Below are 143,669 nucleotides of genomic sequence, written 5' to 3'. Positions count from 1 at the left end.
GTCATTTTCCTGCTTGGTCATTTCCTGTCCTTTCTCAGCAAAATGACTGGTCTGGTGGCTTGCCCTCTCCAAGGAGACTTTAAGCAGATAGTGTGAGAGTACCAAAAAAAAAAAAAAACACATTGTTGCTTGGAGATGTTAGGATTAGCTTATGTAATGTCTCTGTTAGCTGGTATAAATAGCACATAGCCATGCAAAGGAAAAGGGCAGCTGTAGTAGTGCATCTGAATGGAAATAAGTCTTAGATAAAGGGCTGTGGGTGTTTCCTGTGCAGACATGATGGTACGTAATGCTTTGCACTAGTCAAAGGTCCCATGTTTTTATTGTGTCTGTAAAGCATATGCAGTTATTCATTTAAATGCAAGGCTGTTGTGGAGCAGTATCTGGTCAGAGATAAAGTTAGGCTAAGTCATGGTCATGTGGGCTGCTCACACTGCCATACTGACTGCCCCCCTTCTCCCTCATGTGCTGTCTCATTCCCCTGACACTTCAACCTCTCCACACTAACCCCACACTATCTTTTCCAGGCCCTCAACAGGGGCATAGCCACAGTCAAAGAGGATGCAATAGAAATGCTGGCCAGCTATGGCCTGGCCTACTCCCTGATGAAGTTCTTCACCGGACCCATGAGCGACTTCAAGAATGTGGGTTTGGTGTTTGTCAACAGCAAGAGGGACCGGAGGAAGGCTGTGTTTTGCATGGTGACGGCCGGGGTCATCGCGTTCATCCTTCACATCTTGATAGGTGTGTGTTTAAGGATTGTTTGTGCACACTTGATAACATTCTGTGCTTAAACCGCATCCTGTAAAAGTGCAGTTTTTGGTATTTGTGGCACACCTTAAGTTTTATTATGGTAGCACCCTCTGACAGCTTTCTTTCTGGGGAAGATCACAATCGTCTGCTGCTGTAAACATTAAAAATAGGGTAGAAATTATCTCCTTAACCTCTACTCACCTGTAGTTTTCTCTTTTTTCCTTCTAGCCTACACAGATTTAGGATACTACATCATTAATAAGCTCCACCATGTGGACGAATCTGTGGGGCACAAGACAAGAAAGGCGTTCTTATACCTAGCTGCATTTCCATTGTTGGATGCAATGGTGAGTGTGCAGTATAGCAAGATTATTCCACATTAATAGTCAGACATTTTGTCATGCAATCATGGATTTAAACACATCTGACCTAGAAATTGCTGGGTTTTAATCTTCTGTCCATGCTGGCTCCAATTGATAGTGTATTCCTTGCTTCTAAGTCTAGCTCTCTTTCCTTATGTATAGCCTGTCATCCAGCTGTGGTTAAAAGAAATGCCCCAAATTGACTCTTTGTTTTTAGTTTAAAGCTTGGTGTCTTGGGATAACACTTCTGTCCATTGTTCTGTTTTGAAGGCGTGGATTCATGCAGGGATACTTCTCAAGCACAAGTACAGCCTCATAGTAGGCTCAGCCTCAATATCTGATGTTGTGGCCCAGGTAATTAGATACATCTTTTTTTAATTTAAGGCAGAAGGCAGTTGACAAATTGGAAGAAACTTTTGTAGTTGATTTTTGATGTTTATCTTCACTGTTCTTTCCTACAGATTGTGTTTGTGGCCATTCTCCTCCACAGTAACCTAGAATGTGTGGAGCCTTTACTTATCCCGATCCTTTCCCTGTATATGGGTGCCTTGGTGCGTTTCACCATTGTCGGTATGGGTTACTACTGTAAAATTCACGACAACATCCCAGACTCCAGTGGACTTGATGTGGGCGTAAGTGCTGCTTTTTTATTGTTAAATATGTTAGTTATTGTGAAAGTCTTCCACTGTAAGGAAAAAAGAAGCATAAAATAAGGGTATGGATCCGAACTACAGGGACAGCGGAGTTGGTTGAATTTTGTAATAACAAAATAAGTTTTCAAGATTGTCTTTAGTCTAAAACAATATCCAAAAATGTATTTAGGATATGTCTTGATCCCTGCAGGGCGATGCCACTATCAAAAAGATGCTGACTTTCTGGTGGCCCCTGGCCCTCATCCTGGCCACGCAGCGTATCAGCCGACCCATCGTCAACCTCTTTGTGTCTCGCGACCTCAAGGGGACCTCTGATGCCACAGAGGTGCGTATATCAGGAATTTAATTCACCACTCATATCTGAACTGTTCTCCTAGAAAGCATTTTCCTATCATTCTTTACATTGACAGTCATGTATGATTAGAAATACATCACTATATGTCATTTGCATTTAATCTGGATGTTATTATTGAGCCACAAACTACTTGATAGTAATACTAGTGTCATTACAGACTGTTGTTCAACATTGGACTCATTCTTCCCTCAAGTTATTGCAGATGAAAAGCCAGATGCTAACAAACTCCATCTGGAGCTTTCTGGCTTACAGCGACCCTAACTACTAGAGAATACATAAAGCTGTTTACCAGAATGAACTGGAAATCATTGACAACACTGACTGCCACTGGTTTAGGTGATTCACTACGTTCAAGTGGAACTCCAGGCATAATTGCACTGAGTGAAAACAATCCTACGTGGTCCTACTGTTCCTGCGTAAAGCCTGACAATGCCTGTTGTTGTTTGGGATACAATGACAAGCTCAAGGCTGTTATCCGATCCTAAACTTGTGAAAAACGCACGCCGCTTGGAAAGTGACACACGTGTTGCTTTCCTGTCTTCTACTGTTAGATAACGTTCATTCATTTAGCAGTGTGTGTGATGTGTGTGGTATTTTCAACATTAAAGGAGCGCTGTCACTGCCCGATTTGAGTCGACAGCAGCTTTGAGTTGCGCATGCTCAGAATTAAATAGTTTACGGCATAACGTATCGTACTGAAATTTGTGAAATCCATGAAATAATAAACTTTTCTTATTACAAACAATAACAGATGGAAATCATTTAAAAAATGCTTTAGCCATCTATGGTAGATTGCTAACTCAAATATGCACTTGACACCCATCAGTGTGACAACGTAATGCAGTTTTTGGCCATTTTTTTGCTGTTTTCTTGCTTTTTGGTCGCAGGTTTCTCTATAGAACTCCCCCTACACCTTCATAATAGATACTTGGCAGCTCCTCTGTTTACCTGTGTCTGACTCCTCGCTCGGTTAGTCTGTCGTTTCCTCTTTCTCTGTTTCTCCGACAGTGATTCCCTAGCTTTCCGCTTTTTTTTGCCAGCTCAGCCATGACGATAGTGTGAAAAACTCCATCATTACCTTTTTAGCCGGTTTCTGAATGGTGTGCAGCGCTATGAAGCAATTTTGCAAAAGTTGCGAGAGTGGTATTTCCGCTCCGAGGCACTGGGGGCAGCGTGACAACCACCCCCAAGCAATTAGAAAAAAGTCATACAACCATTCCAATGACTCCGAAGCTGTTCCGTTAAGGTACTTTACGGTTAAAACCCCCCGCTACAGTTCCCCTTTAAAGTGGTGGCGTCCTGATGACTTATATCTGCTCGTCTTTGTCATTCCAGGCTGTGGCTGTCCTCACGGCCACGTACCCTGTGGGTCACATGCCCTACGGTTGGTTAACCGAACTGAGAGCAGTGTACCCTGCCTTTGACAAGGTAATCCAAACTCCCATTACTAGTGTTTGTTGCAGTGGTAACAGTTTATCATTTACACCACTAATATTGCTCTCTTATGAACAGAACAATCCCAGCAACAAGATGAACGCCGGCACCCCTGTCACCAAGTCACATATCAAAAAGTTTACATCCTGCTGTGTAGCTCTGTCACTCTTGGTAAGATCTTTTTTTCAGGCATGTGATTTTACTCTCAGAATATAGAATGAAGTAGTTTAGAAAGAAAGTGAGGTTAACCGTTTGTTTTAATGGTCTGTGTGTACACGGGGCTGAACGTCTGGCTGGAATTTGAGGAAAAATGAATGCGGTTTCGAGGTGAAAAAATTAATTAAATGACAGAATATTATTTCAATTTTTGAAAATCCATCCATGGTTTTAGTCTACTATTAAACAAAACTGGTAAACAATTTTGGGCTCTTCTCAGATTTGAGGATTAACATCTGAGGAAAGTGAAAGTCGCAGCCTTTATGAGGTTTACTCAAATGAGAAAAACTAAATCCTCTTTGAAGGCTTGCTGTAGTGTAGCCACCATGTTATTCAAAGATCTAGACCGTCCCTGGTAGTTGATACAAATAGCATGATGTTCCAGTATTTACCTTCCTAATAAACCGTCCTACACTTGCAGTGTATTTGTGTACAGCCTGTGGTGTCCTTTGTTAAAAGGTGACCGCTGCTACACTAGGTGTCAGTTGTCCTACTGCAGTCCCCTACAAAAACCTCATATCCAAAGCAAGTCATTCTTGCATTAAAATCCCTGATCATACTGCAAACACCTGTGTATGTTTGACAGCAAATTATCTGGCTTGTTTTTTGCGGTTGTAAATCTATTTCTGCCCGTGCTGATAAAAAAGAAGAAGATAAAAACACAGCAGACAAAAAAACACCACCTCTTCTATGTTTACCTTTTTCTAATCCTGTTGTACCACAGATTAAAAGATACAGAGAGTAGGTCAGGGTTCACTTCCATGACTGGCGGAATCAGTCCAGTGTCACGCAGAAACAAGTTTGACAGCGCTTTGCCAAAGGCATTACTCAATGCCAAGGATTTGCCACTAAATCATTTCTGAACTCGACTGCTTTCTCCAAAACAAAGACAAAACTCAGGAGTTTTAGCAAATATCCTAGATAGAAGTTATTTATTCCTGGACAGCTGTACACTAAAGTTCAAAGGGATAGGTGTTCACAGCTTAGATGCATGCCGTACTTTTCCTTTACCGTCCTGTCGTGGTTTCAGGTTGCAGCGAGAAGGAGACACATTAGGGTGGAATTTGTGGAGAGACTAATGGGCTTTTGTTTCCCCCATAACACACCAACCCAAGTTTAAGAGCTTAATAAAATAGGCATTCACGTAAAACATATCAGTTTCCAGTTAACACATTCCAAAAGTCCCTCACAGGTGTACTTGGAAGCAATGAGTGCTGCAGACACACTTTTTACGCTGCTGCGACAGTGTTTTTGTTTTTCAGAAAAGAGTTTGAATAATAATGCCAACAGATCCGCTGAAACACTGAATCATCCAGACTCTCTGATCACATTTGCCTTCTACTTGACGTTTAAACAATTAAGTGATCTCCTAAAGTAAAAAGGAGCCATTGCACCAGTTAGTTGTCATAACAGGCTGGAAAAGAAAAACAGTAAGTTTGCGGCCAAGGTTGGGTCATGGAGGAGGAGGTGGTAGAAGAAGAGAGTGGCACACCAGCTGTGGAATCCCAGAATTGTAAACATGTATGTGAGGGTGTGTGCTTGAACTAGCATTACAGGCTGATGGCTATGTTCTGTAGCAGTCTTGTAAAATACAAGCTGACCCTGTCAGGGCTTGTTCTGGTTATGTGTGAAGGAAGACAACAGAATGAAAAACAGCAGAGGAGGCAGGCAAAAGTATATTTGCGAAAGGAACGGCGTAATGTTCTGTAACAACGAATTGAATCTTATAAAAACAGACTGAATTAAGGATGTCTCACCTTGGTTAGAGACACCGCCGCTGATTCAAGGAAGAAGGCGGTTTCACTTTAGAGGTGGTGAAATATTTATGGAATTACTCCGGCCAGGTTTTTACTCAATATTATAGAGCTTTCATCTTTAACAGTGTGTCATACATTCTTACATTTCTTATATTTTCTCTTCATTTTCTATGATGACAAAGAGAAGTCAACTCCAGACTTACAAAATATTCTTAACTATCCAAATCTGCCCTTACCCAGGTGTGCTGATGATCAGTCCAACTCAATCATAATTGTTTATTAGCATACATAATCTAATCATAAACACTAAATAAGAGCAGGTGTTGTGCCATGTGCAAATGCTCTGGCACATGCCCAAGAATGGGAGAGATGCCCCCAAACAGGATGCATAAAGAAAGAAACACCATTAAGCGGTTGTGTGGTCGACCTACTGTTAAACTTAATTTTTTTTGGATTGCCAAACTGGGTTTAAGGTTTCTCATTAAGGGTGCTCATTAAGATTGAAAACAGAACGATTTATGGTCAGATCAGACTAGTTTAAACTTTTGTTTAACATTCCCTAAAGTGCTTTTAATACAGTAATGGCTTTGAGATGCTTTGGTAATGTTGCATGGGCCTCTGCAACTGCTTCTAGAAACAATAATATTGTATAGTTGTGTGTTTGCTCACTCACATTTTATGTGAGCTTCAAAGGCCCACCTTCAATCCGAAACCCCCTTGAGTTAATGAACTAATGAAATGTAATGAGGCGTGCTGGGCGACTATTGTGGTGCAGCGAACACAGAAATTAATTTGTTTTTTGTTCATTTTGTGTCCAGCTTTGCTTTGTGGTGTTTTGGACTCCTCACATATCAGAGAAGATCCTGGTTGATGTCATCGGAGTGGAGTATGCTTTCGCTGAGCTGTGTGTGGTCCCGCTCAAAATTTTCTCCTTTTTTCCCGTGCCAGGTAAGACACTAGATGTTTCAGCTGCATTTTCCCTCCAGCTGTGGCTTTAGCCGGGGCGTAGCTCGGGCCAGTGGGGTGATGTTTCCGCTTTGTGTGTTTGCAGTGACGGTTCGGGCTCATTTGACTGGATGGCTTATGACCCTGAAAAAGACCTTTGTGCTGGCCCCCAGCTCAGTTCTCCGCATCATTGTCCTCATTACCAGTCTAGTTGTCCTGCCTTATATGGGGTAAGTCCACACTTCAGAGCACCATGTCAGGGTCACAAAGGTCAGCACTGTGACTCAGGCTTAGTGTGTTTTAGCATCCGGGATTGTGCATTATTCTGGTAAAATGTTCTTTTCTTTTCACCTCACAAGATCAAACAGGAGAATGATTCACTTCCACACTTCTAAAATAATCCTTTTGTATTTCAGGGTTCACGGGGCCACACTTGGTGTTGGTTCCCTCCTGGCGGGCTTCATAGGAGAGTCGACAATGGTTGCCATAGCAGCATGCTATGTTTATCGACAACAGGTGAGCACACTTGGGTTGAGGTCACTGCAAATGTGAAAGTCCACACCTTATTCTGTACTTTCTGCAAAACCCATCAGCCACCATGTTTAACCAGGCGTGTCCTTCACTTACTATGACCATCTAATGCTAGTTCTTTTTTTCCCAACCACCGTTAACAATGCTGTGGTTTTCATTTATTTTTGTGCCATCTCTGCAGAAAAATAATGAGATGTCTAATGAGCTGGTGGTGGAGGGCGAGGACTCTGCTCCAATGAGCGAGGTGTGCGCCAGGACTCAGATGGATGCCATTGAGGAGCTCCAGGAGGAGGAGGATGAGGAAGAACAGGAGTGAACTTTGACTGCAGGCGATGGTTAAGCCGACCTCTATGTGGAACTTGGCTGAAGAAGATACTGCCGAGTGTTACAGTGCTGGAGATGAGAGAGGACCCGAGTATGGTTTGGTTTCAGAGGTTCTCCTGTCAGACTAAGCTTTGGATAAGAGTGACGCGGTCTTCTTCACGTCGAGCTACACACCATTAAAACGCACACTGTAAAGAAAGCCATGCACCTCCAAGTGTTCATTCATCTGTGTAAATACCGTTTTGTCTTCCGACCTTATTAGTTTTTAATAGTTAGATCATTGCATCGGCCGGTGTAATGACCACTTTCATGTTTACTGGTAAACAAGGGAAAACACAGGAGAACAATTCCTCCTCAGCAAGAATGAAATGTCTGTCGAGTGGTAGTGGAGTTGCCAAAATACAGAGTTATGTTATTTTATGAAGATTAGGCAGCGAAGGCCTTGCTTGAATTCAAATACAGAAAGGTTGTGGGATTTGTTGGGTTGTGCAATCGTATTTTACATACAACGGTGTACAGATTGTTTTATATAGGTAATGCAATGTGTATATTTAATAGCCCAGAGGGGTCAGGAATCCCTCGTTATATCATTGCGTGTGGTAAAAAATACAATTATGATTGTTCACTTTTCATGCAGTCCATCTACTTTTGTTTTGCCAAGCATTTTCCTGGTAGTAGTCAGACTGTTGTGTGTATTGTATATACTGTATAGGCATTCTTATTTGGCAAATAAATTGCTTTATTACTAGCCCTTGTCTTTTGTTGACTATGGCTCAGACCCCACTGCTGTATGCGTAAAATAAAAGGTATTGCGAAATCAACCATTTTTCCCCCTAGAAATACTTGTAAAAAGGTAGCGCTTCTAAAAAAAACAAAAGTTCAGTCCACACATCATAGTAAAATCCATTGTATTCAACCATGTTTTAAAGATGGAGTCTACGAGGCCCCAAACAGACATAATATGTCATTTTCTGAAATGTTCTCATAAAATTTGGAAAAGCTACAACAAAAGAAAAATACCTTAGAAAATTGTACTTTGATTTTATCTAAATGCCATCCAAAAATCTGACATTCCTTGTTCCTGCTAATGGCGTAATCAATGTTTTACTGTTAATGTATCACCTTGAGATAATTGCCTCTTATCACTAATAACCAACATTCATTCTTATTGTGCATTATTTCTAAGGCAACATGGAGGACCAAGCAAGCATTTACTACTGAATCCAGTGGCTGGCACTGTTGCCAGTATTTGCAGCAACATTGGCATGTTTTTCCACTCAGAACAGCTTGGTTAAAGGCAACACCTTACACCACCCACCCACACACAGACACACTCACACACACACTTAATTTTAAATTGACTTTTTGACTAAATGAAACAGAATAAAATACACAAATTAAAGTGCCCAAATTCCAGTGTAAACACCAACATTTATGTTGGGACCTCCATTGAGTTTTGATCAGGATTTTAAAGAGAAAAATCTAAAACAAAAGAAGGTTGGTGAGAAAATCTGGGCATTTTTCTTCCCTGCCTTGAAGTCAAAATGACACCCTGCAAACTAATTTGGACTTAACTGAGATGACTACGCGATATCAGATGCACATATGTACATGTACTCAAATAGAAAACTCTGTATACAGTACAGTGTGTACAAAAGTGTGTAAACCACATCTTGTACAGGGTCTCAAATCAGCATATTTTTTTAAAGGAATAGTTTAATATTTTGGGAAATTGGCTTTTCCGCTTTCTTGCCGTGAGTTAGATCGATTAGATTCTAAAGTCTAAATATGAAGCTAACTATACCAAGCATCCCGTTGGCTTAGCGGTCTTTGTGTTAAGCTGGCCAGTGTTTCGTCTAATGCGCAGCAAGAAAGCAATTATCCCAAAATGTCAAACTATTCCTTCAATTGGCAAAAATGTATTCACCTTGATTGACCTGAGGAGTGTTTTGTTTGTATGGCAGGAGACTTCTCTGCAGTGGCAATCAGCTCGAGTTGAGCGGCTTGTGTAGTTCTTCTACAGCTTCAACAATTGGCACATTGTAGTGGCGGTCATCCTCAGTGACGAGGCACACGGACGGCCAGTCATCCTTATGGTCATCTGGGAAGTAGGTGATGAACTCCTCTGTGTCTGCCTTGTACAGTCTGTAAACTTGAATGGTGCACTGCAAGGCGTAGCCCAGCAGGAACATCTCCACCTGTACAACGGCACAAAGCAGGGAGATAATTGCACGGTTACAGAGGAGGAGAGATCAAAATACATGCTTTTCAAAAAGCACAATGTTTAATCAGCTGTTCAAGCACATGAAATGTATGGGTGGGGTTTCTTTATGAAAAGAGGGCCAGTAAAAGCTTCATTCCAAAGAGTGAAAATAACAATTAATTCACTCAGCGGCCTGTCCTTCCTGAAACCTCCTCACCCTTGGGGCTGAGATTTATTACAGCTCAACAGCACAAGCACAGGCATGTTTCACTGTTCAGTTCTCAGATTATGACGAGGCTACATTCTCATGACATCCAACAACAGTTGCTAAGTTACCAAGCGTGACAACAGTTTATTCAGCAGAAGTTTATTGCTGGATTCAAAAAGGGATGGAATATCCCAGCAGCTAGTTTCTAGCAAGTGTTGCCATAAAAGGGTTTATGTAAATGCTCCCTACCTGCTGGAAAACTACTTAATGTAGTCAGTACAACATATCTTTAAATGCCTGTCTAAGTGAGTCTGTGATTGGCTGGTCAACAAATAAAAAGCGGCCCAGGGTTTCTCCTACCTGCTCCAACCCGGCGCTGAGGCCCACGTGGCTGAGGTGGTTGGAGAGGAAGGAGCGCGGACAGTCAGATGAGTCCCGAGCAAACAGCAGCCAGCAGAAGAGCGGGATGTCTCCGCCACCCTGCATGCAGCTGTGCAGCTCCACCGCTCTGCTCAGCATCAGCAGCTTGAGCGCCTCCAGCAGCCGCAGCTCCTCTTCTCCTCCATGAAACACTCGCTCGCAAAGCTGCTGCCGCTCCACAGCGGAGGAGCAGTCCACTGCTGCCTGCCACTAGAAACAAATTGGTGAAATTAATCAATATCTATTTTGATGAGCATGTAATCATTTAAGTCATTTATCAGGTATAAATTGCTAACATTTGCTGCTTATGGCTTTACAAACGGGAAGATTTGCTGCAGTTTTGTTTGCTTTCACTTTAAACTTTTATTTTCAGACAGTCTTTCTGATGGGCTATTGAATTTCTATTTTCCCTTTTCCCTGCATAAATAGTGGCTTCAGGAATTAGTCAGATCCCTTCATTTTTTTGCAAACTTTATTGAGCTGTCATTGTGAATTATCTACACCCAAAAATCAAAAATGACAAAGTGAAAACCTTATTTTGAGACATTTTTTGCCAATGTAGTAAAAACTGAAATCTCATTGACCCGTTGTTCTGGCATTTTAAATTGTGGTCTGGTGCATCCTGTTTGCTTTAATTATTCTTGGGATGTGTCTTGAACGTCATGGGCGTCCACCTGTGGTAAACTGAATAGATTGGAGATCATTTATAAAAGGCACACACCTGTGTATGTGGTCCCAGGATTCTCACTGCTTGTCAGGGCAAATTAATCCATTTACAATTACATCTACAACACCAAGTGTTCAAACACTGAAGGGGTCTGAATACATTCTGAAACCACTGTTAGTGCACATAAACCAGAGTAACACAAGAGAGTCTATTTAATGTATAGAATCAATAATGTTGGACACCAAACCAGCACACAGCTACCTCCCATGAAGCAAAAGAAGTCCGACTTAAATAAAAAACGTGTTCAGTAAGCACCAGAATACCTCACAAGCTATCAGTGGCAGTGGTCCACTATAAATCCTGCTTGGGGCCTTATACGGTTATAATAAAGAGGCACTGGGGTTTTAACAGCTGAAACAACAGTTTATTTGAGGCTGATCAGGGATCATCGATCCCTTTAAATCCTTTGGAGCATTACTAGGCTGTGTTAAATGGCACAAAGACAGAGCAGTGCAGCATTTAGAAGACTACCTCCCTTTACATACGGTACCAATCACATCAAAAAGCTCTGTGGATGAATATCAATAGCCTCAGTGTCCACTGATAGCATGCATATAGTGCTGTAGTTCACTTGCTCGGTCTTTGAAATAATTTCTCACTGTACGCATGTTTCTGAACAGATTTGCAGCCAGTACCGTATTTCGGAGAAGCTCCATGTAGCCATGCAGCTGCACAGCGGCATCTTCTGTCCGATCTCCCTGCAGGCATTCTCCCCGAAATGTCCACTGACTTATCAGACCTTCCTGGTTCTCAAGTTGCTTCAGGAGCTGCAATCAAAATGCTAAGATGAGATTTCAGCTGTGTTCAAATGACGCACCGGCAGTTTTAAAACATAAACATTAAAAAAAAAGTTATCAGAAAATATAGAAAAGCCACAAAACAAAAATCCAAAGTCTGTGCTGTAATGGTCATGTGTGATTACCAGTTTGCAAAACCCCGTGAGTCCCTGAACAGCAAAACCATGGCTAGGCATGACTGGGCTGTCAATCTAATGTTCAAAAGCTGTTTAAAGAGTTTGAAGAATGATGTCCTTTTTGAAGTCTTTCCACAAAAAACAGAAACACAACAGCAAACGAGTAAAGAATGAATTAAACAGCGTGTAAATTTGCTCTAAGGGAAGCTCAATTCTGACCCCGGCTAAGTAGCTTACTACCTACTGTACAGTTTATTAATTTTGCCTCAGACATGTTGCTTAAATCTGTCTTTTAACACAATATATTGTCAATGCATTTAGTCATCAGGACTCTCATTGTAAAGTCACCTAGCACTAGAAACAAAGTCAACAAGAGACCACATATTTAAATCCCAGGGCTAGCTAGCTGACGTGAGCTTTATTGAATTAAACTGCCTAACTGCTATGGTTGTTGACTAAGGGGCATGGGGCTAAGGCAACAGTCAACTGATACCATGTCCTCCTGCAGCCATGCAGGCAGCTGGGTGCTGTGGGAGAGCACCTGGAACAGCGTGGCTCTGAGGGCACAGTAGTTGTCCCCCCGGACTCTCCTCACGCTGCCAAACCTCTGAGACATCTCTTTATAACCCTGCAGCAGCAAACCGGAACACAACAGGAAGTCTTTTAGCCATTCACGTGAAAAAAACAACAACAACAACAAAAACTCACTAATGAGTTTGTGAAGCATTACAGACACCAACCTTTCTAATGAGAACACTTTTGGCAGTATTTCCTTTCCACTCTCGCTCACTGTAAAACAGAATATCAACCGCCGGGGCCAAACTGCATCGGTCCTCCACCTTTAAAACTGAGAAAGACCGAGGACCGCAAGAGGAAATTATGGACAAAATAAAATGACCACGGTTTATATTTTACAAAACAAAAGTTGTTGTATGAAATCTCTAATGCAATTTCAGTACATAGATGTGTGATTGTGTGTACTGACACGCAGTTTCAGGTGACGATGACAGCTCCTCGGCTCCTCTGTACAGGTCTTCTTCACTAAAAAAGGAATAAGACACTCACTCTATAAGTGTAATACCTAATGCATAAGGCTGGCTTTTTCTTATTGTCAACAAGTCAAAAGACCAAAACCAACAACATTGTTGTGTATACAAAGCCTGATAGATCTTCATCCTCTGTGCTGTAGAGCTCCATTGTGGTCCCAAAACTATTAAAAACATCAATGATCCACAGTGTTGCACTGGATGACATGTTCCTTCATTTCAATGAACATGGGTTAATCCCACAAATACCATCCTGCTGCTGTAAATACTCCCTAGAGCACTAAATAGGTATTATTCCGCAGCTGAAAACAGTCCTCAATGAATACAATGTGGACTTCTTTTTGAGTAACGTTTTCTAAAAACCATAGTGCTAACATATTTTAAGAAATGACTTAGCCTTTAAAAACAAAAGAAAAAAGAAAATATACTGCATGTTTGTCGCACATGTTTGAAGAGTTACGTCTCCAGTAGGATCAAATGAGCCGAGTGCCACATGGTGTAGAAGTATGGATAGACAAACAACTACATGGGTGGTTTTAATCTTTATATGGAATTTGTTGACAATAAAAAATTACTTACAGAAATCAACCTTATCCTTTAAACTCACAAAAACAAAGTTCTATTGCTATTTCTTAATCATTCCTTTTACTCCAAACCATGACAATAAACACCAAAAACTCATCATCCCATCACAAATTACTTGGTAGTGTAGCCGTATGCTCACACAGAAATTAAAACCAATATCACTTGTTTAACGATGTCTCTGGGGATGATGTGTAAGATCTTTTAAAGTTGAAGATTGAAGACATGGTACTACTGAAGGTCTACATTGCCACACAGTTCTGAACAATCCCTTCCTGTGTCGCAGTTCAACATCTTCTTTCAAAATTCCAAAATCATTATTCCACTCCAACCTAATCTTTCTATGGATAAAACGCATAATGTGATGTTCACTCTATACGGCCACTAAAAAAAAAAGGATCATTACAAACCTGTTCCCCAGGCCATCTTCAGCAGAGTCCTCCTTCTCTGTGACAGGTATCCCATCGGCCTTTCCTTCCGTGGGTGTACTCGCTGCCAGCTGCTCCTCTTTTGCAGTTACCTCCTGAATCTCAGAATCTTTCCCAGGCTGAGTCTCGGCCTCTGTGGGATTCTTCTCCGCCTCCTTCTTAATGTCATCGTTCTCCTTTGCTTTGGGAACATCTCTATCTTTCTCCTGCCCTTTAGGCATCATTTCCTCTCCAATATCCTGTTTGAGGTCCTCCAAGGAACTGACCTCCTTTGAGCTCGTAGCTGTACAACCAAGATCGGGCTTTGCATCCTGATCCAACTTTGAGCTGGAAAGAGAATACACATTTGGTGCCTTCCCTGCTTTGTATGTATGAATCAAACATTTACTTTTGATGTCAAACTAATTTTAAATAGTATTAAAAAAGTATTAAATGTGCCACCCGAATGACTTTAAATATCATGAAACATTTTCAGTTATACATATATTGTGAAAAAAGAATATAAGAAGGAATGAGAAAGAACAGAAGAAAAGGGATGCGCAGACAGACAATAACTTTGCTAAATCAACCAGCTGTGGTGTGTATACGCCCCCTACTGGTCATAGGGAGGCTCTGAAAAAATAACTATTACACAGTTTATGTAAACAAGCATCTTATTTTGATATCACAAACTTTGAACCTACTGACCTCCTGCTACCGGCGCTTGTGGCCTCTGGCTCCCCATCACAGTCGGCGGAGTCTCGTTCCTCAACACAACGGTCGGGTCCCGTGGGCTCTGATTCAGGAGAAGACTCACAGACTTCGTGGAGGTGTACGACATCAGGACCGGCCTCTTTGCACATTGAATAATTCTCTTTTTCTGAATCCTCTGTCACAGCACTAAACAGAACGAGAGGAAAAATATATTGATTACAGTACAGCAGGGACTCAGTCTGCTAATGCACATCACATTTTGGTGCTGGTGATTTTCATATGGGGCTGGCTAAAACCTTGTTGGGGGGTGCCAAAAATTCCTCAATGCAGAAAAAAAACCTGCACTGGTCTATAAGTGTCAGATTTAGCATTTGCTTTACAGTATATTGTTTTTTAGACATCATTAAAAAACATTTTCAAAATGTGAAAATGTAAACTGAATGGTCTATGAGCAAAAAGAATATTAACGTATTGTTCAGCCCTAATTCCAATCCAATTCAACCTCATGGTATGTTGCAATGTTTTACATCCTAAATATCAACAGAAACCTTACAGTTTGACTTGACATGTGACTCACCAGCTCGGAGACGCTTTGCCGCTCTCCTGACTGACCCCCACGATGGACGACACCTGACAAGCTGCTGCAGCGAGCGGACTGTTCGGCACAGATAACACTTGATTGTTTTGAGGAGACTTCCCTGATGGCTCGACTACAGCGTTTTCAATTGTGACTTTAGAGCCCACTTCATCATCATGTGCAGTGACCAATGTATTGTGCTCTCTTGTTGTGTTTGTCTCAGTATGGTTTTCAGAGCAAACTGCCTCTGCTGTTAGAGAGCTGCTGTCAGGGATTTTGTCCTGCAATGAGGCTGGGTTTTCTTCTTTTGATGCCTCCCAGACAGCTGAGGTGTGTTCTTTCTGTGCAGAGTAAAAATGGCATTGAACGAGTTGTCCACTGACTGCAGGACGGTCGTCCACACCTTCATCTTCTGCTCTGGTGGAGTTTTCTTTGAGTTTAGACTTTTTGTTGGAGGAAGGCGTTGCTGTTTGTAAGACCGCCTTCTGATAGGGTCCATTCTCGTCAATGTTATTACGCTTCATCTCTGCAACCTCAGGACTCTGCTTCACCTGCACAGCCTCCTCCACCTTTATATCGGCCTCTTCGGGCACTTTCCTGAGTGACATAACACAGACACAGAGCAATGTCATTTTATACAACAAAAATCCTTCAAACCCAAGCTTTGATATTTTGAGTACAATAGCCTTTTCATGAATAAGAACAACCCAGAGTAGACATGTGCTCCCAGATAACATTTTTGCTGCATGATATCTCAATATTCTTTCTGCAATGGAAGTAAGGAAATCTATATGTAGTATGTCATCTTTATGTAGTACCTCTGCGCTAAACACTAGTGTGTGAAATGACAAACACGCCCTTAAGACCTGGAAGTCCCCTTGCTCTTTTTAAGACCTCAGCAACACTCAGCACAGTGATTTGGTCACAACACACCCTACACAAACCTTAGGGGGAAAACCTAAATGCCATCCAGCAGTGGGTCATATGTTTACAGGAAAATTTATGATCTTGCATTGTCTACTTTCTGTCCAAAAAGATGTGAAAAAAAAAGTGAAACCCGGCGGAATTTCTGAATCTCAATCTGGAAAAAAAGGTAATGGAAGAAATAGTGAATGTGTACCATGAAGTCACTGATGTAAATTTACATGATTTTTGTCAACTGTATCATGTCAGAGCCATACAAAATGCTCAGGGCATCTTACTGGACTCCCAGAGATTTAATCTGCCAGAGATTTAATCTGCTTCTATCAGACAATATGAGGTCTTCTATTCCATTGGTTACTGGCTTATCAAACAAAATGTGGTTTGGTCTGTTAGCAGCTGTGGATGCAACAGGCTGTCCTCCTGATTTCTGGCTTTTTTCTTTATGGCAACTTTCTAAACGGGGGTTTGGCAAAAGTAACAATGCCAGCAAGGAGTGTGTACTGTTTGGATGTCATAAATAACGATGATGTAACAGAATAACAGGCATAAAATAGAATTTAAAAAATAAATCTGTGAAGTTTGCCTGAGTTAAAACTGGCTGTGGGTGTCACTAAACCCCAAAAAAGGGAACAATTACTGCAATTGTTATCTCACCTTATGTCATCTTTTTTAGGACTACAGTTGCCAACCACAAGTGTTTCACTTGTAGGCCCAGTGGCCTTCGGGTCATCTTCCAGCAAACCACTTCTTTCCTCCACACTGCCGCAGGGACTCTCAGGGCGACAGCAACAGTTCCCCATCGGCTCGCTCCCTCTTCTTGGGAGGTCAGACAGGTTGTAGGCTGAAAAGTGACCTCGTCCCAAACAACAACCAGCGACCGGATGAGTCGCTGAAGCCTAAGGATTTCAGGAGTCCATGATGATGAGGGTCATGCTGCTGCTAAAGCCAGGGAGCAACCACGTTTGTCTTGTTTGTTATAGAGTCGATACTTAAAAGCACAATGCGCAACATCACTAAAGGGATGAGTGAAAACACTATTACCTGTGTAGTATAAAATGTTACAATGAATCATGGGACCCAACAGATTCGGTAACTTAAATTTTGGTTATGTTGCCAACGCAAATCTTTTTTTTTTCTCTAATCACATACTATATTATGATACAATGGTGATAGAGTGGATACTCTCTATGTATCAAAATATTATGTGGTCACATTTATTTGATCAACATCTACCAACATTTCTGACACTGTGTAAACAATAAAAGGTCACAATTGTTGGTAAAACCTACTGAAATACAATATCTAAAACACGTTTGCAGTGGCATTATAAAACAAATTGTAATTCGGGTCACATAATTAGGTGTAACATCTGGTAATGTACAGCATTTAGTGTAAAAGATAGCTTAAATCATAGCTAACGTTGAACCCTGGTAACACAAATTACACACAAAAACGTTACACCATGTCAATACAATACAACGTAACGGAAGTAACGACAATGACAGCAAGTTTCACACTGCACATTCAGCTGTCACTACCATATTAACAAAGACAGAAAAACATACCTCGATTGAGTTAATTTAGAGACAAACTCCGACAGCTTGTCACCATGTAGCTCATATTCCAGTTTCACTTTTGGTTAGCTGGAAAACATGCTTAAGTTAGCTAGCCAGCTAGCTGAGATAAACTTAAAATATAAACATGCGCTACTAAATACAGATTGCCGCCCATGAAAATCACTGTTGCTGCGCTGGTTGCCTTCTATAATCACTATACCAGTATCGTTTATTGCGTTATATTTCTTAATAACGGGTATTTACTGTATTTTATAGGGAACATATGTTGGTACGGACCTCTAGCATAGCCGGAGCAGCAGGTCACGGCTCGGTCCGAGCGCATGACGTCATACTCATTGACGCCGGGTGTGCGTATGCTGCGTTCGGGTGCTCCTCGGAAACTCGCAACTCCACGTTAACCCCTGATTTATTTTGACATATAAACAAAAATATAATACTAAAACAATTAGTGGATTGGACGTGTAGTCAAAAGGTTAATTGACAACATACGATTATGCATATCAAACCAAGATGCTCTGTTTCCAGCTTGTCAAATTTGATGATTTGCTGCTTTTCTATGTTTTTAATGATTTTTAAATTTAATGTTTTTTTGGACTGTTGGTCATACTACAGCAGTATTAGACGTCACTTGATTAAAAAATATATAGTTCTGAAAATACACATCAACATGAATCCAACATGTTATTAGCAAACTTAAACCGTACTAACCCTAACCTTCATCTTTTTTAAATAAATCCTTTACAAAACATTGATGATAGATTTACTGTCATCCCTGGCTTATAGGTTAGGTACCCGCTTATACTAGTGCTGCCCCTTTATTACCCATGACCACAATTGTGCCCAAGACTTTTGCATCCCATCACAAAAAAATGTGTTCATGAAACAAAATGCGACAGCATCATACGCTATATAAAGCTTTACCCTAACGGGGGGTTTTCTAAACTCTGCCAATCTGGTAATAGGAAGATTATAACAAATCTTCCTTGTGGCTGTGTGGAAATGCCAAATCATATCCTAGAAGTTTAATTAAATGAATGGCAATTCTTAATTACAAAAAATATACATTGCCAATAATGAACAAGGGGTAAAATAAAAAATGTATTTAGTTGGGCAACAAAATAGACGTGAGAAAAGAAATGCAGCAAAATAAAGAAAATCCATTTTAATTTTCATTAAACAACATTCAACCATCTTATACAAATTATGAATGCTGAATTCTATTTTACATTATTTACATCAAAAGCACTTCTTTGCCGTGTATAATAAGTTCACACTAAAACCTGTTTTGTTTTATAAGTCATGTGCTAATCCAAATATTGTCCATCCGCTGTGATTGTGATCTTCCAACACTAGGCCTGCATGTTGTTTAGCTCCTGTATGTGACAGACCAGCTCCTGTGGCAGCCCGAGCTGCGACACTAGATCTATGCAGTGCTGCACCAGGTGGTTAAGGCTTTCACTTGTGCTGGAGGAGCAGTTGGTGGACCTAGAACAGAGCTTATGTTGCTGGTGAGGAATGTACAGGTCAATATCTTCTCCTTTCTTGCAGTTGTCCGTTTCCTTACATCCCTCTCCCCCACAGCAGCCTGGACCTGCCTGCTCAACCTCCAGATCCTCCATGCTCTCAGAGACGGAGCTCACGCTGGGAGGAGGATTCTCCAAAGCCCTCTTGATGCCTTCCATTATTGTGTCTTCATGCTGTGAAACCCGCTGCAGGAGGTCCTTCACAGAGGCTAGGATGGGGCTTTGCGGATGTTGGATCTGGCACCAGCACAATATAGCACTGTGACGTGAGACACAAAGAGGCAACAGTGTCGGATACAATGGCACAGAGAAGGGACTGGGACCAGCTTCAACTGGACAGAAAAGAGTCTTCAATAATGACCAGAACAAAAGAGGCTCATGAAGTTTCTGGGCAAAAAACAAAAAAACAAAAAGAGTGTATTTTTTTTTAAAGCGTGTTTTTTAAAAGAGTAAATAGAGGGGCAGGGGAAAAAAAAGAGCGAAAAGAATACCCGACCTGAGTGTCCAAAGCACAGAGGTTTGAAAACTGACCAAAAGCTGCTCAAATCACTTAAAAAAAAAAAAAAAAACATTAATTACTAGTTCTGATTTAAACCCTGATTTTAAATTGCTTGAATGTGACAATTTTTGTTTTTTAAAGATATTTGACTTCTTGTTGAATAAAAGAAAAGCTTTTGTAGAAAAGCATGTTTGTATTCCCCAAAGTATGGTGCTGAAAAAAAAAAAAAAATCAAGATTTAACTTACAGTCACCACTCTGTCATTTCTATAGATAGGTTAACAGCTCAAAATGTATAGGTATTATACCATGTATCTGCTCAGGTAGGTTATTTAAGACTGAAGTTGTTAATATGTATGGCTTGTCAACCCCTTAAAATATGACCTTCTACCACAGACTGAGACCTTAATGTGAACAGGAATTATGAGCTGTAGCTCAGTCCGTGGGGAAGCAGAGGTCGTTGGTTTAAGTCTCAAGTATGGCGTGCGGACCGGCAGCTGAAAAGGTGCCAGTTCGTTTCCTTGGCACTGACGAGATGCCCTTGAGCAAGGCACCAAACCCCCTTTCATCTTTTTTAACCCTGCGCGACCCCCTGAATTGCCCAACAACATTGACAATTTAGTTTAGATTACTCAATTCGACTTTTTAAAAAAGGTATAAAAAAGTGAAAGTGTTAAGTATTTTACGAAGAATATTGGAACATCAAAACTGTATATAATTTCGCATACCCTTTAATCATATTGGGAGCCGATTAGTACATAGTTACATCCACTGTCTGGACTCAACCTAAATCTTGTATATAGGATAAATGACATGAGGGTTTACCTTACAATTCCTTTGAGTCGGCCTGAAGCGACAGTCTGAGCTGCTCCTTCCCTGAAGCCGAGGTTAAAGCCGGCCTGCAGCGAGGCCTCCTCCCCGGCATCAGCTCCGTCTACAAAACCGTCCTGTCCACACCGGTCAGGAGAGGAAAAGGCTCACATTAACAGGGCTAGCTCAGCTTTACACCTCTGTTACACAACGATAATAACACACACACACACACACACACACACACACACACACACACACACACACACACACACACACACACACACACACACACACACACACACACACACACACACACACACACACACACACACACACGATCGTTTTATATATACAACACGCACGCTACATTAGCTTTAAACGTTACCTTGATTCGCTTCCTCATATTGGAGACCCACTCTCTACTCTGCAAACTAAGCTCGTCCGCATTCTCGTCAAACACATCTACGCTGTTCGAAACCGCTTTAGCCCAAGACATAATTATACTAAGATAAAACTTGTTTTTAAAAAGTAAATTCCTCGCTAACGGACAACACTGCGTGGCTTGGATGTAGCCATGTAGCACATTCTACAGCTTCTTTAGTCTTCGTGGCGGACTATAAACCAACGTTAAACTCGCCTGTCGCCACCTACTGTACCGGAGGGTGTACCACACGACTTTAAACAGCCACTTATACAATTATAAAACAAACAAAAATAACAACAACTTCATAAATATTATCTCTTTCCAAAGACTGTTGAAACTATAAACTCACCCTGACAGAGTAAGACTTTTACATTTTTACTTTAAATCTCTACCCTTATTGTCGTTTTTTGAGATTTCCTGCCAAGATGTCATAATTTGATGATGACATTTTGCTCTGACTTGCCTCAGCAGCTATGAAGAGCATCATGGAATGTGGTGGTACATCATTGTAAATGTTGTTCAGTACAGTTGTTTGATTCAAAACATATAGCCCATTACATATACATTTTTACAGTCAATTTTTTTTATTTTCTATTTGTTCTTCTTGACATTGGCAATACTTGCTTTTTTGATTCTTTATGTTCTGTTTTGTTATGCAGCAAAACACAAAGTAAATTCCTTGAATATGAAAACCTCATATGTTTTTTTTTCCTGCTCCCATTCCAAAATCGTTTTGGTTTGGCATTCACTAATGTATCTCTTTAAAACATGACAAACATTTGTTATTGCAATATTTCCGTTCTATATTTCTGTTCTTGACTTAAAACACATGTCATATTTTTAAATTCTGACAACATCAATTTAAATATTATCCAACGTAACAAACATGGCCAATTCTATTTATCTCATTTTAATTACGTTTTAATAAACAGCACTGACCACATTACATCTTTTCATTCATTTTACCAAAATATAAAATCGCTGAGAATTTTCAATCATTAAAAATGATTAATGACCTATTCCATTGAATGCTTTTTAAAAGGGTCCACGTTATGACTGCACAATTTAAATTGGACGTTTTTTCTTATTTTGACTTAGAGTGTATTTTCCTTTGCCTATGTTTTTTCCTTTAACGCACACTTGTTTTGTGGTGTCCATGACTAAACTGTGACGTTGTGTTCCACACTGCCGTCCATCGACATGAACATCAGCTGATTATGCAATGTCTTAACCTGCAGGGGGCGCTAGTGCCTCGCTGTAAAACTGAGGGTGGTCTCCACAGAAAAGTGTCAGGACTCAAAACCATCAAACATCCTCAGGAATAAACTGTGTTTACAGATGCTGCGAGAAAAATGTCAACCTTAAACAAATATCTTGTTTTAAGTTTTAGATTAGTTTTTAGTTTCGCCACTTTACAAATTATTTCTCCTTGTGTTTCTTTTATTTCTGTCCTGCAGTTTATATTTGTCACACTAACAGCAAGGTGACTATTTCATATTAGTTGATTTGTTTTTGATCAAATAGAGACATAAACTATTAATACAATAAAAAACACATAAACACACATGATTTTCATTTAAGGCCCCATTCTGTTTAGCTATGGATGCTTGTTTGTTTTCTACAGCAAAAACTCAAGGAGCATTTAAACAGGTGGTGAAAAATGATAGATGTATCATTGCTGTTCAGTGAAAAACATGTATCTGTAAAGGCTATTTGGTAATTAGTCAGGTTTACCGATCAACTGAATGATTACATTTTTCTCCTGAAATGCCTAAAAACTCACTGAATAATCAAAAAAAGAAGAAACTTTTTCTTAAAGTTAATCACAAGGCTGTTTTTATTATTAGTATTATTACACACACAGAAAGACTTGAATATTTAATCAACCTATGTGTGTCATGTGTATGTGCCGTATGTGCCGATACGATTTATTGACATTTGCATTTATACAGATCAAATGATATCAGAAATCATGTTGCAGATGTTCTTCCTGCCTGAAGTAAGTCAGACGTATTTAACTATGCTTTTGTGGAATAAAACAAGCCAACATCATATTCCTTAGAAAGCGATCACTGTTTTTAGACAATAAATCAAAACCCATTCAATAAGTTCCACACAATGAGAATAATGCCTAGGTTTTCCTTCAACATCTACATCTGATAAGCAAAACAGGCCAGTTAACATTACTGACAAAGAAATTCATCTTCTATGTCTAAACATGTTGTCAGGGTGTCAGAAATCATGTCTGCCGTTGTTGTCATCTTCTTCTCCCATGAAACACTTAGTGAAGGTTGTTCAAATCACTGTCCAGTGCATCTTCACAGTTTCCTGTTTTCCAACCAACAAGAAAATGTCATCCGTCATGACAAACACATTATTCACTCATCAATAATGCATCCCACCGTCCCTTTCCCCCCTCACTATTGAGTAGAGAGATGTTTCACCTACAGATGTTCTCATTCTTGATGCTTTATGGAAAACACAGGAGAGAGCGGACACATGCCTTTAAGCTTGGCGGAAGGCACTTGCAGCCTTGGCAATCCTCCGAGGCCACGCTGGTGTTGTCTCCTGTTCTGGAAATGGAGGCCTCATTCACACCAGCAACTGCTCCAGTCCCCCTTTCCTCAAAGAGTCAAAATAACAAACCGGGGCAATCACCTGACACATTTCCATCCAATTTCCACTGCAGAATATGTTCATTTTCAGACTAATGGCATGTCATTTTGCTGCAGCCTTTGGTCAAGAATTAATCCTGGAATCAAAACAGATTTTCCAGGGAGCAATCTTCCATCAAGTATTGATTTTCTTTACACTCACGGAGCCTGTACTCCCTAATTTAACCTGACAGCCAGCAGCACAATGGACTGGGAGCACCTTGGCATCTCACAGAGGGAGCTCTCCTCCTCCTCCTCCTCCTCCTCCTCCTCCTCCTCCTCCTCCTCCTCCTCCTCCTCCTCCTCTTCCTCCTCCTCCTCCTCCTCCTCCTCCTCCTCCTCCTCCTCCTCCTCCTCCTCTTCCTCCTTCTCTCCTAGAAGTGAAAAAGAGATTGAGAAGGAGAAAAAAGGTACTCCCTGATGTATGAAACAAAGAGCATTTATTGCTTGCAAAAAACACAAAGACAAAGCTTCTGATTCTTGCTTTGACCTCTAATTATGTTTCCTAGTATAGTGCAACTTGGGCAGGTAAGGCTGAGAGGGAAAAGGGGAGAGTGTTGTGGGGCCATCAGCTATCATTATGTGCCTGTTGACATCTCCCTGTCTTTGAGTGATTCTCATCGGTGATTTCCCCTGGCCATTTCCCGCGGATGCATGAAGAGGGGTTTCATCACGGCCCCATAAAAAGGGCCCAAAGTGTCTGTACAGACCCTCACTAATAAGAAAGCAAAGGTGTGTCCGACCATGTCTCTCCTCTCCCATCCACATCTGCTCTCTCGATGCCTTCAGATATGCAATCATTCACCCCCCCACTCTCTCTCTTTTCTCTGTAAGTATACTATAATCGTACGTATAGAGGTCATCGGGATGAGAGGATGATGGAGGGCAGGGCTGGCTATTTTCCTCTAGCTCTTAAAGCTGCGATGACTCATGAGCAGAAGAGTTGTACTTTGCCAAAGGGTTTTCCATATGCTGTTTACAAACTACCTGACAGGAGGGGAAACAATTTCAGCTTTCATCTGCTGCTTTTCGGCAATATGTGGTTTGATGCTTCTAGTTGGTCATTTTTCAGATTAAGTAGCACATTATTACACATTGGCATGGCCGTAACCAAGGAGAGGACAGATCCACTGACACACAAAACACTATAAAATAGGAATTGAAAAACGTTGCTGCTTATGACCCTTTACAAGCAACATGTCCACTGAGCGGCTCCATAGAGGCAGTGAAGTTGAAAAAAAATGGAGTGAGTAAAGTTTCAGGCCAGCTGGCAAACTGCATAACAGATTTTATGCATGTTAGGGCTTTAGAAACCAACATAAACACCTAAAAATACTGCCTTTGGGCAGTAATTACCAATAACTCATATTATTAACCAAAAGGAAGGCGGATACATTGTGTCCTGATTTATTACCTGTCTTGGAGGCTATGTCAAAATGAACTAATTTCTAAAAAAAATATTTTTATCAATTAATTTGTCAGAAATGGGGTCAATAGGGGCCCACAGTAAATATTCACCAAGGGGCCCCCACTGGCAGGTTAATCCTGGCAATAGTGTGGCTTTAAAACAAAAGATAACATATGATAAATTAATAATTTACTGAATCAATTAAATGTGAAAAAGTCCTGACTACGGCCATTAAGGGATTGTGTAAAACGTGTATGGGTGGGGTGAGAGCTGAACCTTATGTTTGACTTCATAAAAAAATAAGGCCTTCCCCAGCAATATTCATTTATACTGACCTTCCTCCTCATAATTGGAGTGTCAGGATTTAACTTAATGTTTTTTATTTATTATAATAAAAGTTTCTTTTTAATGACAACACTCATATATATTTTCCAACCTGATGCATTTCAGGTCCAGGCTATAATCACTGAGCCACAGACTCTGCTGTAGACTGTAACTACAGTATGAAATATATTTTGAAACTGTAAAAACTACACACTGATGAAGATTTGGCGTTGGCGTTTTGTTTTGTCCTTTCAAAGTGTTAAAAAAAGACATCCAGTGTCCACTACGTGCAAAGGACAAGGATGTGAACTTCATAGAAATTCTGCATTCAAATATTGACAAAAGTACTAGAATCATTATATACTTAAAGTATCAAAAGTAAAAGTAGTCATTGTGCAGAATGGTCCATTTTAGAATAATATATATTATGTTATTACTGTAGATTTTAATTATTGATGCATTTAGGTGTTTATCAGTTTAATGTTGCAGCTGAGTAACGAGTACCTAACTACAACGGTCAGATAAATGTAGTGGAAGTAGCAGAAAACGGAAATACTGAAGTAAAGTACCTTAAGAGTAGGCCTACAGAACTAAAAAACCTATTTTCCACCCCTGGTGTAGACCGTTTGTGACGTGTGTAGGAGGCAGGTGGAAAGCAGGTGTTCCAGTCTCACCTGTGTGTTTCTGACATTTTTAGGGGAAGATTCCTGATGCACAGAAACACTAAGCGAGTTCGAAGCTGCTAGAAAACAGAGACATCCCAGCCTAAAGACATGCATTCAAAAACTGGGCTACTAGAAAGCTTAGTGGACTTTGAGCCGGTGCAATCAGCTGTTCAAGTCAGACAGGTGTCTCTGTAAATACCCAGGCTATTAACTCCTCTACCTGCAAATACCTCACAGTGTGTCATTGCTAATAACACTGAAGAAAAAACAACACAGAAACAACAGTGAAAGCAAAAGGGATCATATGCATGGCCAACCACACTTGCATGTGAGGATAGGTAATTGCACCCCCAGAGGTATCTGGGTGTGCAGAGTAGCAAAGTGGGAGACGCCTGAGCAGCTCGGGCTTCACAGTCAGTGCACCAACATCTCAACCTTGAGGAGGAGGTGAAAACAAGAAGGTGGAGGAGCGGGAGTGTGAGGGATATACCGACAGTTCATTTACCCAGAACATCAGCCCACCGCGCATTGTCTGAAAGATAAGGAAAGTGAATGCTTCATGCCTGATGGAAAACAAAGGCAGCAATTTAAAACCATCTGCATCCAACACATGCACTCTCTCCCGCCACCTCTCTGTTTCTGTGTCCTGACTGATATTGAAACATAATCCATTTGGAGCGCCGACATGTCATAATATTTCTATCCGGCCTCCTTCTCCCCAATACAGGACCATTTCAGGTGGTTGCTGGATGAACAGGAAGGTTTTATTGCAACAAGTCAGACTGGAGCCTTCACTTTGATTCTGTTTAGAAAAATATATATATCTATATATTTATATATATATATATTAATATATATATATATATTAATATATATCTATATATATAGAGAGAGAGAGAGAGAGAGAGAGATAGAGAGAGAGAGAGAGCAAGAGAGAGAGAGTGAGCTAGACGGGCACAAAGAAAAGCACTTATAGTTCACTTTAAATCCTTCTTAAGGAGACCTCAGCTGCTACTGCAGGTTCAGAAAATAACAATAAACCACAAGATTCAGAGCTCAAACTCGTCTTTACTGGATTACTGTATTTACAAGAAACATCATACACAACAAAGGCTCATGTGTGAATCCTCAAACTACTGTATACTGCACTCGGATCTCAGTGAAGAAAAGAAGAAGAAAATGTAGCTTGGCCACTCCTCTTCGAACAAAGTGAGATTCTGAGTTTTTCTCTGAGTGAAGCACTTTGCCCAAAGCTTTCACTTAATTTCTACTTCATCTTTACTAAATCTCACACTTTATGTTCTGAGTTTGTTTACTTGTTATGTGTACATGTTCACCTCTATTTAGTAGTACTAATGGCTTGTTCCTGAGAGGGATCCTTTGTTTGGGCCTTTCCTGCAGAGATTTCTTCCAGATTAAGATTTTGTATGTTTTTCCTGATCCAAATCCAAATGAGTGCATGGCGTGAATCAATGCCACACCTCGCAACATTTTTAGCCTAATCTACCTTGAAATACCGAGACTGTTTAACAAATTTGACTGTGTTAAATTCAGTCATAGCACAATTTAGCATATCACGAGCTGAAATAATAAGGCAACACTTATTAATTAATGAGTTATTCTTGAGGCCCCATTTCATAGTTGGGCCTCCAACTCTAGTTTTTACACCTTAAGTTATCTTTATATTGTGCCAACACGGTGAATATTGCCACATTCATTTGTTCTCGTAGCATTATTTGAAGTAACACCATCTAACTGCCACCCAATCAGTCTGGTGCGTGGAGCCTTTGGGGCCCCAGCGCAGTTTCCTGCTTTGCCCAACTTGTAATCCAGTCACTGAGCACATGACGAGTGTGTGTATTTGGGCATTAATGGATAAGTTTAATTTATCTAATATGTCATAATTAAAATGTTAACATGCTGTTCTCTTAAAACCTGGCAGTGTGGGGTCCTATGTTACCTCGTAAGACTATAAAGCTCTCTGAGACAAACTTGTGATTTTGGGCTTTTATACATAAAATTGACTTTACTGATTTAACATGTTACCTGTATGAAGAGTGGTCATAAACTGATGATGTTGAAATGAATCAGGATTAAAACATCTTGACAGCGTTTGAGTTGAGTGTGTCATTAGGTCCTCTGATAAAATGTCAAAAACATGGTTCAGAAATACTGATAACTTTACTTCACAAAGTGTATTTTTACTCCCGTTTGTTTTAAGTGTCACCATGGAAAATGTCTTTAAATCTTTGCAGGGTCAAGTTCAAAGAAAGGAAGGAGCTTTTTTAAGACTAGGCTATACGTACCTTTTTTTAAAAGTTGTTAAATCTAGGATACCATAAAACTTAAAAACTTTGTTATGCATCTTATCAGATTCACATCCAAGAATGATTGATACAAAGCTGAAACCTTGACTGTTTCTCTATAATTTCCCCCCAGGATTCCTTTTGACTGTGCTGTTACCCGCACTGTTACTGTTGCTGCAGACAGATAACAAAAAGTAAACTTTTATCAGCTGCAGAATACAAACAGTTTGAGAAAACAGATATGGGTCAGGAGCTGCGTCTGCACAATTACATTGTTAATGGGAAAGACAATGAAAATGGTGCGGATGGAAAACAAAAGAAGATCAAATAACTGACTGGAGCTGTGTACACCTCAGCCATCACCACTCAAAAATACATCCAATGTTTGGAAATGAAGGGGGGGGGGGGGGGGGGGGGGGGGGGGGGGGGGGGGGGGGGGGGGGGGGGGGGGGGGAGCTGAAAGGAAGACGAAAAAGCATCTTGAACATCAGTTTTCAGTCTAATGTTAATAATTTATGTTGTCTTGTGCTTTTTATTATTATTATTTATTTATTTACTGCTTTCTTTTCAGCAGCCTGTCCTTTTTTCAAAGGCATCATGGACAGAGAAGCTGTATCAAACTTTTGAGTTTCGTTTCAAAAGGCTTTCTCCCCGTTTATTTATATATTTCTTCTTCTTTACACTTGTCTTGTAGTTATTTGGTGAGGCAAACACATGAAGCTTTGATGAGAAGCAAACCTGACATGTATTCTTCTCTACTGACCCCAAGGGAATTTAAATAAATAGCTAAATATTGTATGTAAGGCTCTTTGTGTAGCCAGCTCTTACATTAAGCACATCAAATAGTCAGTCCACTATTCAACAACAATAGGTTAAATGTCAAAAAACACCTTTAATGTGAAGGCGTGTATGGAAATGATTTAAGATGCACTTGACCATGACCTCTCAGAGAGAAAGTCAGGACAAGTTTCATTTTATTTGACATTTTCAATCACTCTGTTTATGTGTGGATTTGAAAAAGATGAAAAGAGAAGTCAGTGATTTTTGTAAATATCTGTATGTTACTGAAACCTTTGAACTCTCCAGGAAGTTGTAGCCTACCTGTGTTACATCTATCTATCTATCTATCTATCTATCTATCTATCTACCTACCTATCTATCTACAGGGGGGCTCGATAGTTTGGGCACCCCAGGTAAACATTTGTATTAATGTGCATAAAGAAGCCAAGAAAAGATGGAAAAATCTCCAAAAGGCATCAAATGACAGATTTAACATTTGTATAATATGGCACAAAAACTTAGATTTTATTTCCATCAAGTTCACTTTCAAAATAACAGAAAACCCAAAAATTGCATCTGTAAAAGTTTGGGCACCTTGAAGAGTTTATAGCATGCACCCTCCTCTTTGGAAAGCTGAGACCTGACAGTGTCATGGATTGTTCTCGATCATCGTCTGGAAAGACCAGGTGATGTCAATCTTAAGGTTTTACCCAGACTGCAAATGAACATATAGACAAGCCTGATGCATTGTGGAAGCAAGTTCTGTGGACCGATGAGGTTAAAATAGAACTTTTTGGCCAGAAGGAGCAAAGGTAGGTTTGGAGAAGAAAGGGCACAGGATTTAATGAAAAGAACCTCTGTCCAACTGTTAAGCATGGGGGGATCAATCATGCTTTGGGGTTGTATTGCAGCCAGTGGCACAGGGAACATTTCACGAGTAGAAGGAAAAATGGATTCAATAAAATATCAGCAAATTTTGGACGCTAACTTGATGCCATCTGTCATCAAAAACCTGAAGTTAAAGAGAAGATAGCTTCTACAAATGGATAATGATCCTAAACACACCTCAAAATCCAAGGTGAATCACATCAAGAGGCGTAAACTGAAGGTTTTGCCATGGCCTTCACAATCTCCTGACCTCAACATAATTGAAAATCTATGGATAGACCTTAAAGGGGCAGTGCGTGACAGACAGCCCAAAAATCTCAAAGAACTGGAAGACTTGTGGAAGGAAGAATGGACGAAGATACCTCAAACAAGAATTGAAAGACTCTTGGCTGGCTACAAGAAGCGTTTCCAAGCTGTGATATGCAGATGGCAGTTACTGCTAATCTGCTCAGCAAGTTAGCTTTAGCAGGAGTGTTGCCTCCCATCATGATTGAATTTAGCAACTACTACCAAATTTAAATCAATAATAGACTAATCTACGCTGCTATACATTTCAATGATACTTAAAGGTGTGTTTCTTACTCCAAATCACATGACTTCAATGGCAGTTATTGTTACTGCTACTCTGCTAAGCTATTTGGCTTTAGCAGGAGTTCAGCTGGGTTTTTCCCCATCATGGTTGAGTTTAGCAAAGGATCAATACATCTTTTAAAAAGGTTCCACTGAAAACAGGACAAAAATGTAATGTCAAACAATTGTTTATTTTACTAATTATGGTACAAATCAATGTGACAGACTTGAAGCTTTTTTGGGGAAATACACAAAGTGCTGCTTAACTGACCAAACAGATATTGCTCCATAGATTAAGTAAAGTTTTCAATCTATAAAAAAATGAAAACCAACATCTGCAGGCTCTTCAGCTTTGGTTTCGAGTTCTTTGACTGTTAACAAAATGTCAAACCAGTTTGTTTTTGTTAGTAAAATTTCACAAAAGCATTTAAAGGTGATTAACAAATCATTCTAACTGGGTTAAGAGCAACATTACTGTAATCTTCTTTTTCTACACAAGTCTAGAGGTCTGTGAAAACTGAGAGGTGAACATCACAACGAATGAGAAATGATGCAAAAAAAACAAAACAAAAATAAAACAATCATGTGTCACATTATAATAAATAAAACACAAGCCTCTCCCTCCACATTGAAGGTGAACATTGACACACAGTGCAGAGTAACCATCTGTCTTTTCTACTGCCCTGCTGCTGCTTGTATGGCGTTTGCATGATTCTTACAAGAACAATACTGAGGTAAACCTTGAATGGACTACTGTACGTACATTTCTACTCTTCGATTCTTTTATCTCCGTTTTTAAAGATTGTCAACAACAGGAATCTATTTCTTTGTACAATGTGCATAACTATAGAGCTTTGGTCCAGCATTGAAAAGTTGAGCAAAGGCATAAATCCTTTCTGTCTACTTTTTATTTTATTTTTTGGTTTTGGTTACAGCTTTATTGATAACCTCAGAACAGATCCATATTCTACCTGCAGGAGCCTGCTGCTTTCTCAGAAGTCTGTCTTGTGGATGGATGCAGACATGTTAGCAAAAGATTTGCCTTAATGATATATTGGAAGGAACATAAAGGTGTAAATGCAATAAAAAAACATAATACATTTGTGAAGTAGGTGTTGCTGTCAGCATACAGATGACAATTGACTTGAATATATAATGAAAATGATATCCAAACTCTCTGCACACCAAAATATATGAGTCTATGGTTGCCTTTCCTGCAATTGTTTTTTTTAAACCACAAGCATAAAAAGCTTTTTCCATGTGTTTTCTAACATTTACAGAGTGTGTTTGTGTGCGTGTTTTCCAGTGTAGAGGAACACAGCAGTGCACAGAGGACTGAAAGACTGAGATAACCAATGTGACATGGAAGGACAGATATCAAGCAGACACATGATTCTGAATAAATTGCATCAAATTTCGCCTCACTTCAAATTAAGTTCACTCCTTCTGACATGTGACACTTATTCTCAACATTGACTTATTTTTTTGTCTTTTCCTGTAAGGGGTTTCGTGAGAGTCACATATTTGTAGGGACGTTCTTTCACAAGGTAATACCATGTAAAATGAAGAGTTTAGTACACAGTGATGGAGAGTTAATTAAAAGAAAAATATTTTACCCCCAAAATAACCAGAAACGCATGAAATCTTGTATGAGGATCTGTTAAAATGATCCCTTTTAAAGCATTTTTACTGTAGTACAAATCAATTCATAGGTGCACAAAACACATTTAATTTAAAACGTTGATTTTAACATCTATAAACCTGTAAAACATTTATCTTTGCGGAAAAACACGTTTGAGTTGAAATATTCAGGTTATAAAAACATATGAACTGGACTAAGCTCAGTAGTTTGGTCAGTGGAAATAAAAAGGCTTTTACCATACGTTTAGTTTGTTTTAGGGCTTTATCAAAGGGTTTATCATGTAAAATAATGTGTTATTTTTAGTGATGTTAGATGTTAATTTTGGGTTGTCAGATGAAATCTATAAATCTATACAGCCAAGGCTGTAAATAACTGAGTTGAAGCATGCAGAAGCTAATTTGCTTAAAAGAAAATTCATCCAACACATTTTCTATATTGCAGTGATAAGTTATTATAGCAGACTCTGTTGGAGCTGTTTGACATAAGTGTTTTTTTAGTTTTTTTGTTGTTAAACTTGACCCACAGAGTAAAACACTTTAGAAAAAGGGGGGAGAAAGCCATGTGAACGAGCACGGTAAAATCTTCACCAGTCCTTGAGCTGAAATGTATGTGTTCTTTGGCTATCGGGCTTTGGCAACAGAATGACACAGTAGTTCAAAACAAAGCTGCAGTAGACAGCACTGCACTTGACAGACACTGAAACCCCTCATCATCATCATCATCATCATCATCATCATGTGAAAGTCCTTAGTTTACACCCTCCATTCGTCCTTTTAAACAATCTCATGAGATTATTAATACATACCTGTAAAAGTTGTACAAAGTTACACTGTGACTGAAAATATTTGCAGATGAAACACAAATCAGAGGCAAACAACATTATTATGCAATTGTTTAACAGCAAAGGTTAATTTTTTTTTGTCCAAAAGGGAAACTTTTTCAGCGTGATTTCAATTCAAAGACAGCATTTTTCTTTTTTTTTTAAAGATATTTACATACAAACAATGAAGAAAAAAGTAAGCGAGACAAAGATAAGATGTATACTCAAACTCACACATATAGCTTAGATTTGCCAGTACAAATGTAAAAATTTAGAGCACATTTACATTACAAAATTATTCTTAGTACTCAGATGCAACAGACTTTGGTAAATAGTGTTTTGATTTGGTATGATCTCTTTACTAAATCCTTCCTCGTGGGAACCAGAATTTGGGCGATAGTGTGGCCTGTAAGGCCAGAATCTAAAACTCTTTGAAACAGTACACCTTATGTTTTTACATAATACTCAGATATTAATCTCTTTTTTCATGTTTTTGGTTTTGCCAAGGTCGTTTACATTGGTGTGGTAATCACACTGACAACACATAGTTTTTGTTTGCAAACTCATGACTGTCCACCCAGGTGACTTAGGAACATTTTCCAGTTTTCATCTCAAGATGAGTTCATCCGCCTCGGATGTTTTTAATGGCTGCCTCTTTTCAACTCCTCTGTTTTGCCGTAGAGCTTGTTCATTTTGGGAGCTCCTCTAGAGAATCAGTGAGAGGGTCCATTGGTGCAGCCGGACCGAGGTCGGGCTGTTTCAAACGCTTTATTGTGTTTTTCAAGGCTTGCCTCTTGTTGCAGAACCAGACACGCACCACCTCCCTGTCATAGTTCAGTTTCTCAGCTATTTCCGTCATTTCCTGTCCGGAGGGGTGTGTGTTCTTCTCAAAGTGGCTGTTGAGGATCTCGAGTGCCTGCGGGGTGAAAGAGGTCCTTCGCTTGCGTTTTTTGGAAGGCTCGCTGCCGATAAACTCAGTCAGGTTCTGCATGCCGGATCGGTGGCGGGCTTCAGCCTCGGCCATCCAGCGCTCCAGAACGGGCTTAATCTTCTGGGCGCTTTTAGGGGTGATGTCCAACTTCTCAAACCTGGCAGGATATAAAAGGCCAGGGTTCAGTTTGCCTGTCAGACTGTTACCTATAGTGTTCTCTTGGGCTTCCTGTGGTAGGAAAAAGTGGCTTCTCAGGATGGTGTGTCTGGGGAGAATTGAGAAAAAAGAATCTTACATAGGTGCCCTGCCAGAACACAGGATAAGCTGCCTGCCTTTTAGTCTCCTCAACCAGAATGCCACAGGGACCGAGACTACCATCCAGGTACACATCCAAGCCAAACTCTTATATTCTGCACCTGGAAACACCTCAGCTGCAGCAGCTGCAGGCGCTGTTTGCCAGTAGTGTGTTAATTTCCTGGAGGAGGCTGTGCCTCTGTCCCAAATTGGCAATAGTGGAGCAAGGAGATTGCCAATGACTAAAATCAGGTCCAGTTGAACCAAAAACAAAGCAAACATCCATCTAAATACTGCACTTGAAAATCTCATAAATCAACAAAATACAAATCAGGAATCTCCAAAATATCCCATTCCTTTCCCTCAGGTGATAAAAAACAAATATTCACTAATGCATGCAGTTAAATATGGCACCATCAATTATTTACAAAAATAATTTGAATTATTAATGAAAATGTACATTTAATACATTTTTCAAACTTTCCCTTTCATGTCTCATTTTATATTTAATAAGAATATATTTGCACACTCTAATCCTGAAAGTTCCTGTAACTTTACAGCTGCATGAAACATAATTCTGACTTTACATGTACTCTGAGGATTTTAGCAAGTCACAGTAAGAATGGAGAAAGAAGCTTTTTATTAAAACACTGCTGGCATAGAATAAGATATAATGACTACTCAGCATGACCAATAGTGTTTTTTTGAGATTCCTGTAATTGTTTCTTTTAATTGAGAAGGCAAATCAGTCTAAGAATCATGATTTGATGGCTATTTTGCAAAATGCAATCAAGTATGAGTGTTACCACTGGAGTGTACTGTAACACAACTGCAAATGAGATTCCTCTTGTATTACTTACTGATATTTTAAAGAATATTTGTGATTGTTGTAAACGATATGTCTGTGTGAGATTCTTGTTTTGTGTGGCAAAGTCGTGTTGGGGATCTTGTATATTTGCAATTTGTACCCTTTTGTACAAATTGGACAAAGGACTTTTTGCTTTTATTTAATATCAGACAATTTAGAAGGTGACAGTAAATGAATGAAGAAAGAAAACTGATGACATGTTATAAAGCTGGACTGCAAATACATTGTCAGTGTCCAAGACCCCTAGGCCAGCAGGATGACTCCTCAGGTTCCTTTGGCAAAAAATATCTAAGACAGACGTCCAGAATAAACAACTTAAAATGTATCCATAGATAATAAAATCTTTGTTTAACATCAGATGACTATTAACAGAGAAAGATTTCTTATATCAGAAGCTCTTTAAGATGTTATTTCAAACATTAACAAATGAATAAGTGCACATGAGTTAGCAAAAAGTGTTTCAGGGACCAACATGAGTGTGACGTGTGTGAATGCTTTTAGTAAAACAACTCCTGAACTGACAGCGCTGCCGGAGAGACAGCTGAGATCTACTCTACTCTCGGTGGAACAAACAATGCACACAAGACATTTTTAATGGCGAGGTGAGCTGCTGCAGACAACAACAGTGAGGGGGAGATGACCATGCGTGCATGAACTTCCTGTGCTTCTACACCTCGTTTGGTGCATTCCTCCTTGTCGACAGGCGGTATTATTTATAACCTCCTCCTAAACAGTGGAAAGAGGAGGGCTCCATACCGCGGGGAATACATTAGTAAATATGAGGAGTCACCAGAGACAGGACATTTCATGGATCAACAGGAACAGCAGATACTAAAATGAGTTGAGAGCTGCTCAGTTGGGGTATGCACTCCCTCGTCTAGTGCATCAGCACGAGGGAGAAATGGCCCTGAATGCACCTCTAGCCTCGATTCTTAAAAGTACCTTTGGAGCCTGCTTAGACATGCTGTATGTTTAGGCCTGAATAACAGATTGCCTGAAGGTTTACAGCCACGAATCAGTCTTTGAGAGGTACATGCTTAAAATGAGGGCTAGACGATACTACGACATCTAGTATTTTTTGTACATGGTTTACTTCTTACAAGTTTGTACTGTTTAATGACAGTGTGACCAGCACTGCTGCTTCTTATAGCTATTGTCTGTTTATGGACATTTATTGAAAAGTGTCAGGTAGGAATGGGTTATAAATAACAATATTAAATATGCCCTTGTAATATATAATCCATTTGAATCTGTGAGAGATTCATAACATCAGTAGGTTTATTTTCTAACTCTACTTAGGGCTACTGATAAAATATATACGATTATGTTTTTATAAGCCGGCCATTTTTATTTAGGTTGAGTCAAATGTGTCTTTTGAAAGATTTAACTAATGAAGACAGTAATCCTAGCGTTTATAATGAGGAATTAAATTATTAGCACTGTGACAGCACATATTAGGGCTATAGTTATCAATATTTTCTATCTTAAAATGTATGATTAAATTGAGACGCGCTGCAGTTTTTAGATATTTCACATTCTTAGTAGCTAAACCAAGCCAAATGAGAGCCATATTGGGACACACTGGCACATCATTGGTTTGATGATGCCCTCTTGTAATGCCTGTGCCTATTTAGATAAACTAATAAAGTGCCTGAAAACACACTGAGCAATGAAAGGAGACAAGATGGAGCATCTGTCAGTGTCTGTTCACTATCTGGGTTCAGAGCCGGAGCCCCAGAGCTACCGTGACGTCCCGATCCTCCTCAAACTTCATGTCTGTGTTGATGTTAACTAAACTAAAGCACGTGAAGTTTGCCCCTCTACTTAAAACATCAGGATGTCATGTCCTATGTCATACAAACAAAAAGTTGTCTTAACGGCTTGAATAACAGTCCACAGAGTGTATATTTTTGAAGCTAATGGCTTTTAATGTATGTTATAAATGATTGAATTATGCTTGGCTGTAAATATTTCATGTGTGATTTCAAGACTTTAAACATTAGTCAGAGATGGCTGGGCCGCATAAGATCCCGTGCCCCTGTACTGTTTCACATTTTATCGGCTGTTTGATGTTGATGTGATGAAATTTTAAAAAGTGTGTGGTAGCGCCGTGTCACATAAACAGCACAGGTCATCAGCAAAGCACATACAGAGGGACATTAAAATTAATACATGGATGAGAGCTGGAATTGGGGGAAAAACTGATGCAAAACAGGTACAATTATGTAACATTTTTAGGGCAAAGAAAAGTTTTCAAACATAAATATTCATTAATAACATTTTAGAAAAGACATGAACTTCCACTTATCAACTTTTTATTTAATCTTCCACTTAAAAAAGTTGTTTTGCATTGTAGAATAACATATTTTACTAGTTAGCTCTCTTGAAAAAAAATAATATTTGGACATGATGTAGCCAAATATTCTGACTTGAAAGGGAAATGTGGCTCATTTGGCATCTTCATGCTAAATGTTAAGTCATGTCAAGTGGAAAAACAGGAGGGATGAAACACTGATTGTCTGATTGTCTCATGAATATATAATGCACCATTTATGACTAAACTGTCCTGGTGGCAGCAGTAAAACATGGCAATCTTATTAACAGATCATCGCCGTCAAGCTCTCTCATGTTCAGGCGGAGCAGCCGGCATCGGGCCTTAGTAATTATTGAATGCTTTAAGTGCTTCGTGTAATACTTGTGTATGTATTTTGCATAAGTAACGCGTGGCTGTCATGTCAGCGGGTGAAAAGGAAGGGAGAAGCAGAAGGGTAAGTACGGTCTACAGATACGAGAGCTTCATTTGTCAGGCTGGTAATAGTCAATTATGTATTTTAATATCTTAATGTCTGTTAAAAGATGGAATGAAAAATAGATGGCAGTCATGAGCCCCAGAAAACTCAGTGAGGCTGCACAACTTCATGTGCTTTTATTTGACAGAATTAGGACATATTGACCAGAAGAAAATCAACCACTTATTGTTGGACTTTCACCCTTTGTTTGTTCTTACCTGCAGATGGCAGACTGGCTGTATGCCGGCCCCTCGGCAGCGCTGAGTGCCTGGCCCACCTGAGTCTGTGTCAGGCCCAGGGACAGCCGGCGGATCTTGAACGCTTTGGCGAATTCACGAATCTCCTCCAGGTTGACCCCATCCACCTCGCTGGGGGCGGTCTGCGGGTCTACAACACAACACACACATCTCATTTTATTAGCCCTCTGCTCCTCCGTTGCTAACTAATTTTTCAGAGTGAATGAGGGAAACATCCAGATTTATGTGAGCATGATCATCTCTTAACAACTTTGAAAAAAATAGGCTTGCGCACGGTCAGAACTTATTTTTTTCTGTATGCCCTTCTGCTGTAAACTGAGAAATGTTTGGAAGAATAAATTCATCTGAGGTGTGAATGCAGGCGTGTTGTGGCTTTGACTTGCAAGAGTAACTCTTAATGCCACAGTCAAAAGCATATGGACAAAACCACAACACAGAGCCTGATAATTCAACAAATGGATAGATCATGAGCAGATAGATACTGTAGGTCTTTTTCTTTGATCACATCTGAATAAATACACATATTCTAAAGCTAACCCTCTTAAATAAACACAAAATGTATAAAGGCCTTATTTCATCCATCTTTGTAAAGAGATCCGGCCTTCCAATCTCCAGCAAGCCTCCCACACAAACAATAACCAGCTCCAGTCCAACAGAGAAAAGACTTTAGAACACTCTATAGAAAGGAATGCTGTTTGTGAATCTCCGTATTTGAGCAGATCTGAAAAAACTTCACTGAAGCATTTTGAAGAATTTCCCTGCTAATAAAAAGTGATTTCACATTGTACATCAATGTCAGGTGCCCCGGCATCCTGCTTACTAAAGCAAAGTTTGTGCCTCTGAATTATTCATCTTGGTCATTATCAATGAATTATTAAAGGAATCCTCCAAGCGTATTTAAGAAAAAATCTATGGGGCTGCCATCTCGTTGTGCCTCATAAGTGACGTGTAGCGTATGCGGCGTGCTCCAGACGTGTGAACACTGAAGATGAGGGACTGGAGACTCCGAGCTGACTAAATGGGCGGGATGAGCACTCACAGCTTCGGGTCCCATCATCTCCACATTCATGAGCATCTCTTCATCATTCCCAACAGAGTCTATCTACTCAGTGGTTTGAAAGACTAATGGCACTCTAGAGCAACTGGTCTAACCTCTCGATCCATATTTGTCTTTAGACATGAAGTCACAACCCAAACATAATTTTACATTATGACAACAAATGGCGGAGTAAAGCTCTCACAAAACAGACAGAGAAGTAAATACATTTTTGGAAAATTAAAATAAAAATTCAACTAAAACCATGAAGATAATCAATATCCTGGCCTTCAGAAGTTCATTTCTTCACATCATTAATACACTAATAAATTTAATAATTACAACAGGACAATAACACGTTCAGCTCTCAATTTATCTGCTGAAAAGGAAAATGAGAAAAGCACATTCATAAAATGCTTTTATGTGCCAGGCACACAATAAAATCAAGCTTTTGTCTTTGCCTGTCCTCTATTTAAGGTGAAAAACTATTTATTTTTCTTTTGCTGAAATGTTCACAATCCACCTGAACTAGACTAAATGATGGGTTAGGGTTAAAAGTAATAAAGTTATAAATGATGATGTAGTTGTGACCCACAAGTTGAGAACAAGGAGTTCAGAAGTTAGAAATCTGCACCGTGTCTCTAGGAAAAGTAAATAACTGATGCTCTCCTGTCCCCCAACAAGTTTTAGACCTTATTTACACCTGATCTGTATCTGGATACAGTATCCGCTCTTCACATTTACGCCTGGTATCTAATTTTGTTATGTCAATCCTGACCGCACTGTGATTAGGTATCAATATGCAAATTAGTTAGGAAATGTGGTATGAGTGATGTAATGGTACATTTATGCAAAATGGGGTGCTAGAAAACAGTTTGCATGCTCAGCTGACTTCCTTTCGATAAATATATGTATATAAAAGTTAAAATAAAAACAACCTCAAGACAAAAATATTGCTGACATTCTTCTTTCTGATTGACATTTTCCCATCTGATTATTTTTAAATAACAGACATTCTCAGCTTTTTAATCTGTTTCTGGCACTTTGTTTGTGGCCAGAGAATGCAATGGCATTTCATCATCTCTCCTTGGCAGACGACTCTGATTCTGTCATTGGATTTTCCTTTGTGTATGTATGCTGTAAGTGATATTGAGAGAAAGTGATATGGCTTGTACTCAGCATAAAGCGTTCATTCTATTTACCACAGAACTGAGCCACAATGATTTTGTGCAGAATCAAAAATGGTTTATTTTCCAAGCTACAAGTAAACACAAACTAAACACGGTGTCTACAACACCACAAAGTTGATCAATGGCAACTTGTTTTTTATTAAATTCAGTGGCATTGTAGCTGCCTTTGAAATGAGTTTACATGGAGTTTAGGGGAATTGACTCTGACAAATGAAATTTATCTAAAAAAAAACAGAGTTTTTAAAGGCAATAGCTGCATGCTGACAGGCTGTGGACCAGTGATTTATAAGGCTCTGCCAAAGGCCCACACATTGAGAGCATGAAACTTATGTTCATTAAACATAACACACGCCACTTTGGATCATCTAATAAACCAAAGAACTGACAGACAGGAAGAAATAAAAACAATTGTAGGAGGCGGGGATCAGTCAAAAACGGTCCACACTGAGAGTAATGTAGGAACTGTAAGGCCGGCATGTTGAATCTTTAAAGGGACAGCTCACCAAAATTATAAAAAGACATTTTTAATATCTTAACCCATGCAGAGAGTTTTGCTTTTATTTGGCAAAGTTTTGAGATTTTTGCCCCCACGTCAATATAATGAAGGTAAATTAAATTTCATTGGTGGCACTCAAAACAAAAAAAATTCTTTCCAGAAATTGTCCCTGTCTTTTACTGTAATCCACAGAACATGTTGTCACCAGTTTTCATAGGGACTATTTGTTCAGTGGTTTTTGTTTTGTTCATGGTGTCATAGTGTCATAGTGTCTCATCTTAGAATGTCATTTCTCTCGATATTTGATTGCCCTGGGTATTTTAAATTTCATTCTTATCAAGATTTTATTTCATGCTTTATAGTCTTATTTTATTAAAACAAAGTAAAAAAGGCCAGGACTGTTACAATATTTGAACCAGTTTCCAACAAAAATAAACTAATTTAAAAAAAAATATTATCTGTCCTAGCACCAAGAAAACTGTATCCTGATTTACCTTTTTAGTTTTTAAGAACAAGTCTGGTGATGATATACATATTTATTATTGTCAACTAATACCATAAAAATACCAAAACCGTCAAAGATGAACACACACACACACACTGTAGTTTATTTTGAGTCAATACATACATACGCTGTCCTGCTGTTGTAAATATTTACTAGAGCATCAAGAGTATTAATCCACTGCTGAAAAAGTTCCCAATAGAAACGTTCTCCTGCTCAGACAATGTTTGCTAAAGCCTACAGTAACCAGCTGTTTTGGGAATTTAGCCTTTTAAAAAAAACATGAAAGTTTATATTTGTGACCCATTTTTTTTTAAACTTTCTTATTAGAAACAAATAGGTTTGGGGCTGGATGGCCAGATATTACTGGAGGTACATGAGAGATTTTTTGTTGGTAATTTGGCTGACCTAATCCTTTAATGTTCACTGTCATGTAATACAATCATCAGTACAAAGTCAGTGGACTTATGTGTATATATGTACTTGTATTTGAAAACGTATTTTTTGAAATTGGGTTGGACACTTACTGCTGACCAACTGCCCCACGCTGAGAGCTGAGGAAGAGGAGGAGGTGGAGGAGGAGGAAGAGGCCTGGTGGAGAGGGCTCTGTCTGTGGGGCATGTGGAGCAGGTTGGGCTGAGACGATGCAGGGCCTGTCTGACCCTGCTGAGCCTGAGGCAGCTGGACACACACAAACACACACACACACAGAGCTGATATAATATATTGACAGCTTGCATTCCCTTACCCACATCATCACAATAATAACCAGTAACCAGTAACCATTTGCAGTAATCATGTGATTATAGTAATTGGGCTATGATATTAATATAATCAGGAAATCAACAGCTATTAAATTAGCCACTTTGAAGCTGAACATAATGAGATTTACCTTGTACCTGATGATGAATAAATGTTAATCATTGCCTGCAGTATTTAAACTGACAGAGCTGAATATAGTGTCAATAGTCTGCTCAATAGACTACAGCAGTGGTTTACTATTGCAGGAGATAGTGGGAGTCAACTCAGGTACTGCACAGTTTTACAAACACTTCTTTGCAGAAATCAACTTGGTTATAAAAAAAGACAACTGCTCATGACAATTAGAGTCTTCTTTCTTGCTAATAATGGCAGCTTGAACCAGAAAATCTAAGTCCCCATATCAAACATAATTCATGATCCACAAGCTACGTGCTCTGATGGCAAAAAAACTATGTATTTTTCATGTTTATGCACATTTGAATTGCTTTTACAAGATCAAGATGGTACGTCTACAATTTTAAAACGAAAAGCTGTCTCCGCCATAAGCTGGGCCGGCTTCTCCTCTCCTTCTTTGCTATTAATTATTTTCTCCGTGGCATGTGTTTGTTTGGATGGTGGGGGGTGTCAACAGCGATGCACACACTGTCAGGACTGTTGACAGGCTCAGAGAATTATCTAGCTTCACTGGAAATATTCTAGACTGCAGGCTCTGACAACCGTAAATTATGCCTGTGGAACAATGTGTACATGTGGACTTTGAAGTGGAGACAAAAGCATAAACATTATTACAAATGCATTAATTCATTCAAGAGTATGATCTGGTGTTTCGAGGAGGCACAAATAGGTGTCCATCTGCTGAGAGGTCATCCATTCTGCACTGTACGGGCCTTCATTGTGAACTTTTACCCTGTAATTCTGTGCTGACATCGTCATTATCAGGTCAATAACATTTTCATTGCTGTGTGCATGCATCTGACTCCAAAATTGAACACTGTAAAGATCTTCAAGTTGGGTGGAGAACCTGTTTGAGAGTTTCTACAATTACAATAACTAAAATCTGGTGTACAAAAAAACAAAGAACTTCTGTGTGTGTGTGTGTGTGTGTGTGTGTGTGTTTTATACACCTTCCTCTAAATCAAAACAAAATACTTCTTGCTCAGGTCAGGACAAATCACAAGGATTGTGGAGTGTGATTGAGGAAGGAGCGAGGGACGGAAAGGTGGAGAACAGAGGCACGAGTGTTTGAGTTTTAAGTGGGGTGATGAAAAGTGTGTCTTTTGTTTTGTTTTTCAGTTTAGGCTCTGCAGGGGTGCAGCAGGCTTCCTGAGAGTGAAAGCTTGGCTGACAAGTGCTTTCCAAACACGCGTGTGTGTGCACTCACACACACACACATATACAAACACACACACACACAATGAAAGATTGTGCTAAAAACTACAATTTTCAAAGTGGAATGATATAATGAACGTTATGAGTGTTGAAGCCGGAAAAATACGAGGTGTTTAGCATAAAGCAGACCTGACCTGCAGTGCTGGAATATTGCTTTCATGAATAAACAGAGCTCTGGTTTGACTCCACTAGGTTTTGCTCATTCAAAAGTTTTAAAGACAGCTCTTGATCATTGCTAAAACATCAATGTAAGTATATAATAAGCTGCTCTACAAGATATCTTCCTCTATGTGTGTGTGTGTGTGTGTGTGTGTGTGTGTGTGCATGGGCATCAGGGTGTATGTTACCTGCTGTCCAGGCTTGATTGGTGACAGCGTGATTCCCTGGGTGTTGATGACAGGCAGGATCTGATTGCCGATCACCGTGGCGATGATCTGGCCTTGAGCGTTGGTCAGAAGCTGAGGTGTAATTGGCTGTACCTGCAGTGCTGGGTTGCCACCCCCTGATTGGCCGGAGGGCCCTGCAGAGTTGGGCATCAGAGGGATTGTTCCAATTATCTACAAAGGGGGTAGAGAGGAGACACAATCAGCTGGGCAGTTTTAAAAAGAAGATGGAGCAGAGAGGGTAAATGCTTATGGAGGTATCAGTCTTAATGATCTGCTGCTGGGAGTCTTGTTTTGGGGGCTTTTTACTTGTGATTGGAAATTAAGCATGAGCCAGTAATTTATCCGTGTTATGAGGTTAAGAAAAGCATGCAGTGTTTGACTTAGTCTGTGTGTGATTTTAAGAGAGAAACATGCAGAAGTGTCCACTGATCATCTGTCACTAAAGGGGTTTTACAGGCTAATGCAAGTGCAGCCACAGCAGACAGCTGGGAGCGCACTGCAAAGGTCAGCGCTGAATACCTGTGTGTGTGATGGTGCACACCACTGACTGTATTATCCATCACCAGGCCAAGACCGGGATGAGTGTGCGTACGTAAGACTGTGTGTGTCTAAGTATGTTTGTCCTTTTGTGTCTTTGTCTGTATCTGGTGAGGAGTCTGGTGGCCTCTCTCTTTCTCTCTCTGTCTATCTCTCTCTCTCACACACACAGACACACACACACACACACACACACACACACACACCCACACACACACACACACACACACACACACACACACACACACACACACACACACACACACAGGCAGAAAGGACCAAGTGGAAAGACAGAGCAAGAAAAGAAACAATAAGAAGGAGAAAAGTGAGTAGCATCAGAGAGTGAGATAGGACTCTGTGTTTCTAATTCAACTCTTAGGGTCCCAGGGGTACTTCACCCCTTTTCCACCCTCCTCAGCCCATGCTTTCTTCTCCTCTGTGGCTGTAATCAGGAAGGGCAGATCAAAGGGGGCGGCAGAGTGTCACTGCAGCGTTTTAGCTCTCAGAGCTGCCAAAGTGTGGCCAAGAGTGCCGCTTTAGGGGAGACTTAGCGCCTCTTCACCATGATGAAGGTTAATGTCATCTGGGGACTGGTTCTGAGCAGCCGTTGCCCTGTCCCCCCGCTGACATCGCTTCTCCACCAAGCCTCATTACACCAGAGAGAAGCTCAACATGGATGAGATGCCCATCATTCCAAACTAGGCAAAGAGCTGCTTTTGCAAAAATTGCCCTGTCTTTGACTGAAAGTTTATATTTTTGTTCAAGTTTCTGCATCTCAACACACAACTACAACCAGCTTCTACATAGCATTAGCTGAGCCTTGTCTGGCTCCGACTTGCCACCACTGATGTGTTTCAGTGCATGGTCCTCCTCCCCCTCCCCTCTTCCTCCTCTCTTTGACATAATAGGGAGGGATCAGTGAGAGAAAGGTGGGTCGACAATCTGTAATTCATCCCTGCCACGGCTCATTTGCTTACGTTGCTTCGCATTAGGGGAGAGATAATTTATCTCTCTCTCCGCGCCGGCTTTACAAATTCGCCGTAATGCTCTTCTGCCACTTAGCATATTTTATTGCCCTGCCTGACGCTCTTGTCTCCGGAGTCCCACTGATCCCGCTTTGCATGCCACTGTGGCAGGGAACTTGTTCCGCTCAATTATTCATTGTCATTGGACTAAGTGGTTGTTCTATAAGCATAATAAACTAGCAGGCAACTGGCAGCTTAGCTCTCATCCCTGTACCACCATGCAATGCTTCTCGATCTGACTTTTAGGCATGTTTCATGGAATGTCTCACAGCTCTTGTCGGGCTCGATGTGGGTTCTTAGAGTAGTCAACTGTTTGAGTGCTAATTTATAGACAGAAGGGACTTTATTACACACTTCCTTATGGGATTTTGAATTCATTAATGCTGAGGTTTACAGAACATGCCCCCCATTTATAAATGTATTATTGAGTTTACAGTTTAAAAAATTAAGCCTGGGTATCAAACCTCAATATTTTTTGAGTGCCAGCTGAAACGCATTTTTAGCATCAAAAAGAGTCAATTACTAAAACAGATTTGGTCAGCTTTTCCGGTCTAGCTTCTATTCAGGCAAATTTAATAATACAACACATGCTTATATTGTCCAAACTAAGGTATCAAAATAATGATTGTTTTGGTATTTAAAAGAAAGCCCAACTCTGTACAAATTAATACCATTTCTCACTGTTTGTTTAAAGAAATTAAACTTTATGTAACAACTTCTAATAATAAAAATGTATATTTATATAGTGCCTTTAACAAAGCTCACTTTACAGAATGGATTGTACATACAATGCACAGACACAGACACAACTCTTGTGAGACTAAAGTGACTGACAGCAGTAATTGCTAATAGTTACTGGTATCATTTTAATGTTAAAACATATCAGGTCTTGCTGTAAATTCCTCATGTTTTCACGGATCATTTACACCAGTGAAGTTACTCTTAAGAAGGTTGCACAGCTCAAATTTGGTAAATGTTTTTTGAACCTGCAGTGCTCCAAATCTACCGGCAGAAACAAAAAGCCCAATTTTGATGGAGACATGCATCGTTTACAATTCTTAAGTTCAATTTCATCGCACTACCATTTCATAAATAAGCAGCTTTCAAGACCTTCTCTCATTCAATTCTGCTAAGGCCCTCTCCTCAGGTATCTTTCAGTTTGTTCTCCTTTATTTGACTTCCTGTGTTTGCTTCCCGCTCCACTTCGTATGGCATGTGAGTAACATGCCTCTCTCCACCCAGCAGAACTCATTAAGATTATGCTGCTCTTGTTTCCACAGAACTGTCATTTCATCTCTCCAGCCAGGGCAATCTGTGTCTTTAGCTATGGTCGCCAGGCAATATCTCTGCCCATTTTCTCTCCTCCACTGTTCATGCAGTGAATTGAGACCCAAAAGGGGAAATGTTTGGGAAGTTTGAACTCATGTCAACACACAAGTCCAAAAAAAGCTAACATTCAGAGCAAATCAAAGACTAAAACAGCAGGCTCATAATGCTGCACTGGACAGAAGACATTTCCTGGCTAGGTTGACAGGTATTTAGGTATTTTGTAGATTAGTGCAGTTCTATATTTATCCAACAAAAATGTCAAACATTAGCTTGATGCAGCATCTCAAATGTAAGAATTTGCTACTCTTCAATGTTTTATATAATTTAATATCTTTGGTTTTTGGAGTGTTGGTTGGACAAAACAAGCAATCTGGGAATTTATAGGGCGCTGACAGAATAATTGATACTGAAAATAATCAATAGTTGCAGCCCTACAGTAGATTTACAATTACAAGGGCAATAACAGTTTACACTGTGGTTACACTTGCTCTAAGGGCTAGAAGACTCCATCAATACAAAGGGCACACTTGGTTTGCAGGTTAACCGTGCATGCGTTCCTTACCTGTTGTTCTCTACATTAGTGCCAGCACAGTCCACCCCAGGGGCCAAAACCCTCACCAAAGACTGGGAGTAAAAGGGACGGATGGCCTGACCAAATTCAAGGAGTAGAGGGTTTCAAGAGCTACAAAGAGCTAATGCACCATGGTTTATCAAATTGGGATTTGCCACACACACAAACCATTTCAGCGGTGTCTAAACCTTTCAGGATGTAAAGTATGTTTCATGAAACATCCCTTAATGTCATCATTTCCCAACACAGTTTAGCTGCCATATTTAAGAGGCAGGCAAAGTGAGAATTTGTACTCAATAGAATATGTTCACAAAAATGCCACAGATTCACAAGGAAAAAAAAAATCAGGAGTGAGAGTGATATAACAATATTCTAGCTTTTATCCACAGCCTTAATTACTGTTGTAGAGGCGGTGAGGATAAAAGAGTCTCATTGATTCTCCTTGGAGAATAAAGAGGCTGGGCCCAATATAATTAAGGTTTAAAAAAATATTGAACTCCAAACGTCCATCAAACCTGGCATTTTTCAAGGTCCTCAGAGAGCTCGCTTATGAAAAGGTCTTTTGACAAAGTTGTAGAGATAATTAAGAGTTCCAATTCTATCACCCTGAATGGTTAAAAGCAGTTATCTGGTAACTAGAAACAATAATTAGATAAAAAGCAACTCCACTGTTCAGCTCATCCCGTTCTGTAGCTTTTCCATGCTGACATACGTTCCCAGAGTGTGTTTGGTGGACCTTCAGCCTTGTTTAAGGTATGTATTAGTTTGTATAACCTCTTCAGTGTTGGGGGGGGACCTTCTGATATGGTAGTGCATGTTTCAAAACCCTCCGTCTGAATAATGCTGTGGAATAATGAGGTGGGGAGCAAAGGCTGTAGCCCACGGCTTTGACCGTCTCAATGACCTGATTATGTCAGGGACTGTCAGCTGCCAAGACACTACAAAAGCACAGAGCACCCCATCAAGTCCATATCCACAGTGATCTGTTTCTAGTGCTCCAGGCACCTTGTGAGCCAGGGAAGTCCATACTGTCTCATTAGCAACGTTTAGCATCAAGCGCTTGCCCACAGACAAAACTTTATTATAAACAATGAGGCATGGTCACTCTAGTGGTATTGAAACCTAATTCCAGCCAGCTAAATGTCAATTTTAACAACTATAATTACTTAAAATACACTTGCTTTGGCTTGTTTTTTAGTGCAAAGAAATTTCACCTACTGCTTCGGTTTCACCGTGTTCGTGTTAAGTTTACACTAAGTACAATGCAAGTGTTAAAAAATGAAACAGGGGTTAAGGTAAATAACACAGAGTGGCATGAAAGGGCACATTGTCTATACAATTTTCCTTTAATATGTGCTGTGTGCACCTGCGATAAGATGATTCATTAGATAGGGTCTCACAATGACAAGCATCATCGTTCAAGCCTCTGGCTACTGATGGAACAATTCTGCAGCCACCCTGTAAATATGACAAGGTCAGCGTTTTACTGCGACAGGCGCATGCGGATAAGAGGAAGAAGGGCTTTGTTTATTCCCAAAAAGTTTAATATATGGTGGGGTGGCTACTAGAGTGTAGACAAACAGCTTCAAGACAACACACACTCATCACTAGAAATCTATGAGGAAAGATCAAAAACACTATACAAATGTTTAATATGAAGCTGCACATTTGTTCATGATTGATGGTCCAGCAACATCTCTTACAGATCTGTTGCCAAGGAAATTGTCCACTACACAGCACTTACCTGTCCTTGTGCGTTGGTGACCAGCTGTCCAGACGCTCCTTGCAGGTTTGAGAGGGTGTTACCGAACACCTGAGAACCGGCGATGGATCCCATGGCTGCTGCCGCTGCTACCGCCGCCTGGCTAGCCAATGGATTCAGCTGGTGAGATCAAAGAAATCATACGTTAAAACTGCACCTGTTCACCCGTGCAGATGTTTACAAGTATGACTAAAAAAGCAAGTTCAGGAGAGCTTGATGTGCGAGGCGTCATTGTTGCCAAGGCCAGAATAGGCTAACTGAAGTGAGGCCAGAATATTCCAGGAGAGAGGGCTATACAGTCCATCATACAGTTCCCAGAGGTCTGTGCTCCTGCACCCAGCGGGAGGATCAAGGGTGGGGAGAAGCAGTGAGAACGGGAGGGTGATTGTGAATAAGTGACCATTTTACCACTGTAAGTGCTTACTCTGGCCCCCGGGGCTCCCCAAGGGCCAAGCCAAGCCTCTCCACCTGCAGCAATGGCCCAACAGCATCCCCCTTTCACATTAGAGCCAGGCAGTGTGGCCATGTATCACTATATAGCTAACCCCTTCAATACGCTTCGACTAAGAATTCCTCCTGCTTCATGATGCACAAGCACACAGCTACTTTTGAAGGAGAGCAGGGTTAAAATGACCATCTTTAGCTCTGCTATAATGGACTTAGATGGTCTCTCCTGTGATTGTGAAAAGAGGCTGCTTGCATCAGGGACAGGTTGTAGAGCCCCGCCACATCGCCAAGATTACCCATTTAAATCAAGCTAACCACTTATTAGGGGGCTGAAAATGCACAGCTGATTTGGTTGTAGTGCAGCAGAGCAAAGTCTTATTAGGTTGAGTAAGTAGATCAAAGACCAAGAAGAGATAGGAGACCTCCCAATTACTCAACAGAATAGAGAAATAACAGAAACACTGCTTAGAAGCCGGCTGCTTGCTCCCTGCTGCTAATACTGGCTGCAAACATATTCAAACAAACTGCTGATATTTAAAGCAGAATCTATGTGAAAAAAGTATTGCATGTGTTTTATGACGTGTATGTATAATACAATGTGCTGTAAAATTAATTATTTTTCCACTCTCTGTGCTCTGCAGGGAATTCAGCTTTGTTCATCTGAAATCATTCAGTTGCCATTTATCTTTTAGCTTACCCCACCACCATATATTATTACACTTTCTGAAATCAAATGATGAAAAAATGCCACAGAACGATCAATACTTTTTCATTGACAGTAAAGGTTAAGCACATTAACAATGACACTGCATTTGTCTTATGAAATCATATTTCATGTAGGTGGCCTTAAATTGGCCGTGATTGATATTGCCTCCCCTTGTCTGAAAGTCATCCAGTTTTTCCTCGATAATAGCAAGATTGTCTTTTATGTGTCCAGCAGTTGTCCTTCGGATATCATGACGTCTCAAATGTTAGAAAAGCACAAACCTGATTCTGACATTACATGCAAGGAACAAGATAAAAGAACCTCAGGCTGGAACATTTGATAGTAAGTTCCCCAACCTATATGCACCTTAGGATAATATGTGAGCTTATTTGGAGGCTTTAACACTTAAGGAAAGGTGCTTTATATGTTCATTAAACTCTAAAATCAACAGTGGAAGACACATGCATTTATTTTACGACACACTATTTACCCCAACACATGTCATTTTAAATAACCATTTCTGATGTTGGATCTTCCAAAAAACTGTAGTTTGTATTACAATGAAGTTGAAGTGCTGCAGATTAATCTTCTCATTATGATGCATCTTCTTAACCAAACAATTAGATACACTAACAGTTAGATAGTGAAATTTTAATTCATGTAGAGACCTGACTCATTTCACTACAATATACAGTGCAATATGGAATGAAACAATAACTGTTATTAAGCCTGGGAGATAGATGTTGGTTATTTTACATGTAATTTTGCAGACATTTGCCATATCATAATTTTTTCCCATTTTGAATAATATCCTAATATTAATATTGTAAGAATTATGTCACCCAACCATAACTGATATAATATAGCCATAATTTAAATATACTGATAAATGTACAAATGGCTATATTATAGCTTTTGTTTTTATTACCACAATAACCAAAAAGACTGTGGTGATAAAAACAGACATTTAGTTTGAATATACAGAAAAAGAAACAATCCTCTTTGACTATTTCCCACTTAAAGACAAATGTGAATTAATACTTTTGTTTGGAAACCTTTAAAATTTGTTGAAAATGTTTTAAAAAGAGAAGCAGCTTAAGGCAACAACACAAGACTGAAACATCTCGCAGAGCAAAATGCCCTTTTCTTAGTTTTAAATAGGAAGAGTTTTATGTTAATTAAATAGTAAGTAAAATGATATACCAAGATGGATTTGGCCAACACATGTCTAAGCAAGTAGAATGCAAATTAACACCACAATCTTCAAAGTTCTAAAATAATAAGAAATATTCCTCTTATTTGTCCTCATACCTGGCAAATAAAGCTGATTCTGAGTCTGATGAGATTTGACAAATTAGTAGTGAGTTTTTACTTGAGACAGTGCTGAACTAATACTCAAAGATTTCCTCTTCATTTATGATTGAAAAAGTAGAAGTAGTAGTTGAGAGGAAGAAAAATTAAATGTGGACTATCTACTGGTTGTGGTAGTTTATGTTTTCAGAATATAAAATGCTTTCTTAAGAGTTCCAGTATTATGGGTGTTGTAATAGTGAACAGAGACACTGAGAAAATCCAACATGGCCAGTTAAACGGAGCTAAAAAGAGGCTACAGATCAACAAACAGATAATTTGATCTGCCCGGGCGGGCACACCCCGGGTCTCCCTGAAAATCTGTTGTGCTTGGTGTCATTGCGTGAGTGAACGGTTGTTGGAGAAGCTTCCAGAATGATTTGAAATATTATCATTGTGTTTCATTTGATAATAGCCCTTTCAGGTGCTATGTTATTCTGGTAAATCTAGGTGAAAAGATAGCAGGCGTTATTGCTGCATCTTCTTCCTGGCACTGGGTAATATGGATAGCAGTTGGAAGGAGAGCCAGGAATAAGGAGAGGCGAGGCTGTGTTCAACACCTAAACAGGTGATTTTCCGCCACGGTGACTCCTCTCAACACCTCGGCGGGAGGCACAAAATGACAGACCTAGCCTAGCATTTGTACTGATTGCATGTGTTGGAGGAGATAAACAGTGATCTTCCAGTTTGCAGAGCCTGCATGTTAACCATTGTGTTTCAATCATTTCATTTCATGGAAAGGGGCGTCAAGAGGATTTTTAGCAGCATAGACCACTGTGGTCAGTGTTGGAGTAACAAATATAAACTGGAGCCAGTGTTTGTTAAAGAAATGTTTGAAATGTTAAAGTTAAATTTAAGTAAAAGTAGAAATATTACAACATTCCAGTTTTATTTTGTCAAGACATTGAAGCCTCCATAATATTATGTGACATCATCTTGTCACCTTTAAGTCACCACAACTGCCTTCACTCTCGGCACTATCACAGTTTAATATAGCCAAATATAAAAGACTAGATTGAGATCAGCAAACACAAAACAAGTATCTCTGAAAGAACAAAAAAAGCCTGCAAATTGTTAAAAACGCATCATTTCTCTGGACGGTATGAAGGTAGAGCGAATCTAAACTCCGCCAGGCTCTCTGTCGCCTGTTTGACCATGAGGGTCACCTGGTGCAGCAACCCGTGTAATCTCAGGAATAGAAGGGAAAATAGCGTCCCTGCAAACCGTGGAGGGACCCCTGGAAACCAAAATTGTCTGACACAAACTAACTGGAGTTTATTCGTGGTTTTGCTCTTTTCATATGGCCGTTTTAAACTTAATTGCTTTTTTTTCAGGGCCTGCACAAGACAAAAAACAGCGAAGATAAATTGACAACGTACTGCGGACACCAGCAGGCGGGCAGATTTGTCTACGCTCAGGCTTCAGCGGTGTGTAACACTTAGTGTCTGCTCATCTATGATTCAACAACAGACATGTATCTAATATATCACAGAAAACTGGAAAAGAAAATATAAGACCATAGAGAATGATTCAGCAAATTAGTGGTCAGTAAGTATTAACTTGATAATGACAACAGCTGCATGTAAACGTTTGTTGAGAAATAGAATTCTCAGCCAAAAAGCTTCAAAGTAGGCAAAACCAGTCAATAGCACTATTGTTTCAGAAAAGAATGTCCTCTAGAACAACATGGAAGTTTCCCTAGTTGATCCCGGCCCCACATCTCTGTCTGCTCCCTGCTCTTTTCCTACTTCGGAGTGAATGTAATCAGCTGTGACATGAGAAAACACGTTCTCTGTCTGTCAGGACTCTGCTAGTCTTCCACTGACAGTCCTCTGCTGACTCTCTTCCTCCTCCTCCTCCCCCAAAATGGCCTCTCCCCTACCTCCTTGTCTCTCCTCCCTCACATCCGCTGTGCTTATGAACATCAAAATGCCATTAGGCCCTCCAAAACACCTTTGGTCCCTTGGTTAGCATGGCCTCGCACTGTGGTCGTGCACTCTTGAGTCGTCCGAGCCCTGGCTATTGCTCACCACTGGGCCTCTGCTCCGGCCGTTGTGAAAAATAAACCCCAAAGAGAACCATTCTTGAGAAAAAATATTGGGAAGTGAAAGACGGATAGAACAACTGGGGCAGATAACACCCGGCAGAATACAATAACGCTGCATCCGGAGACGGTTGGACATTGTAATTGCTTAAGGCAGTGAAGGGATGGTGGTGGCAGCAGGCTGAATGTGAAGGTGGCATGGTGGGTGCTAATGGAGTGATGTCATATGAAACAGCAGAATGACAGCTAGTTAACTAAGAAGGTTTGGCTGATCAAATAAAATGCATTAACTCCAGGAAATAGATATCGCAGGCTGCCCCAGAAATGGCCATTTCTAATGAGGCAAAATGCAAATGAAGGAGGAAAAGAGTCGTGAAAACGTTTAAACTAACTATAAAGGGATGATGAAGTGTCGGACAGTGGCCGTCAATCTCCCCTCTCATTACCCTCATGTGAAATTAACAGCAGCTTTAATCATTACATAAAATCTGCTCCAGCCCATTTGTTGATAATTGTGAGGCACAGAGGTTCAGAGTGGGTTCTTTGTCATCAATCACAGCAGCAGTATATTTCCTCTGGTTAGGGGACACGCCATGAGTACAAATATAAGTTATACTACATTCCTCTTACACTATTTCTCTTCCTGAAGAATGATCTATAATATTTAGCTGTTTCCAGATGTATTAAATTTGAAACTACTTGGTGATTAAGTATCTACAGAAAAGTGCTGACCATTTCAGCTCATGATGTGACATATTTGGTGCAGTTATTTCTGTACCATACTATTGTTGGGTTGGAAATCATAGCAGCGTTAAACCTGTGTTGTAGTAAATCTACTGCTGCCCTGGCTATGACTTTAAAGTGGATCCATGGCAGCGTTTTTTGGTTGCTTTGTGAAAATGAAAAATAAAAATCATTAAATTCATGCGATTGGACTATAAAGACATCATCAACACTATTATTTTCGTGTGTTATTGAAAACTCTCCCCAGTCTTTGGATGGTAATTACCTTATTTATTCAATACGTACTAAAACATTATTTTGATTTTAAGAGTTTTGTTTCCATTGCAGCGACTACATCCTATTCATTTTCATTTAGTTGGAAATGGCTTCTCCTTTCACTCTGCTGTTGTTTGACATATAAATATAGCATTTGAATGACTTTAATATCCTTCTAATCAATGTCCAGTGATCTTTTGATGTCCTCAATTCAATATAGGAAGGGTCATCCATGCCGCAGCTTTATAAACACAATAAAGGTAAATGATTACTCTGCACTGTGGTGTCCAAAAATACGGCCAGTAATGAAGAGAAATGGAGGAGTTTGAGGGGGAGGCCTGTCATGTGTCATTGGCCAACTCTAAGCCCTAAGATTAATCACGAGAGAGGGGCTCTGTGGCTAAGATGTGGTCACCCTTGATCAATAAATCCACCTCCCTCCCCTCCCCTCCCTCCGTCTCCCTGCTTCACGGTCTCTCTCTTTTTCTCCAAAATATACACAATTGTTGTAAATCAGCATAAATGGAGAAATGAACTGACGACATTTACCAGCCGTATTTGTATTGATTCCTCTAGTTTTTCCTTCTGAGCCTCCCCTGCTTAAGGAGTTGACTTAAAAAAATGCACTGTTGTAGCATTCTAGTCCATTTACAAAACTCCATCAATTACACATTCCCATAATGAAAAAGGACATAATATCACCCACCAAGAAAAAAATAAAAATGCAAAATGGTCCTCATGGAGTTCGGGGTAGCAGAGTTTAGAGGAATTCCTATTTACACAGCCAACTATACATGGAAAATATATACCAAATCTAGTTTCCACTAACCATGACCGAAAACTCTTTGGAGAAGAATTTCTAATAATATTCTGCAGGGACCACAAATGGGCCTTTTGACTTGGTCTATGAGGAGGGCATAATGCAATAACATTGCATTAGAAGGGTCTATTTACAGCGTGGCAGCGCTGCTCGGCTGTATTCCTTGTGTGAACCGGTGCTCTGTTTGCGGTCACTAATGGGCATCAGAAATTACAGGCAGTGGAAACGCGCCCCGCGGGGGGACTGGCCTCCTCAGTGGAGCGGAGCACTTAGACAGTGTCTGGGAGCTGACTGGAGGAGGAAGGGGGGAACTCAATGTCACAGCCCTGCCTCATAATTAAAGAAACCCTATTCCTTATCCACTGTTAGGTGAGCCCTGGCTTGGTGCTCCATCTCAGGGCTCCCCTGTGGGCGTCTAATGCGTGTTGCCCCCAATGTGCATGTGGGCTGATCATGGAGTTATGCCTTTCTGCTGGGTGTTCTGCGGGGTGGCGGAGCTGGAAGCCCTCTGGCCACCATGAGACCAGCGGGGCCATGTTTAGAAGAATCACAGACCTCAAAAAGTGAAGAAAATATCAACTGAGGTGAGATCTGAAAACCCAATAAAACCAGAAAAGCCAAAAAGTAAGTGACAGTTATAATTTTAGAATTGAGAGAGCCTCCAAAGTTTTCCAAATGATCCTTCTGAATGATGATATGATAAATTTAAGTTTCTCCTTATTTATAAATTCAGGGCTCATCGTTGGTCCTTAAGTCTGTAGATTTCCTTCCTGCCTAATCCCTCATTTGTAGTAAATAAAAGTAGTAGAGCTGTCATGGTCAGGTTGTTTTCCTCATCTAGCTCCCATGCTTTATAATTATTCATATGAAATGTGGTTCTGTTGATGGGCAACAGTCTTATTTTCTGCTTCAGTCAACAGTGCACATTTGTATTTCTAAATTGTGGAGCGCTTGTTATGTAAGGCAATTTTCTGCCTTCTTAAGAGCCGGATCTCCTGTGCATTAATAAGAGGCTAGGCTGAGCTGCTGGAGAGCTGAGGGCCTGTTCATGCTCTAAACCACACAGCCAAAACTAGCAGCACACAGTCTGGCAACACATACCATTTACACATATTTAAAAGTTTTATTAAAAAAATTTGATTTTCAAACAGGTGTAATTGGGGATAATGGATTCAGATAATCACTTGAAGATTCATGTTAAATGTAAGAATATCACTGGATTTTCTTTTTTTTTTCTTTTTTTTTGTTGAAAGGCAGCTGATGACATGAAAGGGAAGAAAGAGGGGGAATGACATGCAGCAAAGGGCTGCATGTCGGAGTTGAACATGCAGCTGCTGCTTTGAGAAGTACACCTCTATATATGGGCGCCAATCCGGGCACACACGCCTGGATTTTAGAAAGTAATGAGACCGGAAATCCATGTATCTCCAAACATCGCGGTCCCAAGTTTTTTAAAACTAAATAAGCAAAATAATGTTTGGGACTTTGACCAACAGGAATTTGTTTGGCTTTCACAAGCAATCAAAATAGGTTTTGGAGCTGCACAAAGTAGTTTACTGCAAGGCAGTTAAAAAACATCTGTAACATTTCTATTAATAAACTCTGAAAGCTTTTTTTTCAAACCCGACATCACAGTTAAATTATGAGACACTCGAAAGATAATGGGCTCTTTCCTCAACTTTAGCGTTGCCAGTTTCATCGACAAGCCACAGTATGAGCCATTTGGTCTACATTTGAGCTTGTCATTACCATCATTCCACACACGTGGAATGATGGTGGCAGGTTTTGCTAAATTGAACAGACGTGGAGCTGATCTAGAAAATCGATTAATCGATGAGCAAGGGTCATTTGATACACATGTTAATATAATGGGGAAGACGCCCACTGCTCATAAAAAAAAGACACATTTGGAGCAAATTGGACGATGGTGATTTTAACAGCGGTTGACATTAGTAAAAGTGCACTGCACTGGAAAACAGTGACATGAGTGTCTGAAGGGGCTTCAGCTGGAGACAAAAGCAGCAGAGATGGGCCAGAGACTTGAGGAGGATGGTGGAGCAAATGGGAGGAGGAGGGGAGAATGGCAAGGAGAGATGGAGAGTGCAGACAGCTAGGCCTCTGAAAAGCCGTTGTGGTTGGCAGGCGCTGACCTTGGTGACGATGGGTTTTCACCAGAGGCTTCTAATGAAGGCTGATTGCCAGGGAATAGTGAGGGAGCCAAGGGGGGAGGAGAGAGAGCAACAGAGAGTGAGAAGAGAGAGAGAAAAGGATAGTGGAGAGTCTCAGGTAATTGCAGCACTTGTGGGTCTGAGGCCCTGCGGTCCTGTGATGTCGGGGTGCAGTGGGGAAGAAGAGAGATGTCTGTGGACGCTTTGGTGGTAAATTGTGGAGCACAGGGATGGGAGGCAGGCCTCTAGGCTGTAATTACCCGTATGAGTGTGCGGCTGGAGAGTGGACAGGCCCAGTGTGGGGCTCTGACAGCGATCAAGGAGACGACTGCGAGAGACAAGTGCAAGGGGAGTAGAGACAGACACACAGGCAGAAGGCAGGAGTCTGACTGAGGAGGAAGACAAGACACTTCCTTTTTCGTCAGGGCCCCTAAAAACCAGCCAGCCAAACACTGGACCAAGGTCAGAGGCTATTAGCTAACACACAACTTGCCGGTGACAAGACAGCCATGACAAGAGCAATGTAGAGACTGCTCAGCAGTGTTGAAGTTGTCCCCGTAAGGAGGAAGACATAATGCAGAAGGATTTGGCTAAAAACAAACAATTAATAGTGACTAATTAGATCAGAGCCAGAGAGAGAGAGAGAGAGAGAGAGAGAGAGAGAGAGAGAGAGAGAGAGAGAGAGAGATGTTGGGGCTCCGCTGGATGGTGCAGCAAAGTCAGGAGGGTCTGGTGCGTACCAACTGGAATAAGAGAGTTGATAGGCTGGCCTAAGCTTCCCGCTGCCACGGATCAGTATGTACTACCTCTCCTTTCCCTGCCTGGGCTGATGTAACTCACTGGAGTGGCAAATTACACCAAACCTACAGCTGTAGCCCGACATTATGATTAATTTGATCAGTAATTTCTCCTGTTTTTCATTTTAATCGCCGCGACCATTCTGCTGTGGCAGGTCTTTCAGATCTAATTAAGATCAATTCCGGTGTAAAAGACTTGGCGAGCGCCTTTACCCCGTCAAATCCCTGAGCTCTCCGGGCGTGGAAAAAACCTGCAGCTCTAATCAATCAACTTCCAGCAAAATCCAGCGGGCTCCCGCAATCAGCCCATTAACACACTTAAGCAAATTTCATAATCTCCCCCGTGTATTTGTCATCCCCGTGGTGGCTATTTCAGGCAGCCACAGGCAACATCTCACTGTACTCTGCATGTTGGGGAACAGAGAGGCTGTGGGCGGCGTTAGAAAGGTAAATTCTTACTCTCTTTACTCTGTTAACCAAATTAGCTGCAGTAGTCTAAGAGACCATTGACTCAAGGGGACACAGTCTGTTGTGATGTGATTCTTTTTCTAATCGGGTTATTAATGAGCCAATAATGAATTCTGTTTTTCACAAATTAAAAACACCAAACACTAAAAACACTAGGGATGTAATGAATGCTCAGGATTTCCTCACTTTGGGTTTAAGCAGATCACACACCTCCCATGAGAAGAGAATTACAATGGGACATTAATTGGAACATAATGAGTGTTTGTCTCTCTGCAGCGCTGTGCTGTATTTTCAGCAAATAGTTGAACGGCTGGGTGATTCTGCACGTCTGAATAATGACAGTAGGAAATAGGGGTGTTATCTGTGTAATGCTGATTGTATTATGGTAATTATGACTCGACTTTACTGCACAGACCAGTTCCTCTGGGTGAAGCGTGGAAACACCAGAATTGCCCTTCTGTGTTTTCAATTAAAATTAACAAAAGAAAGATCACGATGACAATTCACGTGTGTTTGTGAGAAAGTCTCTGCTCAGGGAGTCTCCCCAAATTAAAAACTTGTGGAGAGAGGGGGAGCTACATTTTGAATCCTACTGCAGCCTTGACTGGGTGCTGGTGAGGCTGCAACCTGTCCTTGGGTGAGCTCCTCGCTGGGTGACATACTCTTTGACAACACCAGCAATGACCCAGAGAAACTAAACCTTTTATGGCCATTCTGCTTCGCCCACACACAAACACACACACGTTCCATAATCCTATTTGATGAGGCAATATCTTAATGATACCTGATGTAGCCGCTTTGGCCCCCCTCATGGGAGGTCTGTCCTCAGTCAACATAATCAGCCTCACTGCTCCTTATAGAAGAAGACAATCCGTGTAAAGCTAAGTGTCTCTGTCTTATCAATTGCAGTGCTGCATGTTTTAAAGTAACTCTCCTTACTTTGTGAGTCAGAGAAAAAAAGATTATAGAATATTCAACAAAGCTGTGGTTTACTATTAAATCTGAGACTTATGAGTTGGATAGTCTGATTGTAGTGTATGACCCAAAGTATGTGTACGTTGATGCAAGCTTAATGTGTGAATCTGTATGTTGGTCAGTAGCCCTTATAGCCACAGTCGGATTGGACAGGGTGTTTGGTGCGATGTAGCGACTAGCCTTTGGAGCCCATTAAATCCAGAGACTGTTTTTCCTGCTGAGTCTCACTAGGCCATGACAGGGCCGGAGAGGGCTGCAAGGGGAGAAACAAATAGCCCAACTCATCCTGGCCATAAAGAAGGTTGCACCACAACCCAATAAGGGTCTGACGCTGATGAATGTGACCAGGGACAGAAAGGCGACCCTGGCCAGTCTCCACCAGAAATGAAACCACAGGGACATAAAATAGGTTATTATCGTCACACAGTGACAGCCAGACGGACAGAAGGGCCGAGATGAATAGACGGACAAAGTGACTAAAAAGGAGCTTTAGTAGGAAGAGCAGCAAAGATTAAGGGGCTGATTACAGCCAGAAAGTCCAAGGTTAGATAACCTCAGAGCCCCTCCTGAATCTGCAGTAAGAGGATGTGAGTCGTGATTCTAGTCTGGTTGTGAGATTTGATGTGCTCAAGTACGTCGAGGCCTCAGCAACAAGATGCATATTCTCATAGCTCCACATAAACAAAAGAGCTGCCAGCCTCCATTCAAATGCTGCCACTTGATAAAGATCAAGTGCTGACAGATAATCGAGCATTGTGCTGATCGCTTGAAGCACTTTGTTTCTTTTAGTGGAGAATTACAAATCTAATTTGTTGTAAGTAACTAGATGGGTATTTTTTATGGTTCTCATGATGTACTTAATTTCTCATGTCCATGAAAAATTATATGAATAGGCAAAAGGAAGCTGATTACTTCTGAAAGCCTATCTGCGTACAAGTATGAGTAGGAGTGTTGAGCAAACTTAATATGCAAAATGCAAAAAGCAAAGAACCAATCTTGCATACTGGATCTGTATTGCTGTTGATACGGGTGGATATATTGGATTAATGAAATCAGTTATTAGTCAGAAGTAACCAATCCAAATTAAATAGTGTTTCTTGGTAATATTACGCAAAAATTTCAATAAATTATACATATTTAAAATTTGTACAAGCCTAAACAGAAAGTTGGAGTAAGATCATCTCAAATTACAGCCAAGTGGTAACTCATGTTACCTTACAAAAATAACAAAGGATTCCAATCAGTTGCATACATAGACTGTATAAAAGAAGTGGAAAGTGAAAGCCACCTTGACGTCACCCATTAGAAGCCTCGAGTTTGGCATTTTGGCCATCGCAATCTTGTTTTTAAGAGCCAGAAGTGGCCATATTTGGATAAGAGGGTGGAGCTGGGGAGGAGCGCTAAACTAAAGGAACCAACTATCGCTAGGGCTAGCTATCGAGCTTGGTTAGAAAGATACATGCACCGAATTCTGAACAAGACATTTTAGGCAACCACAATTTTAAAATGAACTTTTATGAACTGAAAATACACTGAAAGGGTCAAATCTCTAAGATGAAAACACGGACTTGAAAAAGGTTCACAGCTATTTAAATGTGAAGTTGTTGACAGACTCACCGGTAAAGACATGGGTGGGGTGACTGGCGAAGGAAGGCTGCGAGCTGGCGACTGGCTGGGCCGGTGCGGCGGGGAGTGCTGCGGTTGTCCAGAGGTGGAGGAGCAGGTAGACCCTGGAGAGGGGACAGAGGTCAGCTGCTGGCTGGGCGGGGTAATGTGATGCTGGGATGACAGCTGGTTCTGGGCATGGGAGAGGGTCTGTTGGTGATGGTGTTGCTGCTGCTGCTGCTGCTGCTGCTGTTGCTGCTGGTGGTGGTGCTGCTGCATCTGTTGGAGTTGCTGCAGGTGTTGGAGCTGGGAGTTCAGTGATGAGGTAGCTGTTGATGAAAGAGCAGTGAGTTGTTTGATTCTTCTTCGTGCTGGAGACCTGAACTCTCCAAATAGAGTGCATCATACACAAATGAGTTTGGACTGACAGCCTGTGTTTTAGCACTTAAACATGAAGCCTTCATTATTTGAAGAATATGCTCACACCTCAGATAGATATACACATGGAGGTGTGGGATGCATAGGGTGAATAGTGAGAGACAGATGTAAATTGCATGGAGCCACAACAAGGTCCTCCAGGGTTTTTAGCCTGCATGATAGAGTCAGTGAATTTAATTTAGCGAGTTGGAGGACAAAGCTATCAAGCCTGGCTGATATAATTGCTCTCTCTGGAGCCAAAAGTCTTCATTGTCACTTGGAGAATGTCAGAATCTTTGGTTTAATGGCTTAAAATCTCATAGGAAAGAGACATCCATCTTCACTGGAAGACTTCAGAAATAAACCCATTAACTAATTGGATCCAATAATGGCACGCCATTGGAACCTAATTTCTACAATTAAATGCTTATACATTTTTATCCTGTTAAAAAAGAAACAGTTAACACTCAAGCTGAGCCAGACTGCAGACAGACCAACATGCCAGTATTCCCATGGGCCCAGAATGTCCACCTCAAATATAGTATAAAATAAATATAAAAATCTCTTGGTGGAAACACTGTGCAGGTGGCACCTCAATTTCATGCTAATTTTCCATGGCAGATTACTCATAAGCATCTAAATGCAGAATGTGGTGGATCTTCTATCAGTTCACACATAAATCAATACCACAACATAGACAACAAACAATGTCAGTATCAAACGTACTACTATATGTGGAGAATTGCGCTAAAAAACAACATCTAAGCTGACCTTCACAGCTCCTTAAATAGAAAAAAAGGACAAACTGAGTTTCCACACAGATATGATAGATAAAAAAGTGTTTTTATACCTAAGCTCACACTCAGAAAGCTCTTGACAGTCTTTTTTTCAGTCAAACCCAGCAGAAAATCCTTAAAAGAAACTATATTCTAGAAAAAATAATCAAATGTATAAAGTGACGGACAGTTAATCGGTTGCCTTTAACTCTGTGATGTTACAGCTTTGTATAGAGAACAAAAGGATAAATACAACAGATGACCATGACAGAATCCAACATGATTTTCTGAGGATTAAAAGAATAATACAATCTCAGTGGGGAGAAGACATGATCCGAATGTTGATATTTGACTGGACTTCACAAACTGGACTGCACTACAGAAAGAAACTGTTATGGAGTGTAACAGATTTACCTTAAACTGGGGCCAGGGAAGGTTCGGAGAGTTCCCATTATAAATGATGAGAACATTTTTAAAGTTTCAAATACATTTAATCATAGTACATACATAAATTATGTATGTACTATGATTAAAAAGCAAGATAGACACAGAGTAAAGTATAAATACTTTCTAGAAGTTCTAAATTAATCAATCTTGCTCAATGAAAAATAAGTTAATTTTGCACGATCTTATGGCCCATTAGATTAGAATCATGAAAATGTGTAAAGCAATCCAATTGGACAAGTAAATGATTAAAAAGTAAAAATAAGAACTGATTGCACATATTTGCTAAAAAGATTTAAAGATGAAGACTTATTAAAATAAATTTATCTTCTCTATGACATAAACAAAAGAAGAAATGTGTTCAATTCCCACTAATTTACGATTATATGTATATATCATTATGAGAAAGCACATACGCAGTGTAGGCTACTATAAAAATGACTTGAAACACAAAAGACTGACACAAAAGAGTGTTTGTGAACAAATATTGATAATGCAGCCAAACAATTGTGAACACAAGCGTAGACAAGCTTGTATACATATAGAATCAATGCACTTAAATAATTTAAGTATGGTTGCCTCATAAAAGATGAATAAAACATCAGGGCAGACATGTCTTTGATTAGCGTGGTCACTACGACTCTAGGATAGGCACATATGAACATTTGATGAAGATCAGATCATCCTCCTCTTTCCTCACTGTGCAGGAGCGCAGCAAAAGAAAGCCAGCGTCTCTTGGCCAGTAAACAGTACACTTTTACATTTCTTCTACCTCCTGACACATTGACACCTCTCTCGCAACCTCATCATGAATTATATATCACCTGTGCAAACGGCAAGAGTCCAATTCTCACTTGAAATGTTTGGGCAAGTTGTCTAGCAAGCGCCAAGCCCCTGACAGGACCGGCTCTTTTCCCCTTTGCAACTTCGCAACGACAAAATGTTGAGCCCTATTTAAAGATGGAATAAAAGGGAACAAAGACTGAGAAAACAAAAGGGAGGTAAAATGAGATTTCTGTCAAAAATTATCGAAACCAGGAGAAGATCAAAGACGATTGGAGAATCTCCTGCAGAGCCAAACATTACGCCAAGAAACAAGAGGTACAACAAAAAATAAGAGGCAAAAGAAAACAAATACAGAGGGAATAAGAAAGAAGCCCCATGTGGCCTTATTATAAGGGCTACACCGCAGGTACTATATTCTTTAACAGCAGTGCTTTATAAATTCTGTCATCTTATTAAGACTGTCAGGACCACTGACCCGCCCTTCCTCTCTTACGGTGCAACTGGCATTTTGAAGCTTATTCTTTTAACCACAGCTGTCTGATTGCTTTGGTTGAGCACATAATCCAAACAGCTTGTCTCAGCTAATTGTTTGTCCTCCTTACTCCAGCAGACACAGTGCTGAGGATGAGAGTAGTAGCTTCACTTATGATGGAGAGAGGGCAAAAGAGTGCCGGGATCCTATAGTGCTCATTATATCTCCCACTGTCTCTTTGTTGTGTTTCATATTCACTAGTTCTCCGACTGCAATGCAAGCAGCGCTCCCACTTGATCATCACGCCTGAGGGTGTAAGAGCAAGGGTCCCACTTTCACTGTTGTCATAACTCGCCTTTGTTAATGTTTATAATGGGGAATGGGCCAGATCATATAAGAGAGTCATTCAGCTAAATGATCAGATACAAGCTGAACTGTGGCATTTTGTGCTCCATTTAACCATTTAACAACAATCACTTGGGACTATTGTGCACCGTGCACTGAGAAGTCTACGGCCTTCAACCTCAGTGCTTTGAGAAACTGTCTACCATCTCTCTTTCTTTTTTGTTTTAGTGCCACAGTAGAAATCAACTGTTATCTTTGACTGTCCCGGCCCGGCTTTTGAAGTAGTGGAGGACGAAGCAAGACTGATTGTCAGAGGTCGAAAGGCTAGGTCAAAGCCGACTCATTCGTAAGACAAAATGCTACTTCTGTTTCCTGTGCGGTTGAGGAGTGAAGGTGGGGGAAAGCAGCCTGTTCTCTCATTACCAGCGCTATCTCAGTAGTGCCAACCTCCCATTTACAGCACTTTCCTCTCTAGGGCTGATTCAACTCCTTGTTTCCCTCTCGATGCACAACGCCTACGTTAACAACTATTCCCTAAGACTTATCTTATATATCATTTCTGTGTGTACATGTTTGTGTACAGGTGGAGTCAGGACAGAAGCCAACATTGTTATTACCTATATACCATATCTACCACATGGATACTCACCCTAAACTTTGAGGCAAATGCAGGATATTAATGCTGAAAACCTGCCACAATTGCACAGTGCGTGTGATGCATGTATGTAAATTATGTAAGATGCAGTTGTACCAAATATACACACTACATGAAGTATCTATTGTCACCTCAAACCAACTGCAGCTGTAGATGTATAGCATTAAAAAAATATCTATTGATGCATTTAGCCATAAAGGCCTATATGGATCAGTGCCCATCATAATATAGCCTCAAGAAAAGGCCCAGCCAAGGCCAACGTGAAGAGTAACTGCAGTGTGCCAATAATCACATCTACACAAAAGGACTTTGACTATCTTTCACGGCATTCAACTGTGTGTCCTCCTTATTGATTTTCGTCAAAAACTTGAAGAAAATATATTGAGTTAACAAGGATGAATAAGTATGTGTACACTGAATACTTTTCCTGATAAAGAAATAGTTAGTGTTGAAATATATGCCTATATATCCCTTTTTCTATTCAGCACAGATACATAATTTTACGGAGAACAGAAAATCAGCCCTAACTGCTGCACCGTCTGAATGTCTTTGGCATCATTTAGGCACGCTGTAAATTAAGAGCTATTTGAAGCAGCGGATGATCCTGGCAGAAGTTAATAAAAATTGTCCAATGTGACCCACCCTGTATTTTTTAGAACTTCTCTAGTCCAAACACAGCTGTCATTCTCTAACAAGAGAGGTGAGAGGGGACAAACAAGCTCCCCATTACTGCTCTGACACACGTTCCACTATGGGAGTCCATAAACCACTGTCTCAATTGGCTTTTCAGAGAGTCACACTGATAATTACTCCACTGGAGGTAAGGAGATTTAGCCTCTATGAGATCTGGTAATTACAAAGGTGGTCAAAGGAAGGTCATTTTTACTCTGTGGATTAGATCGGAGCACTCGCACACTGATGAAGTGGATAACATCAACGTTTCTGTAGTAATTTCCTTAGTTCAGTTAACTTTTATCTCCGTTGGTCAATTTGATAACACTCTTCCTTGTGAAAAAACCTGAATTATTTTCATAAATGCTCCATCTGTCAATTTTTGATTCCGTAAATTAATTGTTTAACCTATAAACTGTAAACCTTGACAAGTAAACAGACTAAAAAGTGATTTTGGCAGATTCTTAAAAAGACATGAGAAAAAAAGAAAACCAAGAATTATGGCAGGGTTCTGCACTCATGTAAAAATAGCAATCCTGCAATATAAATACACCAAGTCCTGCATTGAAAATGTAATATTAGTATAGCAAAATACTGCTTAAAATATTAAAAGTAAAAGTACTCATAATACAAAAAATGGCAGATGTGAGTGATATATTAATAATGTAGTAGCTTATAGTATTTGTATTACTGATGCATTAATATAGCATTTTACTGTTATCGTTAGTGGAGGTGGAGCTAAGTTGAACTATGTAGCTTAAGTCATAACATATTCATAACATTTAAATATTATTTGTAAGACTGTTTTATGTTTTGTATGTCAAATCTTAATCTTTACCCCGTAGCTGTATAAATGTAGTGTAGGAAAAAAGTACAATATTTCCCTATGAAACGTAGTGAAGAAGAAGTATAAACTGTCATAAAATATTGGAAATACTCAAGTACCTAGTAGTACCTAGCACTGGAACAAAAATGTGTGTTCCATTCCCTTTACCAGTGTGTATATACAATTGGTAATCATGTTAAAGGAATGGAAAATAGATTCCTGCCTTGGCAATGGCTGGAATAAAAATGGAGAAAATTAAACGTTAAAGGAACTACTGAACTACTAAATAAAAACATTACTAAGAGCCACAGCAGGCAATATCCGTGTTTCAGTCCTGCTGCAGGGGAAACTCAGTGACTACAAAAAAATGTAGGCATTTAAGATTTGAGTGGAGTCACAGAGCCACAGGATTTTAGAGAGTAAACCACATTGCTTGTAGGGATCCAGAGATAATGCTTTCACTTTGTGATGCAAGGCAATATCAAGCTGTGTTGTAGAATTCTCACTCTGGGGGAAGCATTTCAAAGAATCAAATCCTCTCCATGGAGATGTTACACACACAAGAAAATCCCCGTGTGCTCGATAATGTTGCCCTTTTGTGTGTTGCTTACGCAAGGTTATTGATTTTCAAATTGTGGTGCAGGAACCTCTAGGGGCTCTTGAAGGAGTTCCAAGGGGGCCCAGGCAAAGTTAGGTCTAGTTTAATTTCATGAATTATAGATATTATTGCCTATGCTATCATGTGCTAATGAGGCTGAGAGCGTACATGTTTTCTTTTAAACTAAAGACTACATAAGTCAAAGTGACTATATGTAACTTTTAAATGTTTCAATGTGTCATTTTCCATCTATGATCATAAATGACCTGTAACAACAACAAAAAACTAAGAAAGAAAAGAACGTTATTTTTGTATAGTTTGTATTAATGACATTACCCAGTCAGATTTTCCCCGCAAAGTCACAAAATGATTTACGGAAGGTAGACGGCGCTACAGATCACAATCTGATGGGTCACATATTTTGGCATAACACTGCAAAGGCCTTTGTTATTGTATCCAGCCAGGTAAAGGGTAGCAGGAAAGGAAATAAACAAAGAACAATTGAAAGCTAAATGGGAAAGACAGTCTATGGGCGAAAACATGAGTCACACTTGGTCGGGTTCTCCACCGATGGAGACAATTACAGGATTGTAAATGATTCAAAACCCACCCCAAATTTGTCTTCAGGTGTGTAATAGGTCTATTTCAATCATAAAAATAACTTTGGATTGCGCAATTAAATTACATCCTCCTTAATCACAACACAGTAATCTACAGTGGGTAATACAGCACCGTAAAGAACAGTCCTTTATAATGTGTGGTAAAAACATTACCATTTTTGACCATCAATAAAACAAGCTGAAAGTTACATATAGCAACTTTAATTTACGTTTATAGATAGTTTATAGTCTCTATGTGCCTTGAAGTTTGTAAATCAGTAAAAATAGTTGATTCACTGTCTGATTTTAAGAAAAAACTGTAGACTCTTGGCCCTCCATGGTCTTAATCTAAAGCTAAAAATTTGGTTCTGTAGGACAAAACCTTATTCAACAACAAAATGAAGCATTTGATTAACTTTTAAGATTTATGAATTAAAACATCAAGATGTAGGTAAGGAATCTTGTTTTTATGCATTTCCTGGATGTTTCAGTGATTAAAAAGTATCCCTTTAAAGGGAAAGTATTTAACTACATTATAACTATATATAACTATATATTTTAACTATACACTGCCTCAAAACACTTTCTTAAACCAAATGAATGACAACAAAATACATTTCTTGTATACACTGAGAGATTCCCCATTGACTTCAAACACTATGTGGACAGTATGTATTACTGTGATGCCCTAAAAGGGCACCCTCACTTTTGTCCTTCAGAGTCCAGAAGGTGCCAAACCCCCACCCTCTTAAAAAAGAGCCTGTCTGCCTGGCAGGAGAGACTGGGTTATTACAGCGTGTTCATGATCCCATCATGTGTCGTCAGACCAAAGCGGAGGCCGCGAGTAAAAGCCTCATGCAAAATTTATGTTCATGCGGCTGTTTCAGTGGGTGGAAAAATCAATATTGCGGGCCTGATGCACGGAGATGACTGAGTGCTCACTGACTGACAGTAAAAGCTGAGAGAGATTGAGGGGATACATTTACTGTTTCAGAAATGGAGTGGAGTAGAGTTGCTCTAATAGTCTAGTTCACCTTAAATTTGAATTTCATTGTTAATTATTTTGGTAAAAACCTGTATATTGGGGGCTGTTAGAGCACAAGAGAACAAATGAAGAATGAGCAACCTTTTTTTCAAATTGCCTAAAACACATCTTGCGTTGTGGTTTCTGAGCAGCTAGAGTATTGTATATTATGGGGTTATTAAGCCTTCCCTTCCTTTCCAACTTAGATACAGATACTACCGACATATAAAACGATTGTAGAATAATCAAAAGACAATGTGGGTATGAGGAGGACATCATAGGGATTTTTTTCTGCGCTGCTTTGCTTAGATATGCTTTTGATAGCGTGCCACATACCCACAGTGCATTTGGGGAGGAATGTGAGAAGAGAGCGAAACAAAGTGAGAAAAAGAAATTCAGTGGGATGAAATAACCCCAAACAATGGGATTTGCTTTCCATTCTTCTGCCTCCATCTTCTGTCTTTAATTATTCCCTTTGGTTGTCTGAGGGAGCGTGTAAGCACTTTCACACAGCACAACATGCCCAGCAGCACAACACTGTCTGCCTTAGTGATGTGGAGACTTCTGAGTGACACTGAGCCTCTTGTGATTATTAATGCTGTTTAATACAACACAGGGCAGCCACTATGATTGAGGGAAAAAACATATTTCAAAATGCATGCATTGAAAATGCATTGTGAATGGAATTATGTACAACATGAGCACTGCACTTGAGATACATTTTACCCCTGCTACAAAAACAATATGTACACCATAAAATGAAGACTACTGTTTTGTAGATGCAACACTGAAAATGTATGTTTGATAACAAGGGCCAAGTGGGCTCTATTTTGTACACAGGGTTTAATGGAACCTCAGCTGATCCTGGTGGGATCCTTTGTGCCGGTTTAGTAGTTTTTTCCCCCGAATCGCATATGAGATATTTGAGAGCCCAGAACGATGTATGATGAATGAAGTAGCATGCTACTTATACGCTTATCATGCTCACTGACTAGCAACAGGTTCAGCAAAGGGCAGTGGCAGTAAATGAAATTCTGCGCCGGGACAATATATCATCAAAAGAAATGTATGCACCCGAAACTTACAAGCCTTCTTCAGATGCGGACAAGGTGCCTGACGGGGTTGGGGGAGGGGGTGAGGATGGGATAGTAGGAAGAAAAAAAGGGGGGAAATGGGAGAATGGGGGGGAGGGTATTTTTTCTGGATGGGTGAGGAGCAAGCAAGGGGAAACAGCAGATTTTGTTGAATCAGTTATATTTTCATACTGGCTGATCTGTGCCTTTTAACCATTTCACTGCAGCTGGAAAATGAAAGTAGCAGGGCTAATTTCACAGTGAGAGCTCACTGAACAAAACCCCCCACGGTCTGTGAAAAAAGGTGCTAAGTCTACTTTGTCATTGTGATTACGGCACTGTAATACAGTGGGCTTGTGTGTATGAGAGAGAAAAGTAGAAATATGTTCAGAATGAAAGGCAAGAAATGCCTTTTTCCTCTCTAGCCTGAGATGTACTTATTGAGGTTTACTCATGATTTGTAAGTAACAGATATCTCTCTTCCCAAACATGCCATCCTGTACTGATGTCACAGGATCCATCTGTAATGTGTCTCCAGTTAGTCCAGAAATAGCACCCATGGGAGTTAACACACTCCCTAGGCCTCCTACGGGACCTTTTAAGCTGCACTGATACTGATAAAAGCTCCCACAAATCTGGCCCCCAGATACCTCAGCCATTAATTAAGGTAATTAGGCCCTGGTCAGCAATTAGTAACCACAGATAGCTTTTAGCAGCAGCTAATACGTTCCTGCTGGCGAGGTGTTTGGTTCCATACCATCTGCTGACAAATGTCACCGCAGACTCTTTGGTTTCACGAATAGGGAACTGGAGAGCCGTGTTTAAAAATGACCTCTGTGTGATCCAGACTGGCTCCCAGACTCCCACAGCCTCTCTGCTGCTGCACGATCACTTCGTTTGTTATTCTCACTTCTTTGGTTCTTTCTCTTTCAAACATGGAGGAGCGAGCTCTATGAAAATCCATACAAGCTGTACACGGTCAGAATGGGAAAAGGAAACATTCACTGCCCAAGATATCGATCAAAATTAGAACATCTAGTATTGATTACAGCGTAATGCTACATTGATTTGCTTGTATTATGAAGTCCAAGATTGATCCATATTGATATGTTCGTTTACATTACATTGTTACATACAGTTATATTGAAAGTGAGGATGGATATCAAAATGGTGCTCTGCATATAGTAGTTTTAAGCAGGTTTTCTCAGATGTATTATTGTCACTGTATTGTGAGTATATCTTTTATAGCAGGACCTTCCTCGGAGCATAAATTTGAATGCCAACAACTCAAAGTGAGGAAACAGCCTCCTACCAAATCTTTTTTTAAAGCACCTGTGATACTTAAATTCAGGAGGAGGAGAGCATTAACAAAAGCAAAGACATGCTGAAAAAAGTGAGAAACATTCACAAACAAATTTGGCATTTATATTAATATAAAAATAAAGCAGTTTATGTATTTCATCCTGTGGCAGAGTCATTGATTTAAGGCGCTCGGAGTAGACACACTGATAAAAACAGGCTGAATACTCACATTCAACCTTAGAGAACAGATCATGCAATAACTCACATTACTGGGGTGTGGGAAATAAAGGATGCAGCTGTGCTACTTTACACAATTCCACATTTGAAGCAATCGGTGATAACACCATTTTCATTCCGGTTCAGTCCCATAAAATTACCATTAACATTACAACTCATGCAGAACACAGATAAATGTAAAATGTCACCCGGTTCTGCTAGACGGGAATTCCAGTTCCACAAGATTACCATCTCTGTCTGCTCTCTCCCACTGCACCTTGTCTAATATTTCATTTACAACATTTTATAAGTTCATTTTCCCCTCACTGACCATGTAAATCACAAATCAATTTTCATTTAAAATGCTTGACTACAGATTGTTGCTGAAAGCCTCTGAATTGCGCCTCAGCAATATGGCAGACCTTTAGCAAATCTTTTGGAAAACAGTCTGGTCGGAAAAAAGTGAGGAAAAAGTGAGATGTAATTTCTACAAAACAACTCCGGGGCCAAGCGGTCAAGGCATTTACTGGAAGTGTTCAAATATAAAAATAATACACTATTATGTATCGTAGTTTGTATTAGATTCAGTACTCCTTCATTTATTGAAACCTCAGACTTGAGATTGACTAGTCTACTCAAAGGAGGAAAGGCTGATTATTATAATGAAAAGATGAACACTATGGATTGGGCATAATTGTTGGGGACATCCTATCAATATATGCAACAATCTTAAATACTGATTATCATTAAGTGTGCAGAAGATTATAGAAAAGGTTCATCATTAAGATTTTATTTAGAAAATACCCACAGAACTTACAGTGATATGTTTCAATGGTAAACTGATCATTTGGTTAACCAGACACAACAGTTTGTAAATGTAATTATACCGAGGAGAATATTATCTGTTATAGCTTGGGTTACAGCTAAGTGAGTGGTTCAAAGCCGCTTTTTAGTAAACTCTGAACACAAACAATGTCCTCAATGCTTATGTTAATGTGTAGAGCCCCTGCTGATACAAGCAAAGTTTCACGTTGTGTCGAGCCTTCTTAGTGTTTGAAAAAAGAGTGATTTTGATGGTATTCTAGAAGTGCCTCTAGCACTCCCATTCCAAAGGCCATTTGACCGAAAATGGGAATACAGTAAGTGCCACTTCCGTTCTAATTATGCTTTTAAACAAAAGTTTGACTTGGGTACATTCACAAAGATTTTGACGAGAGTTAATCTTTAGGGGAATAAAAAACTGCTGGATTAAAATGGAATCATTCCGAGTGTTCCTAATTATTCATGTAATTGAAAGCTACATTGAAGATTTGTCATGTTGGCATCCAAACTCCTAATTTGAAAAAAAAACTATTCTCTCATATTACACTTTAATACAAAATCCTTTTAAATAAATGCATTATACTCTTTGCATGCACAGTGCAGACAGACACACTGTGTAATGTAGAGAGACTGTCTTGGAGATTGTTTGTTTATTGCAGGAGGTTTGCAAAAAGCCTCCCTCAGTGTTTACCATCGAGGGCAGATGTCAAGGTTTGCTTTGGAGGAGCAGACACAGCCACATCTGATTAACGATATTATTGTCCTCCTCCACACCGCCATATAGACCCCCCTCAAAAAATTCTTTTCTTTCTATTTCAGGCTTAAGCAGGGTGCTGTCCTGTGGCATGGCTGAGCCAGAGTGACACTGCCACCATCCACAGAAACAAAACATGAGTCAAGCACCAGAAGGTAAAGACAAACAGCACTACTGTGTCTTACTAGACAGAAAACATAAAAATATCTCGACATACTGTGCATACATTAAAAATACTACTGAATATTCAAATACATTGTTTATCATTTGTGCTGTTATTTTTGTGCAATTTTGAAATATATGTTACTTGAATTCAGAACAAATTATTAGCATGTCTGCAACAAGTGAAACACCAGGGGATCAAATTTACTTACATCTCAGCTTCAAAAAAGACATCAGAGTATAAATCATGAGTCTCAAGGGGGTGTCTGTGTTTTCATATGTGAAGGTACAGTAAACATGCGCTTCAGCCTGAGTGCAAATGTGTGTGTTTGATTCTACCTCTCTCATCGCTCCTTTGTACATTTTGATTGGTGATTTTCTTCCTCTTTCCGTCACCAAACTGTCACAAAGGCAGTAACCCCACACGTTTCCAAGCTGCCTATTGAAGACAAACAATAAACCACTGGCAGATATCAATGGCGTAGATGAGAGTCCGGGTGCCATATCTGCTGGGACTGCCTGGCAAACCTGCTTCTGCCTGCGCTTCATCTCCAGCAGCACTTCTCACTCTCAATTATTTGGCTGCTGTCACAACAAATCAATCAAATTACTGCTCCAGGACTGTGTGCAGCTGATCCTATTGCACCCCTAGTTGCATTAGCTTTGAAATGTATGAGGTCTACATTTTATCACTGTTATTTATTTAATGCAGCTCTCTCCCCTGCGAGTCATCTTACAACCACAGCAAAGTTAAATCATTAAAGGACAACGTGGAATACATACTGCTTGAAAACACTTCAAATTAATCCTTAAGCAATAAGGGAGAAGGGATGGGTTTGGCCTCTATTGTGTTAAGATGGCAGATGTTGATGTGAGGAAATGTGGACCGGTTGCAATGGGTCCTCCTAATGCACTCCTCTATTGGCTGAATGTGCACACACACAATGGCTTATTTCTTCTCTTATCCCAAAATGATTCTACAAATACACACATGAGAAAAAGCAGCCTGCAATGAGCAACTAGTGTGGCTGTAACAAGCCCAAAAAGGATACTTGAAATCCTCTAGCTCCAATAATGTAATAGGTAAAGGGACACAGAGGCATTCCCACATCAGACAGAGGTTAAGTCAGTGGCCCGGCCCGGTGATCTAACCTCTTAAAGGAGCAGCACTCAGCTGAGGCAGAAGAGATGCAGTCTGACATATCTTACTAGCGTAGAAACATTTGGCTCTTCTCCCAGGAGCCCACCCTTTGGTGGTATAATGAGCAAGGTGATTTCCCTAATTTGTATCGTAACAACACCCGCAACCTGCGAACGACACCGCTGAGCGTTTTCATCAGAACGGCAGACATGCCTTTGATTGGCACTGACACAGGGTCTCATTACTGCAGGTGAGTGGGATGCCGACCTTTATCAGGAAGACTGAGTGCTGTTTTGTGTTTCCTGTGGACGAGTACAGAGGAACAATGTTCTCACCTCACCATTAGAACTCGGCGCTCTGATGTGATGTGCTGCCTGGTTTTCCGCTGAGAGCAAATAATATGGGATATGCTTATTAATATGAAAGAGCTCCAGTAAACTAGCTTCTTGCATTACCTTTGAGTGAGTCTTAGAGAAGAAGGGTAGACAGATGAGACTTTGTTTTGCTTCCTCCCATTGGGAATTACATGTACAATGCTTTGATACAACTAGTTTTACAAGTATGGTAATCATGCTTTACTTGGCATAAAATCATGTGAAATGAAAACCTGTTAAAAATGCATCGGGAAGTTAGCATCATATCTAACAACAACAAAATCTGCAGATTTTTCGTCTGCATCAGTCGCACACTTACATTTGAAATTGTAAAAAACACGTGTGATGTTTTTATTCATATCAAGTCATATTTACAGACCTCTAGCATGACCCAACCTAGTTTTTGCCTCTGTGAAGTCAGCTTGAATTGTGTGCACTCTGTCACATAAGATAACTTTCTCCCTTGTTTAGTTTCATTGGGAATTTGTTTTTACTGCATGTTTGCAGGCATAAATCATTCTGACAAATAACCAGTTACACTGGTGCCTGTGTTTACTGAGTCTCCCACAAGATGCTGCTCAGTTTTATTTAAGCAACCACTCCAAATTTATAGCACAACCCCATTACTGTGATAGTTATTCATCACAGTCTGAGAGAGCTGCCCTCCTAAAGCTCACAGCAGTTCAGCCAGTTCCCTTCTGGTAACATTCATTTGTGCAGAGCGAGCTTTGATTAGTATGATCAAAACATGTGATCAAAGATGTTGTTGATACTGTTTGTTCTGTTTTTATCTTTCCATGTAATTTCCCTCATTTAAACTGAATATGACAATGTATGACAGTAAATACTTATATTTATTTAATACAGCTAATTAAACATTGCATTCTTACAAAGACTATGACTATGAGACCTCGAGCATGCTGGCACTCGTGCACAGAATACAAGTCCTCCACTGTCAACCACACATTCCCCAAGACAAACAGCCTTATTAGTTGGTCATTAGCCACCTCATTAGATTTAAATACAGCCATTGGCTGGGCTCCTCCCGGAGTCTCATTACTGTGCCTCACAGTTGTCTTGTGTCTGATCTGATGCTAATTAGCTAACAGCGTGAGAGCTGTAAAGCACACTTGCTCCTGAGGTCGTGAAATGAGCTGACTGCTCCCCGGCGACAGCGCGCTGCTGTATTATATGTGTGATTAATCAGGCCTGGAGACCCTGAGGGGCGGGGAGGGGACGCGAGGGGGATGCGGGGGCCGAGGCCAGAGTTGCAGTTGTCTGACAGAGGTGCTGTGCCAGCAGGCCTCATTCAGCGGAGCTGTGATGAACTCAGACAGGGGAGAGTGGAGGAGTGTCGCGTGGCCAGAGGGGCCTGGACACAGTCAAGACATTTAGCTTCACTCGTGACTTGTGTCACTTTCTCTCCATGGAGGTCCCTTCAATGCATCCCCTTCAAATAAGAGGACATACGAACAGGCAGTCTGTCATTTCACTCACTTAAAAAAAGATCTGCCACAGAGGCATTTCTCCACAACAGTTTTTTTTGCTATCTCTCATGTATGAGCATTTTTTTCAGGACATTAGATTTTGTGCTGTCTGTTGGTTTGTTTGTCAGTGGACAATAAGGATGACTGAGAGGTGTTTGTTTCTGCGTCCTGATACCATGACAATGTGTTTGTTGATTAGTTCATCAGATCACTGAAGCCTCTGGGTTGTTCCTCACGCACCAGGAAGAAGATCTGTTGAAGTGTGATTCAGATGGGCCTGCTGGTCCCATTATCGTCCACTACTGATGGATTCATTGAAGGGCTTGCTGGATTGATGCAAGTTTATTAAAAGCTCTGCCCACAGCGATGGCTGCTGTTATTTATGCATGTTTGTGTCCATTAGGCTTCTACCTCCACATTTCCTCACTCAGGGCATATGCCCATCCATTTCCCCACATAAGGGAAGCCTTCCCTGCACTTTATGCTGCTCTGGCATTATTGTAATCTCCATCCTAAAAACACACTGCTTTACATGTGGCCTGGCATCTTTTAACATTAGTGCAGCTCTCTCATTTAAGATTTATGACTGATGGTTTTCCCATCCATCCCTCAATCTAATGGTATAAAAGAGACAATGTTTTAAACATTAAAATGAAAACCATTTACAACTATGATCAAAAGAGAACACTTGGGCATTAAAGTTTAAAAGGCAAGGATAAGTACAGCCATGTGGATGGACAGATGAGGTGGAAAAGAGATAAAAAGTAAAGTACAGTGCACTCTTATGCACAGGAAAGAGCCATAAAGTGCTTTTGCGCTGCACTGCAAAACGTTGACCTGTAATTAATATGGTTGTTCCTTCAGGGAAGTTGGGGATAATGTTTTTTTGGGAAACAAACCCCTGAAGAATTTGTACCTGGTCAAGAGGTTTGTAAAACATTTTTATTAAAGAATAAACAAAAACAGTTCTATGCCATACAAATGACGTTTAACAAACTCTTGTTGAGAAAACAAGAGTTGTATTTATATCTAATAGTTGCTGGTTTCTTATGTTCTATAAATCATTGAGTATAACGCAGAGAAACCTTCATTTTTGTTACATGACCATCTGTAAGTGGAGAACTTACTGGTGTACCTGAATTATTTTATACTTTCTTCCTGGAATATCATGTTGACCCTGTTTTGTACTATGAATTGATTTTTTTTCCGGTGTGTCTAAACTGCCCTCTTTCTTACCTTGCAGGTTCTGGAGAGGGAGCGTCATGATGCCCCCTGCAGCAGCAGCAGCCACCAGGTTCTGGATGTTGGCTGTGGGCAGGGAGAGAACGAGGCCCTGTTGCCCACCCAGGTGTCCGCCTGCGTTGAAGGGGATGAGGATGGGCTGGTTCATGCCTGGCGCTGCACCGGACATCACACCGCCAACTGCATTGGCCAGCTGCTGGGCTACCAGGAGAGACTACAGCAGAAACACAAAACACACATACTTTTTATAATTTTTTTTCTCTAATATATTTCATTTCATCAAACAACATTGTGTCATCTGAGACATTTTGGAAGTAGTATGTCCTTCTTTTAATACCAGCTAAATTCTGAATAAACTAAACACTGTCATGTGATTTAGTTTGATAATTTCAAATTACTTTACCATATTTGAGTAAAAAAGAAACACATAGGAAAATTTGTAGCAAAGAGGGTGGAGGTGCAGAGGGGTTGTTTAGTTAAATATGTTAGTCTAGTGTGCCTGACTCTTGATCCTTTAACTGACTGAGGTTTGTGCAAATTAGAACCTATGGCCATGACCATAACTCAAAAATATCAGAAGCCTAACTTTGCTGTGTATTGATAAATCCATGGCGCTGTCCGTGGTGCTATAAAAGCAGACCAATTTGTAATAGCGACTTTTTCTCTGAGTCCAACCCTCTGTCAGTTTCGCTTGTTGCGAGAGAATGAAACAAAACAGTTCCGTCTCACCTATTAAGAGTTATCAAATCACCTGCTAAAAACCAACAGGTATCACACAATGGCAAATATATGAAAATCACATTACAACAAGTGTTCTACTGCTATATATTACCAAACCAAACTCTTTGGGTAAAATTATTACTTTAATAGCTCATTTAAGATCTAAATCATATTATATATACACAGTATATACATATATACACACACTGTATTGTACATATCTATTCTGGGATGCTTAATTGAAGTGACTGTATCACTAATCAATGTGTTTTGATTAATGCAGTTGTTATGTTGATGAATTCTTGCTTTATTGTGTCACAGACTGATAGTAAAAACACACTGCCGTTGGTACTGATAGAGATCAAATTCAATCTTTGTGAAAGAGTTGAGAATTTTTCTTTCACGGCGATGCAGAGTGATTTATGTTTCATCCCATTGAACAAATCCCTGGTACCACAGAAATGTGCCTGAAATACATAGTGCTTTTCCAACAAAAAATAAAAAAGTAGCAGTACTTTACTCTTTTGATGAGGGATATAACACATCACTCTCAGCTCTTCATGTTTCCATTCATTCACATTAGTTCAAGTGGATTTGCTGCAGTCATACCCATAGAGGAAAAGATATGTTATCAGAAGTATCGCTCTGAGATATTTTGCACAGTAGATCTCTTCAAATGTATTTTCCGAGGAAGTGGGTTTGGATAGACACCAACACATTTTTAATCGAGAGCTTTGAGCCTGAAGTGGGAATGTTTGTACCATGGCCTAAATCTCCATTAATACACAGGGAATGACATCTTACATTTTATTCATTCTGATAAAACCCTTTTCAAATTATGTCAGCGTTTGAGCATGTCAAACTGAATTTACACAGGAGGGATGAGACAGGAGTTACTGAGGATGTTGCAAAATCCAACAAAATTAATGTTTAAACATTAAATTGAATTGTTTGGAATAAAATGACAAGAGTACACTGTCACCTTGTGTTGTGTCCAGACTAAAGCAGCCTTTAGATGTTGCTAGGTAAGCCTGGCTGCACTGTGTTGACTCCTCCACTGTGACTTAAGTTCACAAGCCTTTAACTCCAATTGTCAGCTATCTGCCTCTGTTTTGCATGGTGTGTCTGCCACTTGCACAGAATGCAGAGCGGGCTGACTGGTGCGAAGACCTCACCGTACTCCCAAACCTGGTGCTCCTAGGTGACAGGCGTGTCACTGTGATAACCCTGCATGGAGCAGAACGCCTGCACCCACTGCGACATACATGCGATCACAGTTTAAGAGGTACGAGGTCACGTAGGTTTAAAGCCACAACGCACGGAGAGAGCTCAGGGCAAAATATCAGCACTGAGAGACAAATTAATACAATATATAAAACATACAATAATAAAAACTCATGGCGAGTTGATTGTTGCTGGCAGGAGTAATCACACACACTATATAGGATTCCTCTTTCCCAACATTTACTTTGATACACAACAGCAGCGCATAACAAATGACAGTATTTGACGCTTCTGAGAGCATTGAAAATGACATTTGCCATTAACTTTAAAAAAGGAATAAATAATTTGGGAGCTCAAAGAATCCTCAAAGGACAATAACAAAGGCGACCCGTTTGTTAGCGGCAAGTGACATATGTTTAATCTGGCGTTTTAAACTGAATTTAATCTTGAATCGGAGCAGCATATAATCAAAGACACTCTTTGAACATTTCATCTCTGAGTCAAACAAAATGAGACTGCCAGACTTGACAGCAAAGGCAGCCTCACATAGAAGGGAATAACATATAAAAGACAATTCTGCAATTATCAGATGTAGCTCTGATTTATTTATCATTACAGGCAGCTTTGGGAAAACAGGCAGCTGTTCGGTACACAGGCAGCTGCCAAAAGAAGGCGTTTTTTTTTAAAGAATGCATTGGTCTTTAGGCTGTTTGTTGTGCCAGTTTAAAACTGATTATGATCTTTATCTGAGGTGAGAACACTGTTTATGCACACATCAAAATCAGCAATGAGAACAAATTTAGCATGAACATAATTAGTTTAACTCTGCAGGCACACATCACACTTTTACTACGAGAATCCCCGGCATCACTTGTCTTGATTTACAGACAGTTCACCTTCTGGCTTTTCGCATGATACGCTCACTCCTCCTCTCCATAGGTACTGTTGGAAAGCTGTTGTACAGGGGTTGGCAGGCCTGACAGATGAGTGTTGAGAAGTGGTCTCCTAGGGGCCACACGGACACACAGACTGGGTGTGTGTTGGGCTCTGGATGGGGACGTAGCCCCACTCAGGACTGGATCTGGTACCCAGCCTCTCTGCCCATCAAGGGAGAACAGGCCCTTCTATTTGCTTGGCAGCTCTGGCACTGAGAAATTGCCCATAATGACCCAGATAGCAGACTTTTGTCATCCTAACTGCGAGTGGGAAACAGAAAGAAGGTGGATTCATGTTGGGTAAACTACCATCGGATAATGGTTGTTTGAACAATATCCGGCTCTGGAGCCAGAATCTATCAAAACATATTGATCCTGGAACAAGAGAATTGGGTATGGCATGCGGAGCGCCTTTGTTTCTGAAAAGTGTTAGCTTCGCAGAGACTGTACTGACAGCATTAATATATTAGATGGTGACTGTTGAGAGCCGCCTGCTGAGGCTCAGACTGTAACTGCTGCCTGCTAGACATGCTTTCCTTTTGTGTGTATTTCTTATCTATTACAAGAACAGTGGCTTTGACCAGCTACTGTGTCTCTAATCAGAAAAGTGCTTTTAATTAAGCTCATTCTTCATCTTCACTTGCAGCAGATTGACTCTTTCACTGGGGAGTTCTCACCCTATAAACCTGCCCAACAAAACTGAACGACTCTCCACCTCTCATGTTTCCTCTTTTGTTTATCCTGATGAGGATTGACTGTCATTGAGTAACACTGAGTGCAGGGAGAATGGCCTTATTAAAGAGGGTGGAGGAAACCTGACGCTCTGTGTATGTGTGTGTGTGTGTGTGTGTGTGTGTGTGGTGATATTGAGCAACCCTAATGAGATAGATGTTCATTAAACATTGCAATGCCACCAGGCCAATAAATCCAATCAGATAGGACAATGCCTGATTGAGCTATTAACAGGGCTGCAGGCTCGGGCTCTTTGCTGCTTGTTATGACAAAGCCTGTATTGTCAACTCATTACTGCCACAATTCAATTAAGTGTGACGTGTGATGACAAAATATTTTATGGTTTCACATTTTAGCTGAAAATTATTCGCGGTGTAGCATTCAGCGAGGGTGCTTTATGTTTTTAAAAAAAGCCAAGTTAGTCGTCAATGTTTGGAGTTGCTCTTAGTAAACTGAACTAAGTTTGGCTCCTGAGTCATTCTACACACGGGAGGCAGAAAAGTAGACTGCGACGGAGCCCACACCAAACACAATGAGGTGACCGGGGACAACGTAGGACCGCTCATCAGAGCAGAGAAGGATGCTTAAGCCAACCAATCAGAGTGACTTCTCATGCACCAGGCTCCAGTTTGAAAACTTATTTCTCATCATTAATTACAGTATCAGACAGATAGTAATGGTAAGACACCGCTACAGTCAAACCAAACAGTGTATATTTGATGTCATCCATTTCACACTGTCTTTTTTTGTTGATGAAAGGACATTTCAGAAGAGATAAGGAAACGCATTGGAGGCATTACAAATTTTACGGTCATATTTTGACCTCTGCATTAAATGTTTGGTCAAAATTCTCACTGGACCTGATACTAGTTATGTCTGGTGTCACCTGGGTTCCCTTTCTACTTGACTCCTCTAGCTTGTTTGCTTCAGCCAGTTATCTTATAATGAAATTTCTCCAGACCTCTGTAAGCTTGACGAGAAGGAGGCTAACTAAACGTTTATAGTTCATATAAATTGGAGTTATTGTGAGAGCCTGCTTTTGCAAACTTTTTACAGTAATAGATAGATAGATAGATAGATAGACAGATAGATAGATAGATACTGTATTTCTGCACTGTATAGGAAATTGTAGGCATCCAGTAGCAAGACAACCATAATCAGTAATGGGCAAGTTTTGATATTTATTGCCCCTCAACAGGCCACAACTGGGCAAAATTATGATAAAATAAAATAACGCTTGTGTACTATATCAAAAATAAATAACATATATACACCCTTACAGTGGCCTGATCTCTATACTTTTGTGCTTGTGTGTGTGTGTGTGTGTGTGTGTGTGTGTATGTGTATGTGTGTGTGTGTGTGTGTATGTATGTGTGTGTGTCTGTGTGTGACAGAGTGAGCGATTAGCTTCGGAGCGAGTAGCCACCTTACAGTCATCGTGCCTATGTTTTCAGACCACGCTGGGAAATCTTTAGAAGGAAAAGTTGTCTCGTGCACGGCCCACTAACTAAGGAAGAAAAAAAGTCTTTGCCTTTCGGCTCAGAGATCTGGTTGGTGTGATGAAAAAAAAACATCTTCGATTATAGCAACGCGCCGCATTTTTTGGCAGTAACGGTAACAGCGTTATTATGATGGAAAGAGTAATCAATTAGATTATTCCTTACAGAAAAAAGTAACAACGCCGTTATTCCCAACACTGACCATAACACAACAAACACATATACACACATATATCACACATACATCATAGTAAAACTAAAACTAAAAATCACTCACAGAAATGCAATGACCATGATAAGGGAAGGCACTATGGTAGACTGTGTGTAATGATGAGAGTGCGAAAGTGAACACTGCAGTAAATCATAATTTAATATTAATTATGAATAATAAATATTAACATAATAACCTATAAACTGACTGATTGAATACGAATAAGAACAATATATAACTGGGAATAAGTTATAAGATGTAGATGAATTGACCACTGTCCAGATTGTGTAGGAGGGATATTAATGCCTATGAGACAGTATGAGACAGCAGACAAAGTGATTGAAAATGCCTCAATCTAAATATTAAACTCAAAGCGTTCACATTATCATATATTAAACAGCATTTTTTAAAGTTACGGTTAGTTTAATAAGTTAAGGTTTGTTGCAGATCCCCTAGTCTCACTTTGCCAGGCCCGTCCTCCACAGTGCTGTCAAGGAGGGTCCGGCTAATCCACACAGCATTCCGGGATGGTAGAAAAACCAGTGCTGTGGTTTCCTGGCATTTCTTTAAATCAATCACAATCGTCTTGGACGGCACTAAGCGCTATAGACTACAGATACAGAGTACAGCTCCCCTAACGTACCTGTGGACCCATCGGGAATCCTGGGTGTGACTGGCCCAGGTGACTCTGCTCAGAAGGACTGCTGCTGGTGTCAGACTGGACCGAACCGTCACGAGCTCCTGGGAGAGCAACAGGCAGAGATTCATGTAGAAAGAAAAAGAGACAACAAAGAGTCCACCTTAGATCAACACAGACAAGATAAGTAGATAAAACACACAACATAGACCACGTTGGGATTATCACAACACAGAGTGTTGTATGGTGCAGAGGAGGGCAGTTGGGAAAGAAGGGGAATTTGTATTTAATGGTTTTATCAATAACCGCTGTTACGCTGAATAAATTACCAACCAGCGGAGAGGCTCATTGATGGTGGATGATGCATACTGGCGGGTCCCTGATGGCCTAGATTACCGCTGAGAGATAGAGCTCCACCACAAACGCTGGGCCATATTATTCAGCCATTTACATCACCGAGTATCACTCATCTAAACCCACTCCCCCGCCCGCCGCTCTGAGCCTGCAGCTACGAGACACAATTAGACCTGTTTGCTATGAGGGCAGAGTGGAGTGGAGCAGACAGGGACATGATAATAAGCTTGCTGATGGCTGCAGGGAAAACAAAGAACACCGCCGATTGGATATCATAGCAATCCCCATCTAACAGAAACTCTCAGCAGTGTAGATTGCTCTGGAAGGTCAGAAAGGCTGCTTTGACCCTCACCCTTTAACCTCAATGATGCCTCACTGTTGACACAAAGACGTGCTGAGTGCAAAGACAAGTAAATCTTGCAGAAAAAACTGTAAGAAAGATGTCTATCACCAAACGGACTGTCCAGAAGAAAATTACCCACTGACTAAAAATGTAGTATTTATGTATTCATGTGAGTATTCATGTAAAAGAACAGAAAACTAAATGCTGGGAGTATTTGTGTGAAGGGCAGATCTTACTACAGCAAGAATGTACAAAACACTTGAACTAAACCAATAGCCTTGTGAACTTGGAAAAATATCTAATAGTGGTAAAAAAAAACATCAACTTAACTTCAGAATGGTTCCGGGGATAAATGTCTTTTGTAATAAGTTTGTGAACTACTGTATGTGCTATTATGAATGAAAAAGGACTGGCAGGCTGTCAATACAGTGGATAACATCTTGTCACTGATTCATCTCACTCAGGTGTGTCAATAACAACTTCAGGCCTTTTCTTGAAGCCAACTGCCATGTTTTACAACACTTGCCTTAACCTGAGTGAACAAAGCTGTCCCTGATCAAAGTAGTTAAGCTTTTTCTTTGGGTCATGTTTATTACGTTGTCTCAATCTGTGTATGTTTTCCTTATTTTGGGGTCAAGCTGCCACCAAGATTCAATATCTTCTTCCTTATATGTTTTGCTCTGATTGAGTTTTGAGTGTGAGTTAAGGCACACAATTTCTTTGTATGTTAAGAACATTGATTTTTTTTTCTGAAAAGCCTCACAAATTAGTTTTAAGGCCTCAAAAACTTATTTTCCGAATCAGCCTTACTAGGTGTCACTGGGTTGTACATGAACACATCATTTTATTTCACCAGAGAGATTTGTGTAATTTTTAGCGTTCAAACCGCAAAGCAGTAGAACCGTGAGCTGGAATGAGCTAGAAACATGAAACTAGGGGGAATAACTGGATATGGTGTGCATGTGCTTCTACAGAAATATGAACCCAATTGGCCACATTGTGGCGCTGTAATTAAGGATTCAAAATGTAAACTTTGAAAGGCAAAACAAACTGCAAGTTATGGCGCGCAAATCAGGCTATTAATGACTAAATGTTTTTCCAATCAACACAAAACTTCCAGGAAATGTCTACGTAATGACCTCACACATACACTGCATGTCTCAATCATATTGACCACTAGGCGGCGCTTTAAATGCGCAATAACTGGACTTGGAATAACACAAATCAAGGTTTGAGCTTGGAATCGCAGCTTGCGGCTTTATTAGCAATTGTTTTGGTGTTGGTCATCTGCTTTTCTCAAATTGCCGGGAGCTGGACTGAGCTACATATCACACTGAATTGAAAATAAATATTTTTGACAAATCAGTTGAGGACATTTTAAACAAAGTGTAATCGTTACAAAGCTGGCAGGATATGTTTTATGACGACGCTGGACCACGTGAAATTACTTTAAAGTTGCTATTGGGGAAAAAGGCCCAAACTTGCAAATTGCCGCTTGCGGCTGTTTTTTTTACTGGTTTTAATGGTTTCACTGGTTTGTAGTGGGCGGGGCTCAACTGGAAAAACGGGTTGTTGTGTACTTTCATGCACCGATCAGGAACAAGCAACTTTTGATTTAAAATTTGGTAATAGCGGGTGGGTGGTTTGCTTGTGTTGCAGGGTACATTTTTGAGTGGGATTCTGCTAACAAATACTTTGCAAGACTGTTTTTTTAAAATTAAAAGTAAACTGAATGACGCTTATTTATGTAGAGTTATTAAACTGGACATGAGGTGAATAAATCTATTTTATTCAATTATCAAAAAAATTAAATAAAACATAAGCACACTTCTCCTTTTTGATTAAAATTTGAAATGTAAAGGCCTTATTAAGTACACATAAGTGCCCGGAACTACTATTATATTTATTGTTAGTTGCTTGCTTTGCCTTCATGTAAAGTGTCCTTGGGTACATTGTGAGACCCTATAAAAGTCCAAGCAATTTTTGTTATTATTGTCATAATGTAATTTACAAGCCCAATAAAATTGGCAAATTTATTTTAAAAACACCAATGTGATAATGTTACAAAAAGGTTTTGAAGGTATGATACACAAACACAAGAAGATCTTTTTACATGGACTATCTCCTTCAAACATCAGCTCTTCTCTGCAATAAAATGGATTTTGTGAATGATGAAGTCTAGCCAACATGGAAGTGGGTTGAAGGCCACACAACCTCATTAAACCGCACAATTTTGGCACTGAATACAACAAATGTAATCACATTTCCACTGTAAGATCGATTTATTAAATGGAATATTGTAGCTTTTCAATAAAGAATAAAGCACTGATATATTTTTATTCATGAACAGAGTGAATAGGCTTGTTCTTGTTCCACATACAGAGCATGCAGTCCTCTAGTCCTTTTCTAAACGCTTCATAAAAAGCGGACGATTGAATAGCCTTGCCAGGAAGATCTCATTGCTTGTCAAGTATGTTTATGCATTACAGTTTAAACTCCCCTCCGCCAACTAAAATCATTTCATCTTTACATAAAATCCAAATAATTGGTGAATGGTATGACCTAACAAACCGCAAGCATTTGATGTCTGATGTGAAAGCCCAAGGGGGGGCCTGCTTTTCTAGCTGGTTTCTACCTCTGGCTGGCTGGCCGGCCATGCTTCTCGATGAAGGGCCGCGTCCTCTCGCTTATCAACCACGCAACACAGGGGATATTTTGACAAGCCAGTCTCTTTTCACCAATTATTTCACCCATTAGGGATCATGTTGTGTGCAACCCCACCCTGCACACTCAGTATCTGGAATTAAGATCAATCTGGACTTACAGGAAATACTCTGTGGCTGTCAACATGACTTTTAGAGTCAACATAAAGCGACAGATAAAGTACAATATCATCATGATTTGCTGTATAATTTCACATTTATTTTTGAAGGGGGGAATATTATGAAGCCATATTTGTTTTAGTGGATTTCATTATCGGTCGAAGCAGTTAAGTCTCACTTTGGATGAAATTTGGATCAAATTAAAGTAATGTTTTTCAGTCTGATTTTCATTAACAGCAACTTTTCATCTCAAAGGCAATTTTCTAAATGCTTCTGCTGCACTGTGATAACATAAAATAAACAAGCAGTGATACTGAACAACTTTTGCACCATTGAATTATCTGTTTATCATAATAACAAAGCCAATTGGCTAAATGAACATATTCAGCTGTAGTAAAAGAATGAGACTCATACCATCATCAATAGGCTCCAAACGGTAAGACTCATGACTGTAGTTAAGATATTAATTGTGAATAATGTATTCTATCTGATAAAGCGTGTGGGAGACTTACTGAATAACGATTCCTTGATGCCTTCATTTCACAATAAGTTAGAAAGCTTCATCCCCTTGCAAATATCAGTAGCGTTAACACGTTTATCGCAGGGGAAAAAAAATCGATAATAAATAAATACACATGCACATCTTCCCCCAAAGGATTTGTGTAATTTCTTTAACTAAATTAAATAGCTGACAGAAGAAATGCCAAGGGAGTCAGTCTTCAATTCTTTTTTATTACTAGAATCTTTGTACATGTTTTTCTTTTCTTTTCTTTACAAAAAATCTTCTTATCCAATGTGTGAATGACTCTTAAATAGATTTCCAGATGGAGATTAATACAATAAACATGGGAAAAAGAGAAAATATCTCGATCAAACCTTTACTAAAAAGAAAGTCCTTTGATGCCGTGATTACACGCAGGTTACACAATGAGTAAAATGGAATGAATGGATGTATTGATGTGAAGAGAGATGAAAGTAGAGGCCAAATGGATAAAAGAACAGGCGATGCACATTCAATATAGCTTTACATTTATCTGGGACATTCAGGCTTCATCTTCCTGAGCAGTTTAACTGTCATTCTAACAGAACAAGTGGCCTTACATGTACACATATTCAAGTTTTCCCATAGTCTTAACCTAAAGAGGATGAATTAATTTAATTTCATGAATTAAAGTCTTATAAATTCCAAACTCATAATGAGATGAAATTTAGAGTGAAAATGCCTTTTTATGTAAGTGAAATAATAAAATGTATTACAGGGAACCGACTGCAATTTTGATGTGACTTGTGTCATGGAAATATTGCCAATATCCACCACTATATAAATTCTCTTTCATTGATCCGCAAAGTGGCCACTGGAGAGCGACTTTCAATGCCACAGAAGGCAGAAGGTCTCTCTGTGCTGTTTGTGTGTTGGGTGGTTGGAGGCAAAGAGCCATATTTATTTGACTTCGTTCAGCCTGTCTTAATGCAGGGTGCCCCAAGGACTACACCACAAAACAATTAGTCTGGATTCATAAAGCAATCAGCATGCCACCTTGTCTAATGCAACCGCTTCATACATTGACAGTCTGAATAAAATGGGTGTTATTGAAAGCTTTGTGTTCATGTTAGCTTTCGCCTCAAAGCATTCATGAATCAATTTTGCCCATAAAAGAAGCTTTAACACTTAAGCTATTTTAGTGGAAATGCATTATGTAAGTTGTCAAATGTACGAGAGAGGCCTCGTAACGATTCAGGCTATTGAGAATGAACAGCCAACCCCCATTTTTATAATGGTCCTTTTGAAAATATCTGGCTGAGTGCATGTGTTTGCTATTAAGATGGTGTCAATCATTTTGCCACTGAAATCTAATCCATGGATAATAATTTCACATGTGCAAACACATTTAAAAAGATTTAAGATTATAAAATGATTACATTTCTAATTGTTATGATAAACTGAATTATTGAAGCAGAGATAATTATAGCACAAAAACATGCAAAACAGCAATATGATTTTCATTATTGTATGTGTGTTGCGCTGCTGATTCAGAGCCTTTGTTGGACGGCGATCCGTGAGCTGTTGAAGCGTAAAGGATAGGCCCAGACGAACAAGCCACATCATACACAGGCTTTAATTCCATCAATACACAACCAATTGTCCCAGATTGTTTGACCATTGATTTTGTTAATACCGCTTGAAAAGTTGATGTTGCATTGCGGAGAGACAAAGAAATGTAGAGCAACAGCTCATTTCACTTTAATTTTTCTGTCTAAAGTGGCCCGGAGTAAACTCCAAAAAGTACTGCTACATATAAGGCATTGCACTATAAGGAAGAGAGCAGCCTATGTCAGTCTTGGCTTTATAGAGATTTACTTAACTCCTTGTAGAATGCAGGAGGGCCAAAATCACCAGTGATTTAGATCAGTGTTTCATTATTCCCACCAAAGCCCTTAACAATAACACAGGGCATAATCTGCTGCCAATAACTCCAGGTGCTCTTAGTCAGATGGCTCCCTCTGGACGAGCAGGGAAGTAATACTCTGTTTAGAGGCTGGGGTGGAGAAGCTGCTAAGGATAGGTCAATAGTGTTTCTGGGGAAGGAAAATCACCAGAGACAGACTTTTGACTTGCTGCATGAAACACTATTAGCTAAATTATGGCTACTGCTGCTGCTAGGAGAGCTGTCATTTACTTAATTAAGAGCCCAGCAAAGGGCAAGAGGATGAAGAGGCCACAACACTCTCTCTGGGCCTTTAACATTAAATTCCTCATTGTGCAAGGGTGGAGACCTTATGGGGGAGAAAAAAAATCTATCTCATTCATTATTCTGGCACAAAGTGGAATTATGGAGTTAAGGAATTACATAGGAGGTGGTGCCGTGGAGTGTGCCAAACAGAAAGGATTTTACACCTCAGTAGTTCTGTGACTACTTCTGAGGTGATTGTTAAGCCACAATCAGCGGAGGGAAGACTCGACGACAGAAGAAGCAGCACAGGCACAGAGAAAATGGATGCAACGGTGTAATAGATGTCTCCACTGACTGGAGGTTTGAAATGTAAACATAAAATAGTACACTTGAGGTTGTAGGAGTAAGCCCCCAGTTTCTGATGAATGGATGGAGAATCTGCATGTAAACGATGCTTAAAGCAGTAAGGACCCTGTGCTCCAACAGTTATGCTCTCACTCGTGGCCTCAGGTCTCCACCAAAAGGCTCTTTGACATGAGAGTGCTCTGCTTCAGCTCTTACCTGTCTCTCCATGCTGGAGTGGAGATGGAAGCAGCACAAGCACAAGAGGGACCAGGGGGAGGTAAATTGGTGAGAAAAGGGAATGCCCATTTCAAAGGTCAAGAAGGAAAGATGGTGTGATGAAGAGTGGAGGATGGAGAAGGAAAAAGGAAGGGGAGGGGAGAAGAGGGATTTTGTGTTGTATCTTCACGGGGACTTGGGACACTTTGCACATGAGCACATCTGTTATGGAGCGTCCTCCTCATTCCCAAAGCAATGTCAACCTGATTAGCTCAGGGTTGAAAGAGGCAAATAACAATCTAAATTATTGTTCATCCTTTTATAGCCATCAGCGAAGGCGAGAGACTGAGATGAAGACTAGCTTTAGAGAGCTGTAAGCCTTTTAGGAGATGCCTGCTTCACTATTGCTCCTCCTCCTAAATTACTTAAATGATATTTGCTGTAAATAGGATTCTGCTGCCGGCAGCCTGCAACCCTGTGCTGAATAAAGCCTATCCTCTCACTCTGTGTCATATATCTTTGTTCATACTTTGTCTGTTTAGAAACCCAAGGCTCTTATGACTAGAGTTGAAATGATTATCATTTTGATGCATAAAAAATTCATCTAATTTGATAATCAATTTAGTTCATTTTCAAAAATAAAAAATTCAGTTAAAAAATCGTGGTGCTACCTACTCCACAATCTGTTTTATATCATGTACAATTAAATATATTTTGGGTTTTGGACAGATCAGACATGCCATCACCTTGTTTTGTTTGGGAATGTTCAGTATTTTATGTTTTGGTTTTATGGACCAAACTTTTAATTGATTATTCAAGATAAATAATCAGCAGATTCATCATTAATGGAAATAATCTACAGTTGCCCCTATTCAATAAAAGAAAGAAGAACAAAATCTAACTGCACAAAGCTTCATAATAACAAACTCTAATTGAAACGCTTGGTCAATTAGTCCATTAGTTGATCGGCAGAAGGTTAATCAAGACATTTTTCCAATCAGAAAATTATTTAAGTTATTTATTACGCCAAAATGTACTGGTTACAGCTTAATTATGAGGATATGTAGGGTTTTTTTCAGATTTACATCATTGCAAATAAAAAATATTTTTGTTTTGTAAAAATATCACCTCGGGCTAACATTTAATAGAATGAATCTTTAATGAAAAATATAATTAAGAGATAATATTGTTATTAAAAAAATACTTAGTTGCAGTTGACCTTCAAACTTGCATTTTCAAACTGAAATCACTTTAATAAACAGCCTCTTTTTGAATTTGTGTCCATTCTGCACTGCATCTGGTCCAATGCAGGACATTAAGAAGTAGCCAGTGGGGTGTGAGTGCAGTCCAGGGCGGAGTGTGTGAGTGTGTGTGTGTGTGTGTGTGTGTGTGTGTGTGTGTGTGTGCGTGAGGGGCCAGACACCCACATGTCATGCCTGACACATCAGCCTGCTCCCCCCAGGCTATCGGGCACTAATGTTGCCTATGTCCCACTTTCTCCCCTTGCCCCTCCTCACCCGTTCCTTCCGTCATAGAGGTATTATAACAATGGATCACACCAGCACTGCAACACACAATCACTATAGCATAACACCAGGTGCTACAAACTGTACAAGACTATATCTTACCTCCACTGGTCCTGAGCTAAACAGAGTTTATCTAGAATTAAGTTTATCTAAGTCTTGTTTTAGTTTTTACTTTATTCCCAAGTTGCTGTGATATTTACAGAGCTGAGTGGATAAAGGTGGAAACAAGCACATAATTATGTAGCTAAAAGAACTAACCCAACCCAACCCATCACACCCCACCCCTTCCAGTGCATTATTCTGGTGGAGCAGACAAATAGTGGGAGGAGGGACATCTGGAAATAGTATTGCTTTGAAGCCCATAACTCTATTCTGGAGAAAAGAATCATCACAGTGTTATTCCACATCCTCAGATATAAAGGGAAAAAAACATAATAACTTCTCGATAGCCTGGATCTCCACTGCCCTATACTAGCTCTCCCCCCCTCCGCCCGCCCACAACCCTGCCTCATCCACCATACACCCACTACTCCTGCCTCAATCTTTGGTTTCAAAGGAAGCGAATCAGCCAGAAGGACAGAAGGTTATGCATTAGTACTGGTCATTGCTCAAAGAGCGAGCGTTATAAATAATAAAGGCTTGTGAAGGACACAAGGGCTGTGGGATGCATTTTTGGTTCACGCCACACAAGTCAAAGACAAGATTGTAATTTCTATTCCGAAAATGTGACCCTTGCAGCTTCAATTACATCTCAACAACACCAACCGTGTCCGTACCAGGAGATGTGATGCCTCTTTGTTAGCTCTACATGAAAGGCTTATTGATATTGGTTATGGAGCACATGCTACACAACATAGGTTCTGCTGAAAATGATTTTCCAACTTAAAGACAGTGTATAACTAAAATAAATGCATATTGAAATTCAATTTATTTTCCCCACAGCTATCCACGTACAGGACTTGTAATGTGCTTTTGTTTGTTTTGTTTTGTTTGTTTCTACTCAAGGCAACAATAATCTTCTTGACTTTAACTACACAAACAGCAAGAAAAATTATATTGTCAGTTATTTTGAAGTTCTTTGTTTCGCTCAAAGTCATTTCTGCATAACCAAGCATCCGTGAAGCCAGATGACCTTTACTGCTGTTTGCATCAGGAACAAGAAGTCTGCCTTGTGCTCATCCTCCCTGTCCTCCATGCCGTGCCGTGATTGTGTTGCTGTAGCCATGGGCGTTGCGGGCACATTAGCAAATGTATTACACCTGCTTTATAGGCATGCATTAAGCTTGTTTTCAAGTTTGCGCGGAGAGCCTGAAATCCCCATAATGAGATCCACCTCCTGAGGAGAGACTTGTTCTCCCTCGATCTCCTTTATCCACTCTTATTTACTCAGTGTGGCCCATTCAGCACTGGGTTTGCGCCACTTTATTACTTAACCTCACCACACAACATTACGAAGCTCTTTGGATCAGTAAGCAGCCTATCCCACCATGCATCTTGCACACTAAGCTGATTACACAAAAATAATAAGAACCTGTGCCTCCAGCAGTTTATGTGTGCGTGTCTCTTTGTGTGTATATGTGTGTATGAATTTGGAAAGGCAAAAGAGAATTTTGCTCGAAAGACAGTAGTTTTATCCCATAGCTACATTACATAATAATACTATGAAATATGCACTAAGTATGTTAATATACAAAACAAATGTATTTTACTACTTTGAAATAAGAATACATTAAGCAAAATGGTAAGAAATCCAATCAAGTCAATCAAAGTCAAATTGTGATTTTTAAAGGCTACTGCAAATGTAAGTTGGAAATTACAAAAAACTGAAAATTGTCCAAAGATTTAATATTTTTCTCATATGTTTTCAAGGTATTCTTGAAGCTGTCCAACCACTGTCCATTAGTTTTTACTTTATCTAGCTATGAGCAGCTCCTTTCTTATGGGTAATTTGTAATAATGGTCAAAATATGTGATACTTCACTTCCCCTGTATTGTTTGGCTTGACTCGACTTAACTCACTTGTGGTACCAGGCGCTTTTCTCTAATTCCACTGCTGATGGTACCCCCTAAATGTGGGCCAGATTCTCATCTGATCGCCTTAGCGACAGCACGTAAAACTGTGTGACATCATCCTTAACGGAACACTCACTGGATCCTTTGGGAACAGAAGAATGTCTGCACTTTGTCAATTGTACTGCGGAGTGTCAAGCATAGTTTTGCAGGCTAGCGGATAAAATGATTGTGGTCGGTATTGATGGTTGCTTGGCTATCCAAAAATGGTTAACAAAACCTTTGCATTGTAAAATTGTTGGAAGCTACATTTCAGGAAAAACACTGCACCTTTTGTAAGGATGCAACTCTAAGTACTTTTCAAAATAAAGTCCTGTGTGTCTGACTAGTCCATGAATAGCAGATTAAATTAATTTTCGATTGCAAGTGAAGCCTAATAAACCTGGAAATACACAAGGCCAGGATTAACATTACAGCAGATGTGGATTGGTGTGGACTTTTTGTTCTGAATGACCTCCAATACCAGGAATCAATGAAATACTCTTCTGGGGAGGGGGATCTCTAGGTGACCTTTGTGAAAATGTTCCACCATTTTGGCAGAATCCAAATAAGTGCAGACCATTTCATGTGGACAGTAAGTGTATGAAATGAGTGCTCCTGTCATTCCAGCCTGGCTCCCTTTGACAGCATGATGATAGAAGCGTCACATCCTTGGGAGAGTAAATGCAAACTGACAAGAGATGAGCCTTTGGTTGCTGAATATAATACGGAATTGTGCTCTGAGTGTCTTATTATCTTGTCTGTTGATGTCTGAAAGGGGGAGATTTGCTTGAGAAGAGAAGACAGAAACTGTACGCATCCAACACCATTCCATCCTTAGAAAAAAAATTGCTTGCCCTACTAACCACAGCTTTCCCACCTAATGTCCACTTCTACTTGGAATAAATACAAGGCGGCAAGATGTTTGTGGTGCCTCGTAGCCCCTGTTAGCTGAAGTGGAAGACTATTTGCACAGGCAAGCTTTTAGGAGGAGCACGACCCTTTCACCACTGCAGTAAGCATGTGGTGGGTGTGGAAGGTGGACAATTTACTGTAGACAAACATGACCGCTGCTGTCATTGTCTCCAACTTGTTCTCCTTCTCACACTAGCACAAAATCTTATACATAGTATTAGGGGACTAAAACTGAAGTCATACATCAACTCTGCAGGAAAGGAAAGTTGTGGTTTATCCTCTAGATATAAAAACACATCCAGTATATGGCACATGTAACCGCAGCACAAAGTAAATATGCAGCAATATCTAACATTAAATTATGATTCAAGTCTACTCAATAAGAGTATAATAACGTGTATGGAAAGAGCTCTGCTGTATACTTTCTGGGAGTATTTAACTAATTAGCCATAGGTGGACCTAAGCAGAAGACTTACAGGCTATACTTGCAACTTTGTCAATCATTCCTCTTTGTATGCAAGTATGTGTGTAATACAAGAAAACTACTCTGAAACTTAGTGAACACGTGTTTAGTTCTTACTGCATTTAGGATAATTTGTGTTCTGTCTTTACCATAGACACAGCAATACTTGAATTGTAGGGGAGCAAATTCAGTCTTAAAGGAACCCTGACACATGTATTTTGTTATTTTGTGGTAATGTCTGAAGTTCTACTATGGACTCTGTAACATTTTTTGTGGAACAAATACCTTGGTTATCTTGTTTCAAGCTATTCCAGCATTGTATACAAAGCCTGCAAGAAGACTCAGCCCGATTTGTGCCAGTTCTCATTAATAATCAACGAGCTAAGCTGCTTGACTCTGATTGGGTAACAGCTAGCCAATGAGAGCCTGGCTATCAGTATCCTTTACCCGGCGCAACTGGGAGAGTTAATGAATATTAATGAGCTCAGGCAACATGACATCAGACTGACCAGCTTTTGTAATTGGGCTGATTTCTCCTCTTATTTCTTTTCAGTGGCTAGAGCTGACAGAGGAGGGAACAGTTCAGCTTCACATTCACGACATAACACAAACACATACGGACCTAACATATTTTAAAAAATGCAAGTAAAAACGGTTTTGTGTGGCAGGGCACCTTTAACATGATTTGTATTTCCTAGAAACTATTAAGTGTGTGCTGTTATTCTGTGCATGGGATAAGAATGTTGGTTGGTGTGAAAGTCATAAAAAAAGGACTTTATCAGAGAGGTTATGCAAAAATAGTAGCCGTAAAACAGAACGTTTTCATTTTTCTATACTCTAAAACTGAGAAATCCAAAGTATTCTTGCTTCTTCACCACAATGAAAGTAAAAGGGGAATAATCTTAATGGCTGCACAGTTCAGAGCCACATAAAGAAAACCACTGAATAATGTAAGGCCTAGTTTAAAGGCTCAATGCCAGGTTGTTTTCATTATAGTGGCATTTATGTTGATATAGAACAGTGAGAATTGAAAACTTAATACAATATCCGTGCAAACGCGAGAGTTCAGTAAAAACACAAATACAAACAAATGGGGCTCAAATTACTACTTAAAATCCAACTCACGTACGGAACCAAACAATCCTAATTATTGTCTACATTTTTATAATCCTTTCTTTAGCTACTCAAAGGGGTCCAAATTCAGATGCATGAAGCATTTTGCATCTTAAAAATCAGGATAGCTTTTACTTTTATGGCCACACGAGTTACGCTCAATTGGTTTGAGAGAGGCTTCATAGACCCCACTCAACACATGATGGGTAATGTAATCCATCAAGTGGAGTTAAACATTAACATTTTTTAAATGTTCACTCAAAAACTTCTACTAGATACCAAACAAAACAAGGAGAATACCATCTAGACTGAGTAAAAAATGTGAGTGACCAATCACTTTCACTAAACCTTTCCCTTCTGTCTGGTAGAAAGATGCACGCACGCACACACACACACACACACACACACACACTTTTTCTTCCCTCCTATCTCCCCCAGCAAAAGACACAGTGCCACATCTCCTCATCGGTCCCTGCCTTTTTCTCTGACAAGTCATGTGGGCAGCGCTTCCCAAACCAAACCTGCCCCTGGCACAGCCCAGGGCCCTCTGCCACTGGGCAGAGAGAAACCATCCCCCCAAACAATCCCACTGGAGAGGCTCTGACAAGCCATCAGACAGGGCATCAGCATCATGCACAAAAAAGACACACATAAAAATCTTAATCTTATAGTTTAAGAAATACAATACAGCAATACGTTACATGCACGTTTTTCTTAAGACATTTCTCATTGACCAAAACGGATTAGTAATGTCAAACCAAAATAGCTTCAAATATAAACAAATAGTAAAGCATTTAACAACGATTAAGGGTATATGCATGTGAGAAAAAGCAGCAAAAGTAGCAAGTGAGCAGCAGGAGAGGAGTCAGATAGAGACTGATCAGAAACGAAGAAAGAGGGAGAGACTTGATGCTTATTAAACCAAATTAGAACACTTCAGAGAAAAATCCTGCAGTACACAGTCCTTGTTTAGAAGTCTCTTGCCTCGGGTTATTCTTGAAAAAAAGATTTAAAGGACAGCTGAAATCTCACTGATTAGATTTGGCTATCTCTCCTCCAAATTTGTATTTTATTTTGTTCACAAATGTATATAGGCACTATACGCTCTGTCACTTCCCAGGACACAAACACACACACAAACACACAAACACACACACACACACACACACACACACACACACACACACACACACACACACACACACACACACACACACACACACACACACACACACACACACACACACACACACACACACAGTCTAAAAAAAGGCACTGCAGTATAAATGTATAACCAGCAATAAAAACAATAATATGCCAGAATCTCACGCACATGCACACTAAGACATACACACACACTAATAAACACACGGTTTAACTTTTAGAAATGCAAAAACAGACAAACAGACCACCACAAGCAGACAGACACACATTTTAGACAAGATAGTTTGTCTAAATATACAAAAAAAAAAAGTCTAAAGCCATTAGAGAGCAGTGTTGTCACCTTGCATCCACATAAAAAACAAATACTATAATAAAAGTATTAATAATTATTATTATTATAGTAACAATAAAACTTAACAAGTCTTCCAAATTTGTTTTGCAGACTATTTAAATTGGTCTCTTTAAAGAAGCTTTCTACTGAAATTAAGCAAATAAAAACAAAGTCTTGGAATCTATTTGTTTAGTGTGGATGGATATATTTCACACAAACTAAGGATGAGAGCACACAATTTCTTTGAAATTAAATATATATATTCAAGTTTAAATTCTGTAGCTGTAGAAAAATCACTTCAATTTGGTATAATTACAAATATTCAGTTTGTAATTATTTCTAATTCTAATGATTATAAAATCTCTCTAATGAAGGTGTTCCGAGGAAAAAAAACTTACAGCTACATAACCTCTCCCATTGCATGAAATAATTAGAAAAATTGCTAAAATGGTAATTTATATCATAATGCCTAATGCTTTATAATGAGGTCCAGGGATTGAATTAGTCCACGTGATTGAAACACCTCATAATAAAAATATACACTGACACTGATTAAGACACAATCAAAATAGAGTGTGAAGGATTAATTAACTGCACAAATAATGAGGCATACTGATATAAAATTGGGTAATTCTGAGGATCATTTGCAACTGAAGATTCCAAAAGACTAAAAATTACTGAATAAACTGAAATTAAATAACTGTAAAAAGAGAAGTCTCTGTAATAGTCTAGAAATAATGTTATAGCTGATGTGCTAAGGATAAATATATATGACAGAAAGAAGGGGTTTAAATTTCACTCAGCAGAAAGTTATTAGTTATCTGCATAAGTTGCGATTAATTATAACATTGTAACAAATACAACATTTACAAAAGGATGACGAAGGTGGGGTTAAAGCAAAAATCCTGACCAGTTAAATCAGATTTTTAAGGGTCAGTAACACTTTTAAATACATTTTCTATAAAGAAAGTCATGCAAAGATGCTAAAGGAACAAAATGAGCCACTAGTGCTTTTGTTAACACAAAATTACATAAAATACAATTTCCCCAAAAGACATCTAAGCTTTATGAGGGCCGAACATTAACTTGGTCATTGGTCTTAAACTAAGTTTGCTGCCTGACACTGCTGGCACCTGTCCCAGCACTGAATACCCCTCTATTCTCACCTCACCGCTGCCGGAACCAGACCTCAGCAAGCAGCTTTATAAAGGTCAAGGGACAAACAGGAGGCGTGAGCCGACTTACCGTACAGCTTGTTGGGAGTGCCTTCTCTGTCCGTGGCCTCGGAGGGCAGGAGCTCGTCGTTCAGATCGCTGTCTGGGGTGGCTGCTTTGTCGTCCGCCCGGAGTTCTGCCGCGCTCATGTCGCTGCGCAGGGAGAGCAGCGGCTTGCTCAGCTGCCCTGTAATCATCGGATCCTGGAGGGAGGAAGCCCAGGTGGGAAACAGGGAGGAGAAAAAAAAAAAGAGAAAACACCCCTGGTTAGATGTGCTTCAGCGTCTTACCCTCACCAGCTCCTTCTCTATGTCTCTACTCACTCTCTCTCTTCCCAGCTTCTCCTTTCTATCGCTCACTCATCACTCTCCCTCTTTCTCCTGCTCCCTCCCTCTCCAGCTCTCTCTTTTATCTGAGGCTGGTGCTACCCCGCTGATATTGTCGGCTGCTGCCTGGTGAAGAACTGTTACGGATCGCGTGGCATTACCATTATACCCTGCAGTCCTAAAACAGTGATACATCCATCTCCAAGGGCTCATTACTACCTGACATGTGCCTCATCTTCAGCGAACACTAAGTTGACAGCAGTCTACAAAGGAGGTCCATGGGCTGTGCGCTGATAAATAAATAAAAATGAATATAATTCTACATCTAAAAAGAAGATATGAGTGAAAATATACACCAGCGATTATATAAATTTTCACATAGTTGGGGACACAAAATGAGATCAAACGTGACATATTGCAGCAGAGTGTTAGGCAACTTGAACCTAAGGCCTGATTTAAACAAGAGATGCACTGATGTTCCCAAAATTTCCCCCCAATTATTCTCAATTTTTTGTCAGCACTTAGAAACACAAAATGACGAGAATCCACGTGACATGATTAGAGCATTATCCATCTGACCATCTTTGAATAGATTCAGCTAAGATAAAACTTGAACTACAAAAGAGCATGACATGCTTAAGAGCATTTTAACAATGCAATCAAAGGTGGAAATGCTTCCATCAGGACATTTTATCTTGAAGAAGATCCAGTCTACAGATATTTTTTCTGACTTTTACAAATATCAAAAGTTTAGTTTCTTAAGTAATTTCTCTTACCCAAACAAAGTTCCAGAAGAAAAGAGTAAAAAAGTATTCAGAAAGTCCAAATGTTGAAGTCAGTCAAACAGCAGCTAAAACATGCCACCACAGTGCAGAGACCAGCTAGTACATGCTTTCTACTGAACCACCAGCAACCATAGGTTCAAGCCTGAGGTTGCTGCCTAAGACAGGCACTGGAGATGTCACCTCCTCCCCCTTTCTCTCTCTCTCTCTCTCTCTCTCTCTACCTCACACACACACACACACACACACAAACACACACTCCCTCCCGCCTTCACTCTCTCTGTCTCTTACCCCTTGTGTCCTGTGACTGAAGAGCTCCTCAGACAGTGTTCACCCCACCTCAGGCTCTGAGACAGACACAAAGCAGCAGGACTAAGGCCCTTTCCTTATTTATGAATAAAGTCCAACCTAAATATATCTGAGCAAAGGACAGGTGACCAGGACATATAGGCACAGATAGGAAAAGAGAGGGTGAGTCTTATCTTGCCCCTGCACCAATCAACACCCCACCCCACCCCCACCACTTCTATCAGGGTGGTCAATGAGTTCCTACCCAGAGGGGCCTTTTTAATGCGCTCATCACGAGAATCAGTCCTCTTTGATATGACACATGATAATCTATGAAAATGTTAATCAATAGAAATAGTTTAAGCTGTCGTTAAAAAACGTAAGCTAGCTGGTCAATACTCATATCCCTGGTAACAATGTCACTAGTCATCGGGGCTTCATTTGTGGAGCACTTAAATGTGGGACACTGCGCATCAATGCACGTCTTTGCCCGCCGAGGTAAACACATTTTCCCCACTGTCTGAGCCTGGCCACACTCTGCATGCATTTGGGTCCACCCCCACCTCCTACCTCCTATCCTTTGAGTTTCATGATAGGTCCACTGGAGGGCAAAATTAATACCTAATTGAATCGTGCAGTCATCAAAATAATCAATAGTTTTTTATTATTTATTCTTCACAGTCTGTTGACTGTTTGAAGGCCCAGAGGGACAGGGCAGAGAACAGGCAGCACTGAAATTTCTACCGTTTCACAATGTAATTTTCACTGGGGCATGAGAGTTTGCAAGACCTATAAAAAATGAGAGCTGTGTTTTTTTGTTAGGATCTGAGGGGAAAAAATAAAGTAAAAATGGGAATCTTTGCCCCAGCAGCTACGATGAAAAATAGAATAAACAAACTACTGACACTTCAGAGAAGGGCAGGGTCCTTTCTGTCCATCCCTCCATCTATTTCCCTTTCTCCTTTTCTCCTTATTTCATCATATCAGGAGTGTGGCGGTACCTCTCTAATGCTGGCATTTCTCTTCCTGACAGACTCCAAACAAGTGCTGGGAATGAGATCAGAGCCCTAATCTTCCCCTGGCCTCTGAGGCTCGAGGATAAGGGGGCAACACATCTCTCACCATCTTAAGCAGTTGTTAATTACCTCATTTCAAAATAGTTTGCTTTGCCCATTTGCAAGCATGCCACCAGGTTGGGCTTGTTGATCAATTTAAGCTCAGGAAGTAATGTAATTACACATAATGGGATAACTGTAATCTTATTGTAAAAATTCGTAATAAAAGGTAATATTTAGAAATTACCATAAGAAATTACATTATTGATTCTAAGCTGTGGATGTGTAACGGATTAGCTTCATTTTTTAAAGTAACCCTCAGACCTCTGATTAAAGCAGTAATGTGAGTTTGACTGTGTGTGTGTGTGTGTGTGTATTTGTAAGAGAGTTGGTGTGAGCAGACATGAGGGCGGTTTGTCTCATTTCTTTTCTGTTCACTCAGTCTGGCCACAGCTCAGAAACAGGTTGCAGGAACAAGAAAAAGCACTTGATTCCCCCCCCCCCCCCCCCCCCCCCCCCCCCCCCCCCCCCCCCCACACACACACACACACACACACTGCCCCCCTGCCTACCGCTCACCCATACTCACCAAACCCCCCAGTGGCCAAATCATCAGTGGTTAGCAGATATCTATGCTAATAGCTAGTGGTCTTACCAGTGTGAGGGACACTGTGTGAGGGGTTTCAGCCAGCGACCGTCACACTCCAACAATTGAGCCTCCTCTGGTCATGGAACAGAAAGAAGAAAAAAACATCAATACTCATCATAATTGTCATAATATTGTTAGATCGTATTCATAGTAATCTCTCAGTGTTTCCTCTGTGTTGATTTTGTAGTGGCGGCCCGCCACGGCAACATTTCTGCCGCCACGGTATCAGAAAAAGGGCAGACGCACAATGTAGTCGCGATTGCCTTTTAAATGATCCTGCAGACATAATGGCTGTAATCAATTTGACAATAAGTAGAACTGTTCAGAGGTCATTGGGCCCGTCCAGTTTAACTCCAGATGCTGTTGTGTTATTGTCCAAACGTCTGCTATTACTATTAAACGAACAGCTCCACCAAAAACGTCACCGCGGTGGGCCCGTTCTGATTGGACGTTCAACATTAAACTAGTCAGTTCTGTCAGCTCATCGTCCTCATTTCAAACATCTGGAAACATTAAAACAGTAAGTGAGTCAGTGTATTATAATAAAAAGTGGAGAAAAAAATTGGCTTCCCTATGAAGATTTTCTTTTTAAATTTATTTTGTAGACCTTCTGTAGATGTCAAGTGACCTATAGTTCCCCTTAAAAAAATACCATTCAATCACAACTGAAAATATGCCCCATTGAATCGAGTGAATCGAGGTGAATTAATATATTAGTTTGTGTTGCAACAAAGTGTCAGTTCTGTTTCATATGTAAAACAATTGGCGGCGGGGCGTGGGGATGGGGAGGGTGGCTGTTGTTCGAACAGACCTGCCCCCACTGCTCAAAAACAATCCTAAAGGATATACTGTCTCTAATATTGATACAAGTATTCAACATGGACTGGTCAAACAATTGGAACAGTACAACAGAACTATAGCTGTGTTAGAAGTTAAAAGTTTGAATACAAAAAATTATGTATTTTACTTTTTGTACTAACAGGAAATCATGCAACATATTCACTGACAGAACTCTTACAGAAATGTAATATATAATATAGTGATTGGGCTTGTAGTTTTAGGGTGACAATAACAGCAAGGCCAAAGAACTAGCTGAAAACAGTAAAGTTGCATTCCAGTAGAGCTGCACCAATTCATTAATAAATCAATTGACAGAAAATGAATTAGCTACTATTTTGATAATCAATTTATAACTGTATATTTTACGCGGTGCCATCACACATTTGCTGGTTTTATCTTTTCAAAATTGAAGAATCAGATCCTTTTCTTTGTTGCACATGACAGTAAATTGAATATCTTTGGTTTTTGAACAGATGGTCAAATAAAAATAGGAAGGCAAATACATAATCTTGGGCTTTGGGATATGGTTATTTATTAAATTTGTTTGACATTTTACAGACAAAATAATTAATAGATTAATTGAGAAAATAGGCAGATTAATCGATGCTGAAAATGACCACTAGTGGCAGCCATATGTACCAGAAAACTTTCTCTAACAAAAAACCTTGCCCAAAAATGTGTTTCTTCCCCAAAAGATTCAAAAAGCAATATATATATATATATATATAATTTTCCCACATAATCCTGTCAATCTTTCTGATTATTGTAATATTTTTGCAGCTCTCTCTTGACCCTTTTTCATTTGACACTGTAGTGCCGTAGAAAAGCAAAAACAACAAAAATATCAAGTATTTCTAACATGCATACTGATTTTTTTATTTATTTTACTTCTCTAGTGATACACACCACATATTCTAAACCTGCTCAACATTAGTATGAAGTATGGAATTGGGATACAGCTTATGTGTTATAATCTCCATAATGCCCTGGTGACCTGCTTAGGGCTCAGTTCATGCTGAGATGGATCTCAGCAAACCTGTGACCCTAAACTCCAAAAAAGGATGTGAAAAAAATAAGGTTTCAAATCTATTAAGTACTCTATAGCAGCTTTATTTTAAACTCCTTATCACTGTTCTATGTAGCCAACTGGCTGAAAAGCGAATAAATTCATACTGTCATTAGCTGATTAGTTTTGCTGGAACCTAATGTGTTAATAACTCCTTGTAATGCAATCCTAATGACCTGAGTAATGAAAGGATATAGATACTGCCAAAATGAATATCCATTATCGGACATAAGAAATCAGTTTTCTTTGCCAAAGTAAAATTTGTTAAATGTGTCACTTTTCAATCACTCTTTTGTTTAGTATAGCAGAAATAATTTTGAATTTAAACAATTTATAAATTGACGGCTTATAAACTCAATTATGTGTGTATGTATTTAAGGAATGCTTTACATCAAAAATGACTGTAAACATGCAGGACTGTATGTAAGATTAAAAGAAGACAAACATTTTGTTGTTTTCAGTAAAATCTTTCTGTTATGTCAATGATTTGACCACCTTTAAAAATACATTTTAAAAATAAGTTATTCAAAACTAAATACTGAACTTTTCATGTTATTGTATTAGTCAAAAGGCCAACAATAATTCTAAGGCACATATTTTGAATAGCTGTTGAATAACTATTTTACCCTACTGTACTGGGCAAATGTTAAATGATGATTTGTCTCCCCCTTAGGGTTATTAACCAAACTGTTCCCCTCTATTATTAGAAATGAATCATTGTGTAGCTTAACCAAAGCAACTTTAAGCATGGAGACATCAATAAGTTTCTGTGATGTACACATAAAAAATGTGGTAGGTTTGTACTATTTTATCTGTAACATTACTAGCTAATCTTCTTCCTCTGACTACACTCTACTGGAATAGCAACCGGGTAGTATAAATAGTCAAGATTTAAGGTGATATTTTTGCCTCACTCATTAATATGATCAGTAGTTATTCCTCTCAACACCACTAAAGCTAAAATGCTCCCTAGTGGATGGTTGGTGGGTCAGTGGAGGCTGAGGGCTATCAAAGCAGTGTATTAAAGGAGCTCTTTGAAGCTTGTAAACCACGGTGCCCAGCAGGTCCACAACAGATAGACGCCTCTGATTGGTCAGGTGTGTGTGTGTGTGTTTTTTGCTAGATCGATCCACCAAGCTGACATTCTGGAGCATCAAAGCTTTCAGCACACTAATCTGACTCCTCCTATGAGGGCAAGGGTTGTTTTTATTATTTTCCCATTTTTTTTCCATTTCTATGAAATGCTTATACTTCAGAGGGTTTCCTGCATGCTTATGATATTAGAGTGTACGAATCATGTGTTTTAAAGGTTTGAAAGGGAATGAAAACATATTGAAATCAAGCTCAGACACTATAAATAATGCAAAAACAATAGAGAGAGATGGGGAGAGCAACTGAGAATCACAGGGCCATCCACGGGGCATAGCACTGGCAGTAGAGGAGTGACACCACAGAGATTCACACACCAATGCTCCTCAAAGTCAGTTTCCCCTCACACTGTCTCTGGAGACCTGCGCCACATACACACTCATGAAAGGTGTGAAAATCTGATTTCCCAAAAAGGATCGGTAATTCTCTGTGAGGGTGGAAGCCGCAATCAATAAATCATTGCTAAGTAGATTGTAAAGTAAAAAAATATTCCCCCTTGGTATCAGTGCATTAGAATTCTCCTGAGGATGGATGAGGCGAGATGGCGGGTAAGACAATCACAATAAAGAAGAGGCAAATCATACCTTTTGGCATTCATCTGGACTCTGGAAAGCAGCTTTCAGCAGGCTGAAGAAGGACCAGGAGAGAGTCGACTAATATCTGAGGCATTCCTTTGGCCATCAAGTCCAGGAATGTCTGGAAAAATACAAGCCCAATAAGATAATTGACTTCCTTTACAACATGCATGAATATAGCCTTCAACATAATTTTAATGTTCAGATTGTTATGTCCAAAGTCAGATTTGTGTTTCTGTTTCCCCTGTCGCATATTCGGCGTATCTAATATCAGACTTGTAGTTTTCACCCAAGGATTTATTAATTGGAAAACTGCATTGGAGAAAGACAGGGGATTTAGCAAGGTGAAGCTCTGCTGCAGGTCGGAGGAGCCGCTGCTGTCAGGCATGGAGCTCTCAGCCTCCCGCTGAACCTCTGACTGCAGGTTGAAGGTGGCAGTGAAGCAGCTCTGGGTCTGGCGGCTCTGGGCAGTGCTGCCGTCCAATATGGCATCAGTATTAAATTGAGACAGTTTATAACTGGTAAAACGTGTCTCGTAGTCCAAGTAACAGACCACCTGTTTTGGTACAGTTGGTTTTTACACCTGATGCGACCAGTATGGAGGTGTACAGATGAACTTTTCTGAGACCACCTTTTCAAGTGGACCTGGCCACAGATCATGTTTAGACTAATCAATCTAACTAGACTTGGGGTCAAGTGTACTCGGATCAGGGCCCAGGTCCCTGATGTAAACCCATGCTGCCTTATATTCCATTAGGCCATATTTTTATATTTTGAATTGTCACCTGTGTTTTCCTTTACATATAGAGGGTTTTCACCGACGTGACTTTCTGGGCAGTAATCTGGATGCAAGGCCATATTTGAAGCATTCGGTGTACACAACTGAACAGAGTACTATAGAGTATTGTGCACTTTGGATACTTCAAGTGAATGTAGCCATGTCTAAACAACAGAAAAGTGTCCAAGATGCAAAGACATATAGGAAAGGATTTGGACCACAAGAAAAGTCAACATTTCTAGTTTCAAGCTTAAAATGACATTTTATTAGCGGTGCAGATCCCTACGAGTTGGCTCCCTCTTCTTGGATCCATGACGACCCGGTGATTCTTCCCGTTGCGTATCCCGATATAGTCAACTACTGGATTTCTTGCCAAGCCCATACACAGCTGCAGACCTTAAATCCTACAAAAGGTTTGGAGGCCTATAACCAGATGGTGTGTGGATGAGTGAGGGAGACGCAGTACCAAGTCATTAACAACCATTGTGTTGTGAAGGCCAAAGAAAATAATGCAATAACGTCTTTAGTCAACCTTACCTTATACCACTTATACCACTATATGATATAATTCAGATACTCAAGGTGTAGCCAAGTGACTCTCGATTGTTTTTCGTTTTTTTTTTTTATTCCAAAGCCCCCCACTTTGTTATCTACACTGTACATTATTTGAGCATTGCCAACCATAAGCATCCCTTTCCCACTTCTGGCATTATTCTCCCTGGTTTTTAATAACTTTTGGAAGTCAATAATATTCCAAATGTTTTTCTCTGTCTGATCTATTGGAGGAACCTAAAACAGGGCAATACTTAACCATTTTCCTTGACAATGTTTGGGAATTACTTCAGTGCCTGTGCTTTGTTGTGATCCTTGTTTGAAAAGTCTGTGGTTGGGATGCAAAGTACCAGACTTCCGGTCTAAAAAACATATCCATAAAGTACCATAAAAGTACTTCAAAAACTATACTCGAGTAACGTTATCTTCGATGTATTTAGTTACTTTTCCATCACAATAGCCATCAATTATTTCATCCACCTGTTACAATTGTTTAAACTGCCATAACAAAACCTCTGTGAAGATATGACTTGTGTTTAAAATATCCCAACGTTACCTGTAGAGACTTGTAAATATAGCTAGCTAAATGTAAGCGGTTTATCCCAGAGAAAAAAGAAGCTAGCTAACGGACACATTAGGCATTTTCTAGTTAACTGTCTCAAACGTTAACAGGAGTTAAAAACTAAGTTAAAACCGAGTAAAAACTAGTTTTAAAAGCGGAAAAGCTTTTGGCAAATATAAATAGCCTACGATAAAAAAAGGTCTCACCTTTCGTAATTCGTAATTACCGCCTCGATCTCGACGGTTCGGCGTCTACTCCCAGAACGACTCCAATACCCATAATGCTTTACGGCTTTGTATTGTCATGTGATTTAACTTATGACAGAGGGACCTGCCTTCGACAACAAACATCACTCTGTGTATAGTGGATATTTAGGACAAGCAAACCTAATTGCGATATTTTGGAGGTTCAACATGTATTCTCTGAAAACGTATTGAGATATTCTTCCTATTTTGCTCGGATACAGCGAATAACGATGGCGGATGTGGAGGAGCAGGTAAGCACAGCATGCTAACGTTAGCTGGCTAATGCTGTTTCATACGTGTATACATGGAAATTATTAAGTGTTGTGATCTGTGAATGCTGTCGGCTGCTTTTTGATTTGATTTAGCTTGTTATGTAACAGTTTAATGTGGCGTGGAAAGACTAAGGGTGTTATTTGATTGTAGCTTTACATTGATTTGATATGTATTTGCCTTTTCTAAGTAAAACATTGTAGCGGTAGTGCTAATCTCTAAAGTATATGTTTGAGTCACATTATATTCTAATGCACTCCCCCTTGAAATCAATGTTTCGGTTTTTTAATACAGTAAGATATTTAATGACAGATTGTTGAAATTCATTTACTATGTTCTCTCCATTCAGGTCAGAAAACAAAGTGAGGAATTCACAGATGAGTCTGAGGTAAGAAACATCACTCTTTGCTGCCATTTCTTTCTCCTGCAAACTGAAAGAAAGTTTATATAGAGGTTAAAGGGAAACAAATTAAACCTTACAATGTCATGCATTTGCACCAGTTTATCGATTGTAGAAATGCATCAAGAACAACATATCGTTGATGACAGGGGTCTGCATAGTTCAGTCAAGCATGGGTGTTTTTTGAACTCCAAGTAAAGCTTGCTGCTGAAAGGACTGTAACACACAGTCAGCCTTTATCAACCGAGCTTGATTCCGGAAGGATCTTTGTCAGGTTCTGAGAGGTGTCAAACGCTCATGAATTACAGATAGCTTTCCAGATCCATCGATATTATGACTGCACGTCGGCATTTTACAGTACACTTGTGCTTCTGAAAATCACAAGTTGGCTAAATAAAATATTGCTATATACTTCAGCCTGGCAGGAAGGGGAGTGTATTCATAGGAAGCAGAGGAGTGAATGAAATATCAGGGAAAGTCTCTCAGAAGGAACTAGTTAAGAGTGAGCGAAAAGGAAAAGGGGGAAAGTCAAGCCTTGGAAATAGAAAGTTACTCCTGAATCCTGTTTTCTGTCTGTGTTTAGTTCTGTAGAACATGCACTCACAGGGAAACAAGCATTTAGGACTGTGGGAATTTGTCTCTTCTCCAAGTGGTTGCAAGCAGCTGGTTATTTTCTTGGAATACTGCAAAATAATTTAGCTTGCTTGGTGTCTTGCTGTTATCTGGTTGACAGCAGGCTCACTGGATAAAGGAGTGAGGGCCTGTGTGTGTGCTCTAGCCTGGTTTTAAGTGTTTCTGATTGGTCTTGTTTTGATGCCTCAGGTAGTCAAGGAATTAGGATTATTTTAATTTTGGAGTACAGTGGGTCAAACCTGAACAACATGTGACACATAATAATACTACAGTAACATACTTATTGCACATCTTCTTCCTCACTTTAGCACTGAACCAAAATAATCAGCTTTACTTGACAAATTCATACGGGAGAGTCAGGAGAAAGGAGGTACCTGTCCCGTTACTTGGATACTGAGGATAATTTCACATAATTGAATATATTGACAACATGTGTGCTCAGTCCTAACTTGTGTTGGAACCACTGTTGCCTCTTTGCCTATTGGTAGTTGAGAGGAATCAGACTGAACCATTCTAAAGAGTACACTACTTACAAAAGCACATATCCCCCTAAACACTAAAATGCAATGGGTTGGGGGAGTGGATTAATTGCTTTTTATATTTAGAGGGATATGTGCCTTCCTATTGTGTGACACCCATCTGTACTTTGTGCTTGAGACAGAAAGAAATGGATGGGTGGGTGGCAGGATGAGCCATTATGTTCTTTATATCGAAGAGGAGTACATGTCCTCCTTTCCTGTCCTGAATGTAAGTTTGTGACCACTCCTGTCTTTAGTGAGTATTTGAAAGCAGCATGCTTTATTTTAACTGACAATAGGCAAAGAATAAGGCCAAAATGGTTACATCACAAAGGCCAGCCAAGTAGTTGACAAAACAAAAGGCAACTTACAGGAGATGGCAGAAGTTTGGAAACAAGTAGTTTCTCTCTGGGGATGAAGTTTGCCTTTGTTGTTAGATACACCTTTGAAACCCGTGACAAATGCCCCGGCATCAGAAATCTCACAACCAGAATACACAGGAAATAGCCTAGATATGGCGTTGTTGAGTGGGAAAGGATTGTTTTTGAAAATAACATTTTTCCACGCTATTGTCCCCCACCTCCAACCCAGTAGCACATAATGGCAGACAATGTTTTGAGTTGATGCACCCTCTGGGCAGCCACAGACTGTGCAGCATTGGTTATAAACTGAATTATGAGTAATATTCAGCCTGTGACCAGCTGCAAATGTTGGCTCATGCTGGAAAGTGTAGCACAGTAGAATACCTTAAATTTGCTTTATGAAATTATTAAATTCATGTATGTCCCTGGGGATAAACGGAAATAAAAAATGAAAAAATAAAAAGGACTTTATGCTGCACTTCAAGCAAGGCAATGGAAATCTGTCTTTGTGCATAAATCTTCTGATACAAACATGCAAGACATGATTTTCTTTGAAGAGGCCAGAAAACATGTAGGATTGTCCATTAGTGTGGTGCTGCAGGGTTCAGTGCCTTGCTCAGTGACACGGTGGCAGTGGTGGGCACTGTGGATGTAAAACCAGCCACCCAAAATGGATCAGTTCCATATTACTTTTTGACCTCAGATTGTTAAAGGAATGTTGCTGAGGACTATAAGAAACCCTGTGTTATCTTTTAAATTGTGTTTGCGTGCGTGTGTGTGCGTGCGTGCGCGTGTGTGTGTGCGCGCGTGCGTGCGTGCGTGCTTGCGTGCGTGCGTGTGTAGATAGAAAATAGATGTAGAGCTAAAACACTTGTTTTTTTTATAGTTAGTTTATCTTTCAGTCTTTTTTTGAGCAAATCTCATTCTCATGTAAAGGGTTGATTGTATTTTCTTCATCGTGATAGAAAATGATAGGATTATAGTTAACTAAACATATTTGGGTATTAAACTCTTGGTTGGGACTACAACACATTGCATGTCGGGTTCCTGGATATTTTAATGAGGTTATATTTTTTACTATTATCTGACATTTTATGGACAAAATGATAAATCAATAAAATAATGAGTAGATTCATTGACAAATATGAATGAAAATAATTTTTAGCTGCTGCCCTAAATGAAGACAAATGTGGTCTAACAATGTACATTTTGCCCGGAATTTGCAAAAAATTTGCGAATGTGATTTCACCTTAAAAACAACAAAACCTTAAAACATATCATACCATGTAGGGCTGTGTGATGGTGTGTTCATCAGTTCATATTTTTGCTTAGAATTCAAATCACAATTCTCTGCCACGATTCTTTTGACCGTGACAAAACAAAACAAATTGGCGGTGCCAAACATGGATTTGTTTTGGCATCAATATCAGATTGCGTATTACCACAAGCCTGTAAACACATCGAGATCGCGATTTTATAACGATTAATCATGCAGGCCTTCCATCAATATGCATTGTCTGTTATGTTTCACACTGTTGAAAGGTTTTGTCTGATGAGCAGAGGAACATTAATTGCATTGGAAATAAAATCATGTAATGCAATTTGTAGGTAAGTTAACATAAATTTACACACCCATGCTAAAGTTGATTAAAAAGAGGAATAAAAAAAAACACCCTTTAGAAATTGAACTTAATGCCTTAATTAAAAAAAAATAGGAAAACCAATTTTCTTTATGAATGACTAATGTATTGTAAATAAATAAATGTTCTTCCTTAAAATACAGGGGGCATAAGTATACACACCCCTATGTTAAATATCCATAGAAGCAGACAGGTTTTTATTTTTAAAGGCCGGTCATTTCATGGATCCAGGATACTATGCATCCTGATAAAGTTCCCTTGACCTTTGGAATTAAAATAACCCCACATAATCACACACCCTTCACCATACCTAGAGGTTGGCATGGTGTTATTTCAGTTAGATTAATAGCTGGTTTGATTTGCTACTATGTTTTTGGAGTGTTACCACCAAATGTAAACTAGTCAAATAGTGTCAGCGGCACAATGTGGAAGGCCTTGTACATAAAAACATTGCTCCATAGCGCGACCAGTGGTCGAGAACTCCACAGGGCATCTTTTAGATTGCGTTGAAAGTATAATAAGTCATGTCACCCCCTTGTTGGACACCTTCTCACTTGCTTTAAAAAAAAAAATGAGCACAGCATTTAAATGACTTGAGATATTTCAGTTTACTGCATTAAAGGTTTTGTCAATGTCTTTCAAAGGACATTGTGGACTGTAGTGTTTGTGAGAGGACACTGTACTGTTGTAATGAATACCTTTTTAGAAAATGTTCTAGTGAGAGGGAATCTTACAAGTCTACTTTCTCAACCAGGAGGAGGACAGCGAGGAGGAGCCCAAACTGAAGTATGAGAGGCTCTCCAATGGGGTGACAGAAATCCTCCAGAAGGATGCAGCCAGCTGTATGACTGTCCATGACAAGGTAGAGGTTATAATCCATCCCACACAAAGGTATTTCAGTCTCAAGTCCACCCATCTCAAGTCCAGATTTCACATTGTTTATGTACACATTTTAGAGATGGCAGCCCATTCTTTTCTCACCTTTCCCTGCGTTCCCTCTCGGGGGAAACATCAAAAGACACTAGGTGCCATTGTCTTCAACTCTTTTTCATTCCCAATCTTACATATTTTTCACTCCTCTCGTCTGTTAGTCCAATGTTGATATGTTGAGGGCCACTCTCTGCGAGATGGTTAATCGTTGTGGCACCAGCAGCACACATGCACGCCTGAGCAGACCAAAAGTCATACCCAGTTATGTCTCCTAACCTGATGTTTTATTAACCACTATTGATTTTCATTTATTTATTTTTACTTTAAAAATGTGGTCCCCTTTTTTTATACCTAAAAATAGCAACCATGCCACAGTGAGATACGTTGCTTTGCTGAAATTCTTAATTTGATCTGACTGTATTTGTTCCTGGGATTTCTGTGCTCGTGTATCTTCTGCCATCCAGCTACCTGTGTGGTCACACCAGCCCCCACCGTCGTGCCAAGCTCCCACAACCTTAAAGCCACCAAAGACACATATTGCCTTATGCTGCCTCATATTTTAAGTGTTTGAATCGGAATTTCATTTGAACAATTCCATTCCGATAAATCCCTTTAAAAGTCGCTCCGCCTCACAAGGTTGAACCCTTTATTTATTTATTTTGGGTTATTTTATTTGGGGAGATTGCAGGGGCTCTGTCTGACATGCTCAGCTGTGCCTGTAAATATAAGCATTTCATTATAGACTGCACTGAAGCATGGTGGGCTTGCCGCACATCCACATGCTGGTTTTGAAGGGAGGGGGATTAAGAGGAGGGCATGGAGCAGGGGCTGGGGTGGAAGAACACACACTTAATCTAATGCCAAAAGCCCCCAGTTTCTATAATTTGTTTTGTCCCAGTGGACTCGCATACACACATATATGTGCACACATGCACTTTTGCTAAAGCACAAGACACAGAAACCAGTTGCTGCTCAGTAGAAATAATAGCTCTGTGCTGGGTAGGCAGGTGATTGCGCTGCATGGTGAGCATGGGAAGAAGTCAGATGTACAGTGCATTTATTATGCTTAAGCATTTTAATTTGATGGGGGAAAAAAATGCCATTTCACACTGTATGCTTTAATAAATAGGGCTTTTCCACCCCCTGCAATTTCACAGTTTTGCCTTCAAGCCCACCCAATCCCCTCTCTGCTCATGTCGCTCCAGCTCCAGGAAGTGTTTTATTTTTTTATTTTTTTATCCTCTTCCACAGCCTTCGTCAGCACAAGAACTTTTTTCTCTCCATAATCTTGAATTTGTTTCACGTGTCTTCTGGTTTAATTTACATTCCATTATTTTCCCTTCTCAGTTTCTTGCCCTAGGTACTCATTTTGGGAAGGTGTTCCTGCTGGACATCCAAGGAAATATAACTCAGAAGTTTGAAATTGTAAGTACATTATAATTCTTTAGATTATAATAATGAAATTCATTAGGCCTACTGTGATTCACCTTTTAGCCATGTTAAAGACTAATGATAGACTCAGAACTTATGTCTTATTGACATTAACCTAAATAATGTTTTTACTGTAGGGCAACCATCAGGTTGACATTTGTGGTTTTGAGTAAATTGGATGGATCCCCATGCAATTTGGTACAGGTTGGCAGTTCAATCTCTCGCCCGGTCCGCATGTCGAAGTATCCTTGAGCATGACACTGAACCCCAAGTTGCTGCCAATGGCAGGCCAGTGCCTTGCATAGCCGTCCAGTCCATTTACAGACATTCATGTTCTCCTCAGGATGAATTATAATCCCTTTTGTGATCCCCTGACTTTTCATCTAGCGCCATAAATATATCAACATTTTGATTTGCCTCAGACTTTTGACCAAATACCTTCAAAACTAATGACATTCCCATCAGTCTTAGCTGTACTTTGTGTGTAATGCTAATTAACAAACACGCTCAGCTATGATTGTAAACATGCAGCATTATATCTGTTAAGCTAAGCTAACAAATGCCGGCTGTGGCCTAATATTTAACAGACACATGTGAGATTTGTATCAGTCTTCTCATCCAACTATTTGCAACAAAGAAAATAAGCATATTTCCCAAAATGCCGAGCTATTCCTTTAACAGTCCTCATGTCAATCTATTCTCTTAAACATAGTAGAATCACAACTGTCTTTTACATACACCATTTAATGGTTTGGGACATTAATATTTGATCCCATAGGGATGCTATAGGAGACATTTTATCCAGCAGTGATCTTGCATATATCTGATTTAATCCCACTGGAGGGAATGAGTTCTAAACAATAATTTAATTTGCAAGTTAAAAAAAAAAAAGTAATCAAGGCTGATTTAGCCCTTTAACCATTAACGTACCTGCACTTATGTTTCTAGCTGTAGTGTCCCTGCTGGGCACATTGATTCAAGTGCTACTCACCTAAGGACTTACTAGCAGTTATCAGTCATTGCCTAATACTAAGAGTAGCAAGAAAGCCATGTCACTGAACAGAAGAAAGAAAGCTAAGATATCACGGATGGATTTGTGACGTAGTTTTATAATGAACTGGTCAGAATTCATTTGAAAGCAGAGAAGGATTCATTATGCGTATGAAAAACCCAGGTGGACCCAAGACATTGTATGTGATAAGCAAAACTTTTTCTCCACAGATACACAGTCAACCCCTTAGGGATGGTTTTTAAGTAACATTTTCTATAATGTATGCCATTTGGTTGATCCTTTTATCTAAAGAGCCCCATAGTGTCATGAATGTGTAAACTTTAAAAGCTACAGCGGTGAGTTGGTACCCCCTAACCTTCACAGCATTAATGCCATGCTCTATGCATTGACACATACGGGAGTAAGTATCCATTAAATACTCCATTTGTTTTTTTTGCCTTTCCCTTTTTCTGGCATTTCACTTAATGGGGTAAAATGTCAGCCAGCAACATTTTGCCAGCCACAAAGATATTCACCTGCCTTTAAAAAAAGATGCCATGATATTGTGTCTCTGCAGAGCTCAGTGAAGATCAACCAGATCAGTCTGGATGAAAGTGGAGAGCATGTGGGCATCTGCTCCGAGGATGGAAAGGTGAGATCTTTCTGCTCATCGCTGCCACTGGTTACCGATCCTTGAGGCTAAAGCAAATAAAATAAAAATCTATGTTTTTCATCTTTTATAATTCATCCTCAAATTCACATAAAACTCATTTTATCAGTGTTGAACTTTATGCTAAGGATGTGGAAATTGAGGTGTCTGGTAGTGAGTTTTCAGAAGGCAGTTCTTCCGCAGTCAGAGCAATAACCTAAAGTTTAATCTTGAACATATCTACTCATATATTGTTTTCATGATGTGTGAATTTATAAAAAGCTGTACCAATTGAGAATAGTAGGGGAAAGGACTCAGATCCGTCAAGCTGTCAGTCAGTCATCAGCCATCTATGGTGTTCTCCACCTTGCTGTTATCTTGTCTTTTCTCATCATTACCACCATCCTTCATGGATTTCAAAGTCAAGATATGCTCTCTGATATCACCTTCCGCCTACTTCTAGCACTCTGGTGGCAAAAACAAGATCTTGTCGCACAAAAACGTGGAGCAGACAATTAAAACCAATGCTACACCAATTGTTCGCCCTTAACCAATTCAGTTGGCTGTTAATCCTTTGAAAATCTAACTTAATCCTTAATCGCTGGTGCGGTTCAAAAAAGGAGATTGCACCAGAGTTTTATATTATTCCTCTACTTAAAAAAAGAAGAAGAAAAGTCTTCTTTTTGGGGCCTCTGGGGAAGAGAAACTGGGTGTCATGTACTCTAATGGTACATTAGGGCATGTTGTAGCCAACTGAGGCCGTGGTCATGTCCAAGATGAGGACTTCTGTTTCTAAACCCTGCAGGGTTCAAAGAATCAACTTGTCCACTAATTGGTGACCCAGCGGAGAAGTAGCGAGCCAATCAAAGTATTTTCTGACAACAATTCCCCCCGCTGGCCTCAGATAGTTGCCGAGGCAGCAATTAAAGGAGAAATTTTGAGTTATTCACCTTTGCTTGCTGTTCTGCCATCTCATCTTTGTTACAGGTTCAAGTGTTTGGACTCTATACAAGAGAGGGCTTCCATGAGAACTTTGACTGTCCCATCAAAGTAAGTTGATATCAAATTTTCTGAAAACGTAGTAGCCCTAGCATGCATCTGTTGCTGCAGTATTGCCTGCATCTAACAAAATGGAAAAAATCAAATGATCTATAGTCTAATCTGTCACTCATGTATTGTTCTGCAGGTGGTGGCATTACACCCTCAGTTCACCAGATCAAACTACAAACAGTTTGTCACTGGGGGCAACAAGGTAGGTTTGAGTAGTATTTTTTACTCGTGCAGTCATTATGAACAGTTTTGCCATTTCCTGCAATAATGATTCATCCTGATTGTGTCCGGGCCAAACCGAATCTTGCAAACCTTCTCACTTTGGCCTGGCTGACGCTGATGCACAGGCCTTTGTCTGGTGTGAAAGGCTCTTAGTTTTCTGTCTCTTTGCTGGAGTGCTCTCGGGAGAGCTGCCCATTTTCACAAAGTGCTGTTCGCTCAACAGTGTTTGAAAGGCAATGCTTCACAAGCACGGCAACAAGATGTCATTATCAAGAGGGTACATAGTCTTAGGATTTTCTGGCGTACACAGTGATTTCTTTCCTGAAAGTCTTCTCTGGCAGGTATGTCACCGCGGAAGGTGAATACTATCTTTGACTTTAGATTTGCCATATTGTTTTTCGGAAGTCAAACCACCTACATATTACCACATGCCAATTACTGTACACACAACTATAAACTGTTAGGAAGTAGCGTCATTGCAAAACCATCCATAAATAAAGTACACTGACATTTATACAACAGGGATGAGGAAAAACAACTTTTTATAAAACCCCATTGTTAGTGTTACTTTGCCATTTTCTTTCAATTGCCGCTGATTTCTCTCAGTTCCAAGTTGTGAGGGCCTCCACAATGTGCCTGTGATGAAAATCAATAAGCCTCAACGGGAGCCACATCCTGTCAAAGGAAATTCAATTTTGTCTCCGCAGTTCTTTTGTCATATCATCTCTTTGTAGAGCAAACTGTTTATTAACATAGCCCAACTGCTGAATTAAAGAGCCGATACAACCTTCTCTCGGAATCCTTAGTAGCAGGACAGTAGCAATGCAGGGAATGTGAATGACAGGCTTTGTCCTCAACAGCATGTACAATACAAGGCCTGAACATTAAACTGCAATTGATGAAGTAGTCCTGTGGCTGCCTTTACACCACATTGCATTTTGGCTGAAAACACAACACTTGCTGAGCTTCCACACCTCTGTGAGACAGTAAATATAGATACCATGAAGCAATGATGATTTGTCTTTCAACTGTTGTTTCTATACTGTACGACACACACAGGGACTACAATAAATGGTGTGTATCCTAAAAAAGGCATACCAATTTTAATGAGAAGAAGAAGAAGAAGAAGAAGAAGGATGTGTGAAATCATGCTTGTGATGCATCAAGTTTTCAACCTTTTTACTTGATGGCTTTTACATTTAGAAATCACATCGACCATGTGAAACTGCAAAATGACTTCTTCCACCACTGAATGTGAAGCTAATGTGAAGTATTCTCACTTAGATGGAGTACAATGACCTATCTGTCTTCATTGTCTTAGTGCCTAAATGCTCTGAAGTGGAACTAAGAGCTTCATGTAAGGACTCAAATCTCGCTTTGCTTCATCGTTTGCAGCATGACAAAAGTTCCCCCCGGTTTATGTTACATCTTTAAGGCAGTTTCAACCTTTTACCAGACACCTCTCCGGACTGGCCATTCCTTGTGCAATGTGCTGTTCATCTACTGCCCTCTGTAGACCAGGCTGCGCTACTGCACACTGCAAACTGTGGAGAATTAAATGTTATCTCGTTTTCTTTCCCAAAGCTGCTCCTGTATGAAAGAAACTGGTTGAATCGCTGGAAGACGTCTGTTCTACATGAAGGCGAGGGCTCAATCACTGCGATCCAGTGGAGAGCTAACCTCATTGCCTGGGCCAACAATGTGGTAAGTGATCAGTCACAGACGTCAATGAAAAGTACAATATTGAATGTGTACAATTTTCAATTTTTCTTTTTTATCTTGATTTCTTTTAGGGTGTTAAAATCTATGATATTGGTACAAAACAGCGGATCACAAACGTGCTGCGGGATAACGTCAGTCTGAGGCCTGACATGTACCCTTGCAGCCTGTGTTGGAAGGACAACAGCTCTCTCATTGTTGGCTGGGGTTCTTCCATTAAGGTCAGCTTCCTATCTACTTAAACTCATATCAGACACTAGCTATTCCAGTGTTTCAGAATTTCTATAATTTTGCTTTTTCTCCTCAGATTTGTGTTGTGAAAGAAAGAAATCCTACTGAAATGAGAGATCTGCCCAGCCGCTATGTCGAAATAGGTATAAAATTCACTGCACACTATAGCAAACTACATGATAATCAACTTTATTTATAGAGCACTTCTCTAATACCAAGTTTAGAATTTGCTTTACAACATAAAGGCCAGAACAGGCAACCATAATAGTGAAATTAAACACAACACGGAGCAAGGATAAAACTAGATGAGATGGGATTAAAACACAGTGGTTCAAATCAACTAGATAGAATAATACCAACACAAATTAACTAAATCAAAGTTGTATCATCAAAGTGTGATTACGTCACTGTATCTATCATGGTGTTAATGATGCAAAACATTTTAACAACAAGGAGAGTAGCAGAAGTCAATACAGTAGACCACTCCACAGTAGTTACCACTCCCGATTTACAGATGGATTAAATGCACTACAAAAAGAGGATTATATCTTTAATTCTATTTTGTTTGGCTTGTCTTTGTCAAATAGTGTCTGCATTTGAGACCGAGTTCTTCATCTGTGGCCTGGCCCCGCTGGCAGATCAGCTTGTCACCCTTTACTTTGTGAAGGAGAGCTCTGACCACATGGTAATGATACTTCTTGTACATATTTATTTAAGGGATTCATATGGTACAGAAGTTGTGTCATTGTGCGCGTATTTGTGTGTGCAGGATGAGGAGTTCCGTGCGCGGCCTCGTCTCGACATCATCCAGCCTCTCCCTGAGAGCTGCGAGGAGATCTCTTCAGACGCGCTGACCGTGCGCAACTTCAAAGACAACGAGTGCAGAGACTACCGCCTTGGTGAGACCATAAAATACAGCCCTCAGAGAAATGTCACGCAGCCTTTTACTGCCCTCTGATTTCGTTATGCATCGCCCATCAAATGTCAGCTGTAATGCTCAATACACAGAGGCATAAATGTATTTCCATTAACAGAGCATTCTGAGGGAGAGTCGCTCTTCTACATCATCAGTCCCAAAGATATCGTCGTGGCCAAGGAGCGAGACCAGGATGACCATATCGATTGGCTACTCGAAAAGAAGAAATATGAGGTTTGTGTTGTTGAAATTTGTGAATGTTGCAAAAGGTTACGGTCCGCAATTATATAGTTTGACTGTGTGTCCTGTTACTGTGCTTTAACTGTGACAGGAGGCCCTGATGGCTGCAGAGATCAGTTTCAAAAACATCAAAAGACACGACGTTCAGAAAATTGGGATGGCTTACATCAATCACTTAGTGGAAAAAGGAGATTATGACAGTGCTGCGAGGTAGGTTTTAGGGTGTGTGTGCGTTTGTGTCTGATATTTGAAAAATATGTGTTTTTATCTCCAGGGTCCATATTACAGATTGAAGTGCTAAGCAGAATGTCTCATTTATGTCTTTTATTTAAAAATTGTAGAAAGAGAAAACCTATTTTCACTACAATTACATTGTTTACTAAATGGATTAAATGATAATTCAATTAGCTACCTACACACTTATTAAGTGCCTTAACCAGTAAGTGGACCTTGAGTTAGTTATATTTTTGTCAAATTACCATTTCCTTTTAAGCAAAAAGACCATATAGTTAATACACTGTATGTTAATGTCATGTATAACATTCTTCATTCGTTGACATGACTCTATAGCCACAAGCATGTCCACTGCTAGCAAAGTCAAAAAGCCAGAAAGGTTTAAAATGCTCATATTATGCTCATTTTTACAATTGTATTTTGAGATTGTACCAGAATAGCTTAAGATGGTTTAATTTTTTAAAAACAACATGTTTCTGTTGTACTGTATATTGCTGTAGCTCTTCTTTCCCTTGTGAGTTGAGCGCTCTGTTGTAGCTATACAGAGAGACATCTCACTTCTGTCCCATCTTTGGTGGGAGTTGCATATGCGCAGTAGGTCGACACTGCTAGCTAGTCAGTTGCAGAGAATGAGGGTGTTCCACGCATGTGGCTAGGCGAGCATTATAACGTGTCTTACAAAGTGAAGCACATGTGTCACGGAGGTAAAGTCTGGACTACAGTAGAGCTGTTTGGAGCAGTTTGTGAACACTGTTTTCTGTTGGAGTGGACTTTGGGCTTTTTCACTTTGTAAACCTATAACGTGAACAAAAAGAAATAGAACACAGTAAAGGAAAGGGGGAAAAAGGCATAATGTGAGCACTTTAATTTCATCTGAATGATCATGTGCTTATTCTAATTCAGGAAGTGTCAAAAGGTTCTTGGAAAAAACATGGAACTATGGGAAAATGAAGTGTACAGGTTCAAGACCATCGGACAGTTGAAGGTAGGTTCAGGGGCTCTGGTTCAGAATTTCTGTTGGTTAATGGAACTTACCGTTAATTACTGAAGTGATTAAGGTCAGGAATCGATGATGCAAATGTTTTGTCTTTCTTCCAGTATCGGTCTCTAATCACTATTCTCAATATAACTCCACCTTTCTCCAATTTCAGGCCATCAGTCAGTATTTGCCCAGAGGGGATCTGCGTCTCAGACCGGCCATCTATGAAATGATCTTGCATGACTTTCTCAAAAGTGACTATGAGGTACTTTGTCCCTTAATAGTCTTTTCATCCTGTGACAAATCCAGTGTACATCCACCGGTTGATCGTCAGCTTAATAGTTTCTGTGCTGTCCACAAAGGGTTTTGCCACACTGATCCGGGAATGGCCTGGAGAGCTTTATAATAACATGGCCATTGTTCAGGCAGTCAGTGATCACCTGAAGAGGGAGCCCACCAACAGAACCTTGCTCACCACGTTGGCTGAACTGTGAGTGATCTTAACTCGTGCATTACTCAACCAATTGAATCAATATTGAGGGAAATACTCAAAGACAAGTTGCTGGTGTTTAATACAACAACCAAATGGAAAGGGTTTATACATTGTGCATCATTTTATTTTCAATTATTTATTTATTTTTATTTTTTTTACACTCTAAGATCTAGAATGGAGTTTTAAGTTAAATTCTGTGACAACGCTTGGTTTCACAATATTTGCCTGCAAATATGTATTCACTGAAGGACCTGTAGGACTGAAGGAATAATGCTTTCAATGACAATGAAAATGAAACAAAATCAAATTTTTAAAAGTAACTTGTTGGTCTCTGGTGCTGTTGCAGTTACACGTACGACCAGCGGTACGACAGAGCCTTAGAAATCTACCTGAGACTGAGGCACAAAGACGTCTACCAGCTGATCCACAAACACAACCTTTTCTCCTCCATAGAGGACAAGATTGTCCTCCTCATGGATTTTGACAAAGAGGTAAAAGTCTGAAATCATTACAACAAGTAAACAAGTATTCACACTATATTGTCATGTTTAATTTTTTTCATTTTATTGTGATGTTTAGTAACACGTTGAATTTCAAAATGTACTTGTCAGAAAGCTGTTGACATGCTTCTGGACAATGAAGACAAGCTATCAGTGAGTGTTCCTGCCTTCTCTCTGTCTTTTTATTAAAGATGTGATGAAAAACCGCTGCCCACTGATCCTGTTTCTCTTCTCTCCTCTGGTAGACAGACAGGGTGGTGGAAGAACTAGCAGACAGGCCTGAGCTTCTGCATGTGGTAAATTGAGATAACTTTGAATACAATTTTAATAACTCTCAAAGTTTAATCCAGAACTGATTTGCCTCATGTTTTCCCCACAGTACCTCCATAAACTGTTCAAGCGGGACCACCACAAAGGCCAAAAACATCACGAGAGACAGATTGGTCTGTATGCCGAGTATGACCGGCCAAATCTCTTACCTTTCCTGAGAGATAGCACACACTGCCCACTTGAAAAGGTACAATGTCGTCCAACTGCACATTCATGTTTCCAGTAGCTACAAGACATAATTTATGTTGTCTCTTCCTTTTCTGTCAGGCTCTCGAGGTTTGTCAACAGAGGAACTTTGTAGAGGAGACTGTCTTCCTGCTCAGTAAGTGTTAGTTAAGGTCTGTTTTCCTACTTTAAGTGTGTTTTAAAATGATTATAAGGAAACTAATCCAGCATGTTGGCTCCCAGGCAGGATGGGTAACTGTAGACGAGCGTTGCAGATGATCATGGAGGAGCTGGAGGACGTGGACAAGGCCATAGAGTTTGCCAAAGAGCAGGACGATGCAGAGCTCTGGGAGGATCTCATCTCTTATTCCATAGACAAACCACGTATGATATTGTCTCCTAATGACCCTGTCATTGTTTGATTCTGTATTTCTTTGTCCTTTTCCACCTTTTCATAATACTTCTTTGTCTCTATCTGTCTGCTTTTGTCTCCCCAGCATTCATCACCGGGCTGCTGAATAACATTGGTACACATGTGGATCCCATTCTGCTCATCCATCGCATTAAGGAGGGCATGGAGATCCCAAACCTCAGAGATTCACTAGTGAAAATTCTCCAGGACTACAATCTGCAGGTTAAACATGTTTCACTGTGATTACTTTTTTCACTTTAAATCTTTATAATTAACAAATGAAATCAAGGGGGTTGCCTTGACCAACTGCCACTTTGCTCGTTTGAAAGCCATGATGTCCCTCTCTCATGGTGGGGCCAAATTCTCTGGGCGGGCATTCATTTTCTTAAAGTCAGAGCAGGATACCCAGGACTCGGTTTACAACTATCACCATTTCTAGCCATTGGGAGACAATAGGCAGGCTGGGGGAACGCATATTGATGTTTAAAAACCTCAAAGTGACATTTTTATGACATGGGAAAAAATTTAGAAATCAAGCGATCCATTTATATATAGGTTTAATCTAAGTTAAAGATTAGAAGATTAAGTCTGCTTCCTGCCGGTTGTTTCTGGCTCAGGATCTGCTCGACACCCTTTGCTACAGTTCTCCATGTCTCTCTCTGTCTGTCTGTCTGTCTGTCTGTCTGTCTGTGTCTCTCTCTCTCTCTCTCTCTCTCTCTCTCCCTCTCTCTCTCTATTTCTTACTGCATTAATATACACGTATAATAAGAAGGACGATATTATATCAGGGGGAAATAACTATTTATGTGAATCGTACAACCTCAGTAGCTCTGTTTTGAAATCACTCTAGCAATGTAGTGGGGTGACGTTAGAGGTGGACATTTATTAATCTGAATTTCTTGCTCTGCTTTCCTTTTTTTTATTTTTTATTTTTTTTAAACTAATGAGATTTTGTTTTCTTGTTTTTTAGATTCTTCTGAGGGAAGGGTGTAAGAAGATCCTGGTGGCCGACTCACTCTCTCTGCTCCAGAAGATGCACCGAACACAGATGAGAGGAGTCCGGGTCGACGGTGGGCGCACTTTCTCTGCCTTCCTGACGAAGCAGCGGATATCAAGTCAATTTGAAACTGTACTCACACAATTGTTGGTTTTATTTTCAGAGGAGAACATTTGCGAATCGTGTCATGCTACAATATTACCATCAGGTGGGTTTCCTTTGTTGTTGTATCAAGTATGTTACTGTTGTATTGTATTTGAAAGTAATTCATGGCTGTTTTCTTTCCTTCCCAACTGTGTGTCAGACATGGCCAAACCCTTCAGTGTGGTGATGTTTCACTGCAGACACATGTTTCACAAGGAATGTTTACCATCTTCAGGAACAGTAAGTAACTTCCCTTTTAACATGTCTAACTCTTTACACAACACATTAAATGGTGTATTTTGTTAGGTGTTGACTTGTACATGGTTAACATTCTCCAGGCTTTATTTTATCTGTGCATCTCAAACATTACTTATTGACACTCCTGTACCTTTTCCCACTTTTCTGTTTCAGATTCCAGGGGTGCAGTTTTGTAACATCTGCAGTGCGAAGAAGCGCAGGCCAGGAAGTGGAATCCTGGAGATGAAGAAGTAAACAGCGATACATGCACTCTCATTTTTACTATTGATGCTTTTACGCCCCCTCACCCCTCCATGTTGCTTTCCATTTACTGTAATTTATCAACGAATATCACCTTCCCTTAGTCACCTAACTGAACATTTGGAGAAATAAAAATAAAAAGCATGTATATATTGGATTGTCTCTCTGTATTTACATCTAACAACTATAAAGGGTCTTACTTGTTCTGCTTGCCACTAATGTGATTTGGTGATAAAATCTCTAACATCTGAAAAAAAATAAAATCACATGTAAAAACTGTTTATGGTTTGTATCTGATGGCTATTTGTGTCATTTACTTCCGAGGACAAAAAAAATTAATTTACTCTTTAATGTTTGAGCTTTTGTATTATTTTTGCTATAGTGTCTACTAGTTGAAAACACATTTTCAACATTACGGATACAGTAAATTGGCAAATAAGTCTGTTATCATTGCACAAAATATTCCCTGAGAACATGTAAGGGTTGTGCCTTCAAAAAAATTGAATAAGAGCAACTTATAATATTAATCTAAATATGTAAAGGAACTTGTAGCTCATGTTATAAATGTAGTGGAATTAATAAAAAATATGTAATGATTTCTTTTGCTCGAATGGGAAAAAAAAGCTGGTTATATATGTAGTCCAAACATGTTTTTGATGTATAATATTGTGCATCGTTTGTTTCTGATAAATAAAGTAAACCCCAATTTTCTTGAGCGTTCACTGGAGGGCTGGTACGTCACATCCGCCGTTTCCCTCCGGAAGTACAGTTCATTTTTATTCACAGGAAAAAAAAACAGCTGTTGTTGAAAAAGAAAACATCAAAGTGAGTTTCATTGACGGATGTCTTGGCGTTATCTTTTCGCAGACATTAGTACAGTAAGGAATACTCTCTCTGCTCTCTACTTTGTCTGTCTGCCTGCTGTTCTTTACTGACTTGTTCAGCGAGTCTCGTTTCGCTCATTTGTTGCGAGTTGGCTGCTGCTAGCTTTAGCTCCCATCACTGTGGACTTCCAGCTAGCAACACTAGCCACTGCTAGCTAGCTAACTGACCATTTTTAACTGTCTGCACAACTCCTGGTGATAACAATCTCTGTCGACTGTCAGGCAATCAGTAAGATTATGTATGTGGATGGGGAATATTGAGTAAATGTAGATCGTACATTGTGTGACTCGCTAGCCACCTAGTTTGACTGCGATTTATCACTGTTTACGTTCGACGCTAGCTTTGTTGTTTGTTAGGAAAACCAGGTAACAGTTGATGCATTTTGAAAAGTAATACAGGTCATACTAGCATTACAACATTATAACAACAGTGTTGAATTTTTCTAATTGAATATGAACACAAATCATTTTTGTCATGTCGTTTGGAGATATATTTTCTGTTTATGTCATCACATTTCTGTCAACCTAACCTAAAAAGAAAAACTGCAGGATGCCTAGACAAAAAAATAGTTCATCCTAGCTTATTTTGTATTAGATTGTAACTCCAGGGTTAAGTTGGATCTCCTCTGTTGTCCTGGCTTCAAATTGTAAAAATTCTGCTTTTGTCACACATTTTGACAGAATGCCAGCGCCAAAGAGAGGATCATCTCCTCATGATTCTCAGCCCAAGATGAGGAAGTTGGATGAGGATGGAGAGGCTCTACCATCCAAAACTGCACCAGCTTCCAATAATAGGTCCCTTAAAACAGGAAATACACCAGAAAAGACAGCAGCTCCACGGACTAAGAAAAAACTTTGTGCTTCAGCGGAAGGGGGGAATAAACCAGCCAAGTCATCCAAACAAAGTTCCCCTCCAAAGGATTCCAGCAAAACCATTTCTGACCCACCTGTCAAAAAAGCCAAGCTCCTGAAAGCCACAAGTGCCTCCTGCGGAGAAGCTCCCTCGCTGAAAGTTTACTCCAAAGCTTCCCTGAAGCGAACAGCCTCTACAGAGTCTGAGGATGAGTTGAGTAGTGATAGTAGTAAGACTGACCTCTTCAGAGAGAGGGATGATGGGGACAAGGCCCGCTGCATCAGAAAATATTCGAATCGAGTCAAAGCTAAACGCAGGGTTGAAGAATCAACATCTGACCCACAGGAGACAGGCCAACGGTCCCCATCTGCACTGGGAGACCCTGTTCAGATGGACCACAATTATGGTAGATTTTCCGATTCAAGTCCGGGAGAGGCTAATCAGGATGATGTGAAAGAATCTGCACAGTCTGTCACTGAAGGAGAGACACAAGACATGTCAGTTAATCCACCACAAGCAGAGTCAAAGGAAAGTGTAGTCTCTGTAGGAGGGAGTGCAAAAGCTAGCATTGAGTTTGAGTGTGCAGCTGTTGAAAGTAAACATGAGGAATTTAAAAATGTAGAAAGCCAAAAGCTCATAGATAATGAAGCACTTGTATCATGTAGAGAAATATTTGACTTTACAACAGCTGCAGGGTTGCCTAGCTTCACATCTGAGACGGGGGAAAAGAAGGACGTGGCCATTAAAAGCAAAAAGGATGTAGATAATGAAAGACTTGCGACATCAGCGGGAAATCTATATTTTTGCACTAGAGAGGCAAATCCATGCTGTGAAGGTGAAGTACAGATAGATGAAAGAACATCTTGTAGAAGTCAGGCAGATGTGAGCAGTGAAACTGAAACAAATGAGACCACAGAGACTGTTTCTGAAGAGATAAAGCTGGATAGGAAATGTAAAAGTAATGAAGAAGAGATTGAAATGAAGGGAGAGATTGAAGCTGCCAGTGTCTCTGCAGGCTATAGTGATGTAGAAGATAAAGCATTGATCCTGGTAGAAGGTAGTAATCCAGAGGGTCAGACTGAGGAAAACCTAATAACAACAGAGTCTGTTTGCAGTCCAGGGACTCAAACAGACCTCAGTGTCAAAATTCAAGTTACTTTCAAAGAGGAATCAAAATCTGAGGATCAAGGGAGTCATCAAGGGCCAGATGCCATTACCAACTCATGTGACGGTGTGAACAAACTAGTCAGAAAGTCTGAAGAAAGTGAAAGGAAAGGAGTCGAGTTCCTGTCGACTCAGACTGTTGCTGGTCCTGGGTCTTTTGCTGAGCTACAACTGAGCCAAGTTGTGATGAACAAGACAACTGACAGCTGTTCTGAAATACTGACACCAGATTGTGAGTCTGTTCCAGAGCAAAATCAAAGCGATGTGCTTTCCGATTGTTTCACAGTCTCAGAGGGTCAGATAGACGTGAGCATGCACACTAAGATAACATCGGCGGAGCGCCCCGACTTTGCGCCTAAGGAGGATAAACACAACCACAAAATGAAAGACCACACAACAGAAATACCTGTTAAAGTCAAAGAAGATGCTATAAGTGAAGAAAGAGAACAAGAGATGAACTTTGAATGTGCCACTGCACACACTGAGATTTCTAATCAAACCGCTTCACTGGAAATACAAAGCCAAAAGAGTCAGGAAGTCAGTGAATGTGAAACAGACTTATCCCCAGAATTGAATGAGGATCATGCATTGAATTCTAAAATAATGGAAAAGGAAGAAAACAAGAACATTGAACAAATGAATGGACCTGAGAGACAGACTACAACGGCATCAGAAATGTCTAATCCTGCATCTACGGCAGAAGTGCAAAACCAGGAGAAGCCAATAGACAGTGACTTCACCACAGACATGTCTGATAAAGCACATAAATGTCCAGTTGCAAATTGTCAGAACGCCAAAGATGAAGGCAGTGTTGATGATCAATGTGTTGCTGCTGCTGAAAATCAAATAGAAGTGGACATGCAGACGACAACATCAGAGGGGACATCTAACATCGCACCTACTGTGGAAAGACAAAGCCGCGACGATAGTGAACCTACCACAGACATGTCGGCAAAATTTCATGAGGATCATAAGGTTGGAAATATGGAAAACAAGGTGAACTTTAAATCGTTTACTGTCCCACAGAGTCCAAGAGAAATGGAAATTCAGGCTACAACAACATCTGAGGTTTCAAATCCAGCCGCTTTGGTCAAAATACAGAAAAGCAAAATTGAAATGGACATGCAGATTACAACCACAGAGGAAATATCTAATGCCGCACCTACGGTGGAAATACAAAGCCAGAAAAGTCTAAATGAAATGAATGTGGACACCACAGCGACAATAGATGAAATATCTAACACAGAACCTACTGTGGAAATTCAAAGCCAGAAAAGTCTAAATGAAGTGAATGTTGACACCGCAGCGGCATCTGATGACACATCTAACACGGCACTTACTGTGGAAATACAAAGCCAGGACGGTAGTGAACTTACCACAGACATATCTGCTGAACTTCATGAGGATCATAAGGTTGGAAATATGGAAAACAAAGTGAACTATCAATTGGTTACTGTTCCACAGAGTCCAATAGAAATGGAAATTCAGGCTACATCAACATCCAAGGTTTCAAATTCAGCCGCTTTGGTCGAATTACAGAAAAGCCAAATAGAAGTCGACATACAGACGATAGCATCAGAGGAAATATCTAACGCCGCACCTAAGGTGGAAATACAAAGCCAGAGAAGTCTAAATGAAGTGAATGTGGACACCGCAGCGTCATCAGAGGAAAGTTCTTACATGACACCTACAATGGAAATACAAAGCCAGAAAATTCAAAATGAAGTGAAAGTAGAGACTGCAGTGACATCAGAGGAAATTGCTTACATATCACCTTCAGTAGACACTCAGGTCCAGAAGAGCCAAGAAATCATTGAACCTGCAACAGACATATCTGAGAAAGTTCAAGAATGTCTAATGATACAGACTCCTAAAAGTAATGGAAATGAAAACAAAGTTATAACACCATGTGTTAGTGCGGCAGAAAGTCAAAGAGAAATGGATGTGCAGACAGCAGCAGCACAAGAGGAGGCTTCTGATCCAACAACTACAGTAGAAACACAAACTCAGAGAGGTCAGGAGGTCAGTGAACTCACAACAGACGCTCAACTTTTACATTTTTTTGTTGTTGCCAATACGGAGAGTGACGAAAACAAGGAAAAGGTTATCGCAGAATGTGTGTATGCCACTGAGCATCAAATAGAAATGGATGCGCAAGCGACACCAACGCCAGAGGAGATTTCTAACCCACCACCTACAGTGGAAATACAAAGCCATGAGGTCAGTGAACTCAACACAGAAGATGTAGTGAGTGCAAGTTGTGAGCTTGCTTACAAGGAAAATGAAGATAGGGTTACTGCTGAATTTGATGATGATCCAGAGGTTCAAATAAATATGGAAACTACTACGCCAGAGGAGATTTGTAATGCAGCACCTACTGCAGAACTGCAAAACCAGGGGATGGAGGAAGTTGGTAAACCCTCTGTGGTCTTATCAAATGACGCTCACAACCCTTTTCTGATGTCTAAAAGTAAGGGAAATGCAAACATGCAGGCAGATCCTAGTGCTGCAGTTATCCAAGAGGATATGGATGTAATAAGTGCATCGGTAGGAAGGGTAGGTTCTGCTTTAGAAGAGGAAACAGGGAGACAAGTGGTTAATGAAGTCAAAGACGAGGCTGCAATCATTTTCTCTGATAATGCTGACCATACAGTCTGTGATATTGAAGGACGAGGAGGAGGAGCTGAAAGCAATGAAGAAATAGTTTTTGTTTGTGGCCAACCGGATGATGTTGATATTGTAATTCAGGCGTCAGAAGAGCAGAGTAAGACGGTTAATCAGTCAGAGGTTGTGATCCATGAAAACCAGATAGTGTATGAGCCCATTAGTAGTCCGGAGAGTAATGATGGTAGAGAGATTTCTACAGCATCCGAGAACCACGCTGGTGTGTCTTTACTGGACCTGCAGAACACCCAGCAGATGGAAGGAGATTCATCTACTCATGGAGAAAACAGCACTAACCAACAACTGGACAAAGAGGGAAACGTCGAGCAACAAATGTGTGTCTCAGACTGCCAAGAAGTTGAAATGGAAGCACAAACTGTCAGTGTGCCAGAGAGTTGTGTCCCTGCACATTTGGAGCAGAGTGACATTAATGTTGATGGAAAACAAGTTGCAGTGATCAGCTCTAGCGATGACATCAGCATGCCAGATGGCCAGACAGAAGCTGCACCAGAAAGTAGTGAAAGGAATGGGTATCCAGATTGCGTCGGTGCCACAGAGTCTCCTGAACAGGTGCAGGAGGACATGGGACTTCAGGAGGTTTCAGATGTCACGGTGACGACAACTACGACCACCTCAGAAGTTGAAGTACCAGATAGTACATCTGAGGAATTTGTGATCTTAGAACCAATTCCAGCAGACGAAATTCACTTTGATATTGTCACTCGAGCAGCAGCTGAATCAGGGTTGTCAGACTCCCCTTCAGAGCAGGGGAATCCAGACAGTGCTTTAGAAGGTGACGTGGAAAATGAAAGGATTTTAAATGGTTCTCAACAAACCTTCCCTGAGCCAGAAGTGCAGCAATGTCAAACAACTGATGAGATCAAAGTGACAAATTCAAGTGAGGTTTTAGATCAAGAGACTAGGGTGGGGAAAGAAATCGCAAATGAAAGTGTTGAAGTTATTCAAGATGCTGACCACAGCCAGCAGCCATCATCTAACATGATGGATGTTAATTCCTCAGAGGTTGAGATGGCAAACTCTCATGCTCAAGTCACAAATGAAGACAGCAATGCACTGGTGATAGAGAATGCTGAGGCTGATTTGTACCTACAAGAAGTGCAGCTTCTGGAGGATATAGAGATCGGTCGTGAGATCGTAGTAGCCGAGGAAGAGAACGATGAAGATAGTGACATTACAATAATAGAAAAACCCCAGGAAACAGCTGAGGCAGTCCATCAAGAAGACTCTGAGAAAAAGGTTAATGAGAAAACAGAATGTGCAACAGGGAGCACAGCTGAAAAGACTGAAGATGATAAAAAAGCAGAAAAACCCAAGAAACAGCAAATGAACACACAGGCCAGAACCAAAGCCCGTCTGGCAGCTCTGGCTGAGCAAAAAGCTGCAGCATCTAAGAGAACAGCAAACAGACAGCAGCTAAACCTCTTAGCTTTGTGTCAGGAGATTGCAGAGGACATAGCCACAGACAGCATGCTATTGAAGAGGATTGAAGAAGAAAAACAAGCAGCGGCCGCAGCAGCAGCAGCTACAGCAGCCAATAGTGAAGCAAGCAAGAAGGAAAGTCCACCTGTTAACGTGCAGGGGGAAGACACTGTTAGTGTTCCGACTCCTGCTGGGCCTGAAGGGAGCTGTGCCCCCGGGAGACCTGCTGAGGAGCCACCTCCAGCCCAGTCCTCAGTGGATGATTCAGCCGAAGCCAAGCCTTCTTCAGAGCCTCCAAAGAGGCGTTTCTTTGTCACACAGATTTCAGTGCCACTGAAAGTCCATGAGAAAAAGAAGCTAACTAGGTATCAAAGACTGAGACAGGTTGAACTGCAAAGAGAGAAAATGTCTTGGGCACGTGTAAAGAAACTTAAATCTGACCAAGCAAATCAGATGTTTTCGGACATAGATTGGCAGGTTCCCCTGTCTGCATGCTCTCCATTTTCTGTGAGTCCTGGGACCACAGCTCCTCCACCTGCAGCCAGTCCACCAAAAACACCTCTCCCATGTCCTGCCTTAACTAGCAAGCCTGCAACACCCAAGGCAGAAGTCCCTATAGTTGACCCACCCAAGACTGAACCCACTGAAACGGAAACCCCCAAATGTGAACCCACAAAACCTGAACCTGCCAAAGCAGAAGCCTCAAAAACTGAGACTCCTAATGCTGGAATCCGTAAATCTACAAGGCAAAGTAAAGCTCAAACTCTTAAAGAAACCCCTGCTCCGGGGCCCGTCCCAAAAGTGACCCGATCAGCAGCCAAGAGGACCCTCCCAGCAGTACCCCCTCCTATGCCCAATGGACTTAATGGTCAAAAACAGAAGCCTGTTGAGTACAAGCCATACAGACCCAGGCCTAAGTATTCCTTTGATGATTTTGAACTAGATGATGACCCATTACCAGCAGCTCCAACAAAGCCCAGACCTCAGTCAAGGCCCACACAGCCAACACAACCCTACGTTCAGTCTAACCCCACAGCTCAATCTAAACCCACAGTTCAGTCAAAACCCCCAGTTTCCTCACATCTTGCCAACCAGGAAAAACTCAAAGCTCAGACTACACCTGCTGGACCAATTTCAGGTCAGTCAAAGTTGACTGCTACAGCTACAGTTCAGGCAAAGCCTGCCGGTTCCACCACTCCACAGTTAAAGCCTGCCGTTGCGACAACATCCCAGTCGAAGGCCACAGACACTTTTGGGTCTTCTTCTAAACATGTTCCGCCAGTTCAAGCTCAATTAAAGTCTCCTGTTTTAACGACACCTCAGTCAACAGCTGTTTCAGCTCCAGGTCAGTCCAAGCCTGCTGCTCCTGTTTCTCCTCAGTTAAAACCTGCTGGTAGTGGAGGTACAGCTCAGCTCCAGCCGTCAACAGCATCTCAGGCTGCAGGTTCAACCACATCTGAGACAAAGCCTGATGCTCCAAAGGCCGACGTTGGTTCGGCAGTGCCTCAGAAAACCCCAAATCCACCGTCATCAGAAGATGGCAAATGCAAGGTAACTCAAAACTAAATTCTGCCAAAATCTGCATCACAAACAGTATTTTCGAATAAAGACGTTACTCATCCCTTGTCTCTTTCCTACATAGGATACAGCTGATCCCACTTCTTCCCTGCCCTCTGAAGACTCCAAAGAGTCTGATGACACACAGAAGAGTGAAGTAAAGCCTGCAGGTATGCATTTATTTAGCAGTTGGCATGATTTATTTAAACGTCTGTCATTTTGTTGTCACATAAAGCTGAAAGAATTGAGTTCATGTTTTTTATTTTCAAAATTTGTACTGGTGTATAATGATCTTACCTTTTCTTACAGTCACTGGTGATGATTCTAGTCCAGAGAAAAAGACAGAGATGGCCGAGAAGGCATCGGCAAAACTTCAAGAGTAAGACGTTTCTTTCAAATAATTTGATATGTTTTTCCTCGTAGCAACAGGAATCTGAAGTAATGTGATGTGTCTATGTGTCACAGCGGCGCAGTGGAGCCACAGGATGACAGGACTCCTCTCTCTGATGCTTGTCTGCAAAAAGAAGTGAAAAAACTAAAGGAGGCTGACAAAGATGGCACCCAAACCATTATTGTGAGCATCTGTCTGTCATTATTATACATTGTTTAGCAAGTAGACTTTGATCTAGAGGTCAGAAATCACAGGTTAAGGCCTTTCAGCAGAAATTCTTGTATATATATATGCAGGATGCATTTAGATGTGAGGAGTGATCTATTGTTTTCTTTGTCTCGTAGGATGCAGGACAGAAGCATTTTGGAGCAGTGGCCTGCAACGTGTGTGGGATGCTCTACTCTGCTGCCAACCCTGAAGATGAATCCCAACATTTACTCTTCCACAACCAGTTCATCAGCGCTGTCAAATATGTGGTGAGAGCAAGTTTCCTTAAATTGCTTCTCTTATTTGTCTTGCCTACTGTCTCAAAATATTGACTCATCAGCGCATTTTCTAGAACAATACGCAGAGGGAGCATTACACCAAGATTGTATTGAGTAGTTTATTTGACTTTACCAAATAAATCATAACAGGAATTATTACAGGAAGCGATTGGAAGTACATGGCATATACTGCAGGTATTGCTGTGAGTGAGATTCCTCCTCAAATGTTTTTTGGGCATTTTCGGCCTTTATTTTGACAGGACAGCTGAACACATGAAAGGGGAGAGAGAGGGGGAATGACATGCAGCAAAGAGCCGCAGATAAGAGTTGAACCCGGGCTCGCTGCGTCGAGGAGAAACCTTTATATATGGGCGCCTGCTCTACCAACTGAGCTATCTGGGCGCCTATTCCTCCTCAATATTGGCTATGAGCACACGTTTGCTCTGACCCTCAATACCATTAACAACAGAATGTTGTGTAATAAAATGTTGTGTGATCGCATCTTGAGTGTATAAAACATTACTCAGGCTGACTTTTGTGATTTCAAAAAGGGGATTCTAATAGCCGATATTCTTCATGTTTAATATAATTAGTCACTTTTTTGTCATTTTCTTTAAATAACATCAACTTATCCCATTAGAAAACTGTGTCGTTGCAGCAGCATGCAAGAGGACGTAGCTATGAAAAGATGGAGCAAGTGTCAAATAGAACTGATCATAATAAGACTTAAACTGATTATATGACCAAGTTAATTAAACAAAAGTAGAACAATCTGAAGTAAAGTTAATGAAGAACTGTATGCATATTTGTAATATTTGTAGCACATGGGAAGTTCCTGTACATAGCAAATGAAGAACATGAAGTTCAAGATTTGTATTTGCCATTACCAAACAGTCCCGGCACATAGGAATTCTTGTGCAGGTTCTTTGAGTCAAGTAGAGTTAAGGGCAAAGAAAAGCACACTGACTAAATACTCAAACGGGAATAAACTATCCAAAAGAGTGCAAAAAATATGATTCATTTTGAAAACCGTAACTGGAGTATGAATACTACTGTAAACCAGGAGCTTGTAAACATACTATACCAAGAAAAAAGAGAGGATGCTTTTGGTTGGGAAATTAATGCCTCATTAGGACAATACCATTGCTTTAGGGTTCCTTTTACATAACAACTCTCTTTTTCTCCTCATTTATTCAGGGATGGAAAAAAGAGAGGATACTGGGGGAGTATCCTGACGGCAAGATCATTCTTGTCCTGCCAGATGATCCCAAATATGCTCTGAAGAAGGTACAGTATGTTTAAAGGAACTAACCTTTGCCATCAAAGGATTATGTAACATTAGTGGGTAACACTGACGAGGACAGCCCCGCTAAAGCAAAAGCATTGTTTTTGGAAGCGGAAATGTAAATAAGAACGCAACGTTCTTGTTTTTTGTTCCTTATTTGCTGCATGCTTACAAGCCTTTTATAGCACCAACACCGGCATGTCATTTCTTCACTACACAGTAACTATTTGTTTCTCAGGTCGAGGAGATCAGGGAGATGGTGGACAACGACCTCGGCTTCCAGCAGGTGGAGACCAAGTGTCCCTCTCAGACCAAGACCTTCCTCTTCATCTCCAATGACAAGAAAGTGGGTGGATGCCTTATAGCAGAGCACATACAAGAGGTAAAAGAATGCAAGCTTGTATGTGAGAGGAAATGTGTGGGCACATGTTTGATGACTGCATTAGTTTTAAATACACTGAGCCTTGTGAATGCTCACAGGGATACAGGGTGATTGAGGAGCAAGTACCGGAAGGTTCAGAGGGAGAAAAGGTGATGTTTGAACGTCAGAGAGCTTGGTGCTGCTCCACAACACCGGAGCCGGCCATCTGTGGCATCAGCCGCATCTGGGTGGTCAACATGATGAGGCGCCGGGGCATCGCTTCACGCTTGCTCGAGTGCCTCAGGTCAGTGCGTTTTAGAAAGCCAACCAGATCTGATGTTTTATCACCTCAAAATAAATGGACGTCATTAAAACTTGTTGATGATGTTTTTGTTTTTCTTGCACAGGAACAACTTCATATACGGTTCATACCTGAGCAAAGATGAGATCGCTTTCTCCGACCCCACACCCGATGGAAAACTCTTTGCCACACACTATTTTAGCACTTCTCAGTTTTTGGTTTATAACTTTGTGAGTGGAACAAGCTCGTCCCAGCCCAACGCTGACGCAGTATGACAGTCTTCAGGAAAGGTAACCATGGTTTTAACGGAGAAGCCCACTGACCAGCGGGACACACCATCACTAAGCACCTAACAGTGTCTGATGCAGAATCTGTATTGCATAACCATTTAAAACAAATTAGAAATTACTCCTTGGAGAGGATACACATTAGTTTAAATCTCAGGATGAAAACAACAAGGTGTTGTTGACACTTTTTATTAATTCACACCTTAATTCCTCCCCGAATAGTATTTTGAAAAAAAAAAGAGTATTTTCTTTATACATTTTTAAGTAAACAATTGGTTTTATTAGACGTATAGGGTTTACATGCATGACCTGAGAGCAATAGAAAAATAAGAGCATTTCATTGGAGAAGCATAAGGTCGACCGGTTGCATTAAATAAAATGGTTAGTTTTGTTCTCATTCTATTTGAATGTTTTTTTTTTACAGTATGTAGTAAACTACAGTATATGTACATTGAGGGATTTCTCATGTCAATCTTTTAACAAGTAAAAGCGATTCCGCCATCGTCTCAAGTTTTGTTTTAAGTTTAAAGGTCGCAACTGCACGATTTCTATTGGGCGGTTAAAGTTCTCGTTTTTTCACATCAGTCCCCGTGATTTCCCTATCGTGTTTATTTGTAACATTTCAATCTTATCATCCAAACCCGGTGATTTAATCGGAAGGACTCATTTCAACATCCTGGATGTGGATTAGAGAACTGTAGCATGGGCATTAATCGTGTGCTCTATGTTTCTTACATTAGATCACCTTGCTGGAGACGTTTAGTTTTCCAAGATGAGCCATACACTGTACACCATTTAGCAGGGCATTGTAGCCTATACTGTATGGGGGATGCATTTTAAATTCCCAGAGGCTGTTTATTGCTTTGTTTGTGCCTGAATGAATAATGTGGGGCTAAAGATTTCAAATTGTTTTTGTTTTCTTAGCCATACTTTATGGCTTTTTATTGAGTTAGTGTAGAGTATCATCATCCTATTATTTAGTAACAACAAATTAAAATGTATATCAAATGATCATGTAGAGTTATGCAATGCCTACTATAACAACATTTATAAAGCAAGGTATTTTGGCTCAGATGTTAAATGGTATTAGGGAGTGATGCTACATGGCATCCAGGTTCGGCCTTTCTGATCGCGAGCAGGAACATTTGCTCAGTGATCAACATGAGGGGTTGAGATGAACCTTAGCCTCTCTCAACACAGATTTACAGTGTCATTGTACGCCATCCCTCATTTTCTTCTTCCTTCTTGTTAAAGCAGTTGCTTTTAGAAAGATGTGTCGCGTAAGAAAAAGAAATTTGATTTATACGAAGCTGTTATGTAAATATTTATTTAAATAATAAACGATTTAAAACAGTTTTGCTGGCTCAGTTTTCTATTTCTGTTTTGCTCGGTTTTCTTCTTGGAAGAAACAACAGGTGAGTGTGTGATTATTTGCTCTCGGAGCTTTTACCTTTCAACAAAAGGTAAACGTGCTATTGACCCCTTTCACCTCCTACTGACCCTCTATGTGTTGTGGTATTGGTCACTAATGCCATCTAGTGGATATTGTTGTTTATAAACATTTGTAAAGTGACTTTTAAAAGATTTTACTAAGCATTATTTTTGATCTAAAATCTATCTATCTCCAGAATGTCATAAATGTAATTAATGACATATATATATACATATGAGATAAATGTGGGAATTGTGGTGTTTTTTGTTTTTTCTTTGTAGTTGCAGATGTAAACACTCTGCTCTTAGTGCATTCCTCAACGCTCCTGTCACAACATGGACCAGCTCGATGGCAGCTTCTGAGAACCAAAACAACCTAAGAACAACATGGATACTTCCTCAAGCAGAGAGTGAGAAAACAGCTCCTCCTCACAGATCTGATAGTAATCAGCAGGAGAAAACAACCGAGCTGAGCTTCCTAAGGTATCTTTTAACCCAGCAGTCGCCATGGCCTTTTGACTTTCACTGACACTAGGATCATCTCATTTTCCCTATGAGACTAAATGGACATTAGGTTTAATCCAATCCAGAATTTGTGGAGACTTAACTGGATTTTGTCTTTAAAAACTTATCACAAAGTAAAAGAATACACAACATTTGTAAACACACACTTTATTCTTCCACGTCAATTTAAAGACACAAAATTGTCACAGCTGCCACATTGAAACCATACAACCACCTATCCTAATTATAAAGGTCAAGTTATTGTAGATATGCATAAAGCTATGGTTACTTTGTGAAAATCAATGACGTCTTATTTACAGTTTCGACAACCAATAGGACATTAAATCTAGTATTTAGTATTTGCTGACAATTTCTACCCTTTGCATACCTGAACGTTATCCCAGACCTGAGCTGCAACCAATAACCGATCCGTTCATTCAGTGCAGTGGGGATTGGCCTTATTACTTGACATCTGCGGGGATGTGGGATCTCTTTTAAGAGTTTTAAAACAAGATTACAGTAATGCTCTGGGTACTTGATCTGTTGACAGGCAACCTATAAAAAGAAGAGAGCTGCTCTGCAGTGTGCGTGGCAAATAAACAATCGCAATGTTAGGAGAGAAAAAACATTCACTTCTACTTCAAACAAGGATCATAAAATGACATTGATCACAAGCTCATAACATACATGAATGAATAAATAAATGTATGTATTGAATAAACATGAATCCATTGACTTGTGACACATTTGGTGTTTGGCTCAAATGAGTTGACATGATAGTGTGTTATGCCAAGGCTATGGCAACATCAAAATGTAGGCACCAAAGACAATATAGTACGCTGTAGCCTAACAATGTACACCTATTTAGACACAAAAGTTTGTGGTTTTGTGATTGTATTTAAAAAAGATAAAATGTCCTTACAGGATGGGACAATTCTGACCACAAAAATTGTAAAGGATGTCCAATATATCAGGCTCTGGGATCCTGCGCACAACACCCTGACCTTTCCCAGGCTGCACAACTACCACCTCACCATCAGGTGGAGGCTCTATCAGCGGGTGCACTTTGTTATCCATCATCTTAAAGTCCATAACACCAACACTGGGCAGTGTGCTGTTCCTCTCTGCCCACATTTTAGTGTCCTCTGAATTGTCCTTTGTATCTATAATACTGTCGTAATTCTCGCTGCTCTTGCTAACAGTGCTCACCTCATCCTGGCATGCATGTGAGTCACTAGAATGGGGTATAGAGAAGTAGGTGCACTTCCTTGAAAAAGACGATTTCTTGTCTTCCAGTTCAGACTTTGTGCTGAAAAGGGAGTATGTGTTCTCCTCTGTATCATCACACATTCCTTCGCCTTGAGGAGAGTTTAAGTTTTTATTTATTCCAACCGGGTCTGAAACAGACTTTCTGATCGGTGTGTTTTCTCTAAGGAGCCATTGTTCATCATTTATAGGGACACTGTCTTCAGGCCTGACTTGTACATTAAAAGCAACATGTGTTGCTTCACCTAAGGTGTCAAGTACATTAGAGGAATTGAAGTAATACAGCTCAGACATTGCTTTGGACTGGGCTATATGCAAGTGAGAGAAAATGCTTGAATGTTCTTTAGTTTTCTGTTTTGGCGCAGATGGGGGCCTTTCACTTGCTTCCTCGTCAGGTTTAGCTTCTTTCTTGCCATAAAGCCTTTCGATTGTTCTTCTCACAAATCCTTTAGTGATCGATTTCCGTGCTGAATCATCTTCGCTGCTAGACAGCTCACTTGAAGTCAGAGACTGATACCCGCCGCTAGCCGAGGTCTCTGCTCGTAACTCGGGCTGCTTTGATGTCTTCTGGCCCGGGAAACGTCCTGGTCCGTGTGGGATATCTGTGCCACTCTTTGCCAGGAACATTTGCCTTATGGATTTGACCCGGTTGCTTTCAGGCTCTGTTGTTATAACGCCACAAGAATCATAGCTAAAAGATAATGACGACTGAGGAGCTGATTGGGTGCAGGGAGCCAACTGAGATGGGGGTGATTCAGGGGATGAATCCTCAATGTCCGACTCAAGAGGGGCTTTTTTTCGGAGGCAATGTCTTGTAGCAGAACTTTCTGTTGTCTTTTGGGCATTGGCAACCTGTTTTTCCAGAATAATAACTCTTTCTGCAACAGATTGGGATATTATTGCTTCAGGTTGATGCTTGAGTTTTTTCACAGCCTTTTCACATTTTGTATTTTTCGACTGTGTTTCCAGTGTTAAGCCCTGTTCTATATATCCGTCCATATTGGCATATTCCTCTACTGAGATGAACTCCTCTTTACCGTAGTTCAATGTTTCTTCACGCGAGCTATTGGTCTGTTCATCTTCAACTTTTACCTCTACATGTTCTTCCCAGCTGCTGTGCTCATTCCCACTGTCCTCATCTGCATTAAATCCATAACTCTTTGTTAAACTGTCACACTTTATCAAACTGCTATTGTCTTTTTTCGTATATAAATCCTGATTTTCTATCAAATTGCTTGGATCCCCTTCCACAGTATTCTGACTTTTTGTCTCATCAAAAATGTGTTTTTTGTCAGCATGGTAGTCCTCATTATCTAAGCTGACCTTGTCCTCCTCTGTCTCTTCTATCAAAGACTTTTTACATTTGTTTGTTTGTTCCTTGTGATACAAAAGTTCATCAAGGTGTTCTTCCTCCTCTACTTCATTGCCAGGCAAACTTACCTCAGTAAAAACATGTAGCTCTTTACATTCAACCTCAGGCTGCTTTTCGTCTGAGGATGGCTCATCCACGTCTGAGTTACATGTGCTTTCATAGTTACTAATATTTGTTCCTATAGAGCCTGCTTGACATTCAACCTCCGGCTGCTCTTCCTCTAAAGATGGCTCATCCACATTTGAGTTACATGTGCTTTCATCAACACTGACATTCGGTCCTATAGAGCCTGCTTGACATTCAACCTCCGGCTGCTCTTCCTCTGAAGAAGACTTGTCTACATCTGAGTTACATGTGCTTTCATCGACATCGACCTTCGGTCCTATAGGGCCGGCTTGACATTCAACCTCTGACAGCCTGTTTTGACTATCGGGGCTCGATATTCTTTCCTTTCCTCTTACATTCACTTCTACATAGTAATCTGAGCTTGGATGCTTCTCCTCTTCCTCCTCAGAGTGACTTTCATGGTTGGACAAGTCATCACTAGCCTTGCTCTCCTGTTGTATCTCCTCACATTTAAAGTCTATCTTCTCTTCTGAGCTACGTTGCTCACCTGCTTCTGAGCTGGATACGCTTTGCTTACAGCTCACCTTCGGCTCTAAATCTTTGATGGCACTTAACGTGTTCTGCCCCTTCTCATCTGAACCTGACTCGTCATCACGGGTAAGCTCGTTCTCCGGCCTACTCTCTTCACTGTGCATCCGCAGCTGATTACCTCCCATGTCTCTGTCCTCTACTTCAGAGATGCGGCTGTCTTGTTCAAAACGGTTCTTGCTGCTTAGTACTCCATTCATTTTTGCCTTTTCTTGGTCTTCATTGTGGCCTTGCTGCTCGTTATCTTTTGCAAATATCACTGAGCTGTAAAGCTGCCTTGCTTCTGGTATTGGTTTATAAATAGGTTCAGCTGGTGGACATTTGGCCACACCATTGTGTCCACACAGGCTGTCTTTAGTTATACTACCCATGCTGGGTTGTTTTAGCTGGTTAATGTCTGTGAATTTTTTAATGATGGAGCTCACATCAACATTAACTTTCTCATCTTGAGTAACAGCCCTGACATTAACAGCATCTTTTGTGGAGAAATCTGATATATTACTGTTAGCTTTTGTTTTCACTTTTTTGAGCTTTTCTTCATCGTCACTGTCACTTTTGACACCCATTGAAAGAGCGGTCAATTCCTCCTTGAGCTTCTCAGGTATGAACAGATGATCCATTATCTCATCTATGACGTTTTCATCAATGTCACAGTGTTTTTCAGGACTGGCCTCGGTCACACATTCAAGTTCTGGATTATTTGGGGTTGAGCTGCAACTCCTGCATTTGTCGCTGAGATCCTGAAAGCCCTTCCAACTTAGCAAGAGCTGCTTCGAAGCTGACTGCTGTAAATTGGACAAACTAACTCTTAACTCGTGGGAGTCCTCAATGCTGGCAATTTCTCTGAGGGAATCAATCATTTTAAAAGCCTCGGCACAGCTGACATTGTTTGCATTCAGCTCATCCATATTTAAGGTAGTTAGGCCTTCCTTCAGGGTCATGACAGACAAGAAAGCGAGAAGAGCTTTAGTTGATGAGCCAAATGTAGAGGCCACATGAGAGGAGAAGTCAGGCAGGCTGTTAGACTTTTCCAGACATGATGGACGTTTGTTCTGTGTGATTTTTCTAATTGACTTTATTGAGTGGCAAATTTTCTCAAGCACAGGTTTTATGTTTGGCTGATTTGCAATGTTTAAAGGCTGTGGCATTATTTGTGTTATGGATTTCTCCTGATCTGGTGGAATAAGGTCATCTTTCACTTTATTGTCATCACTTTGATTAGCTTTCAATGGCATGAGAGTGTTAGAATTTAGTTTTTTGTCCAGTTCAGATGTTGATTTTATTGACTTGGGTGTTTGGTGATGCTTTCTTTGGGATGATGTTTTCTTATTTGTGGGCTCTGATGCATTGTCTGAGGAGAGATTTCTGGAGAGAAACTTTCCACTTGACTGGTGTCTGGCAGGTGCTGACCCCATGTCCAGAGACTGAGAATATGGAGACCGTCTCTTTTGTAAATTAGATGTATAAAGATTTCTTTCAGTGAAAGGGCTAGAATTTGGTGTTGCATCTCTTCGGATTCCAATATTTGGTGACATAGTTTTATCCGGTAGGAGGTTATGTTTTGATGGTAACTTTGGAGAGTTGTGCGAAAGTTCTGAAGAGAATTTCTTAGTTTGGGATTTTTTATCTTGGGATGGACTGCTTTTAAGATTTTGGACCAAGAGTTTAGGAGATTCTTCTTTTTGAGTTAAAAATTGTGTTATATCCATTTCTGTCTCTCTAAATGAAATATCACTTGGTGTTGGAACCTCACTTGATGGAATACTGACTGGTGGTATTCTCTCTTCAGTTGTTAAACTCGTAGCAGAAGTACAACATAACGGACTACTTT

General features: G+C 40.2%; 7 protein-coding genes and 2 long non-coding RNA genes across 17 annotated transcripts in view; 5 read left to right on the top strand and 4 right to left on the bottom strand.

Annotated features, from left to right (window-relative positions):
• ankha (ANKH inorganic pyrophosphate transport regulator a) overlaps positions 1 to 7,529 on the top strand; it is an 8,194-nt gene extending 665 nt beyond the window's left edge. For both annotated transcript variants that reach the window (XM_034861769.1, XM_034861770.1), the window contains exons 2-12: positions 528 to 744; positions 982 to 1,100; positions 1,386 to 1,469; positions 1,577 to 1,747; positions 1,959 to 2,093; positions 3,459 to 3,551; positions 3,636 to 3,728; positions 6,349 to 6,478; positions 6,582 to 6,705; positions 6,892 to 6,991; positions 7,188 to 7,529. In XM_034861769.1, the coding sequence (XP_034717660.1) occupies positions 528 to 744; positions 982 to 1,100; positions 1,386 to 1,469; positions 1,577 to 1,747; positions 1,959 to 2,093; positions 3,459 to 3,551; positions 3,636 to 3,728; positions 6,349 to 6,478; positions 6,582 to 6,705; positions 6,892 to 6,991; positions 7,188 to 7,322 (1,401 nt within the window). In that variant the 3' untranslated portion in view covers positions 7,323 to 7,529. The remainder of the gene's footprint in view (positions 1 to 527; positions 745 to 981; positions 1,101 to 1,385; positions 1,470 to 1,576; positions 1,748 to 1,958; positions 2,094 to 3,458; positions 3,552 to 3,635; positions 3,729 to 6,348; positions 6,479 to 6,581; positions 6,706 to 6,891; positions 6,992 to 7,187) is intronic.
• A 149-nt stretch (positions 7,530 to 7,678) lies between these two features.
• LOC117937668 lies at positions 7,679 to 17,957 on the bottom strand. 4 transcript variants are annotated; one of them, XM_034861764.1, is made up of 11 exons: positions 17,617 to 17,957; positions 16,706 to 16,990; positions 15,128 to 15,724; positions 14,545 to 14,736; positions 13,840 to 14,184; positions 12,787 to 12,842; positions 12,542 to 12,648; positions 12,295 to 12,429; positions 11,524 to 11,655; positions 10,102 to 10,371; positions 7,679 to 9,528 (listed from the first exon to the last, which is right to left on the bottom strand). In XM_034861764.1, exons 2-11 carry the CDS (start codon positions 16,849 to 16,851, stop codon positions 9,316 to 9,318), a joined length of 2,193 nt encoding a protein of 730 aa, XP_034717655.1. In that variant the 5' UTR covers positions 16,852 to 16,990; positions 17,617 to 17,957; the 3' UTR covers positions 7,679 to 9,315. The 4 variants fall into 4 exon arrangements, with proteins under 4 accessions (XP_034717655.1, XP_034717656.1, XP_034717657.1 ...); XM_034861765.1 differs by having other exon boundaries at positions 16,706 to 16,987; XM_034861766.1 differs by having other exon boundaries at positions 16,706 to 16,947.
• Positions 17,958 to 18,765: 808 nt separating this feature from the next.
• On the bottom strand, positions 18,766 to 21,071 carry otulina (OTU deubiquitinase with linear linkage specificity a). The gene is made up of 3 exons (XM_034861771.1): positions 20,848 to 21,071; positions 20,475 to 20,596; positions 18,766 to 19,410 (listed from the first exon to the last, which is right to left on the bottom strand). The coding sequence occupies exons 1-3, from the start codon at positions 20,956 to 20,958 to the stop codon at positions 18,978 to 18,980; spliced, it is 666 nt and encodes a 221-aa protein (XP_034717662.1). The 5' UTR covers positions 20,959 to 21,071; the 3' UTR covers positions 18,766 to 18,977.
• A 9,651-nt stretch (positions 21,072 to 30,722) lies between these two features.
• pou6f2 (POU class 6 homeobox 2) lies at positions 30,723 to 99,486 on the bottom strand. Its single transcript, XM_034862376.1, has 9 exons — positions 99,150 to 99,486; positions 83,598 to 83,695; positions 77,628 to 77,847; positions 61,459 to 61,775; positions 49,050 to 49,187; positions 43,805 to 44,014; positions 41,834 to 41,987; positions 38,044 to 38,212; positions 30,723 to 34,139 (listed from the first exon to the last, which is right to left on the bottom strand). The coding sequence occupies exons 1-9, from the start codon at positions 99,313 to 99,315 to the stop codon at positions 33,632 to 33,634; spliced, it is 1,980 nt and encodes a 659-aa protein (XP_034718267.1). The 5' UTR covers positions 99,316 to 99,486; the 3' UTR covers positions 30,723 to 33,631.
• On the top strand, positions 47,068 to 61,251 carry LOC117938051. Its single transcript, XR_004655315.1, has 4 exons — positions 47,068 to 47,079; positions 53,861 to 53,863; positions 57,560 to 57,567; positions 61,148 to 61,251. It is a non-coding gene; the product is annotated as an uncharacterized LOC117938051 (long non-coding RNA).
• Positions 73,293 to 81,222, top strand: LOC117938052. Its single transcript, XR_004655316.1, has 3 exons — positions 73,293 to 73,382; positions 77,635 to 79,638; positions 80,517 to 81,222. It is a non-coding gene; the product is annotated as an uncharacterized LOC117938052 (long non-coding RNA).
• An 8,523-nt stretch (positions 99,487 to 108,009) lies between the features above and the next one.
• Positions 108,010 to 125,181, top strand: vps41 (VPS41 subunit of HOPS complex). The gene is made up of 28 exons (XM_034862272.1): positions 108,010 to 108,236; positions 108,605 to 108,643; positions 112,563 to 112,670; positions 114,086 to 114,163; positions 115,738 to 115,812; positions 116,797 to 116,859; positions 116,996 to 117,061; positions 118,666 to 118,785; positions 118,875 to 119,021; positions 119,108 to 119,174; positions 119,619 to 119,716; positions 119,801 to 119,930; positions 120,066 to 120,181; positions 120,279 to 120,397; positions 121,325 to 121,406; positions 121,573 to 121,665; positions 121,763 to 121,890; positions 122,240 to 122,384; positions 122,505 to 122,546; positions 122,639 to 122,689; positions 122,773 to 122,910; positions 122,991 to 123,045; positions 123,132 to 123,272; positions 123,386 to 123,522; positions 124,271 to 124,370; positions 124,461 to 124,505; positions 124,602 to 124,681; positions 124,853 to 125,181. The coding sequence occupies exons 1-28, from the start codon at positions 108,216 to 108,218 to the stop codon at positions 124,931 to 124,933; spliced, it is 2,565 nt and encodes an 854-aa protein (XP_034718163.1). The 5' UTR covers positions 108,010 to 108,215; the 3' UTR covers positions 124,934 to 125,181.
• Positions 125,182 to 125,677: 496 nt separating this feature from the next.
• On the top strand, positions 125,678 to 136,718 carry esco1 (establishment of sister chromatid cohesion N-acetyltransferase 1). 2 transcript variants are annotated; one of them, XM_034861588.1, is made up of 10 exons: positions 125,678 to 125,764; positions 126,505 to 133,495; positions 133,587 to 133,671; positions 133,811 to 133,880; positions 133,967 to 134,075; positions 134,237 to 134,368; positions 135,575 to 135,664; positions 135,901 to 136,044; positions 136,143 to 136,327; positions 136,431 to 136,718. In XM_034861588.1, the coding sequence occupies exons 2-10, from the start codon at positions 126,506 to 126,508 to the stop codon at positions 136,597 to 136,599; spliced, it is 7,974 nt and encodes a 2,657-aa protein (XP_034717479.1). In that variant the 5' UTR covers positions 125,678 to 125,764; position 126,505; the 3' UTR covers positions 136,600 to 136,718. The 2 variants fall into 2 exon arrangements, with proteins under 2 accessions (XP_034717479.1, XP_034717478.1); XM_034861587.1 differs by having other exon boundaries at positions 125,681 to 125,817.
• A 1,980-nt stretch (positions 136,719 to 138,698) lies between these two features.
• The window catches only part of LOC117937549 (oxygen-regulated protein 1), an 11,869-nt gene continuing 6,898 nt past the window's right edge, over positions 138,699 to 143,669 (bottom strand). For 2 of the 4 annotated variants that reach the window (XM_034861591.1, XM_034861590.1), the window contains exons 4-5: positions 141,114 to 143,669; positions 138,699 to 141,035 (exon numbers count right to left, since the gene is read on the bottom strand). The exon at positions 141,114 to 143,669 is cut by the window's right edge and continues 2,736 nt beyond it. In XM_034861591.1, coding sequence (XP_034717482.1) covers positions 141,034 to 141,035; positions 141,114 to 143,669 — 2,558 coding nt within the window. In that variant the 3' untranslated portion in view covers positions 138,699 to 141,033. The remainder of the gene's footprint in view (positions 141,036 to 141,113) is intronic. The other 2 variants (XM_034861592.1, XM_034861593.1) reach the window with 2 other exon arrangements.

This window comes from Etheostoma cragini, chromosome 22, assembly GCF_013103735.1.
Source record: "Etheostoma cragini isolate CJK2018 chromosome 22, CSU_Ecrag_1.0, whole genome shotgun sequence".
NCBI classification, from domain to species: domain Eukaryota; kingdom Metazoa; phylum Chordata; class Actinopteri; order Perciformes; family Percidae; genus Etheostoma; species Etheostoma cragini.
The sequence above is the reverse complement of the archived record's forward strand: the minus strand, read 5'-3'. Positions and strand labels throughout refer to the sequence as shown.

What these genes read in the sequence shown, in the direction of transcription:
- otulina (XM_034861771.1), bottom strand. Translation starts at nt 20,958, where the DNA reads ATGTCTTGGGCTAAAGCGGTTTCGAACAGCGTAGATGTGTTTGACGAG. An exon ending in ATATGAGGAAGCGAATCAAG is followed by an intron (nt 20,597 to 20,847) that starts GTAACGTTTAAA and finishes CGGTGTGGACAG; the next exon opens with GACGGTTTTGTAGACGGAGC. An exon ending in CGACTCAAAGGAATTGTAAG is followed by an intron (nt 19,411 to 20,474) that starts GTAAACCCTCAT and finishes CTCACGTCACAG; the next exon opens with TGCTATATTGTGCTGGTGCC.
- esco1 (XM_034861588.1), top strand. Translation starts at nt 126,506, where the DNA reads ATGCCAGCGCCAAAGAGAGGATCATCTCCTCATGATTCTCAGCCCAAG. An exon ending in GCATCGGCAAAACTTCAAGA is followed by an intron (nt 133,881 to 133,966) that starts GTAAGACGTTTC and finishes TATGTGTCACAG; the next exon opens with CGGCGCAGTGGAGCCACAGG. An exon ending in CCAAATATGCTCTGAAGAAG is followed by an intron (nt 135,665 to 135,900) that starts GTACAGTATGTT and finishes TTTGTTTCTCAG; the next exon opens with GTCGAGGAGATCAGGGAGAT.
- pou6f2 (XM_034862376.1), bottom strand. Translation starts at nt 99,315, where the DNA reads ATGATTACAGGGCAGCTGAGCAAGCCGCTGCTCTCCCTGCGCAGCGAC. An exon ending in CACTCCCAACAAGCTGTACG is followed by an intron (nt 83,696 to 99,149) that starts GTAAGTCGGCTC and finishes TTGCTCTCCCAG; the next exon opens with GAGCTCGTGACGGTTCGGTC. An exon ending in AGCCAGTCTGCCATCTGCAG is followed by an intron (nt 34,140 to 38,043) that starts GTAAGAACAAAC and finishes AATTCTCCCCAG; the next exon opens with ACACACCATCCTGAGAAGCC.
- vps41 (XM_034862272.1), top strand. Translation starts at nt 108,216, where the DNA reads ATGGCGGATGTGGAGGAGCAG. An exon ending in TTGCCTGGGCCAACAATGTG is followed by an intron (nt 118,786 to 118,874) that starts GTAAGTGATCAG and finishes GATTTCTTTTAG; the next exon opens with GGTGTTAAAATCTATGATAT. An exon ending in GGAGACTGTCTTCCTGCTCA is followed by an intron (nt 123,046 to 123,131) that starts GTAAGTGTTAGT and finishes GTTGGCTCCCAG; the next exon opens with GCAGGATGGGTAACTGTAGA.
- LOC117937668 (XM_034861764.1), bottom strand. Translation starts at nt 16,851, where the DNA reads ATGGGGAACTGTTGCTGTCGCCCTGAGAGTCCCTGCGGCAGTGTGGAG. An exon ending in CCTAAAAAAGATGACATAAG is followed by an intron (nt 15,725 to 16,705) that starts GTGAGATAACAA and finishes TATGTCACTCAG; the next exon opens with GAAAGTGCCCGAAGAGGCCG. An exon ending in TCAGCGCCGGGTTGGAGCAG is followed by an intron (nt 9,529 to 10,101) that starts GTAGGAGAAACC and finishes GCCGTTGTACAG; the next exon opens with GTGGAGATGTTCCTGCTGGG.